The following is a 124,554-nucleotide window of genomic DNA, read 5'->3' on the forward strand; positions in this document are numbered from 1 at the left end:
CAAGAAAAATGGCAAAGAAAAATCTACAAATGACTCAGAAGAAAACGTTTTTAAAAATATATGAAACTAGCTGGTAAACTAAGTGCATTCAGCACTGCCAATACATTGGTATGCATAACAGAGGACCATTTTGAGCTTATAGCAGTCAGGTTTTTAGGTAAAGAAACTGCAAAAAAAAAGTTTTAAAACTAATTTTCTTTAAAAAATTATGTAATAAATAAAATCAGACATACCATAGTTGCATAATCCCTAACATTGGTTGTGTTGTCTTATGCACTTAATTATTACTATGGAGGTGTTAAGTTGCTTTGTAATAAGATTAATTGCAAAGTGAAGACAATGCCATGACCGTAAAATTCTTAGTCTTATTACCTTTGGTTCAGAACTGGATTTTGTTCAAAAAACCCCTGAAAAACATTGTCTTTGTTATCTATTTGTACTTGAACCTTATTTTATTCTGTGAGATATCATTTATGGGTATATTGTGTAAGGTTTTCGAATTGTTCCGGTTTACCACTCAACTTGGCACACTGATCTCCGCATGCACGACTATTCAAGATTTTGTCTGCAACATAATTCTCAAGAATAAATATTGACCACAAAGTTTACCTGATTCCAGTTTTTCACTTTGTAAAAGATAAACTTAATAAACATATCTGTATACTGAATAAGGGAGGTAAAATGTACAATGTAGTTGCATATGTCATAAACAAACAAATTACAAGCTATTTATTACAATTGTAATCTAAGTGAATTTGAAATCGTTGATTTTGTCTTTAATTCAGCTTATCAAAATAATAGAAAAATTGAACATGTCTCAGAACCTTGTAACAGCCCTCAGATAATTTAGTAATGCAATGCTAACTTGAGGCAATAAGTTACTGCTCAAAATTCCTATCTTTGGTCTTAGTGCTGGTTATCAGCCATCCCACTCCCATGATAAAAGTCCCATCTGGAAGACTGATAGCAAAGGTAAGAGTCCACAGGAGCCAAGGAAATTTGGCAAATTGGATCCAGAAGTGGCTGAGTGGCAGGAAACAGGTTGATGGTTGAATAGTTTTTCTGACAGCAAGTCTGTGTCCAGGGGGGCCAGTTTTAGGCCCTTATTATTTGGGGGTTTACATAGATGGTTTAGATTTAAATGTAGGAAGGTTGATCATTAAGTTTTCACAGATGATATAAAAACTGGTAGGTGACAATTAGTGAGGGGGATAGCCTTAAATTGTCAGAGGATATATAGATGGGCTGATCAATGGCAAACTGAGTTCAGATAAACATGAGCTGATGCACTTGGGCAGGACAAACAAGGCAATCGAATACATGATGAAGGTGGGAGCCTTGGAAAAAAATCAAGGGTCAAAAGAAACTTTGGTGTAAATGTAGTGGTTCTTTAAAATAGCAGAGCATATGTATCAGAACCCTCACTGCTTTAATTTTTTTAAATCAATTTAGTTTGGGGCTGTGAACTAGGAATTGAGAGCTGAGGATAACTTGTGAACTTTGTGAAAGAACGTGTGGTAAGAGAGAAAAAAAACAAACATGTTCATGAGGCTGGGCCTGGAGGTTAATTGCAGACTGAGGCTTGACCAAAAGGATTCCTATAGACATAGCAACTCCAGGAACAGCATTATTTTTGAATGGACAGACGGAGGCTACTTACAAGATCAATATCTGGGCATTGGTTCCACCAAGTCTGAAAGAGACCCTATGTTCAAGCAATGGGAATTGAGGCTTTGGGAAAATATCTTCAGTCTATATCAGGGCAGACCAGAGATGGGAGTTAGGTTTGAACTGCATTTTCTGAAGAGACATGCTTGGCTACAAACACAGCATGAATATTTGAAAACTCCCTGCTTAATGGATGTAGGTTTGCTCGCTGAGCTGGAAGGTTCATTTCCAGACGTTTCGTCACCCTACTAGATAACATCTTCAGTGAGTCTCCGGGCAAACCACTGCTAATAATTCTTGCTTTCTATTAATAGGTTTGGATTGGTGATGTCATTTCCTGTGGTTGTGTCATTTCCGGTTCTTTTTTCCACCCAGAGGGTGGTAGATGGGGTCCAGCTCAATGTGTTTGTTAATAGAGTTCTGGTTGGAATGCCATGCTCCCAGGAATTCTCATGTGTATCTGTTTGGCTTGTCCTAGGATTGATGGGTTATCCCACCTAGTAGGGTGATGAAATGTCCGAAAATGAACCTTCCAGCTCAGAGAGCAAACCTACATCCAGAATCTCAAACTGAGCTACAAATCTTCTCAAAACTTGCTCCCTGCTTAATCTTTTACACAAATGTTTAGAAGCCAAGAAAATAGAAAGCTGAGTTTGAGGTATTAGTATCTAGACCTGAGCGAACTGGGAAGTGACCCTGATCGACAGGGTCCAGAGAAACAAACAAAGTGTACACAGCTATGCCTGTTATACAACACTTTGAAAGAGCCATTAATGTAAGCTGGCCAATTTTGTTAGTTTATTTATCCCTTTACCGTGCTTTTGTGGGATTGGCAGCTGATGACAAAAGGAAGAAGAAAGGGAATTTCATAAAAGAGTTATGGTTTAGTTATAGTCATAGGCATAGATTTAAGGTAATGGACAAAACATTTAGATTAGGAAGGAAAACCTTTTTCTCCCAGACGGTGGTGGGAGTCTGGAACTCGTGGCTCATATGGGTAGTACAGGCAGAAATCCTCAATTTTTAAGTATACTTGTGATGCTAAAATATACGTAGCTATGGCCAAGTGCTGAAAAATATGATTAGATTAGTTAGGTGGTTATTTTTGACTGGCACAGACACAGTGGGCTTTATCTGTACTGTTGATTTCCATGACTTGGATGGCACATCTGTTTCCCATTCAGACTTTTATTAATTTATAGCTTATCCTGACACTGTTCCATCAAAACTATTTCCATCAAGAGACTACCCACAGATGAGATAATGGGGACAACTAGAGATAAAAATGTTTGCTCACTGATGTCACATCTTTCCATATCTCTATTAGGTCCTCACTCTTTTAATCATTGAGCCTGGGTTATTGGAATTTAAATACTAGAAGGTGTAGGTCACACTTTCTAGTTGCAGAGTTACATAGTGAGCTGGTAACTATTTTGTAAGAGTTAATAAAATTAGAAGAAATAAAGTAACTAAAAGGGCAAAGTAAAGAAAATAGCATATAAGAAATTAGATTATTTGATCCAATTTGGTAACATTTAGTGGAACTAGACTAAGTTGTTCAAAGGCCATTCATTCCAATAGAATTCACTTTTTAATACCCAAAATATTTCATAAATCTGTGTCATTTTGAGCTCCCATTATATTTTGCTTTCACTAACTCACTCAGATTTTTAGGACATCTACTAGGAAACTTTCCTGAACTATTAACCTGGTCCTACATTCTGACCTTGCAGTGTTAGGATGTTCAAGAACCATATCAGACTCAAAACATCTTTTGCCTCAAATGTTGACGTTTTTGTAATTTTATCAAGAGTCTCTGGTTATTGGACTAGGTTTGGAATTTGACTCAAATCGACTAAGTGTTCATCTGACACCAGACGTAACTCTGCAATTCTTTTTAAAATCAGGCAGCCAAATTGTTTTTACTGTAGTGCTGGAGCAACACTGGTCTAGCAGTATCTGTGGAGAGTTAACACTTAAGTCCAGCATCATATCTTGACAAAGGGTTTAACTGAGCTTGAATTGATAAACGTTCCTCTCTTCACAGCTTCTGCCAGACTGGCTATGTTGGTTTTCATTTCAGATCTCCAGCATTGGTTGTATTTTGCTTTCACTTTGTCTATACTGAACCTGACATGCTCATGCAGTACTGGCACTATTGTATTATAATTACATAATTTGGGCTAAAAACCAAAGCTCCACAGATCATGGCAGGTAAAAGGCAGGTTCAGGAATCCGTACAACGTGCTTCAGAGAAGGCCAGTGCTACCTGGATCGGTGTTTTGGGTGGAGTAATAAAGATCAATGACCATAATCATTCACAGGAGGGGGTTCAAAATCCAACAAAATGGATCACATTCTTAGCTGCACACACTTGGAGAAACTGTACAAGTGCAATGTATTTAACCTATCACATTTCAGTATTACGGTCATCGATAAATGCTTAGACACTATTATGCGGAGTTTGTTATTAGTCCAAAAAGGATAGAATAGATAAGTAAAACTACAATAGTCATCCTGTCAGACATTAATATGGAGGACTACTTCAAAGACCAGAAATCCCTGTTGCATTGATTTATACAAGGTTGAAGGGTTTCTTGACCAACCCTCAAAATGAAGAGGATGCTTGCCACAGCATTCGAGAGGGAGACAAAGAGAGAGAGAGAGATTTTAGGATGTAAACAAATATAAAGTAGAAAAGGAAGGGAGAAATCAGCAATGACTGGAAAAAGAAAACAATCAGATCAATTGATCCATGGTTGATAAGGCGCTGCATGCCTTCTTATCCATTCATTTGCCTAGATATCTGCAGCTTTCATCACTCACCTTCCTTCAAAGCCAGCTATAAGAAGACTAACCACATTTCCTCACTGCTGAAATGAAGTTATGGTAAATCTATGACTCTGGTTGTAATGGACTGTGTTTAATGTAACAATCAGATGGGTATTCTGCAAAATGTCTACGGAAATGCACAATACTGACTTTGAAGAACATTCACTAAATGGAATTTCTCAGAAGAACATCAACACCTGAAATAGCCTCTTCCACAGGAAGACAGTAACAAAATGATAATTACATACACAAGCATTACACTTCGATTTCCTCATCCGAAAGACACCAGGAGTAAAAGACTTTGCTGTCAGCAATGATCCTGAAATTCGGAACAGATAATATTTACTGGGAAGTGTGTGCTATCACACAGCCATGTTTTGAACTCTGCATATAATTAGCATGTCACAGAATCCATTTTTTTGATGAAAATTGATACTCATGTATTCATAGGAACAAGGTATGTTTGTCCACAATTTCAAAAGCCATACAGAAAACAGCTAGCTGAGCAATGCAAACAAATTGATACTCACATTGAACTTAATAATAAGCACATTTCCGATACATAAACAAATGTATAAACACAAAATGAATTTCAATTACATTTCATTTTGCATAAAGTATGAACAAAAGTATTTTCCACTAGAGATCAACAAAATTTGAGATTAAAAACATAAAAATTGTACAAGGCAAACAACATCTAAGACACACCCCATTTTAAGGTTGTTCTCTGCACTTGATTATTATATTCAGTTCAATCCAAGTCCCTGTTCAGGTTCTTAGAGGAATTTAACTTGAAAAGCTAAATTTGTATTATCCTTTATTGAAACCTAGAATTTCTACATTTTGTTACCTGAACACTATTGTCTAATCATTAAACTGTTGCCATAGATTTGTGCCAGGATATTTAATAATGGTGCAACCAGCTTTCATTCAAAATGCTTGTAACAAGATTAACAACATCTCAAAAGGTCAGATATCTTTTAGATCTGTATCTTCAGGTTCATTTGTAAGAGAAGCAAAATTCTTAATCTAAATGGAAACAAAGTAACATTTCAGAAAACAATTGTCTACTCAGATGAAGAACTCGCCACAAACTTGCGGTGAGCATTGCTTCAGCACATACCGCACCTAGTCCTGGCTCAAACCAGGTTCACGGAAATGTAGCCTTCCAGAATAATCCTCAAGCTCTAAGCTTTAAATAAACTGTACACTATCTTCAGGTTCATTTTTAACTGTCAGGAAATTTCAGAATCTCAGGTCATTTGCTTTTAAATTTAAAATTGAACTGTGGGGATATTGTTTTACCAATGACAGATTAAATTACAAAGCACCATAAACCTTCACAATGAATTCTACAAACAGCAAACCCAAGTTGGTGTAGGCAGTCAGTAATAAGCTCACTTTTGCTGGTACTACGACATCAGAAATTTTGCCAAGGATGCATTAGCTTTTTGGAAACATAGTAGAGTATTTAAAAAGTTGATCATTAACGTGCAACTCAGCCTTGAGGTGGTTTGTTGCAAAGCCTAAAAAACCTAATAGAAAATAAAGCAATACAGTCTAGAGCAATGAATTGAAAAAGTAAAAAATTTGAAACAAATGAGATAACTCCAAGGTAACCTACTCAAACCTTGAACAGACTAACAGTATGGTAAAAATTCTGGGACCATTTCATCACCATGAATTTTAAGTTGCACCTGGCCCAAACAAGGTTGGATCAAATCCTTACAATTTGTAATACTCAAGTATGTGCAAGTATGGGTAATGGTGTCTTGCAAATAAAAAAATAAAAAGGTCAAAATACATATGGTTGGAAATATAGACAAGCTAATAAGGTCACACTTATTGCTGCAGATGGTCTGCGTTCTGTGCCATTCATAAAGCCTATAGCAGAAAGACAATGGTGGCAAGGAAAACCTGAAGTTCAAAATTTGGCAATTATTTAAAACAGCTGGATGAGAAAAATGACAATTTGGGTTTTACAACACAAGTTTAAAAGCTATATTCTGATGTAAGCTAAAAGTGATAACCTTAGCATTACACATTTAGTATGGAGAAACAGGTGTCAAGCCAAGAGCTCTGTAGTACCTATAAAAAAAAATTAATGCAAAAAAGTAAAAAAAGCTTTTGTGTAGTACGGCACATTACCCACAAGGATGCCCCAAAAGGTATTCACATGTAATTTATCTTTGAAGCATAGTTACTAATTACATAACTAGCAATGATTATAAAATGTGATAAACAAATACTACTACATACATGTCTTGTTACATGAACTTTGGATAAAGCAGTGCTGAAGCCAACTAAAGAAAGTTGGAACAGTGAGCCTAAGAATGACAGACATACACAAGAAGACGACATGGAATGTAGAACACCACAGCAACGGGCACTTCAGCCCATCATGCCAACCATAATGTCATTCTAAACCAATCCCATCCGCTGCACATGGTCCACATCCCTCTATTCCCTGTCTGCTCAAATCCCTCAACTGTTGCTGTTGTATATGCTTCAACCACCTCCCTGACAGCACATTCCAGGCACCTATCACCCTCTATGTCAAAAACACTTTCCTCACACAACTCCTTCAAACTTTTCCCCTCTTAGCTTAAGCCTACACCTCCCAACTTCTGACAGCTCCTCCCTGGGAAAGACTCCAACTATGCATGCCTTGTATTGCTTCCTTTATTGGTCAGAGCATTGAGTATAGGAGTTGGGAGGTAATGTTGCGGATGTACAGGACGTCGGTTCGGCCACTTTTGGAATATTGCGTGCAAATCTGGTCTCCTGAAACTTGAAAGGGTTCAGAAAAGATTTACAAGGATGTTGCCAGGGTTGGAGAGTTTGAGCTACAGGGAGAGACCAAATTGGCTGGGGCTGTTTTCCCTCGGAGGCTGAGGTGTGACCTTATAGAGACTTATAAGGTTATGAGGGGCATGGATAGGATAAATAGACAAGGTCTTTTCCCTAGGCCGGGGGAGGGGGAGTGGGGGGTGGAGTCCAGAACTTTAGTGTGAGAGGGGAAAGATATAAAATGGACCCGGGGGGCAACTTTTTCCACACAGAGGGTTGCACATATGGAATGAACTGCTAGAGAAGTGGCGGAGGCTAGTACAATTATATTTAAAAGGCATCTGGATGGGTATATGAATAGGAAGGGTTTGGAGGGATATGGGCCAAATACTGGTAAATGTGACTACATTAGGTTAGGATATCTGGTCAGCATGGATGAGTTGAACTGAAGGGTCTGTTTCCGTGCTGTACATCTCTAGGACTCATGATTCTTCTCACATTGCCCAAGCCACCGACGCTTTTGTGAAAAATCAACATCCTGTTAAACTTCTTTTGCACTTTATTCAAAACCTCCATGTGCTTCCTACAATTTGGTGACCAGAGCTCCATGCAATACTCCAAGTGTGGCCAAACTAATTTTTATTCAGCTGCAACGACTTGCCAACCTTTATACTCAATGCCCGACCGATGAAGGTAAGCATTCCGTATGCCTTCTTTTCCACTTAACCACTTGTGTTGCCACCTTGCGTACTATTGACTTACACCCCAAGATCTCTGTATATCAATGCGGAGAGTCCTGCCATTTACTGTATACGTCCTCTCACATTTGACCTCCAAAATGCATCACCTCACACTTGTTGAGATTAAACTCAAACTGCCATTTCTTTGCCCAACTTTCCAATTGATCAATATCATGCCTTAGACAACCTTGGTTACTATCCAAAGCTACACCAATTTCCCCAACATCTGCCAATTTACTAATCAGACCATCTATGCTTTCATCCAAATCATCTATGTATATTATCAACAAGAGGTCCCAGCACTGATCCTTGCAGAAAGCCACTGGCTTTCAGTGAGAAAAACATCCCTCCAATTACCCTATGATCAAGCCAATTTTGTATCCAACTTATCACCTCACCATGGATCCCGGTGACTTAATCTTCCAAAACCTCTACCATGAGGAATGTGTCAAATGCTTTAAATCTGTGGCCTCAATCATCTTTATCACTTCCTCAAAAAACTTTAATGAGACAGGACAATACCACAAAGTCATGCTGACTATCCACAAGTTCATTCTTTTCAAAATGTGAGTAAATCCAGTCCTCAAGTATTTTCTCCAATAATTTCCCCACTACTGATGTAAGGCTTACCAGCCTAGTTTCCCTGTTGCTCTTCTTAAAACGAATGAATATTGGCTATGCACCAGTCTCCTGAGACCTGTACACAAAGGGGATGAAAAGATTTCTGTGAAGACCCCAGCAATCTCCTCCCTTCCCTCCACAATACCCTGGGATAGAATAATAATTAACCAGCCAATTAATTAAAAACTCAAAACAATTGTGCTTTTACACAAGCCCCTCCAAAGTGAAAAAGTATCTAGAGTGTCGAAATTCAGATGTTGATATTTTTTGTTCACCCAGTGCCACCTCTTACTAAGTTTTATTAAGACCTTAAAAGAAGCGAAAGGTGGAGAAAATTGGGACAGCTTTTAGAACTTTGGGGCTTGGTAGCAGAAAGCAAGTCAATGAATGAGGAACGAAAGGTCAAAGATTCAATATCAAGAACAATTTCAATTAGTGAAGATTTAGGGATGGAGTTCGATGAATAATTTTAAATAAACCATAGGAGATAGGAAATTAATGATCAGTAAGGACAAGGTTGATGCATAACAGACTTTGTGCAGTTTAGATACACAACTTTTGATGATCTGACACTGACAGGAGGAGGAGATTGGGAGGCTATGCTGTGGAATCTTGATATAGTCGGGTCTGGAAGAAACAAACAATATCAAGGCTACCAATTCTGTGGTAGAGAGTTCAAAGTCAAAGATTTTGGTCTGACACTTCACTGAATAAAATTGCAAATCGTTAAAGGTTAAACATTGGAAAGAAAACCGGAAAACATTGGACAAGAGCTGAATCCAAAGAAATTCAGTTGGGCCTCAAAACATAAAATGGATATGGTTGTGACACTCATTTGACAGGCCGAACCTGAACCCAAGCCTCCTGGCCCAGTTAGGGACATTATCAGTGCACTACAAGCTTCCTTACCCTGTTGTCTGTAAATCATGTTGAAGGAAGTCACCATGCAATTGAAGCAGAACAAACCAAAGACAGAATCAAGGGGGCTTCTGGAAGTGATTGATTGTGCAGGGACTGAAAAAGAAACCTTTGGGCAAATATTCTGACAAAGATTAGATAATTAAAAAGTGGAACCATCACCACAGCAATAGGATGCTGTGACTGACAGCAAAGTTTATAGAAGGCAGGGTAGATCAGGTAGAATAATGAACCACTATCAGTCAAAGGAAGTAATTTGAGGTTTTGATTAGAAGCATTAAATATCAGAGGAATGAAAATCTAATGAGAACTTAGTTTTTACAACAACATGCAGGAAAACATGTTCAAGAACTCTGGAGGTAGAAACCAGGTTCAAGATAAAGTCAGAGTGAAAGATGGCTGATGGGCAAGAAGAAAATCAACAGAAACAATTGAATGGATGACATCAATCTTTGAGTAGGTAACATTTTCGGCAGAGCACACAGATGCTAAATCAATAGGAGGCTAAACAATCCATTGTGTGTGTTCTTCACTGGTTCATAAATGCACCCTTTAGATTCTCAACTGAAGTAGTGATGGGCTATGTCAGGAAGATCAACCATTAGAATAAGTAGTAAATGTTGTACTTGGGTCAAAGTGTCCCTGAAGATGGATATCAGAATGGTTAAGCAAAGGATAGCTGAAAAAAGATGTGAATTTAAAAGTGAAGTCATAATTTGGGGTTATAGGTTTTCGTACTAGGAGAGGCACAGAAGGAATTGAGTTAAGATGTTAGGAGGAAATGGGTGGTGAAGCTTAAAACAATGCAAATTGTTTCCTTCATTACTGTCTATAGACTTAAAATCAGTGAGAAGAATGACACCAACTTAATTGTACAAGAGTGACTGCAGTTATTCAATTGATTTTGTAACTGAAGCTAAAGGACCCAATGCCTTTCTTTTAGTTTTAATCAGAGCAGAATATACTTTTTCGAATGGTTTATTTTCAATTAAATGCTGAGATCAGCGTTAATCAACTCACTGTCAGATTTAAATACAAAAAAGGAAAATCAGACTTGTTCAACGTTACAATCCTGGAAGATCAAGACTTATCACTTGAACCAACAGCACAGGGAGAGTTTCTGAAACCAATATATGAACTGGATGGTCTTGCAGACTTAATTATCAGTTCCATCTCAACATTTGTTAAAAGATATGTCAAAGTTTCGTCTGTTGCTTGCCTTGTACTCTACCAACAGATCTTGAAGGAAAATATCTTGCCACATTAGAAGTAAACACTACAAACTTTTACATTGCAATATGTTCTTTATTTTCCAGTTTTGGACGTGAAAAGAGGCATTAATTTTAATTAAATACTTAATAAAGCAAAAAGTATTTACACATTCATTTTAAACTGTAATCAATGAAGGATTCATTCTTGTTGATAATTACAAGCACCTTATGAACTCAGGAATTCTATAAATACAGGAGACACTGCTGCACTTTATCAAAGACAGCAGAAATAACATGGCATTACATTAGCAATATTGCGGAACATTTATTTACAGAACTGTCCTAAAACTGTTCTACATTAAGTAGAATCACCTAGGAACTGTACTGTTTTTATGTTGTCTAATTAAACTGTTAAACTCTTACTGATTTTTAAAATCCACTACAGGCTTGTTCAAGGCTTTTTATACAACTCACAGGCATAAGAACAGAGGGGTTAGGGGTTGAGTGCCCCTCCCCTCAAAATAAATCTAGTTTAGGGAAGCCAAGTTGATATATCCTGGAATCCCTAAATTTGTTTGCATCGTTGGTAATTTAACACCAACAAGGTAGCCACCATTCTTTATTAAAAATCAAAAAATCCCCACCACTTTCCTATGCCCATGACAACCACCTAATTTTAAGGACCATCTCAATAGCCCTAATTTCTTTTTCTAAATAGTTATATTTGTTAGACATGAACTGATGTTAAAAAATAGATAAAACCTTGAAGTACCAAGGGTTTATTGAATAGACGTTCTCAGAACCAAGCACTTGATTGTGCAAAAACTCAAAGGACAGTTCTCATCTGCCTGATGCATTCACTATGTGATTGACTTCTGTCAATCATGATTTCTAATTTCCTTCTGATTCTTCTTCAGCTTCTCTTAACCAAGTGAAGAAAGCTGTCACAGATTTCAAAGCTACTCCTTTGCCTTGTTGCTCAGCTGGGTCTTTACTTGACTCCCACTTGTAAAAGGCTTCTTCGGATATAACATCCTCATCATACAAAACATCGAAAAATGTCCTTAATAAGTCTGCAAAGAACATAGAAAATAAATAAGAGTTTTAACAAAGCAGAGTTTCTAAATGGGATGCTCTTCAGAGGGTCAGTGTGGACGAGATGGGCCGAATGGCCTGCTTCCACACTGTAGGGATTTTATGATTCTAAATATGCAAGGAGAACAGTCAATTATATGTGAGGAACATTTGATGCACATGGTTTTTGAAAGGTTTGAATAGGGCGATATGCAGCATTGAGGAATAAATCTGAGTTTATCAGTATGCATCAGCCACTCAATCGGAACTTGCAACATTAATCATTCCTTTTCCTGTTGGAAATGGAGTTATTCCAAATAACTAAAGTCATCGGTGCAACTTGAAATCACATGCACAGAATTAGAATTCAATGTCTACATAATATTGATGGCATATTGAGCTGAAAATCTCAAATGCCTTTCTATGAGCTTTAAAAAGTGATCAGATATTTACCCACAAAGATGGAAGGACACTTCGAAGGGCTCAACACCTTGTTCTCTACCTTCTGAGCAAGACGTTGAGAAACTTCACTAATGGAAATCTGCAAAGTGGTTTTAGTTCCATCATATGATGCAGTTTGAAGGCCATATTGTATACAATACTTACTTGGTGGCTGCTCTAATTTGGCCATTAAGCCCTGAAGGGCATAGAGTGCTTGCAGTTCACGCTGGGGATCAGAATCCAAGTATTTCGTTAGGACCTTGACTCTATTTTGGACAACCTCTGTATCCACACGAATTGGGTTTTCAACTAAAATAGGCAGGGAAAGGAGTGGAACATACAGAAGAAAAAGTTAAAATACTGTCTTATGTATCAGTAGATATTCTCCAAAAATATTATTTAAAAAAAATCAAAAATGTACTTACATACAACAGCAGAATGACAAACCGATTTCATTAATGCTCTAATGAACACTGATGAAACAATTTGCTTTTCATCAATGTTGGCCTGCAACAGAAACAATTCAATGTAGCAACTGTAACTCCCACATTTGCAACCGTTTGGCATGTGTACACATACTGCATTACAAATCTCCAAATCATAAATCTGTGTATACACAACACATATTTCCCCAATCAATTTAAAACAAAATTAAGTCTCATCACAATATCAGTCATAGCTAACTTGGTAGCATTAATCGGAGTCAAAGTTTGATGCTTCAAAGCAGTACTGTTGTTCTGCATGTCCCATCAGGAGGACAAAATATACAAACAAACTATTTTGAAGAACAGGACCCTAACTTATATTTATCATCTCATTCACCATCACCAATATGGGTAATCTTTCATTTTCTTTTCAAAAGACATCATTCACAGGATATGGACATCACTGGCTTGGTCAGTATTTATTGCCCATCCCTAACTACCCAGAAGGGGGGTTAAGAGGCAATCGTATTGCTGTATCGGCAGTCATATATAGATTGAGCCAGATAGGGATGGCATATTTCACTCATTTAAAAGGATACAAGTTTAACAAATCAGCATTTTAAAAAACTCCAGACTTTTATGAATTCAAATTTCATCATCTGTCATGGTGGGCTTCGAACCCATATTAGATGGAAGTTATGGAATGCTAAACTGACTTTACCACTCAGCCACTGCCTTCCCTATCTGGTTAGGTGGTTAAACACACTGCACAAAATCATAAGCTGCTGGATTTCTTGCATTACAAAGACTTCACCTCATATGTACTTACTTACTTACTAACTAATGTATTTTGGGACATTGTGTGGTCTTGCTAAGATCTTAAAAAAATTCCAAGTTTTTCTTTCCGCAGACTTCGCTTGCCCAAACGATAACATTTTTTTGAAAAAACTAACTATAATTTAGTAAACTTACTTCAATCCAGTCAAATATTCTTTGGTTGTCAGCTTTCTCCTTGATCAACTTATCAAACTGTTCACACAGGTCATTAAAAGATATTTCAGTTTTGCTTGATGATTCCTCATGATTAGATTCATTTCCCAGAGTAAACTCCACTTTCTATTAAATTAACAGTGAAATACAAAAGTTTCACTCTGGTTTTTCTTGCATGTACCAAAGAAAACAATTAAAACTAAGTCAGAAAGGTCAAAGACTGCTTTGGACCACTGAACAGGTTGCAAAGAATGCAATGGAGATTTCAGAGGTTTTAACGAGTACACTGAATCAGTCTTTACTCCTGAAGATAATTTAATAATTGTTTTAATGTTAAATATTTTCTTTTTACAAAGAAAATCTTAACGTTTTAATATACAGCAACTGAACCAAATTATATCCACCTGAGGATCCTCAGGGCAACTGGACATATTCTGTACATGTTCAGCTTCTATTTTTAATGGCTCAATGCATTCTGAGTCAATGGAGTCTCCATCTTTTAAAAATATTATTAAGCTGAATCTAGATGAATTATAGGTATTGATACCAATAACAAAGATGATTGAAAATCAAAAGCAATACAAAAGCTTGACTTAACAAGAAAATTAGATCACAATAAACTAGCAAGAAATATAAAAATAGATGCTAAGAGCTTCTACCAAATTATAAAATGACTAACTTAAAATGTTGGTTGCTCAAATAGTGAAAATGATGAATGAAGAATTGGAACAAGTATCTGTATTAGGTGAAAACAACTCATACCACAAGAAGTCACAGAGCAAAATGGAAATAAACTAAAACAGTAAAACTGGACAAAAATAAAAGGGACAATAAAAACACAAAGTACAGAATAAGTTCACCTCTAGCAGCGTCAATGCAGAACTCCCTGAGAATTATATCAGCCTCAACTGTTTTTCTCTCTCCACGGATGCTGTCAGACCTGAATTTCTCCAGCACTGTTTCTATGCTAGATGTTTGAAGTATTTTCCTTTTCTGTAAATGGGACTAAAGACAAAAGTCCTTGGACCAGATGGTCTACTACTTCTAGTCTTTAAAAAGTGGCTGCAGGGATAGTAGTTTTGAACTGTACGGGAGTGGAGAGTTTATGGGGACAGACAGGGAAGTGGAATTGAGGCCACAATCTTACGGAATGGCAAAACACCCCTACAGGAGCTACTCCTACTAAGATCTTCGAACATGATTGCTTGGAAGAAGTGCGACATAATAGGGACACAAAATTACTTCACAAAAGGTCAGATCTTGAAAATAAAATTGGTCGATGAGGGTATTCCACCAGACACTGTCTTTAACTTCTAAAAAGGGTATCAGACTGGAGATTTCTTTATAAGCTTGGAAATTAGTAAAAATATACAGTGCTGAATGAAAGCAGACAGAATGTGGGCAAAAAGTAAATTATGGATGAACTGAATCACCAATGGTGGACAGCAAGGACCAATGACTAGTACTTTTATTAACTGTTTGGATGAAAGACTTGAGGCACAATCTGCAGATTTGGAGATGACATCCTCGGTGACTATAACGTAAGCAAACTTTCACACCATGTCCTTTTCCACCTGCCTTCACATGGAGAGACAGCTGACCAAACCATTCTTCTCTAATGTCTCATCATTACTGTCCAGCTGGGTGACTGCTCTTTTCCAATTCCGTTCGTCACTACCTAATCGTAGCTAGAGTGTCATTTGCAATGGCTTATTTGCTCAGGCAAAGTTACCTCTGGCACCTCAATGGATCCGTCCTTGGCTCCGTCTAATTCACAGTACACACTGCCCTTAGTGCCATCATTTAAAAGCATGGCATTAGTTCTATGCAAGCTCTACCTCACTGCTACTTTGCTCAAGTCCTCCACAATAGCTAACATAGAAAGCAAAAAGTTCCTCAAAAATGTTGTTTCAGCTCCTACTCCAAACTCAGTCAGCCAATTACAGACTTCATCCCTCCCCATTTCAACAGTCTGAAATTAAGCCAATTTGTTCACATTTGACCTCAAGATGCATTTCTGACCTCATTTATGGAATTACTAAGACACCCACACCAACTTTCATAACATTGGTCTAATTGCGCCTATCACTGAATCGCTCACAATCAACATCTATTTACTAGCAACTAGTCTAGCTATACAAGTACTGTGGCTACAGAGCAGGCTGGAGGCTAAGAATATTGTGGCAATTAACTTACCTCTTGATTTACCAAAGCTTGCTCACCATCTATAATGCAGAAGAACCTTTGGTCCAACTTGTCCATACCAACCCGGTATCGGAGTCAGAGATATACAGTACAAAAATAGATTCTTCGAACCAACTCATCTATGCTAACTGGATTTCCTCCAACAACTTGCCCACTACCGATGTCAGGCTCACAGGTCTATAGTTCCCTAGCTTTTCCTTACCACCTTACTTAAATAGTGGCACCATGTTAGCCAACCTCCACTTTTCCGGCACCTTGCCTGTGGCTATGATACAAATATCTCAGACAACAATCTCATCCTTAGCTTCCCACAGAGTTCTAGGATATACTCAAATCAGGTCCTGGGCATTTATCCACCTTTATGCATTTTAAGACATTCAGCACTACCACCTCTGTAAAATGGACATTTTTCAAGATGTCGCTATTTATTTCCCCACATTCTACATCTTCCATATCCTTCTCCATAGCAAACTGATGCAAAATACTAATTTAGCCTCTCCCCCATTTCCTGCATTTCCACACATAGGCGCACAACATCAAAATTGGCCTTACTCCAATTTAGAACTTGAACTTTTACATCTGGTCTATCGTTTTCCATTACTATATTAAAACCAATAATTACGATCACTGGCCCTAAAGTGCTCCCCCACTGACACCTCAGTCACCTGTCCTGCCTTATTTCCCAAGAATGCTAGATGGTGGGTCTTACCCTGGCTGAGTGGAAGGGGACTTTTTTCCTATGCTGTCAGCCATTCCTCCAGATAACTGAGGGCAACATGATCCAAGTGGCAAGCTCAACAGGATCTATCATTGTGCAAGGCAATTCTGGACTGACCAGGTTGCACATCAGCGTTTTCATGAAGGCACAGCACTTAGGATGACAGGCACTTCCAGGATATTCTGGCAGCAGTGAATTCCTCCAAGTGCAAGTGGTAGAATTGGGTCAGCACAATAGCATCACCATAGAGCCAGGCTAGATAGTTAATGAGGAGAATTTGAGAATGATATCGTGAGGAATCTCACTGGGCCTCACAGAAACACTCCATGAAACTCAACAAGATTTACACTTGGTCAAAATATGACAAGATCCGACACCTGGTTACTCAGGAAATTAGAGAAATAGGATAATGCAGAAAGGTGGAATTATTTAAAGGCTGTGATTGTTGACACCAACACATGCGCATCACACGCTGCTTTGAATCAAATGTGCACAGACTTTGGGTTTTTCTGGGGGGGGGGAAGGATAAAGAGATTGGGAGGAGGCACGGAGGGCAGGGAGATTGGGATCAAGAAGAGAACAGCTCCTGTGATCTCCTCCTCTTCTCATCTGGGAATACCCCACCAGCCCCCATGACATCCCTCTTCCTGCCACTGAAACCCACTCCAAAATCATGTGAACAGTTCCCAACGCAAGCACAGTAATGCATTTGTGCAAAGTCTACATGACGCACTGAGTGATGGAAACAGTGAGTTCCTTAATAAGCATGCCTGCATATTTGGCCCCTAGTTGACAGTGTCAGCAAACATTCCCTTGTTGAAAAGCAGAGTAGAACGATACCAGTCTTTATATTCTTTGGAATATACTAACTCCAACTTTGGCAAAAAGCAATAAATGCCACAGCAATAATAATTGCAGAAGTTTTATTCAACTATTAAACACAAATGTAAACTGTCAATCTATACATGCTATATTACAGTTTTAACATATGTCATGAAACTAAACAAACGGAGGTCTCTGCAAAAGGGACTCAAAATTCGTTAAAGGATCCCAATACCAATCGCAAAGTAGGATGTCTTGGCAAGTTCAGCAACAATAGCATTATGTACATGTGCTAGAAGATAACATTTTGTGTCAATGGACCTATTGTCAAATATTATGCCTCTTGCATCAAAGCAATACACAAAACTCAGTTAGAAAATTTACTCGGCACCAAATAAAAAAGTGTACTGCTGCCCCTTGGGCTCAAGAATACAAAACTTAATAGAAATACCTTCTCTGTGACAAATTGGTTGATGTCTTTTTCCTCAGGAAGGAATTCCTTCCAGCTGAGACCACCTTCTCTCCACAAAGAGCCTACCTTTTTACGGCTCTGCAAGATTGAGGAATTCAATGTGAGAATTATCAACTTTAAACGGCATGGACACAAATATAAACTTGCATCAAGTAATCACAACTTACCATTCCTTTGCAAAGTAAACACAGTAGATCAGCAAGCAGAAGGCCAGCCTTTCCAATAGGGATCAGTGGTTTGGCCACTTCTCTGCCAGGAGAACAAATTTATTTCAGGAAAAGTCTTAAGAAATTAATTTCACAGAAAATTCATGCAAAATCCTAAGTGACCCAATAAAGAATGTATTATACCATTTTGTGAAAGATATATGCTACACATGCAGTTCCAGAACCGAAAGCACATACAAATTCAAACATTTGGCCAAATTAAAGTTTTTTAAAAATCCTCAACAACTAGGTTGAAAAGCTTTTCATACTCCGGAAAATCATCATTTAAATTTTCAACGAATGGAGGCCCATAGTCTAGCATACAGAGGAATCTGTGCCACTTAGTCATGTACTCAAAATCACATTTGCACCTACAGAAATATGCTTGTGCTCACATTAAACCATGTATTACTCGATACTTGGTTTTGAATGGATCCAACAGATAGAGTCATAGAGATATACAGAAACCCTTCGGTCCAACCCGTCCAGATATCCCAACCCAATCTAATCCCACCTGCCAGCACCTGGCCTATATCCCTCCAAACCCTTCCTATTCATATACCCATCCAAATGCCTTTTAAATGTTGCAATTGTACCAGCTTCCACCACTTCCTCTGGCAGTTCATTCCATGCACATATTGCCCTCTGCGTGAAAAAACTGCCCCACAGGTCCCTTTTATATATTTCCCTTCTCACCCTAAACCTATGCCCTCTAGTTCTGGACTCCCCAACCCTAAAGAAAAGACTTTGTCCATTTATCCTATCCATGCCCCTCAATTTTGTAAACCTCTCAGGTCACCCCTCAGCTTCTGACGCTCCAGGGAAAACAGCCCCAGCCTCTTCAGCCTCTCCCCATAGCTCAAACCCTCCAAACCTGGCAACACCCTCGTAAATCTTTTCTGAGCCCTTTCAAGTTTCACAACAATGGCAAGCATTTTAGCCTTCCATTCATGTAGCAAATGATTACAGCTTTCAACCACCTCCAAAAATGTACTGCTTTGCACAGACAAGATCCAACAAACAGCTGTGGAAATAAATAACCAGCCGTGGTATTGTTTTGGTAATCATGATTAAAATAGAAATGTTGGTTTATAAAAAATTCTGTTCTTTAGGTAGTACAACTGCATTTTAACACGGACCTTTGTTTGAAATCTCATTTGAAGGATGACAATGCTAACAAATTCAGCTTTGTAATGAGCATCAGTTCAGATTGAGGAACTGATCTGAACTCACACACCGCTGTTTGATCCAGAGGGAAAATCTTTATAATTTAAAATTCCCAGTTCATACAAATGATGGCCTAGCATTCGTGAGGTCATCATATTCATCTACCTTTAGTCATTCCTGTCCTAAACATGAAATTGGAAATTCAACAGCCAATCTGAACAGCTATTCTAAAAGCCAGGAGCTACTCAACTAAAACTCCTCAATCAGAAATCAATAATCTTAATTCAATAGTAGCACTCTCTCCAGAGTCAGGTTATGGGTTACCGCCCTATGCCAAGGCTCTATCTAGCACAGAATGGCTTTCTTCTTGCTGCGCTGCTTTTCAGATGTGACTCGTAACGAACTTGAAAGTTCTAGGACAGTATTCATCATGCAACTAGGTGTCAGCAATGTCGCAAGTAATATTTTATCTCTTACCAGAATCAACAAAATTGATTCATTCATCATTTTATTCATTGCCGCTTAGTGCACATTCACAGTGATGTTTGCCTGAACTTTAAAATTCACTGGATTTAAAGTGATATCTGTTATGATCAAGGATTTTAAAGAATATTTAAGAACAGAAATTAATTTACATTTACAATATTTCCATTTTTGCCATATTAATGCAATTTTCATTTTTTGACTTAATTCCTAACATCAGCAAAGGTTGTCACCATTACCTGAAAAGATCTCCCATTGGTAAGCCTCCATCATATAGCATGTGAACAATTAGTTCAGCAAGATATTGCCATATATGTGGGATATCAATTTCCATATCTTCAGCTACTTCAAGGATTTCATGTAGTCTGTGGTATGCAAATAAAAACACAAGTTTATAGTATAGAACAGTATTGAACTAATTACGTAAAACTGCTTCACAAATTAAATATACTGGCATGCTCAGTCCAACAAGAAAGGATGCATTATTGAGGTGGCCCAAGTGGATCAAGTAACAATGGAGGAACATTTAAGAGACAGTAATCATTGTATTATAAGGTTCAGGATGTTGGTGGAGAATGACATGCAACAACCAAAATAAAAAAAAATAAACTGGTGGAGAGCTGACTTCAGTAGGACAAGAACACAGCTGGGCAGGATTTATCCACTAATCTCGATGCAATCAAACAGTAACTGAACAATGGGCTACGTTCAAAGACCAGATATTTCAGGGATAGTCAAGATATATTCCCTCAAATGGGAAACTTGGGACAAAGAGTCTCCTGGATGGCAAAGGAGGGAGAAATTAACATGAGGGGAAAAAAGTTCACTTAAGATAGGCATATGGCAAAAAATACCAAGAGAACCAATGTTGAAGGTTTAGAGGGAAGGTCAAAATGTAAATAAGAGAAGCAAACAGGAATTATGAGAAGTGGTCAGCACAGAGGGGAATCTCAAAGCATTCTATAGGCATATACAGAGTAAAGTAACAGTTAAGAGAGGAGTAGGTCCAATTGAGGACCAAAAAGGGGATTCGCACTTGCATGACTGAGCTGATAAATGAAGACTTTGCATCTGTCCAGGCAACGATGACATGAGATGAAGTTCTGCCACTAGAAAAGTTCCAAAATTAATACACATGTAGTGTTGGAAGTATTACAATACTTAAACTTGACAAGGAAACAGATGAGACCCACTTGAGGATTTTGAAAGTAGTGAGGGCAGACGTTGTGGGCCAGCAGACTGGAGAATTGCAAACATCACAGTCTTGAAGGAAGATTTTAAGGATAACTCCAGCAATTTCAAGACTAGTCAATTTAACTTTGGTGACGGGATGGGGAAGCATCTAGAAAAATACTCAATAGAATTAGTTGTCACATAGAAAGAGGCAAGGTGATTAGGAAGAGCCAACATGAATTTCAAAAGGGGCAATTGTATTTAGCTGAGTAGCCCTTTTCTAAAAGGTAACAGCTTGATGAGGGTACACTGTTCACGCATGATTTACATGGATTACCAAGTTTTGATACTGTGCTACAGAGCAGCCATGAGAAAGGTTTAGTTATGGGCATCATAAATCACGGAAAGGAACATGAATCCAAAACTGACAGTGATAGGAAACAGAGCAATGGTCAATGGACACTTTTTTTAAAGCCAAAGTAAGGATTGTAATGGAGCTTCCCTAGGGAAGAGATCTGCTTTGAGATCTTTGCTTTTCCTGATATTCATTCAGATGTAGATCTTCACGTGCAGGTGAATTTCAAAAGTGGCAGATGACAAAAACTTGAAAGAGTTGTAATTTGAGAGACAGCAGTATGGAACTCCAAAAGGACAAGTTGGAATGAACAGATAGGTGCCTCTTGAAGTGCAATGTAGAGAAAAAGTGTGAGGTGATGGCAGCATGGATCAGAACTTGGCTTAAAAATACACAACAGAGGGAAGGTATAGATGGACATTTCTCAGATTGGAAGGGAGTTGAAACCAGTGATCCCCAAGAACCAGTACTGGGATCCATGCTTTTTCTGATTACATAATAATTTGGAGATGGGTGTTGAGGGCAAAAATCTCCAAATTTGCAGCTTATGTGAAGCTAGGGAGAATAGTAAATTGTGATGATGCTGATCACCTTCAGAGACATTGACAGGTTGGCAAAATGGGCAGGCACCTAGCAGATGAAATTCAATGCAGAGAAATAGACTCAGATGTACAGCACGGAAACAGACCCTTTGGTTCAACTCGCCCATGCCAACCAGATATCCCAACCTAGTCCTACCTGTGAGCACTCGGCCCATATCCGTCCAAACCCTTCCCGTTCATGTACCCATCCAGATGCCTTTTAAATGCTGCAATCGTACTAGCCTCCACCACTGCCTCTGGCAGCTCATTCCATAATCACACCACCCTCTACGTGAAAAGGTTTATAATGGAGCTTCCCTGGGGTCTCTTTTATATCTTTCCCCTCTCACCTTAAACCCCAGGGAGAGAAATGTGAAGTTAATGCATTTTGGTAGAAAGAAGAGACAATCCAGGCTTGGCAGTACAATTTTGGGGGAGAATAGGGACTTCAGGATTCACATCCATAATTCTGAGGTGGTCAGGCAAACTGAAACAGCTAAGACAGCTTATATGTTCCTTGGGTTTAGAAATAAAGGCATAGAGTATATGAGCAAAGGAACGATGCTAAACCTCTACAAATCATTGGTCAGACCACATTTGGAGTAGTGTTCAGCTCTGGGCACATTGCTTAAAGGATGGTTAATGCCCTGGACAAGAGTCCAAAAAGATATTTACTAGAATGATACCAAGAATTATGGATCTTTCATACAAGAAAGGATGAGAAATTCGGCTTATTGCCTTGGAGCAGAAAAGATGCCTTTACTGAGGTGTTCACAAGGATATTCCTTTTCCAGTAGTTGGTACCGTAGAACCCCTATAGTGTGGAAGCAGGACATTCAGCCCATTGAGTCCACATAACACCGCGCTCCCCCCCACAATCAAACAGCATCCCACCCTAACTCCCCCACCTACCTTATCCCTGTAACCTCATTTCCCATCGCTATACCACGTTGCCTGCACATTCCTAGACACTATTGGCAATTTTGCATGGCCAATCCAGCTAATCTGCACATTTTTGGATTGTGGGAGGAAACCCATGAAATCACAGGGAGAACATACAAACTCCACACAAACAAGTCATCCAAGGCTGGAATTTAACCTGGGTCCTTGGCCATGAGAGGCAGCAGTGCTAACCACTGAGCCACTGTGGCACCCATGTGTCAGTAACTAGGGACTGCAATTTCAAGATTGCCAAAGAGTCTTGAGGGAGATGAGGAGAGAATTTTTTAGTGAGTGAGTTGTTAGGATTCGGAACACACTGCCTGGGAGTGTGGTGAAGGCAGATTCCATAGGAGGTTTAAAAAGAGAGGTGGATGTATATTTGAAAATGAACTTACAGGGTTAGGAATAGGGCTAGGGCTAGAGAATTGAATCAGCTGGGTAGACAGAGAGCCACTACAGGCACAATGGGTCAAATGGCATCTTTCTGTACTGTAAATTCAATGATTCTATGCATTTCGGTTGGACGAACACAAAGACAATATAAAAATGACGGTACAATAGGACCCGGTGTACACGCAGAAATCAAAAGGTGGTAGGACAAATGGAGAGAGCAGTTAATAAAGTATACAGTGTCCTCAACATTATTATTATGGGCATAGAGTAAAAGAGCACGGAGGATATGTTGGGCTTTAACAAAACATTATTTGACCTGAGCTGAAATACAGAATATGGCTGTTGGCGCCACATTATAGGAAAGATGTGAATGCACTGAAAAGAATGCAGAAACAATTCACAAGAATGTCTTTAGGAATGAGACTGAATGTTGAGTAATAAGGATAGATTAAATAACTTAGAACTGTTCTCATTGGAAAGGCAGTATCTGAAAGGAGATTTGATAAGAGGTTTTGAAAATCATGAGCGGGCTGGATGGAACACTAGGGACAAAATGTTTAGCACATAAAAGGAAGAACAAGTGAGCATGAATTTAGAAAGTGATGAGAGAACAAAGGGTGATGGGGAAAAACAAATTTCAACACAGCAAGTAGTTAAGACGTTGGACGCTTATTTGCATATAAATAGCACACAGGTATATAGGAAAAATACAGGAGATAGGTACTAGGTGATGATGGTCACTGCAGAGATGCTGCAAACACAACAAGCTGAAAGGCCTTCTCTCGCACCATAACAATTTTATCAGACATTGTGTTGAGTTTTGGAGTATGGCTGATTGGGTTTGGCCAACAGCTTGCCTGTAGCAGACAACCAAGGAATGTACGTTTTTCATATGATCCACCATTCTTTGGGAAGTATAAATCATCATATGCATCACACTAGCACTGAAATTCATATGCTATATTACTCATTGGTGAGATCTGTAGATCATCACCGTGGCTTAACAGCAGCTGTTAGTCAAGAACACCACTCATGTTACTACTGCATAATGAGCAACTGAATCAGCTAGCTTCACTTGTTGCTTGAACCTTACTCTTCCAGGCCAATTGAACACGATCTCTTCAGGTGTTTGCAATAGGTATTACCTGTATCCAGCCAGCCCCTCAAAACAGCGTCAACATTAGATAAGATTTCACAATTGAACATTTGCCAAATCATTCAGAATATACTCAAATATGCAGACATTTAAAGATTAACAGCTAGGGTTGCAATGTAGAAAATTTATGCAAACTGGAGAATATACTTATTAACATAGTAAAAAGAAAATTTGGCCCTAACATTGTCACATATTTCACTGATTTGAAATAGTTGCAATCAAATAATTATCTGGTTCATTTCTCAAAACAATGCCTTGACCAGAGTCAATCTGTCCAATTTAGAGTTCAGCAAAGCCTGGCAGTTAGCAGTCAGTTATTTAACTAGTGCACAGCAACATCTCTACCAAACAGAATAAGACTTGCTAACCAATCAGAATATACTTGCCAATCATTTCTGTTCTTAGTAAAAAATCTTGTCTTCTCTTTACATTATTGCTTACAAAACATCCTGATGCACGCAAAACAAAAAGCTTCAAAATGCCTCTTTTCAGCAATGCTCGAGTTCTATATTACCAAACAACTGAGTTCAATATTAATTAAATTTAAAAAATGGTTTACTGGTTCCAGTATTTACCCTTTGCAGTACTGTTCCTTTGATAGAGTACCAGCTTTTACAAGGTGATATAACAGAATTCCCATGTGTTCTCTTGCAAGTGCACTTCTCTCCAAAGTTGATTCAATGCCACTTCGAACAAAGATGTGCAAAGTCTTCGGTGATTCAAGCTCCTGCACGCACTGCGATGCTTCCTACAAAAAAATTAAGCCTGCAATTTATTTTCAGAAATTCCACACAAACCAGTGTTTTATAAATTTGCTCAAATGTTACATTTGCGTACATACAATTGCATGTTATCAGTAACTACATTATTCTGTTCCTGAAATATGGCCATACGGTTAAAGGTTAATTGTTATAAAAACTGTAATAATTGCACAAGTTTCTTGATTAATTAGCAGGCTGTAGGCATTGTGGTTTGGGTAATTGCTATAGTCAGGGAGGTGGTCTACAAATTCTGAATGTCTTCCTTAGTTTAGCTGTACTTTGCCAAATCCGCTCCAACCATGACAGACATAGCTATGCTATAGCTAAGTTACCGGTTGTTAAGGGACCTTCTTTGCAAAAGAAGCACAGCACAACACTAAAGACTATAGCACTGAAAACCTCAGCTAGTTTTAAAGAAGCCCATTGTGTAATCTAGAACAGCATAATCACCTAACCAAACTCTATTGTCTAATCAAAAGTAGTATGCTTATTTTGCACTTACCTTTATATCATTGATATGCAAATACTCTTCAATGATTGCCTTGGATTTCTTTTCAAACTCTTCCTCGGACAGGGCAGGTTTATCAGGTGTCACAGAGACAGGCTCAAGCTTAACTATAAATTAAAAGGACATTAAGATTTTCTTTAAAAACATGGAGTTGAATTACTGCAGCTTTTCCGCAGCTCAGATGACTATAAAATTTACATTCTACCATACAGTGCGTCCACAGCTCTCAGGTGCCCGACAACACCATACCAACCAGCTTCCCCTTTGGTCCAATGGTCACCAAATGCAATTTTAATCAAAGAGTTTTACAGGACTTGGGCTCAATAGTTCTGCACCAGCCATCAAGTAGCTAACTATTCTAACCCCACTGTCCAGCAAAGCCCACAACCGTTTATGCTCCAGTGTTTTAAGTGTTCAGCTTAATATGCAACTGTTGTGATGGTTCATGTTGAGTTTTCTTGCAAATCCTGTAATTTGAAGACTGAAATACTTTTGTAATGGTTTTTGTTCAAAGTTTATGAATGAAGCATATTTAGATCTTCAGCTTAACACTCCGCTAACTGAGATACTTTCCAACAAAATAGAACAGTCCAGCTAGGCAAGTTGCTTTCATTAAATCACGAATACTCCCAAGTAAGTTGCAGAAAACTTTGCCTTTAAATTTTAATCCATCATTCAATAGCCATCTGACACTGATCTCAAGCACAGAGGCTTTCCCTTTCAGGAGCTCTTTTAGGGCGGCATGGTGGCTCAGTAGTTAGCACTGCTGCCTCACAGCAACATGGACCTGGCTTTGTTTCTTGCCTCGGGTGACCGTGCAAACTCCACACAGACATTCTCCCAGTGTCTGCATGGGTTTCCTCCAGGTGCTTCGTTTTCCTCCCACAATCCAAAGATGCGCAGGTCAGGTGAATTGGCCATGCTAAATTGCCCAGTGTTAGGTGCATTAGTCAGGAGTAAATATAGGGTAGGGGAATGGGTCTGGGTGGGCTACTCTTCAGAGAGTCGGTGTAGACTTGTTGGGCCAAAGGGCCTGTTTCCATACTGTAGGGAATCTATAGTATTAGTGCCTGCACCAATGGAACCACTGAATCTTAAAGCTGACTACAGCACACCTATTCTCATACCCTCGATAAGATTACACGGAACTCATTTTGTGAAAACTCAGTTGTCACTGGGAGCACTTCACAATACATAAAGACCTAAGATCACTAACTGCTCTTTTTTCGTTTAAAAGATTATTTTCAAGCTTGCAAGTCAGAAAACAGCAATTCAATAAAAGAACGTCAAAACAGAGACTAATGTGGTGATTTGAGTGGAGGTGTTCTACAACTCAGTCAAAAACATTCAACACAGCTCTAACCAGTTCTATTTAGCAAATATGGAAATAGTAAAATTGCACTTTGCTAATTTCTGGAACATCTCTTGAACAAATAGCATAATGAAAACTAGACTCCCACAGCCACCACAGTGCAAAGGATTTTATCCAACGTATTGAAGAGGTTATTTACACTTGAAATCCCATGAATATAACTGAGCATTCCAGGAAGATCTATGGTAGACCCAAAAATCCTCTTCCAATAAAAAAAACTGTGGATAAAAGATACAAGGTATAATCTCCTAAGCAAAGTACAAAGATGTGAGAGTATATCCCTAGTGCTAACACCATACAGTTACACCAAACCTACAAGTAAAGTCAGCAACAGCTGAAGCTACTGCGACAAAAGACTTTTGAGCAGTATGGTTGAAGGGCTATTGTAGTATAGTGACATTGTTCCTAACTCTGAGCCAGGAGGCCCAAGTTCAAGTCCTATCTGCTTCAGGTGTTTATTAACAAATGAACAGGTTGATTCAAAATTAATCTTGAACAGTGTAGTTCAAAGCTCTTATGAGGCAGTTGTAGAGCGAGGAAGACGAGGTTCAAGTCCTATCTACTCCAGGTGTATAGCAACATCTCAATAGGTTGATTAGAAAAATATTTTGACAGTATGGCTTCTGAGCTCAAATATCTCAGTTAGCGGAGTGTTAAACTGAAGATCTAAAGCTTCTTTGTTTTGACAGTGAATTCCCTCCATTTTAGGGGCTCTTGGGGTTCAAGGGAGGTGTCCCTAACTTGAGACGAGGATACCTGAGCTGAAGTCCCACTCGCTCCAAAAGTATGCAACATCTCTGTATAGGTTGATTAGAAAATATCTTGAACACAGCGTGGTCAGGCTCTTGCAGCAGTGTAGTATCCCTACCTTTGAGGCAGGAGGCATGGGTTCAACTTGCACCCGTTCCAGAATTCTCTGAATCAGTTTTGTTAAAAAATATCTTGAACAGTGTGGCTAAAACTTAAGAATACATTGTTCGAGTAGTAACCTAATCTTCTTGAATACAACTGACATTAGAACCTATTAAATCAGGTATGAATTAATAAGAGCTGCAACAGATTGTGGGATTTAAAATAATCAAAAGGCGAGTGAACCCATTAATCTAATCATAAACCACAAAACAATGGATATGCACAGACTGCCCAAGCCTATGCAAAATTGACAAGAATATCGCAGTAGGCATTGTGATAATGGTATTCAAGAACCATCAATTTCTTTTACTTCAATTATCTGACATTCATTGCCTGGGATTGAGATGGTTTGAGAAAAAGGAAATAAACTGATTTGAGGTGGCTACAATGGGCACATGACAAGTTTGAATTGTGCTATCAAGAAACCAAAAATAACCTGCACTGAAATTAAGTTGCCATTAAAAAAGACTGAAGGTAGTCACTTATGTATGTATCCCTGTTTGATTTATACCTTCACATAGTTGGGTACAAAAGTCACTTATAAATTAAATAGCTGAGACATGAGAACGAGGAATACACAAAGGAACTGTACTTTCGGCAACAGCTTTTCTGGCAGAGGGGAAGAGAAGAAAATTGATTTGTGACAAAAAAACTGAAGGCTTCCTCTCTCAGCCTCTTGAGAAAGTGCATCTGGTGAAAAGACAAAACTGAGAAACATCCATTCACCAAGAACTCAAGGATACGTGCAAATTTAGCCATTGCTGAAGATGCAAGACATCAATTCAGCAAACACAGGCTCAGGTTAAAAATTTTTAAGGATATTAGCGACTTTTTAAAATGCCTATTTTTAAAAACTTCTTTTTTGCACTAGGCACTCGCCCCTTTTCTTCACTTGATACTCATGTTTGATATTTCATTATTTTCCTTGGGATTAATCAGGCAATAAAATTCCACCTTCTTTTGCTCAGGAAAATCATGCAATTGTCTCTAATTTTGAACCAGCAGACAACATTTAACTTGAAATATGAGAATAACTTCACGCTAAGAATGTGCATGTGTTTTGCCAAGAACACCTCCCTACCTGGACATTAACATAGTCAAAAAGATTTTGTGGAAGGCAAAAAGAAAAAAGTGTGATCTCAACAGTGCATACAAAGACATTCAATTAAGAATCTGGTCATTTGTACTACAGTAGCGGTTCCAGTAAATCTTGCTGGAAAAGACTTAAAACAAAATCAGTAAGAATGCAGCTTAGGACCACAGCCTCAGGGCATGGTTCTGCATATATGTATTTTTCTTTTAAATCCCATTTTACAGAACAGGTTTTCAATGAGAGAAGAGTTATTTTGCATTTAATAAAATATTAATTAGAGCAGATATATTTTTCAGAATTGTTTTAACATTTCATATTCTGTCTGGTTTTGAACTCCAACAATGCTAAACAACTTACCAGATTCTCTGCTCTGATCTCGCACATGTCCTCGATCTCTTTCTTCTGTCATGCTGGCTACACGTCTGACTGGTTCTTGAGAACTTCGTCGCTCTCGCTCCCTGCTTCGGTCATCTACTTCTTTGCTGTAGCTTCTCTTAGTAAGTTGAGGTCTGTTACGATCACTTCTCTCCAGTTTCTCAGCACGATCACTTTTATCACTCTTTTCACCATGATCACTTTTCTCATTTCTGTCGTGACGTTCGCTCCTTTCAAATCTGTCTCCTCTCTCACGCTCGCCTTTTTCACTTCTATCACGACTTGAACTGCTCCTGTTGCCATCCCCCACAAAATAAAATCTGTATTACACAATTAACTAACTCAAATTTCACATTATTGTATGCAATTTTTAGCTTTGCTGGATTTATTTTAAAAACAAATTTAGTTTGAGAGAAAAAAACTATTTTGCATTTATCCTTATATAGCATGGGCTCATCTTGGGGATGAAACACTTTCTGATAAAGCACTGTATTTCACAGCTATCAATTTCTAATTTTACAGCAATAAAAATACCCAGATGTAATAACTGCACCCTTTGCATCTGCCCAGAGCCTAAAGTAATGCAGAATATTTACTTTTATTCCCAAAGTTTTGCTTTATATCTGACATCATACCATTTGAAAAGTGATACAACTGCTTTAGCTTTGCTTTTTAAATGTACATTTTATGCACAGCTCCAAAATGAGTTAAGTCAAGTCATATGCTGCTGCTATTTCCAAATTAAACAAAAGCATTGAGTATAGGAGGTGGAAGATCAGACGACAGCTGCACAGGACATTGGTTCAACCACTTTTAGAATATTATGTGCAATTCTGGTCTTCCTTCTATTGAACGCACGTTGTAAAACTTTAAAGGGTTCAGAAAAGGTTATACAAGGACGTTGCCAGGTTGGAGGGTTTAAGCTATATAGGGAGAGGCCGAATAGGCTGGGACTATTTTCCCTGGGCCATTGGAGGCTAGGGGGTGGCCGTAGAGATTTTTTTAAGTCATGAGGGACATGAATAGGGTAAATAGACAAGGTATTTTCCCGGGGCTGGGAGAGTCCAGAACTAGAGGCACAGGTTTAGGAGGAGAGGGAAAAGATTTTTAAGTGAGGTAAGGGACAACTTTTTCCACGCAGAGGGTGGTGCACGCATGGAATGAGCTGCCAGCGTAAGTGATGGAGGCTGGTACAACTACAGCATTTAAATGGCATCTGGATGGGTATGTGAATAGGAAAGGTTTAAGAAATGGTCAAGTGCTGGCAAATGGGACTAGATTAGGATATCTGGTCAGCATGGATGAGATGGACCCAATGGCCTGTTACCATGCTGTGCACCTCTAGGACTCCTAAATAATGGAGTACATGTATCTCAGAATTAAATTTGCATTTGTAATCCATGTAGCATAGTTGAGTTTTAACAATTGAAACTTCTTTTATGCACCAAATTTAAAAGCTCAGTCACCAATAATAAGCAACAATTTCACCAACTTGCCTGGGGACAACTCTCCGTGCATCAAAACTGTCTGTAGATGACGACTGTTGGAGCGCTGAAAATCTGTTCAATGTCGCTGTGGCTGGCCTTCCTGAATCCACACCTAAGTAAACAAACAGAAATTATTAGTCACACCTGTAGACAATTCAAGAAACAATAGAGTGATATTTGCTTTGACTGCACTTTGACAACTGGATGCACATAAAAGAAACATTACTTTTCAGAGTCAAATATGGTTGCATCAAAATACCAGGGATTAAATAGTCAAAATTATAATCAAAGGCTCACATTCTCCTGGGAGCCTAGGTAATTGTGGTATCTGAGTGTCTGAAGTGATAAGATTTGAATCAATGGATACAGAGAAGATGTTTTCACTAATCGGGGGCAGCAATAAAAAGGAATACAATTTTAAAGTTACTATTCCATCCACACACAGCATAGGATCAATTTGAAACAAAACATGCAGACAATTTAAATTTAAGAGAGAAAATCAATACATATTAATTCATATTCTAGGATATGCAAAGGCAGACAAACTGAGTTTAGTTATAAATGCAGGAACAGACAAATACAAAGCACTTTGAAAATCTATTCCTTCTAATTAAGTCATCACGGTCTTTACTGTGCAACTTCAATCGAATGACATGCAAATCAATCTCAAAACTTATAAGCAGTAATGTCAACAAATTCAAAAATGAGGCAAATCGAAGTTTATGTTTAAAAAGGATAATCTCCAAGTAATGTGACAAATTCCTCAATTTGTTCAGTTTCTTCCAAAATTGTGACAAATATCAGGACATTTCAGCCAGACCCTTCCATCCTTTTTCAATACCCAGTACACCCACATTCCAACAGAGATACCCTGGTTAGCACAGACCATATAGCAGCTCACGGTCATTCATGGACTGTATTCAGTGTTAAACCTAGCATGAAGCAGACAGGTATCAGCAAAAGAAAATCCCTGTTCAAAATTTCACCTTATCAAAGTGGGGAGATAGTAGTTTAAAGGTAAGTTGAACAAATTAAAGTGCATTACAACAAGACAAAATTAAACCAGGAATGGAAAAAAGGGTGTCTAGGAAGAATGTTTTACACCTGCACAGTTTCATTTTAGGAGAGATGCTTTTTTGCAGGTTAAGATTAAAATGAATAAAGTTACTCTCAACAGTCAACAAATTTAAATTACTAGGACATGACTGCGGTTGCAATAATATTGGTGAAATGGTCAATAGAAACTGTTGGTGTTGGCCAAGAAAGACATGCCATAATATTGTATCCAGAGTGAAAATACCTGTATCACTAGACTTGCTTCCAGATCCACCACTGCTTCCTTTAACCCAGCCGCCAAGTCGACCTGCTGGTGCCAACACTTGATTATTGTAATCCATGGCCCCTGGCTGTTTACAGAAATTGGGAAGAAATTCCAGTTAAGAAGAAATTGCTTATATTTAATATACCAAATGTGCAGTTGAATTTGAAAAGGACAACAGTCCTGCACCTTAGTAATCTTGCTTAGCCGATTAGTATCAATTGGTCTACTATTTTTGGCAATTGGCACAGTATTCCATCCAGCTTCATCAATGCCTTGACTTCCTCGGACACCTAGGGACATCAGATAATTAACTTATTAAAATCTCATAAGGGGAGTGTCACGTAAAAAAAACCATAACTGAAGCCCAGTTAAGACTAGCAGCTCCACCATCAAATGAGGGTTAAAGAACATCAGCAATGTAAACAAATTTGCCCTTGGGTTGCAAATGCGTACAAATTAATGAAATATCATCTAGTTTAAAGATATGTACAACTTGTTACTTTCAGTGAACAGCTGAGTGAGACTATTAATTGAACTGCCCAACCAGTGTAAATCTATTTAAAATACAGAGGAACCTCGATTATCCGAATATCGGATTATCCAATGGGGATCACAAAGTCCCGATAGAAACATTACGTCAAAGAGTTGTTTCAACCCTGATCGCTTCTTTTGTTTACAGGTCCAAAATGATTAAAAACAAATTCGGCTCATTGAAATCTTGCCAAGAACAGTCCTGGCCAATTCAGGCACCGTCTCTAAATAAGTGACCTCCCGGATCCCCTCCCCCGCTCTCTCTCACCCCCTCCCACCATACTTCCCCTGGAGTTCTACATGGGGTGAATTCTAAGCCCCCCTTCCCCCAGATAATGTCTCTAACACTGGCCTACACAGGGCAACGGTGGAACCTGTCAAAACGTTGTGCGCATGCGAGTGTGTTATTTGGAGACTTACCTAACAAAGGTAGCAGCAGTCTTACTGCTGGTGTACAGTCTGGCTGCCCTGGGGTTGGGGGCAGATGGAGGGGGTGTGGACAGTGGTTGGATGGTGTGTGGGGATAGACGTTGGGGGGGGGGGTGTGTAGGGGAGCAGACGGGGTTGGGGGCGGGCGTGGTCTCTCGCGCGCTGCTGCCTAGTCTCCTGAACGGGGAGCAACCGTCACAGAAAACTCCTAGCCCCAGAGGAAATCAGTTAGCCAAATAATCAATATTCTGAACAAAAAAAAAGTGCCCACCCAACACGTTCCGATAATCTAGATTCCTCTGTAGTGTGTGCTAGAAAGAAATCCTCACATTAGCAGGAATTCCACTCAGAATAAACTTGAGGAAGTTGGAGAATCGTACTGTTAAAGTTGTACCAAACTTCAAAACAAACCGAACCAATGACAGTGGCAGTGCATAATTACCCATAGTAAAAATGCCAATCAAATAAAAATTAAAACAAACAGGTTTTAGGATTAGAAGGTAAATGTTTCAAATTTTGTTCTATTTTCAAAACAATACACAAAATGTCAACAGAATTGCATATGACCAATCATTACAGTAAAAAAGTTTCCTAAATGTGATGCTTGTAGAAATGCTTGCAATCTCCCTTCATATTTAAATCAGCAGACACTGGTTCATTTGAAAAGGTTGAAGAGATAATTTAAATATTTTGGTCATTGAAAGGAAATTGGGAGATGTTATTAAATATACTTGTTAGTCATATGGCATAAGGTGACTGTTTGGATATATTACTGTATGGATAAATTACTGTAAATGACATGTCTGGTTTATGGCAGAGACGTTATATTTTGTTGGGATATTATTTGTAGTTCAGCTAATGTTCAGCTTGAAACAGAAGTTACCCTATTCATCGTCTTGATTTTGAGAAAATCTTCTTTGAGAAAGTTTTGAATAATATCTGAAAAGTCTGATGCAGTTATCCTTCTGAAAAGCCTTTAAATTCTTGACATACCCTGAATAAATTGTGTTTAAAAGTCCATGTAGGAATTGTCTGCACACCAGGACATGGACTGAAAACCATCTTGAATACTTTCTTTTTACTTTCAAGAATGAACAAATTTGCCAACCTCAATTTTAATTTTTAAAAATTATTAAATATTATTAAACTCACCAGCACAACTGGTGCCTGGAGCAACCCTCCTTTTATCCTGTTTGGATAGGAGCTGCTGTTGTACTCTTAACTGCTGTTGATGTTCTTCTATCTGAGCATCTCGGTGAATCTGTTCTAATGTCTTGGGTCCCTGATCTCCTCTTCGCGGCACCCAGTTATTCTAGAAATTAAAACATTGGAATAGAAGATTATGATTATTTAGAAATGTGAAATAAACAAAAAATTTACTGTTCTCATCAACTTGGCAGCATGACGGTTCAGTGTTTAGCACTGCTGCCTCACAGCTTCAGAGACAAGGGTTCGATTCTAGCCATAGGTGACTGTCTGTGGGGAGTCTGCACGCTCTCCCAGTTTCTAAGTGGGTTTCCGCTGGTGCTCCAGTTTCCTCCCAGTCCAAAGATGTGGTGGTTAGGTGAATTGGCCACATTAAATAGCCCATAGAGTGCAGGCTAGGTGGATTAGCCACAGGGAATGCAAAATTATTGGGTTAGGAGGGTTAGTGTGGACTCAATGACCTGCATCCATACTGCAGGGATTCTAAGAAATATCCCTTGACAACAATTTAATCCAAAACCACATCAAACAACGAATAGAAAAATACAATTTATCTTAAGTATGAACATCACTATACTGAATTATTTTGTAGCTTGTTCATGATCTTTTTAATATATTGGACAGAAGCTCAGAATTAATAACTGGAAAAGGCTGACCTATTAGTGGTACTGAATTATTAACATGGTTATGCTCTGGCTTTGATAGGTGCTTGATACAGCACAAGCTGGATACATACACAGCTAGCAATTTCTAGTTACTCGTATTCTATTAACGAATAATGAAAGCATTGAGCATTCCTAAATACTTCACTATTTCTGACGAAGTACTTTATCTTTTAAAAAACAATGCTTTCAGAAAAGCAGAAAGTGTACTTTTCCAAAAATATCAGTAAGAGACTAAACAAATACACAGCACAAAAATATTCAGAACTTGTTTGTGGCATTTTAACAAATCAACATTTAACACAGATACAAGTCAATTACCATCTTAGTCAAGTGAACTCACTTGTCGAAGATCGATCACATCCTGTACCATAAAGCGAATCCGAGATGAAGTTTTCCTTTCTTTAATAATTTTTTCCATCTGATTAAAATATTGATCCATTCTAGGCTACAGGTAAAATAAGGACAGAAGATTATTTATTCCAGAGAAATCAAGTACATTAACTAGTTATTATTGTACTGAGTACTTTCGGCAAGTTTTTAAATAACTTACTTTGGCTTTTTCAAAATCCAAGTCTTTGCCTATTGTTGTTAATAACCTACATAGGCATTCAAGTGATTCTTCATCATGATTCTTTAGCAGCTTCACTATACAGTCATGCATAATTGGTTCTGTTAACATTTTCAGTTTGAAAAGTTCACCAATGAATTTGATATTGCCTAGTGATCGACGTCTAGCTTTATCTCTTGCATCCTTTAGCTCTTCTTGGAGGCGGGCTTTCTCCTCTGACTGGAATGAGCAGAATTGCACAATATAAGTTTACATCAAAACCACATCCCTGCAACATTTAAATTCAGGAGTTAAAATAAGAGATACTTCACTAACATGACAAATTATTACTAGGCAAGATTGATTGTTGCTAGGTACAATTTCATATGTATGAACAGTCAGTGCTTTCAGTGAGTTGAAGAAATGAGAAGTGAAACCAGACAGATTTATTTGATTGAAAATACATAGATAGCACAAACACTTCTACAGGGAATTTATTTCTGAATTCAAGATTTACTGCTATTGATATTTTGTATTATGTTGGAGGAAAATACGAAATCAGTAAGTTCGGCTTCAGCCTTGTTTTACGTAAATGTTGAACGAAACATTAGCTTCATATCTGGCTGTGGACAATAGTTAAACTTTAAAATGAAAGACTGGACAACAAATGAATAAGGGGTATATTAATATGACAATAAATTGCTCAACAAAGTAAATTAATGCTTTTGTGTACTCTAGTGAACAATACAACTTATTCAGCTTTAGTGGTATAAGTTATATAACACACGGTAATAGGTGCTTGTGCATGGCAATAAGATGGATTAGTACATACTGAATAAAGTGAATTTAAATTCTCAGCGAGAATGGAAAAAAAGTTTACATTGTATGCCACACAAGTTTCTTTTTTCACTTCCCAAATAGGATTAAGAATGCCACAAAACACTGATGAACTTTCTGAAGCATAACAGCATTGGCATCAAGTTCCACATGATCATTCAAAATAGCCACGTAACCTATCCACTAAGCTGTAGTAAACTTTGAATGCAAATGCCTTAATGAGGAGGCAGAGGAAGAAAAGGGATGCAATGTGTACATTTTTCATCACAAAGATTTGTAGAAAAAGATTATTATTTCTGACTTCATGCAAATTCAAAAAAATCAATTAACCTGGGAGAAATACCCAGTGATAAAAACTATAGGAAGTTAACTTGAGCAGCTTCAATGAATATGTAATTTGATTACACAGAAATGGCAATCTCAGTGCGTAATGTGACAATCTGTGCAATGGCTGATTAAAAATCAACCATTTTGTACTCAATTGTATTTCCTTTATTTGTCAAATGTTCCTGAAGACAGTATGATTAGATTAGATTACTTACAGTGTGGAAACAGGCCCTTCGGCCCAACAAGTCCACACCGACCCGCCGAAGCGCAACCCACCCATACCCCTACATTTACCCCTTACCTAACACTACGGGCAATTTAGCATGGCCAATTCACCTGACCTGCACATCTTTGGACTGTGGGAGGAAACCGGAGCACCCGGAGGAAACCCACGCAGACACGGGGAGAACGTGCAAACTCCACACAGTCAGTCGCCTGAGGTAGGAATTGAACCCGGGTCTCCGGCGCTGTGAGGCAGCAGTGCTAACCACTGTGCCACCATGCCGCCCATAAACCCCAAACAGCCATAGGGAGAGGCTCAATAGGTTGGGGCTAGTTTTGCTGGAGCACCAGATGCTGAGGTTTATTACATCATGAGGGGCATGGATAGGGTGAACAAAATAAGGTATTTTCCCTGGGGTGGAGAAGTCCATAACTAGAGGGCACAAGCTGAGGGTGAGGGGGGAAAAATTTAAGGGGCATCTTCTTTTCACGCAAAGAGTGAACAGTGTATGGAATGAGCTGCCAGAGGAAGTGGTGGAGGCTGGTACAATTGCAACATTTAAAAAGGCATCTGGATGGGTATATGAGTAAGAAGGGTTTGGAGGGATATGGGCCAGGTGCTGGCAAATTGTACATTAGGATAGGATATCAGGTTGGCATGGATGAGTTGGACCGAAGGGTCTGTTTCATTGCTGTACATCTCTATGACTCTACTGTTTGCATAGCAACATTTCCATATTGCAGTAATTTTGAAAGCAGCACAAAATCAATTCATGCACCACCAATCTAAACAACATTTGCATTTTGTTGTACTAAGGAGCCTTCTGCATTTTACTCGACTGGACACTTAAGTGAATTGTTCTCATGCCAATTACTTTTAAAAATAGCCTTGATCATAAAAGTTATTTGTAGATCAAAGATGTTGGTAACAGTGCCAGAACTTTTTGCCCATTATCTGTTACTCTCAACTAGTTAGCAGGAACAACTAAGTGACTTGCTAGCTCATTTCAGCAGGCAGTTAAGGATGAACTATATTGTTGAATCTGAAATCATACAGGTTACTCAGATTAAAGTATGCTTACTTCCCAAAATAACAGATGAACCAATCAAGCTTTTAGAACAATCTGGAAGTTTCAGAGCCACAAGTTTTTCTTAAAAAACACATCTGAATTACATCAGGCTGAACTGAAGCAGGTTTAATAGGTTATTTATAACATAATATAACCATTGCATTCGTGTATCTGATGTGTACAGAAAGGACTGAGTAATTTCACTCAATATTAGAAGAGATTTCCAACCCCAGTTCCGAGAGAAATGATGAGCTAACTTCTTCAAGCATTGCAGCTCATGTGGCACAGCTACACTCAGTGCAGAGAACGACCTCCAGCATTCTAATCTAGCAAAAAAGTGAAGGAGCAGAGATACAGAAGAACCTCGATGAGTGGCTGAACTATGTTGTCCGCAGAAGAACCTCGATGAGTGGCTGAACTATGTTGTCCGTCATTCAATTATCCAAACGAAATACTCCCTGCTCGTGTCCTTCGGATAATCAAGGTTCCTCTATAGGCTCCAAGTCAGGATAGTGCATAGCTTGGAAGGGAACCTATGGACGATTCTTAAGCATTTGCTGCTCTTTTCCTCCTAGATAGGAGAGGCTGTGGTTGAGAAATGCTGCGCCAGAAACGTCTTGGTGAATGATGCAGTGAATCTTGTAGATGGTAGACATTGAGGCCAGTGTACCAGTGGTGGAGGGAGTGAATGTTTAATGTGGTGGATGAGGCGCCAATCACATACACTGCTTTGTCCTGGACAGTGTACGATCCAGCGAATTTAACAGTAATCCATCACAATCCATGTACCTTGCAAAACACAGCTATTTTGCGGAGTCAGGAGGCAAATTACTCACTGGAGAAATCCAAACCTCAGACCAGTTTTTATAACCGCTGTGATTTATATGGCTGGTCCAGTTTAGTTTCTGATCAATGGTAACTTACAGGTTTTGGTCCTGGGGAACTTAATGAATGACGGAGAGATGAACAGACTCTATCCTGTTGCACATCATTGCCTGGCATTCAACTAGTTATAATCTAAATTGACTCAGATAAAAAGTGCAATATATATTTGCCAAAGTTGCTGACAAAAAGATATGCAAGAAAATAAGGTCTCAAGATGATAGAGGCAGGTAAGGGACAGCAGATAGTAGACTCAGGTTGAATTTGTCCTATGTTTTGTGGACAAAGCACACTTAGGCACCTTTCCTCATTGATAGGTAGATGAAGTATTGTAGCTGCATTGGAACAACTGGGAAGAGGCGTGCCCAACTCTGGAGCACAAGTCTTCAGAACATTTTAAAAAGAAAAGATTGTTCATGGAATGTGGGCTTTACTGTCTGGACCAGCACTTATTCCAGTTTCCCTAATGGCTTGCCTCTACAATAACTGTTAAGTGATCACTTTTATTTGCACTATCATGTGCAGATACAGATGAGGATGAGGTCAAGTATTTTACACCTCATTGGTTCCTTCAAAACCGGCCAGGTCCAGTCTAATAGCTACAGCCTTTAGGATTCAAGCAGCTGAGTCATAGTAACTAAGCCACTTGGTGACAGACACTGAAGTCCTCAACCCAGAGTACATTTTGTGGCCTTGCCACCCTTAGCACTTCTTTATTTTGCTATTCAACGAGGAGAATGGATCCGGAGAACTCCCTGCCCAACTGGTTTCCAAATGAATACAACTGTGCCACCATCTCTGGTAGCTCCATTCTACCAGTTCCATTTATTTTTGAATTTTCTGTAGCGTAGTGATACAATTGAGTGACTCGCTAAACTATTTCAAAGGGCATTTACTACATTACTGTGCACATGAAGACACATGCAGCACTGACCAGATTAGAACAGTGGATTTCCTTCCCTAAAAGGCAAAGAACCAAATGGGTTTTTATGACAATTAGGGGTTTCATGGTGACCATCACTTGCCCTAGTATTTACGTCCTATACAGGTAACGGAAAATGTTGCAAAAATGGAAAAAAGCAAAGAACGTCACACCAGAAGCTATACATGAAAGCATCTCAATCTCATTCAATTCTACCCAAAATGTGCAATTTAGTTTAGATGATTTTAAAGATTACTAAATTACATACCATAACAGCAGCATCAATTTCTTTCTGTTTTTTATCTATTACTGCATCATCATCTTTGTCTTTTTCAAACTCCTTTTGACATCTGTTCAACAGCAACTTCCGAAAATTCACTGTTGCTCCAGGTTTATCTGGTATTGGAACTTTAAGCTGTGGAAAATACAAAAGCAATAATTTAATCCTAAAGTAGACAGTGCATACAATCACATATGCATGACTTTTAATTCCAAGTACAACTTAGATTGCTTCATATAATGTAAATACACACATCCTATGCAACATAGAGATTGTGATGCAATTATGTATAAAAACATAAACCTCTGGTTTAACTGTATAATTGGACAGACATATATATCTATTAGCAAACTGAATTCAGTTTGAAAGCAACCTTCTATAATTCAGCATTCTTACCAGGTAGTTTTATAACTTTCTAGCCAAATGATGTTTATTAAAAATTAATCAAACAAACATGTTGGAATACCTCAGCCGGGAGGCATACCATACACCTAAAAACTCAAATGAGCAACATAGTAGTTCTCATTTATTGCACATATCTCAGTTAGATGTTAGTTTTTAAAATTCCCAATTACTGTTGGAATACTTCCAAAGTAGAAACAGGAGTTCAAAGCACTTACTGTTGTAAGACAGCGGCACATGTTGGCATAGGCAACGGAGAAGTTTGGTTCAGAAATAGCTTTTTCAAAGACCAGATCAATTACTCCCTTTAACCGCTCTTCATTGTCAATTGTCAAATCTGCCACCTGTTTCATCAACTGCTGGAACATCTGAGGGGTCAATTTGTTCAAAATACTGCGAACCTTTCGGAACAGCTCCTAAGCAAGAAATATAGAAGAGCAGTGAGTACACGTACTGCATTTACATGTTTATCAATATGCATGCAATCACAGAAATAGGACTTGCAGTGTTTCAACCAATCATTTGTAAAAACATTGATAAGCACTAATACAGAAATTATTACAAACAACATTGTGGAACATAGCACCAGTTTTTCACACTGTATGATCCGAAAAGGTTGGCACTGATTGGAGGGTGAAGACAAAGAGTATACCACTGTAACCATCTCGGGTTGTACATTTTATTTATTCCTGCAGCTATTTGTGGTTTAAAACAGACTTCAGAATAGCAGGACTCCAGATCATAATTTTGATTTTGCAATTTCCTGATGAGCAAAAGCCACATTTTTCTTTGGAATGCGAGTGAGTTAGAAGAAAAGGCAATTACTGGGAATCTTTGTACATAATCAGAACATAATTTGCAATCTCCTTAGCACAAATCGTGCAAGAATTTCAATTTTGTTCAAATTACAAAAGCATACTCAAAAGAGAGAGCGCCTCAAATGATGGTCAATCGCAAAATGATTAATTCTAAATATATGCAATACAGTGTTAAAACAAACATTCAAAATTGGCATGAAATAAAGCTAAATAAAGTTCACTTTGCTTTGAAAAATCAACAGTTTAGAAGCCAAAAGAATTGCTGGTGAGAATCAATTTATTATCTGAAGCATAACGGACTCAAACTGACTCAAGGCATGCGTCTAATCCAACAATTTACAATAATCTTGAACTGTCAACAATGAAAAAAGGGGGCTCTCCTTAATCTTTTAAGGGATACTTAGTTATCCATTATATAGTACAGTTCATATCCAGTCACTCAAAGCCAACTACCATTAAAAACGTCTGCAAGGGACATTTCAATGCAGCTCAATTAGCTTCAATTGTGGCTAAACAAAAAAATCACACTATGGATCAGGGATAACTAATCTTAACCAAGCCATTAAAGTAGTTTCTCTAACCAGACATATCCAAATCAATCACAAGCAGATAAACAAAAACAATGAAACAGACAGCCTAGAAATGGTTAAAAAAAATCTAGCACATGACCAAAAACAATACAGTTCTGGTTTTAAAAAAATACTTTGCAGAAACTGTTGGTCAAATAGTTTCCCCTTTCAATCTATATTCCAGGACACAGGCAAGATTTGCTTCAGGTTTAGTATTGAGGTATGGTTTTGATTTACATACCATATCACACTTTCAATAAGGTTCCTGATGCAAAACATACAAAACCAAACTGCATTTGTACACAATTTCCTTCAGCGTTTGGAAGTCACAATACAATTGATAAGACTATATAATTACTATATAAGACTCGCGAAGAGATGACAACAATGCATCAAATTAAGGAATGGCAGCAGTCAGTTCAGCCGAGCTATGGCTAGATCCAAGATAATTGACCAGTGAACAGCACTAGCAGCCAAACACTAAGTATAGTGCTTTGGATTGTATGTTTGCACCTCCTCCACAAAACCAACTTATAACGAGTGGATAATTGGTCTAAAAAAGATAAGGCTTACTTAACTTCTACAATATACATTTTAAAAACAAGCAGTAAAGCATCACTACTAAACGTTATGTAAGCATAAAGCAAAGCAACCGTCAGCAAGCTAAAAGGTATATTGAGATATTTTTTAACATTGCACCCATTAATATAATACATTCATGTGGAGGCAATAAAATTATTATTAATAAATCTTCAACTAAATCACTGAATATTTCAAAAGAAGAAAGCGTAATTCATATGTATTATCAAATGAGCAAAATTCAATTGGTTTGAACAGTCATCTCTATTTGATATCATCTCATAAGAAGTTAAGAAATAGGAGCCAGCCCTACCATTCAACAAGATCATGGTCGATGGCCCCAGGTCTCAGCTCCTCTTCTGTGCCTACACAGCATAGCATAGCTTTTCAACTGATATTTCCAAAACCCATTTCCTCTTTAAATACTTGCACTAATCTGGTCTCCAAAACCCTCTGCAGTAAGGAATTCCGGACATTCCTGACCCCTCTTGCAGAAGTAATTCCTTTGCCTCTCACTATTAAATTGAGTGTCTTCTTATTCTGTAACCCTGCCCAGTTCAATACTCCTCCACCAATGTAAACATCTACTTGTCAGTCCCTTCAGACTCTTGCAGGTTACACAGAAACATATGAAACAGGAGAAGTAGACTATTCTATTCGAGGCTGGTCAGTCAACTCAGTACCCTGCTCCTACTTTCACCCCACCCATAAGAACAATATCCATCTCCTCCTCAGAAACATTCAATATTTTGGCCTCAACCACTTCCTTGGTAACAGAATTCCACATATTCATCACTTGCTGGGTGAAGAAATGTCTGTTCAGTCATAAATGGCTTACCGCATATCCTCCGCCTGTGACCCCTCGTTCTGGACTTCCCGGTCATCGAATATCCTTCCTGTGTTTAATGTTAGGATTTTATAGGTTTCTACGAGACCCCCTTTCATTCTTCTAAACTCCAATGAATATAACCTAAACTGATCCAGTCTCTCTTAACATATCAGTCCTGCCATCCCAGGAATCAGTCAGGGAAATCTTCATTGAACCCCTTCTATTGCTGGTTAGCTGAAAGGTAAGTTTGCGATCCAACTTGATGCCAACAGTGTGGGTTTAAATCCTGCACTGTCTGAGGTTACCATGAAAGAGTCTCCTTTTCAACCTCTCCTTTTGCCGGAGGCATGGCGACCCACCAGTTAAACTACCACCAGTCATTTCTATCTCTCTAATGAGACTGCAGGACTAGTAAGACTGTCGCAACTTTATTTTCAAATGTCAAGTCACTTGTAATAAAAGACAGAATTCCATTTGTCGTCTTAATGGCTTGCTACACCTGCAGATATTTTATGTTAGATACACAAAACTACCAAGATGTCCCTACACTGTACTTTTGCTTCTTTCTACAAAATTGTATAACTTTTCACTTTTCTATACTAAACCCCATTTGCCCATTCAGTCTAATTAAATCCTTTTGCAATGTCAGATGCAGTCATCATAACATGCTATTTTTGTACCAACAGACTTTTTAGATACATGACACTCTGTTCCCTCCAAGTCATTAATTTAGATACTAAATAATTCAGGTATGAGGACAGATCCTTCAGGCACTCCACAAGCTACATACTTCCAACCTGAAAATGACCCATGTACAATATTAGAGAGTTAACTTGCTCTGCCGAACTGCAGGAAATTGGATGTCATGAGGCTCAGGTGGGATATCTCAACTTACAGATAGATTGTAGGAAATTTACATTCTCATCTCCTATTATTCAAAGCCGTTTACATTATCTCCTATTTACAGTTTCATCCCCTATTCAGAAATCAATAAAAACGCTGTAGTTAGAATTGGACTGTTCCCCTGTAGTTACGAAAAAAAGTACAATTCACATCTGACCATTAAGGGATGATTTGCATTATATTGTTGCTGGAGATGTGGTCATTGCATGGTGTCTTGAGTAGCATGCGACTGCGAGTGAGTGACTGAAGGTTGTCTTGTGAGGACTACCGACTATCATGTAAAGATTTTCTATAAAGGAAGGACCGTTTCCTTTGTTCAGGGAGAGCTTCCCTGGACAAGCTTCGCAACCGTGGCAGAGTGTGTTCGGGGTTTCTCTCAAGTTGTCCTGTACTGTGCTTAATAAAATGTTGCTTGTTCACAGATGTTGGTGTGTTACAGTTGCATAAAGAACCTCAGGAAAAAATTAACATTAATCCCAAATCTTCTTCCCGAGTGTTCCCCAACCCTCAGCCCATGCTAATACACCATCCAAAATACCATGAGCACTGTGTAATAATCTTTTCTATGGTATTTTATTGAATGCCTTGTGGAATTCATTGCCACAGAAGGCTGTGGAGGCCAGGTCATCGAGTATGTTTAAGACAGAGATAAATAGGTTATTGATTATCAAGGAGAGCAAGTGTTACGGGAAGAAAGTGGAAGAATGGGGTTGAGAAATTTATCAGCCATGACTGAATGGTGGAGCAGACTCAATGGGCTGAATGGCCTAATTTTTGCTCCTACATCTTATGGTCTCCTTTTATTAACTCTAACTGTTGCTTTCTTAAAGAATTCTTACAAATTTGTCAAGCATGATTTCCTTTCATAAAACCATGTTGATTCGGTTTGATTGCATAAAGTTTTGATAAATGCCTTATTTCTTCCTTCGTAATGGACTCTAGAATTTTCCCAATGAGAGAGGTTAAACCAACCATCTTTCGTTTCCTACTTCCCATCTGCCTCCTGTCTTGAATGGGAACATCACACTAATGGCTTATCAAATCCACTGGAACACACCTCAAACCCAGTTAAGTCTGGAATGTTTCAACAAATGCCTCCACCACCTCTATAGCCAATCCCTTTAAAACCCTTGGATGTAGGACTTCATATCCTGGCAACCTGTCCACCTTTAGTCTGTCAAATACCCTTTCCCTCATGATAGAGACTGTTACAAGATCTTTCCTGTTGAGTTCAGTTATTTAGAATTTTATAGTGTCCCCCACCAAGTACAACACAAAAAAAAACTGGTTTAAATGACTGGCCATTTCCCTATTTCTGTTTATTAATTCCCCAATTGCATTGTCCAAAGATCCCAAACTTGGCTGAGATACACTCTTTATATATGCCTAGAAGCTCTTGCTGTTTGTTTTAGTATTTCTCACTAATTTAATTTTCCTCCCTTTTTATTAGCTTTTCAGTTATCCTCTGCTGGTTCCTAAATAAAATCCAATCCTCTCGCTTGCTACAAGTTTTCACTGCTTTGCATGCCTTTGATTGAATGTTCTCCTCAACTGTAATTCTTAACTACAGATGGCTTTTCCTCCTCAAACACTCTCTATTGACCAGAGTTTTTTTTTTGGTTGAATGTAATGAAATTGCTTCTATTTTTGCCACTACTCATCCACTGACTGTCCCCTTAGTCTATTTTTCCAGCTAGCTTGAGATAACTCTTCCTTCATACTTTCGTAATTTCAGTTTTTTTTCAGTTGAGGGCATTGGTTGGAGACCATAGAATTTCAAATTCTGTTTATTCTGTTCAAATTCTATGTTGTGATCACTACCTTCTAGAGAATCCTTAACTATAGGATGTCTTATGAACACACTCATTATATATCAAATCTAAAATAGTCTGCTCCTGTGTAACTGGTGCAATGTACTGCTCTAACAAACAATCCTCGATGCATTCTACAAATTCATCTTCCCAATTACCCTTGCCCATCTGATCTGTCCAGTTAATAGGCAGATTAAGGTGACCTACTACAATTTTAGTGCCCTTCTTACACACCTCCATGGTTTCCTGGTTTACACTTTGCCCTGCAGCAATGCAACTCTTTGGGGGCATATAGTCAATCCACATCATGATCAACTGCAACTATAGTTTTCTCAACAATGCACCAATATCTTCCTTTGTTAACAAAGCTATCTCACTTCCTTTTTTTTTTGCTGATTCTTCCAAAAGGTCTCAAACCCTTGAGTATAGAGTTCCCAATCTTGGGCATCTTGTATCAGCTATCAAGTCAGGCATTTATTCTGAACTGTCCGTCAACTCACCTACCCTTTATTTGAATCCGTGCCGCACTTGAAAAACAGCCATATGCTTAAATTAATTTCACTACTGTTATTTAGTTCTTGCTATTAATTTCTGCTGCACTCTTCTGCATGTTTCCACCCCTTTCCATTATACTTTGATTATTGCTCACCTTCCCACTACTCTGCATCTTTGTTCTCTTGCTTAATTTTGATTTTTAAAAATATATTTCCCTTCAACTGAACCTCCCTCTCTAATTAATTAAAAGCTCCATCCACAACCTTTGATACATGATTCACCATGACACTGGCCCCAGCATTGTTAAAATGAGGGCTTCCTCAGTCGGACCTCTCTCATCCCCAATAGTACAAGTGCCCCATCAGTCAGAACCCATTTCTCCCATAATCTTTGGCTAAGGCAGTTACTTCACTGCTCTTACTTACCTTACGCTAATTTGCATGTGGCTCAGGTAATAATCCAGAGATTACTATGGTTTTGCTGTTTAATTTAGACTGAGCTGCTCATAATGCCTCAGCAGAACCTCTTTCCTAGTGCTATCTATATTGTTGATACCTACATGAACCACAAATAGATTCTTCCCTTCCCACTCCAATTTGCTCTCCAACCCAGAAGAGATGACTGAACCTTAGCACCAGGTAGGCAACAGCCTTCAGGACTCCGACTTGATACACAAAACAGCATCTATTACCCCGTTGTCCCCACTATTCCTATATTTCTTGTTTCTCTGGCCAACTAATGGTGCTCTTGAACATGGCCCTATGATCAGTTTGCTCTCCTCCCTATAGTCTGTGCTCTCATCTCAATTTAAATCACTTGCCAAACTAAAAAAAAAAGACCCAGAAGAAATACCCATCAATCACTTGTTTTCCTGTGATATCACACTTTGGCTTTCCAACAGTAGTAATAGACTGAATTGGCTCTTAGATGCTGTATATATATCCCCTGCTAGGACTACCCATTTCAGCAGAGGCTCTACTTTTTTTAAATGAAGCTGCTGTTGCTTCTCTCTCCCATGCCTTGAAAAGCTGCCACTCTGTTCCAGATACACAAGGTCTTCCTCTCTTCCATATCTTTAGATGCCGGTTACGCTCCTCCTCTTTCCTACTCCAAATCGCCCTGTTTATTATTAGATGCTGCTCCAAACATTTGGCCAGCCTTTTATTCCCATTTTGTTCAAACATTTAGGTCATTTCACCTCCATGGTTCATTAAGATGGGATGTTCTGAATTTTCCCTTCAAAAGGAATGTGCCCACTTTGTACTTGTGCTGTATCACGCCCCTGAAAGCCCTCCTTTATTCATTACTTTTTTCCCTGCAATCACAGATTCAATCAACTTGTGCTAGGTATTTTCTTCAAAAAAAAAAATCACTGAACTCAGCTACAAGATCATTTGTAAATTTACGTTTTCTGATTTAGTTCCAAAATTTCTTTACACTGGATTATGGGAGTGTCACTAACTTATATCACTTATGATAATCCATCATAACTTGCCTACTTAATTTCTCAGATCCAACACTGTCATGTTCCTTGTTCAATTGGAGACGTACTGAACACTAACATATGCACATATCAAAACTTGTTCCATATACTTACTGCTATTCTGTGTTACTGCACCATATACGTTCTATCTTTTTTGAAAAGCATGGAAATTTGATGACATGACCAGACTCACTCAAATACAAAATAACCAATAAGTTATGCTTTCCAGTAAGCCATTTTGTGAAACAAAACAAATCAAAAACAAAATAACATCTTACATTTTCAAGTTTGATCAAGACTTGCATTTGAAGTTTTTTTTGAAAAATGAAACTTTACTACTCCTGCCTTTAAAACTGTAAAAATACGCACTAAAATGATCTATAAAAAGATATTTATCTATTGCACAAATTAATAAATTGAGGACTTGGGCCTATGGACAAACACCAATATTTACATCATTAATGTTTTCACCATCTCCTCAGTGGCACTTGAGAATGCAATTTACATTAAAACAGGAACACAAATGTAACTTCCCAAACTTCTATAGCAACATCATCCAATGGCCAAAAATTGCGTCAAATGTTTACCTGAGTTTTTATCATTTCAGGGTCATCCTCCTCAGTTGGTTTTTTTACAGAAGGTTTCCAGGCATGTTCTGCCTTCTTAAGTTGTATGTCATCATTTAGAGAGACAGTTGCAATAATTTTGCGTGGCTCTTTTCTTGGGCCTTGCTGAGATCTTCTTGGACCCACACCTGAAGGCTTTAAAACATTTGAACATGCATACAGTTAGTCTTTCAGGAAAGCATCCTCTTATTTACTATATCCAAAATTCAACATACAAAATTCAAACTACTTCAGAAAAATAAATAGACAATGCTAAATTTGAAGTAAAATTCCAGAACAAAATGATATCAGACTCTGCAGTTATACATTGACTTAAAAAGAGACAACCATTTAAAACCAGGAAAAATGCTCACCAAGTGAGTTGACTGTACTTAAGACTTTCATAAAGTCTTGGCTAATGAAAAGAATCTCACCTTGCCTCCAAGCACTGATTCAGTATTCAGCCCAACAAAGGAAGACAGCCCACAAACAAGCAATTTATAACACAGTAAGTTTGTTTCTAATTTTTGAAATAGAACTCCAAACCAGGTAGCCTTCCAATTTGTAATAAATGGAGTTGACAAGTGAAGACAAATTAAAATAAAAGGGTCAATAGGAACAGCAGAGTTCAACCAGAAATCAAGAAGGGATGACCCTCCAGTATGCATGGTTGGTAAATGTGTCACACTGTCAAATGTTGAAAGATCAAAGAATGGTTGAGGTCTAAAGATGGTTGCATAAATGTTATGGCTATGAAGAAGAGAGTGCAGAAGAGAAAACTGAAGCAGGGAGAGGAAAACAGATTTGTACTCAATGTCAGATAATGGAGGGTAGTGAAAATGCATGTGTATGATTGCATTAGATGTGGAAATACAAAATGTAACGATATGTTTCAGCTTTAAGCCGGGAGATGCATTTAGAGCATCAAACCCCAAGTTTGAAGAAGCTGGGGTAGTTTTTTTTGTGTAAAAGACAAACTTGAATGAAGAATGAGAAGAGGTACTCAAAATCTCAAGGGTAAATAGCAAATAGCAAAGAAAAAAACCAGTCATACTGGTGAAAGAGGGTTGAGAGCAAAGGACAATGATATGAGGTGAACAGCAAAAGAACCAAAGTTAATCTGAGGAAAAACCTTTTAAACTGGCAAATACAATACCAGAATATGAAGGAGAAGCAGAATCAACTCTGGTTTTCAATATGAAAAACCTAGTTTTAAAGAAGTGAAAAAGGACACAGGGATTACAGAAAAAAGATAAAAGAATGGGATTAAAGTTAGCTGCTCTTGCAGAAAGTGTGCTGGATTACCATTTGACTAACCTCCTATGATATAGCCACTGGTTAAATTCTCATTTCAAATTGTCAATTCAAATAGTAGAATTCAGTATTTTGGCAATCTTCACTAAGGTTCTACTTTGAACATCATGTAGTATATACTGTTTTTAGATGTATTACTTGTGACTCTAGCAGGTACAGGCCTTTTCATTTAGAATCAAAAAGAACAATCATGTGAACATGTCCCACTGAACTTCTATTGATTGCATGAATTTGTTTTACGAGAAAGCACAAAACCCAGCAAAAAACAGACATTGTGCTTTTGGTTAAACTATTAGAATACCAATAACCTCATGAATTGTGTTTCACCATTAATACATATATACGCGCCTAGTCAAATGTTTTTGTCACAAGCACTTGATAAATTGTTAGTTGATATTTCAAGGTGATGACTGCTTCAATAACGCACCTTAGAAGAGTCCATCTTTATTACTTGACTGTAATCGCCAAAATTTAACTTACTAGGCCTCTCCCAATTGGCTGTCTTCCTAGATTTGCAAAAGGTGGTGTGAAGTCTGGGCCACAGTTCATTCCAGTCAGTCTGCTTGGGTCAAGGGGACGAAGTGGAGTCTTGTTTGCCTGCAAAATACAGATAAAATTTAAAATCAAAGCACTATATAATGTAAGACTGACTAGTCCCAAATAGAAGATTGAATACACAGTTTAGACCTATCCATAAAAGCTTCAGTTGTGACATTTACATTGTGAATCTTGCTCAGTCTGTAATGCCGACACCATTCTCCTTGCTATGTGCCCGTCAATGCATCAGAGTCTTGTTTTTACTTGTTCTAGGGTTGGAAAGGCCAGCATTTATTGCCCAACTCTAATAACTAAAGTGATGAGCAAACTGCTGTCTGTGCAGCAGCTCAAAAACATCATAATGCTTCACTAAGCCATTTCACAAGTCAGTAAAGATTCAAGCATAATTCTGTTATTCTGGAGTCATATACATGCAAAATAAAAGCAAAATATTGCAAATGCTGAAAACTTGAAAAAATGCTTTAGAAATGTATCAGATCTGGCAGCGAATATGAAGACTGATACAAAGTTAATGTTGCAAGTATTCTGGGGAAAAAAAAAAATCAGACTGAACTCAAATGTTCAGTATCTCCAGCACTATTTTTAGAGCATATTCATCACAAGATTGCAAAGTAATAACGGCAAATCATCTTTGCTGGAATACCAATAAATCAATGCAGTATTTTCATGGTCATCTTTGCTAATATCAACTTTTGGATTTAATAACTGACTTGAATAAAAAATTCAAATTCCTACGGTTTACTAGTGCAGCATCATAACCAGCAAAACCCATCAGATAAAGTCACAGACTATAAAAGGTGGATAGGGCTGAAGGGCGGGATGCAAAATGGATTGGGAGGTGGGACCAGGAGTCACAGAGGGAGGAGTGTGGGAGAGGGAGCGGACAGATGAGTTGGCAGGGAAGGGGAGGGGAGGAGAGATGAGGAAGGGAGGAAAGACTGGACTGAATGGCCATACTCAAATCGGACAGCAGTTTGAAACATCACATATGCATGACAGACCAAATAGCATATTCTATTCGGTGAGGAATTATGGAACGTTCACAGCACCAAAGCAAGTCATTTAGCCTGACAGTTAGGGTCACCCTAATGTTTCAGCTTTACACAAGTCTCTTACACTGTTCTTCATTTAATGCCATCAACACATCTTCCTTTAAATCTCATGTTTTAACTAAAGTTCCTTCAAGTACAGCTGCTCCTACCATCATTCACTTTGGTAGGAGTTTCACATTCTAAATAGTCTCTAAATAACGATATTTCTTCCAAATATCCTGTAGGAATTACAAGTGACGTTCCTAATTCTATGGCTGTCTCAACACCACTATTGCATCTATTCAATCAAATCTTATAACCTCCATCAGAGGCCCCTTCAGTCACTTATTTTAAGACTGGCTCCAGAAACGGGAGGGTATACCTTCCTATGATGTGGCTGGCTGGAATTAGATAACATCTTCATAACAACAAACCCATCAAGAACACGGTCAGTTTTAATTTCGTTTAATTTATGAAAACCTTTTATATTCTTTTGTCTGGTTTCTGATGTCAGAGTGAAATCCCAGAACTTAAAAATGCTTCCAAACTCCAAGAGCAAAATATTTTGGATTCTGAAAACTTGAAATTACGAACAGCAAATGCAAGACAAAAGAGTCAGATCAGATAGCATCAGACTAGTATTAAAATTTCCAGGTTGATGACCTGTTGTCAGAACTCAGTCCTAAAATAAAAATAAATCAACTTTATGTTCCCACAGAGGCCGCACGTGATCTGCTTGGTACTTCTTTCATTTTCTGTTTTTAAAATTTCAGATTGTCATTTTAAAATATTTAATAGAAAACAGTCATGTAATCAAGAAATGCACTGCATACCTTATCCAACACAACATCACTAATAGCAGGCAGGCCTTCAGGTTTCTGCATGCTGGCAAAGATGAATTGGAACCCCAAGAGAAATTCGCGGTCGTATTTCTTCTTGTCTTCAGGATTAAGTGGTTTCCAATTCTCTAATGGGACAAATAACAATTAATGTAATAAATAAAATTAGTTAAAAATAAATTTTACATACACATTATATAACTATCAGGTATTTAATTAATAGCATGCTGTCCAATCCTGTATCTTTTCGAGTAGAAACAGAATTTAAAAAGGGAAACCATGAAAAGAACATCCTAAAATCACCTTTCACTCTCCCAATCAACTTTCAGAGGCTGATCGTGTTCACAACTTTGGTAATGAAACTTAAGCAGTAATGAGTACCCAGCCATTACACCAGATGTGTCTACATTTACCCACAAAACATTGCTCTCCATAGCCCCTGTTTCTGTTCACATGCTGTTAAAACATTCTTCCATGTCTGTGTTACCATTACACCTGATTACATCCAGCATTATCCTGGTCAAGCTCTATCTCCTATTCTTATATAAGCTTGAGCTCATCCAACGTTGTTGCTTAAATTCTAAACCTGACTAAATCAATTTGATTCTTGAGCTAAGTGAACAAAATAACTCCATTAAAACTCTTGGAGTATATAAATATTCCTGTGGCTTTTTCCCTCTTTAATATCTGCAGACATTCAAACATATTCCACCAGTTCTAGTTCCTTGCAGCTTTCCTATTTCAATCATTCCACCATTGACAACCATGTTGAAACATGACTAATGCCCCAAGCTCAAATACCCATCTTCGCTCCTTCCAAAAAAATCTACAAGTCAAATGGTGACCAAGAAATAACTGATGTAAAATCCCATCTGGTTCACTAATATCCTTAGGTAAGGAGATCTGCCATTCTTACCTGGTCTGTCAACATCGGACTCCAGAGTCACAGCAACTCTGAACTGCTCTCCGAAATAGGGGCTGACAAGCTACTCAAATGTACAGATGGCTCAAGGTCTCAAAACGAATAACGCCTGACTTTGATCGGGGCATTGCAACATTAGCAAATTCAGCCTTATTGATGTTGCCTTCCCACATACCAATTCGTTGTGATCCAGGTAGGCCTTGTCCAGATAGTGATTAATTGCCATTTAATATCATACTCTTTCCAGCTGCCTGTCTGTGGGAACTTAACTTGCACTTGGCTATTCAGCTAGTTATAAACACCAACTTCTTCAGCAAGGATAACATAATCAAGCTTGTGGACCTATTCCATACCACCCACTTCACTTTCAATAACAAAACCTACAGACAAACCAACGTAATACCCATGGGATCTCCGATATCAGGGTTCTTAGCACAGGCAGTAATGCAGAAACTCAAACAAACAGCTGTGCCAACCATCCAACCCAAACTTTGGGTCCACTACGTGGATAACACCTTTGTCATCACTAAATGGAACAAATTAGAGGAAACCTTCAAGACCATCAATAATACCCTTACTGGCATAAAATTCACTAAAGAGGAGGAATACAACAACAAACTGCCATTCCAAGATGTCACAGTAGAGCAAACAGTCAATGGAGAACTTCAAACCAGCGTCTACAGGGAAAACAAAACACACATGGACCGAATACCGTAGAAGCAATCATCCCAACATCCACACAAACAAAGCTGCTTTAGAACATTATTTCAATGAGCCACCACACACTGCAGGGGAACTACAAAGAGCAGAGGAAAATCACCTATACAGCGTATTCAAAAAGAACGGGTATCCAATGAACAAAGTCCACCAATCTCTCAACAACAAACCCAAAACAGCAGACAAAACTCACCCAGAAACCCTAGCCACTATCCCCTACAAAGACATCTCAGAAATGACTGCCAGACTACTCTCTTGGCATCATGGTAGCCTACAAACCCACCAATAGGAAACAGCAGCTAATGAACTTGAAAGGACCTGACACAGACACGAAGCAAAATGAATGTCATTTACAAAATACCTTGCAAGAACTGTAACAAACACCACATTGGACAGACAGGCAGAAAACTAGCTACCAGGATACATGATCAACTAACCACCAAAAGACATGACCCACTCTCACTAGTATCCGTACATACAGAGAAGGAAGGACGCCACTTTGAATGGAACAACACATGCATCCTAGGAGAAGCCAAACAGAGACACGCACGAGAATTCCTAGAAGCATGCATTCCAACTGGAACTCTTATCAACAGACACACTGACTTGGATCCCATCTACAACCCTTTGAGAAGAACAGGAAATGACAACATAGGAAGTGACATCATCAACCCAAGGAAACCTAAACAAATAGAAAGTGGGCCATAACACCAGCACTTTGTCAGAGGCTCATTTATAAGGTAACCTAGTGTGGCGCTGAAATGTCTGAAAATAAACCTTCCAGCTCAGCGAGCAAACTTGCATCCAGTATGATATCAGATCCATGCACAACCTGTCGATACTGAAGCAGTCTACATCAAATGCAGCAAGGCCGAGACAATATTCAGGTCTGGCTGACAATTGGTAACACATTCACACCACACAACTTCCAGACAATGACCATCTCTAAGAGAGTATCTAACTGTCACCACATGCCATCCAGTGGGGCATTCAGCAAGGTAATACGTTATCAATATCCTGGAGTTGTCATTGGCCAAAAATTAATACTCTGACCAATAACCAATTTGAGTACAGGAGTTGGGAGGTCATGTTGCGCCTGTACAGGACATTGGTTGGGCTACTTTTGGAATACTGTGTGCAATTCTGGTCTCCCTCCTTTAGGGAGGATGTTGTGAAACTTGGAAGGGTTCAGAAAAGATTTGCAAGGATGTTGCCAGAGTTGGAGGGTTTGAGCTGTAGGGAGAGGCTGAAGAGGCTGCTGGGGCTGTTTTCCCCAGAGCATCAGAGGCTGAGGGGTGACTTTACAGATGTTGATAAAATCATTACGGACGTAGATAGGGCAAATTGACAAGGTCTTTTCCCTGGGGTGGGGGAGTGCAGAACGAGATGGCATAAGTTTAGGGTGAGAGGGGAAATATTTAAAAGGGACCCAAGGGGCAACATTTTCACACAAAGGGTGGTGCGTGTATGGAATGAGCTGCCAGTAGTAGTGTTGGAGGCTGGGACACTTACTACATTTAAAAGGCATCAGGATGGGTATATGAATAGGAAGGGTTTAGAGGGATATTGGGCCAAGTGCTGGCAAATGGGACTAGATTAATTTAGGATATCTGGTCGGCATGGACAAGTTGGACCAAAGGGTCTGTTTCCATGCTATACATCTCTATGAATCTATGGAATAACCATACTATAGCTAAATGAGATAGTCAGAGGTTAGGCATCCTGCAGTGACTCATCCCGATTCCCCAAAGTCTGTCCACCCAAGGCCCGAGTCAGGAGTACTCAGGAATACTCTCACTTGCCTTGATAAGTACATTCCAATAACACTCAAGCAGCTTGAAACCATCCAGAACCAAGCAAATTGATTGGCAGCACATTCACTCCCTTTACCTCATATGTTCAGTAGCAGCTGTGACTACCATCTACTCAATGATGCAGTACATAAATTCACCATTACTCCTGACAGAACCTTTCAAACCAAAGAACCATTCCAACCAGAAGTACAACAACATCATGAAGGAAAAGCCAACACCTACAAATTCCTCTCCAAGCGACATACTATCCTGACTTGGAAATATGTTGCCATTCTATACAGTCTCAGGATCAAAATCTTGGAACGCCCTCCCTACCAGCCTTGTGGCTGTACATATGCAAAATGAACTGCAGTGGTTTAAGGTGACAGCTCATCACTACCATCAAACACAATTAGGTATACGCAATAATCAGTCCAGCCAGCAAAGGCCAGATCACGTGAATGAATTCAAAAAGACTTGTGGCTTGCTACCAAATTTGATTTGACAATGTTTCTGTGGCATACCCTGAAAACCAGAAATGGCAGCAAATAAACCTACATTGATGAAAGGTTTGTTGAAGTGTTGCTGGTTCTGAAACTAATAAAATAGGCAACTCCAAACTTATATTAATACGTCCAACCAGTGCTGAGTGATGACACTCAAAGCTGTTGTACATTTAAATGAAATCGTTGAATAGCAAATATTCAACCACTATACCAAAGATGAAAGGTTTAGTTTAGTGAACAAACAAATCTCAGGAACAAAGTAAACATTAAACAATTTGAAATCAGCTAGGGTATCAATTCACTAGACATTAAGTTTGAAAGTCAGTTTAGAGTCAAAAACGATTGGATTTAACTTAAGCCATTAGCTGAGATGAGTGATTTGAAAGAACAAAGCAAAAAGCTGCTGATGAAATGGAGCAGAATTATTTCAGATTCTCATTAAACTATAAAAAAAAATTCCAGTTCAAAAAGACCTCAGACTTCAGCAGGACAATAAGACAAGAAAGCAGAGATTGTAGGTCACTTCAAAGCTACACCTTAAACAAAGCAGTCTTCAAAGGCTTTCAGTGATCATTGTCTATACCGCCACAGAAGGCTAACATGCACCTCAAGATCATTTGGTCATGTCGGATTTATATAGAGTGCCTAGAACTCTGGCCCTTTTGAGAAGTCACACAATGTTAGAATACAGCAAAGGCAGATTCAGTACATATTACATTACATTACAGTGTGGAAACAGGCCCTTCGGCCCAACAAGTCCACACCGACCCGCCGAAGCGCAACCCACCCATACCCCTACATTTACCCCTTACCTAACACTATGGGCAATTTAGCATGGCCAATTCACCTGACCTGCACATCTTTGGACTGTGGGAGGAAACCGGAGCACCCGGAGGAAACCCATGCAGACACGGGGAGAACGTGCAAACTCCACACAGTCAGTCGCCTGAGGCAGGAATTGAACCCGGGTCTCTGGCGCTGTGAGGCAACAGTGCTAACCACTGTGCCACCGTGCCACCCCACTTAAGATTCATGGAAATATTACAATTAATCTGTGTGCAACCAACTTAAGTGCAAGTGGAAAATTTAAAGTTCCTAAACAACAAGATCAAAACTTTTACAACAGTGAATAACTATCCCAGAAACAAATATAAACCTGGGCAGTAAACAGCATACCAAGGCACACAAAACTTTAACAGAAAAAAATTGAACATTAACAGTGGAGAGAAAAAAAATCATAGGTTCCACAGTATATGTTAAGGACACAATTTCGAAGTCATAATCCCAAGAGTTTCTCTTCTCTAAACAGATGCTCCACTATCCACTCTAAAATTAAATCAGATATTTTCTACCTGTTCATCGAAATGAATAAATGAGAACTTGAAATTTTTCTTGAAAACTTTAGTACTAAAAAAATTAGAAACGAAAAGACACGCGATAGCACTTTCAGACATACTTGTAACATTTTCAGCAAATGTTTGGCTACCTACAACTACTTCAATTTATCACCAACTTATAGCCTGTGACAAATAAGAAGACAGATAAGTTACTGTTTCAGAACTACAACAATATAGACTGCAGTATTAGAAAAACAGATTTTAATTGAACTATGATGCGTATACAATGATGAAAACATTGGAAGAGATCTGGGTTTATTATACTGTTCAAACAATCCCAATATCTCTCTGCACCAGAATCTTTAATACAATTAAAATTATTTCCCTTCAGATAGTTTCATACAACTGGAAGTTCTATATGTTTTGTAATATTAACATCAGTCTTCTGGATTTACAATTGTTTCAGGTTTAGAATCTTCAAATTATGCTGCCAACATACCTTCCTTATATTGATATTTTTGATCTAACAATTTGATTCCATCTGGCTTGATGTTCTCTACATCTTGCTTGTCTTCCTTTTCTTCCCATGTTTCCTCTGGCTCGTCACGGGTGGAAGCAATTGTTTCAGTCACTTCAACAGATACAGCAGCAGGCTGGGCATCAGACTCTGCTACAGGTTCTTTTACTTGAGACTACAGAAAAATAACTTATTTTGAATATGCAAATCCTAATTTATAGCTTCAAATCATTTTGAATTACTACTGGCATTATTTAAAAGAGATGTCTAAATCTCTGAAAGCATGCTTTTGGGACATGTCATTAATAGTTCATCATTTGGCCAACACCAAATTTGATTGGTGCATGGGGTCTTCTGTGAACATATCCTGGCTATTATTGAAACCAAGGGTTACTTACAGATTTGTGTCACATTTGTGATAGTATTGTATCAGAGCAGTAATGGGAAGGTAGGCAACAAAAGGCTGCTTTCCAACTGTGCGAATATTAGAAATACAAAACACCTTGCCATGCTACAAACAAGAAGTCAATTGGAAAGTTATTCGAAATTATTTTGCCAAAATTAGAAACTTAAAGTAACAAGTAAATGTTTTGCCTCCTACTGCAAAAGACAAAATTACCTCCTAGAACTAGGAGAAACTGAGATATGGTAGAGAAAGAGGATTCTTACAGCAATGCATCATCACCATTGATGACTTAATTTTTAATAGCGCTTTTGTTTGAAATCTATAAATATTATTCAAAAAAGCACCGAATAGAACAATAGTTTTATAGAGTTTTGGGAACAATAGTTTTATTAAATGGCTTTTTTTAAAAGGCAATTTTCATCAATGTGAAAATAAGTTGCTTTCCAACTGAAATTTCTTGCTGATCAGGAAGAATAGAACCAAGGGTCAATATGGGCAGTGTTCCACAGCTGGAACTGGCAATACCACTTTGAAGCAAGGAAAGCATCAAGGGTCAGATTATGTTAAAAGGGGAAGCATGGTACAAACAGACCTTAACTCATGATGCCAAAAACTCATGTTAATTTATTCAGCTTTTAAAGTAATTTTTCTTGTATTCACTATTTCTTAGTACATTGTGCAGCCTATCAAACTTATCCCACATAAAAAAGTCAGAATAATTACAGCACAATAGGCAGACAGCATTGATTCATTTGCTCTATTTCAATAACCATAAATACATGTTTCATTCAACAGCATATCCCATTTTCTTTTATAATCACAGACTGTCTCAGCTTCCAACACCACACTAGGATACTTTCCCAGGCAAGTACCACTATGTAAAAAGGTTGTTCCTTATGACCACACATAGGTCTTTGCAAATCTTCAATCTGTTTTCCCTTAATTTTTGTATGATTAATCAATCGGAACAACTGTCCTTTGTCTATTTATATTTATAAGGCACCTCAAATAGTTTAGATAAATGTGACAAAAATCCAATATTCACAATATGTGCAAAATACAAATGCTACCAACTTCCCTCGTGGGAGCAGCGGCCTTCATTTCTGCATCAGGAGCGGCAAGAGCGAAAACAGAGGGCTGTCAGGAAGGTAAATTCTCCATTTTACGAGTGCAGAGGTTTCTGGGACTTTTTTTTTCTCTACAGGCATCTAAGTTGACTATTTGCTACACCCAAGACCATACACACCTGTAGGGCTTCCCACCCACCAATCTACTCTAATATCACATCACTAGAGGGAAACGAAGTAACCTTTTCTTTTCTCTTTTGTTTCTTAGTAAGATAAGTTAGCAGGAATGGCAGTGCAATGTTCCTCCTGTGGGATGTTTGAGGGGAGGGACACCATTAGCGGCCCAGCTGAGTACACCTGCAGGAACTGCACCCAATTCCAACTCCTTGAAGACCATATTAGGAACTGGACCTCGAACTGGATGAACACAGGATCATTCAGGAGGCAGAGACAGTTATAGATGAAAGCTACAGGGAGCTAGTTACTCTTAGAAATGAAGATACTTGGGTGACTGTTAGAAAGTGTAAGCCATAGTCTGTACAGGGAGCCCCTATGGCTTTTCCCCTGTATTACAAGTATAGCATGTTGGGCATTGTTTGGTGGTGGCGGCGAGATGGGAATGTAAGGCAGAAACTCGAGGAGTAGGGTGGAAGCTTACAGGTAGAACAAACAATACTTGTTATCTCTGGTTTGTCACCCGTGCTACATGCTAGCAAGGAATAGGGAGAGAGAGCGCGCAGTTGATCACAGCTTACAGGGATGGTGCAGGAGGAGGGATTCAGATACCTGGATCACTGGGGCTTATTCTTGGGCAGGTGGGACCTCTACAAACAGGATTGTCTACACCTGAACCAGAGGGATACAAATATCCTCTCTTTTGTGGTGGTGGGGGAGTAAAATTTGCTAATGTTCTTCAGGAGGGGTTAAACTTATTAAGCAGGGGGATGGGAACCTGAATTGTAGCTCCAATATACAGGAGGTTAAGGGTAGTGAGGTCATGAATAACATTTCAAGGTCGCAGGAGTATACTGGCAGGCAGGAAGGTGGCTTGAAGTGTGTCTGTTTCAACACCAGGTGCATCCGGAATAAGGTGGGTGAACTTGCAGCATGGGTTGGTACGTGGTTCTGCGATGTTGTGGCCATTTCGGAGACATGAATAGAGCAGGGACTAGAATTTTATTGCAGGTTCTGTGTTTAGATGTTCCGGCAATATCAGGAAAGGTGGTGTAAAGAGGGGGGTGTGGCATTGTTAGTCAAGGACTGTATTACGGTGGCAGAAAGATCATTTGATGAGGACTCGTCTACTGGAGGTAGTATGGGTTGAGGATAGAAACAGGCAAGAAGAGGTTTCCCTGTTGGGAGTTTTCTATAGGCCTCCAAAAAGTTCCAGAGATGTAGAGGAAAGGATTGCAAAGATAATTCTGGATAGAAGCAAAAAGTAACAGGGCAGTTGTTACGGGGGACTTTAACTTTCCTAATATCGACTGGAAACACTACAGTTCAAGTACTTTAGATGGGTCAGTTTTTATCCGAAGTGTGGAGGGTTTCCTGACACAGTATGTGTACAGGCCAACAAGAGGTGAGGCTGTATTGGATTTGGTACTGGATAATGAACCAGGTCAGGTGTTAGATTTGGAGGTAGGTGAGCACTTTCATGATAGTGAACACAATTGAGTTACATTTACTGTAGCGATGGAAAAGGATAGGTATATAGTGCAGGGCAAGAGTTATAGCTGGGGGAAACGTAATTATGATGTGATTAGGCGAGATTTAGGATGCATAGGACGAGGAAGGAAACTGCAGGGGATGGGCAAAATTGAAATGTGGAGTGTGTTCAAGGTACAGCTACTGCGTAGCTGTACCTGCCAGGCAGGCAGGAAGTGGTTGAGTGAGGGAACCGTGGTTTACTTAGAGGTTTAATCTCTTGTCAAGAGGAAAAAGGAGGCTCATGTCAAGATGAGACATGAAGGCTCAGCTACGGCGCTTGGGATACACAAGTTAGCCAGCAAGCACCTGAAGAAAGAGCTAAGAACAGCCAGAAGAGGACATGAGAAGTCTGTGTCAGGTAGGATCAAAGAAAACCCTAACGCTTTCTATAATTATGTCAGGAATAAAAGAATGATTAGGGGAAGATTAGGGCCAGTCAAAGATTGTAGTGGGAAGTTCTGCGTGAAGTCCGAGGAGATAGAAGAGGTGCTAAGTGAATTTTTTTTTGTCAGTATTCACACAGGAAAAAGTTAATGCTGTCGAGGAGAATATGGAGATACAGGCTATTAGACAGATGGGACTGAGATTCACAACGAGGAGGGGTTAGCCATTCTGGAAAGTGTAAAATAGATAAATCTCCTGGACTGGATGGGATTTATCCTACGATTCTCTGAGAAGCTAGGGAGAAGATTGCCAAGCCTTTGGCTTTGATCTTTATGTAGTCATTGTCTACAGGAATAGTGCCACGAGACTGGAGCAAATGCTGTCGCCTCAAGAAGGGGAGTAGAGACAACCCTGTAATTATAGACCAGTGAGCCTTACTTTGGAAAGAATTAAACAAGATAGGATTTAAGCATCATGAGATGAATAATTTGATTAGGGATAGTCAACACGGTTTTGTTAAGGGTAGGTCATGCCTCACAAACTTTAGAGTTCTTTGAAAAGCTCACCAAACAAGTGGATGAGGGTAAAGCAGTTTGTGGTGTATATGGATTTCAATAATGTGTTCAATAAGATTCCCCATGGTAGGCTATTGCAGAAAATATGGTGGCATGGGATTGAGGGTGATTTAGCAATTTGGATCAGAAATTGGCTAGCTGAAAGACAACAGAGTGGTGGTTGATGGGAAATCTTCATCCTGGAGTTCAGTTACTAGTAGGGACATAGATAAGCTGCAAAACTGGCTGAGAGGTGGCAAATGAAGTTTAATGCAGAGAACTGAGAGGTGATTCACTTTGGAAGGAGCAACAGGAATACGGAGTACTGGGCAAATAGTAAGATTTATGGAAGTATGGATGAGCAGAGAGATCTCGGTATCACGTGCATAGATCCCGGACATTTGCCACCCAGGTTGATAGGGTTGTTAAGGCGGCATACGGTGTGTTGGCATTTATTGGTAGAGGGGTTGAGTTTCAGAGCCATGAAGTCATGTTGTAGCTGTACAAAACTCTGGTGCAGCAATACTTGGGAATATTGCGTACAGTTCTGTTCGCTGCATTATAGAAAGCATGTGGAAGCATTGGAAAAGGTGCAGAAGCAATTTACCAGGATGTTGCCTGGTACGGAGGGAAGGTCTTACAATGAAAGGCTGAGGACTTGAGTCTGTTTTCGTTAGAGAAAAGGTGGTTAAGAGATAACTTAATACAGGCATACAAGATGATCAGAGGATTAGATAGGGTGGACAGTGAGAGCCTTTTTCCTCAGATGGCGATGGTTAGCATGAGAGGACATAGCTTTAAATTGAGTGGTGATAGATATAGGACAGATTAGATTAGATTAGATTCCCTCCAGTTCGGCCCAACAAGTCCACACCGATCTTCAGAAGAGATTAACCCACCCAGAGCCATTCCCCCTATCCTATATTTACCCCTGACTATGGACAATTTAACATGGCTATTCACCTAACCTGCACATCTTTGGATTGTGGGGAGAAACCCACACAGACATGGGGAAAATGTGCAAACTCCACATAGTCACCTGAGGCTGGAATCAAACCTGGGTCCCGAGCGCTGAGGCAGTGGTGCTAACCACTGAGCCACCGTGCTGCCCCAATGAGGACTATGCACAGTTGACAGGGCTGTTTTTGTGGTTGTCATTTCCATTGCCTAGTTTGATGCCAAGTGGTCTGTCCGATTACATTTCTTTGTTGAGACTTCATTGCAATTGATACAACTGAGTGGCTTGTTAGGCCCTTTTAAAGGGCAATTGAGAGTCAACCACATTTCTATTAGATTAGATTACTTACAGTGTGGAAACAGGCCCTTCGGCCCAACAAGTCCACACCGACCCGCCGAAGCACAACCCACCAAGACCCATTCCCCTACATTTTTCCCTGCACCTAACACTACGGGCAATTTACAACACAACACAACCAGACCTGATGAGGACGGTAGATTTCCTTCTCTGAAGGATATTAGTGAACCAGATGGGTTTTCCTCGGTAATCGACAATGGTCATCATATCTTTACTGAGTTCAAAGTCCATCACCTGCTTTGGTGGGAGTTGAACCCAGATTCCCAGAACATTGTCTCTGTTTCTAGATTTATAGTCGAGCGATAACACCACTTGGCCATGACCTCCCTTAGTGTCAGAGGTGGGTTCTTTACTCAGAGTAGTAAGGGCATGGAACGCCCTGCCTGCAACAGTAGTGAACTTGCCAATATTACGAGCATTTAAAAGGGTCATTGGATAAACATATGGACAATACTGGAAGAGTGTAGGTTAGATGGGTTTTAGATTGTTGCGCAGACCTGTGGAACCATAGAGGGCCTGTACTTCACTGTAATGTTTTACTTTCTAAGTATAGTAAATCAGTAATTCAACCTTGTGCTCAACTGCTTTATAAATCAAATAAAGTACCTCTTTAAAAGCATCTAGAAGATCACCAACTGCTTCTTTCTTATTTAAGTCCTTCAACTTCCTTTTCTTCTTTGGCACAGATACAGCTGCAGCTAAAGGGAAAAATGTTCAGAAATTATCCCATGTGCCATATGATTAATCCTATCGAAAGGCTAACATGGCCAATATCTTTCTTAAGGCAGCAAGTTAACACAATTAAGCTTCCGATCATGAAGCTTCCAAAACTGCAAAAGTGGCTTAAACTTAGAACTGAGCCACTGATGGGGTAAAGGAAAATAAAAATGATACAAGCAAAGGTATTTTTTAAAATAAAATAATATTTTAAAACACTATATATAGCCAGTATTGGCACTTTAAAAGATTTCAGCTAAAATGCAGCACAATCATTTTGTTTGCACTGTTGTAATTTGTGCTGTAAAGCCTGTTCTAGGTTTGGATACCATTTATCCAATCCGCTTTACAATTTCTAGCACTTAAAATCAAGCTCTCCAGCTCATGTCAGAAGACCTGAAAATGTAAATGTGGAAAACAGCTTACTGGTTTAAACATACATGCATAGGTTTGCCTAACAGAAGTCAATTCATAATAATGGCATTCTGAAAACGCCCAGCCATTTACATTTCTCTATAAGCAATAGTGCACAAGTACGTAACAACCATTACACAATTGAAGACATAATTTGCATGAACTGAGATTTTTTTTTTAAAAAAGTAAACAGAGAAAGCCAAAACACTGACTCAAAAGGATAAAGCAGGGTTCTGTAGCGATCTCTCAGTGATCAAAGGGGAGGAAAACTTAGTGAGCTAAGGAGTCACTAATTTAACAAATCACATGCTCATTTAACCGCAAATATGACTGAACCATGGCACATACATGCTCATGAACACAGGAATATACTAAACTATTCAGCTCCTCATGCCCTGCTATTCAATGAGATCAAGGTGGCATGCAACTCAAACTGGATTTACCCATTTTTGACCTATATACGACCTTCACTTGGAAAAATCCATCTCAGTCCCTGTCTTGAAAATTTCAAGTGAGCCAAGAATCCATAGAATTTTGCTGGCGTCCCAGGTTTTCAAAACTGCTTCCACATTTTACTTATAAATGGCCAAATTTAAATTATAAGATTATTGTGAGAAAATAGATAATCTCCACTGATCCCTTCAAATCCTTAAATTTTGAACATCTCAATTAGCTCATCCTCAAATAACTTCACTAAATTCAAGGGATAGTAAGTGCAATGGCCCAATATCATTCTTGCAAATTTGCACTGCACTCTCTCCAAAACTAATGTAGCCTCTGCAATTGGGCATCTGCAACTTCCCAAACCATTTGAAGTTCCTATACCTCTATTTGAGGTTAGAACAAAACTTAATATAACTGAAACTGAACTTTCCACTAATTACATTCCAGTTTCTTTGATATTAAGATCAACGATTATTAAGATCAACGATTATTCATAGCTTTGATTACTTTTTATAGATCGGAAATAGATTTTAGCCATGTGCATATGACATTCAAAGCACTGGACTGTTCAAATAGCTAAGAAAATACCTTTAGCAAATTTAAAACGGATGATCTCCAATATCCCTACCTTAAACCCCATATGTTATAGTTCTATCCACACTTCCAAGTTTCTGCTGCTGCCTGTGCAATTTGGTGTCAAATACTATCTAAATTGGATATGAACAGTTTTATTCAATCGAATTATTGATAAGTATGGGTAAAGGCTGAGACCACAATATTTATCCCTAGAAAAGTGGAAATTGAGAACATTCTCTTTATCTTTGGAAACCTGCCTCCCAAAATCAATCATCGACTCACAGCATAACGTTACCACTTATTCAAACTGCCTTAATAATCTCGTGTGCAAAGCCTGTGCAAATCTTTCTAGGATGACATTTAAACACTTATCTATCCACACTGCCCAAGATCTCGCAAATAAAAACTTAAGTATACAGTTGTATCTTACCACACATGAATCCACAACACACCGATATCTGATATTGTCCCTAACAACAGTTAACAACAACTCCCAGAAAAAGATTATTAAACTTGGCAGGTCTGCCATTACCTAGTTACTCCATTCCAGTCAAAATTGGGACTTGCAATCTTGTAATTTGCAATTCTTCCATTCGAAAGAACTTTGGCAAGCGGGCATCTGCAATTTTCCCAACCATTTGAACAAATCCAACATTAGAACTACGCAAGAAAGGTACAAACTTATCCTCTCTCATGATGGTGAGGTCATTAGGTCCAGAATACTTAACTTTGTTCCTATTATTTTCTTCATTGCCTTTAATCATTTACTACAGACACAAAAATCAGGATTTATCTTTAGGTTCTCAGAACAGTTTTTTCCTCTTTGTATTCCTTCGCAAGCTCTATTATTCCTGAAATCCTCCTGATTCTTATTTCAATTTGCAGGATTTCCACTTTCCTTCACATTTGTGCAAGGGTTCAAACTGGATACTGTCGTTCTCTTTGTGCAGTTGAAAAACAAATTGGGGCTTTTGCTCATTAGATTTATTTCAGAAATTCCAAATATCAATTTTTGCAAATTACCCATAAACAGCTCAATCCCATTAGCTACAATTTAATAAAGCCCTCAGTTTAGCTTTCATTAGAAACGAAGTAACAATTACCATTTTCATTTGAACAAAAATAGAAAACTATTCCCCCACAGCAATGTTCTGACTTCAAACGTAACATCAATTGTTTATCAACTGGAAGTAATGCTACTACTTTAACATCCAAATGGCTTTTGCCAGATCAGTCCATAGTTAAAAAGAAATGTTACTTAAATTCTACACAATCCAGCATGCCAAAAGTAGTTATTTTACATAAAAAGTATACTATCATACCAGTGATATTAGCTAAAACTAACATGTATTATTAATACCTTGCATAGGATTGTCATTCATCTGGGATAAAGCTGCTGCTGTTGGTGAAGCATCTTGACATTCAATTTCTACAATGTCCTCTTCTTCCTTCTCCTCAGATGTCAAGCCTACAGCACTCTCTTCAGTTTTTGTTGCTTCAGGTTCAGAAATTGGGCTGATGTCAGATTCCTGCTGAGCTTCTAAAACTTCTGAATCCTGCTCTGTTGAAAGCTCCGGACCATTGGATACCTTCAGTTCTTCAGGTTGTGCAATGGGTGAATCCATTACAATTTCCGGTGGTTTATCAAGTGAAGGTCCAAGTGGAGGTCCAAGTGGAGGTCCAAGTGGAGGTCCAAGTGAAGGTCCAAGTGAAGGTCCAAGTGAAGGTCCAAGTGAAGGTCCAAGTGAAGGTCCAAGTGGAAGTCCAAGTGGAAGTCCAAGTGGAAGTCCAAGTGGAGGTTCAAGTGGAGGTTCAAGTGGAGGTCCAAGTGGAGGTTCAAGTGGAGGTCCAAGTGGAGGTCCAAGTGGAGGTCCAAGTGGAGGTCCAAGTGGAGGTCCAAGTGTCCAAGTGGAGGTCCAAGTGGAGGTCCAAGTGGAGGTCCAAGTGAAGGTTCAAGTGAAGGTTCAAGTGGAGGTTCAAGTGGAGGTTCAAGTGAAGGTTCAAGTGGAGTTTCAGAATTTTGACAAGGTTCATCTACTTGTCCTGCTATAACACCATTACTCTCCATGTTCTCCAAATCCTTTGAGCTCGATTCATCTACAATCACTTCCTCCTCTTTTTGTAGTTCTCGTACATTCTCTGCTTCACTTTCCTGCATTTCATTTGCTACGGGAGGCAAAGACACAGGTTCAGGCAAAGGATTAATTTCATTATCATGATCAGATTGTACAGGATCTGTCACAGCCACATCATAACAGACTACAGTGGGTTTAGTGTCATCTGGCTCAGTGACCGGTACTTTTGATAATTCCTCAGAGTCTGTTAAGTTAGTGTTGAGTTCAGGCTTGCTTTCCACACTTTCAGGTGTAATAGATTTTTCAGGTTTGTTCAACTCTTCTACTGGTTTAGTTGCCACTGCAGGAGACTTTGGCTTATCTAATAATGCAAACAAATAAAAGGAATATTTAGTGTCAGCAGCATCAAGTGGTTTAAAGATAATGCTGCTCAGCCTGTGAAAACATTAATACAGTGGATTATGAAATTGATAATAGGTCAGTAAACCACAAGTTATAGTCTAGTGGTGAAAACAGTTGCGTTAGCTTGTTTTATTTAGTCATCCACAGTAACTTAGGCACTTCCATAATTCCCATTTGAGCCACTTTTCCAGCTTCTGCAGTCAACTTGCTTGTACTGAAAAACAAAGTTTAGCAATGTTGTAGCCATGACTACCTTCTTGCAAATCAATTAAGTGTTCATGACGAGTTTTGCCCTTCAGGAGGTCATATCCACAGAAAACAGACAAAAGGATATTGTGCCAAGTCAGTGGCGAATAAAATCTGTGACCCTTAAAATTATAAAACAATATGACCAATTTCCTGGCCAAAGTAGGGTCAACCCAACTGCAGATGCATGCAGTGAGCTTGCATTTCAAATAACAGTGATGATAAAACTTGAAAAGTGAAAAAAGACACCATGATAAACTCTTCTTTGCACATTAAGACTTCTGTAGAAAAGTACCTAATTAGTGATAAAAGTAGCTCACAAGACAAGCATAATCCAAGGTTAGTGATGTAATAAGTTTAATGGGAGATCATGACTGACCACAGTTATCATTTCTTGAAAAATGTGATATTACCAGGTGAACCCTAACATGCAAATGACAGCATGTAAGAAATTGGACTCAAATTTAGGATATACAATTCTTAATTCTTTTGTCAAAGCTGTACATCTTACACTCAAGAAAATTTGCAAGAAACATCAACGTAAAGGAGTAACGTTTGTACTATAAGAACAGAGAACAATGCATGGTTATCAAGTGAACTGATTGGTCGAAACAGGGCAGGTTGACTGCGATTGATCAAAACTATGCCCTGGGGAATGAACAAGACAATGATAGCTATCTGTTAATGGTGAACATCGTTCATGTTGCTACTACAGAGCAAGTGTAAAATACCTGAATTTCAGCACAGTCAAGCCAAAGGAAAATCTATTCATTACAGAACTGAGTAACAGTAGATGAATTTCAGTAGCAGTGTGATGTCAAAAGTATGGACTGTTCACCCCAAAGACTGGCAGATAATGTGAAACGAGAAAACACAAAATAATCACTCGAATTGCAGAGGTCTAATGATTCAGTTGAAATTCATAAGTCAACTGGCATCTTGTACTCTCTCATCTGTAAATATCCAGTCGGGGTTAGCAAATGACCTGTAGCATGCAGCAAACTAAAAAGTGACCTTTAGCTAGTAGGATTGGGGGAGGTAACCATTGGTTACCACAGTTCACATGCGACATGGTGTAAACTTCCAGCTGCAAGAAATAAAGCATCTTAGCAAATGCTCTTTGACAGGAGTTAGTCCTCATTGCTCGCATAAGAGATGAGTCAAGTTGTATAGAGAAAAATTAGAGAAACAGAACACTAACCCCTCAGCTAGAGAGCAGAATGCTGTCAAAGCTGCTCTCAACTTAAAAGGGCATACTATTCCTATTTCTTCAGCTAATATTTAATATCTAAACTGTTGATTAATAAAGTTAATAAATTGCCTTTATAAAGAAGTCTAAATCAGCTATGGTTCCTTTTTACTTTAAAATCACTGCTTGAATATGTCAACGACACCTCCCACTTGGTCATCACATCCCAAAAGGTGGAATATATACTCCGAAATCCAGTGGTCGCGACAGAATTACTGTGCCAAAAACCCTTATGGTTTCTTATTTAGCTTTTAGTAGTAATACAACTGATTAGTTGTAAAAAAATTGCAAAAACAAATCACGAAATTACATTCAAATCAAAGACAGCAAGTGCTGGAAAATATCAGCAGGTCTGGCAGCAGTTGTGGAGAAAAATCAGAGTTAACGATTTGGGTCCAGCGACCATTCTCCAGCTACAATGTAAATATACCACTTCTTCTAGTTAAACCTTTGGCAGGATCTAATGGCATACTGATCAGCAGGTTGAATTACCTGGTCGGATAATGACTGGCACTGGATGAGGATTTTCCCCGTTAGTCTGTACGTTTCCACCTCCCTCCATATTTCCTACTGCAGACTGTTGAATGGAATGGAAAACTGATTAATACAGGGTCTCCATAATTTTTACTTTCAATACACAATTTACAGTAGCACCATAAATTATTGATGTTCGTTCCAACCTGAAGGGCTGCCTCATTTCATACAATAAACTAAGCTGTGATTTATAGTCATAATTATTCACATGAGAAAGACCGGTCTAAAGTAATGTCGTCCAAAATAAATTGTTAAATCACTACTGCTGAATCTATTATGCTAATAATTGTGCTCTAAACAGTTACCACATGAAGTGCATGCAATGAAACGCAAATCAGAACAACGTATCATTGTATTTCTAAACAGTTTAACAGCAGAATATTTCAATAATTTTGAAAATCACAGCATCAGCCTGAATTTAGAAAACCCAGGATTGATCTTAACCTATCAATATAACAGTTCAAAATACAGTAGCCTAACATTATCAAGTGACAAGTTGATTAGTCCAATCTCCGCTCACAAAATGTCAGTACGACCTCCAGTTTTGTATGTGTTCCACGCGGAATTTGATTTTTCTTTTGGTAATGGTGAGTGCCAAACAGAAGGAGATTGGAGGTGGCCAGATTTGGTTGTGTAACAGATGCATGATTAACCAGTATCATAATACTTCCTTTTGAATAAAAAGCATTCTAAAATAGTTTTCTTTATGCCTCCACGGGATGCAGCCTTTACTGGCTAGGGCAGTACTTACTACTGATCGCTATTTGTTCAGAGAAAAATGGTGAGTCAACCACATTTGTGTGAATTTGGAGTAACCAGGCCAGACCAGGTAAGGGGAAATGACAGATTTCTTTGCTTAAAAGAACATTAGTACACCACATGGGTTTTTACAACAATTGATAGTGTATATGTGGTCAACTTTAGGCTTTTATTGCAGATTTTACTAAGTTCAATTGTCACCATCTGCCATGTTGGAATTTGTCCTCATTACATTAACCAGGGGTTCTGGATTACTGGCCCAGTGACACTACCACAACGCCACTGTCTTTCCTAAAGATATATGGGATACAATTAAGTTAAAATATCAAGATGCATAAATATGACAAGCTTCAAGGAATGCAAAGAAAATCAAAACATTATTCACTAAAATTAGCTGGTTGGTTTTACTGTTAAGTCTGTACATTCCTGTTCAAACTTGGCCTGTTCTCTGTTGCTAGATCCCTTGCAAAAATGCTGCTTGTTCGTGGATGGTAGCATTTGGCATTTTCTTAAAAGGACTAGACAATAGATAATGACACCCTCTCTCCACTCCAAACAATTAAACAGCGAACTCTAACAAAGTTCATAGCTAACAGAAATAGATGTGCAGTAAATTAATAATTCTTTGTTTTATGAATACACATGGTGCCTTGTACGACACATTCTTCATCATTAGGGCAGCACGGTGGCACAGCGGTTAGCACTGCTGTCTCACAGCACCAGAGACCCAGGTTCAATTCCCGCCTCGGGCAACTGTGTGTGGAGTATGCATGTTCTCCCAGTGTCTGCATGGGTTTCCTCCGGGTGTTTCGGTTTCCTCCCACAGTCCAAAGATGTGCAGGTTAGGTGAACTGGCCATGCTAAATTGCCCGTAGTGTTAGGTGAAGGGGTAAATGTAGGGGAATGGGTCTGGGTGGGTTGCTCTTCGGAGGGTCAGTGTGGACTTGTTGGGCCAAAGGGCATGTTTCCACACTGAGTGATCTAATCTAATCATATTTCTTGTAATCAATAATGCAAATGAGGGGATGAAAAATTACCTCGAAGAATTTCACTTAAATGAGCTGCCAGTGTTTTCAACGATGTTCATGGACAATTCCTACAATTTTTCCAAACTCTGCAAAAAGGTCCACTTCTGGTGAGAAGTGCATTCTCCTGCTAGGAAGTGTCATACACCAACAAATAGGCATTATGCAATAACTTTGAATATAGGTCAAAAGGTGTTAGGAGCAGTTCGTGCAATGCAGAATGTGAAAGTGGTTTTCCACTCATTTAGCAATTACGAATTAACAAGTTAGCATTCTTAACAACCTCTGAAAACTGCTACAATTTTAAAGTGCAGACTTTCTCATAATTAACCTTTAACTATTTTGTAAAATGGTTACAAATTATTCAAGATCTTTGACCATAGTGATGTGCAAACCTAAACAGCTTAATACAAGAAATTACATCAAAATGGCGTATGCAGTGTATGATTCAAAGTCATCTTAGATGATGGTAGAAAATACTTAACCATCAACTGTGGCCCATTTTCATTCTTCTTTTGCTTCTTTTACAAAAGGCCTTGAGATTTAATGCCAATGTGAAGAGAATGTTTAACTTTAAAAGTGATGGGGTCTGGTGAAAGTGAGGTTTACCTAGTTTACCTGCATATGAAACATTCATGGGAAGATGAAAGCCAAACAATGCTACACTACACTTATTCAAACTTCATCAATGTGCTGCAAACATTGCCTGCAAGTTCTTCAGGTCTCTGGTGCTGTGTGCCGCCCCTTAGATTCCCTACAGTGTGGAAACAGGCCCTTTGACTCAACAAGTCCACACCGACCCTCCAAAGAGTAACTCACCCAGACCCATTTACCCCTGACTAATGCACCTAACACTACGGGCAATTTAGCATGGCCAATTCACCTGACCTGCACATCTTTGGACTATGGGAGGAAACCGGAGCACCCGGAAGAAACCCACGAAGACACGTGGGTTTGCACAGTCACCCGATGCTGGAATCGAACCTGGGACCTGGTGCTGTGAGGCAGCAGTGCTAACCACTGAGCCACCGTGCCACCCAATTATATGCTGCGTAGTGAAATCCTTCTATTCAGCCTTTAATTCCTCCATTATTTAACAGTCAAGATCTCTAAGTCTTCTGCCATAAAATTACTGTAAGCTAGCATTCAAGAACTGAAAACAGTTGAGGAAAAGGCAAGATCAAAAATAGCATCTTGACCTCTGTGCTTTTTGGGGGCTGTTAGAAAGGGGGGGGGGGCAAAAAATAAGTACACATTCCTATTGTCATCTTATCTACTCAAAGACAGAATAACTAAAAATTGAAACTTGCAAATTCTAAGCAACCAACTGTTATGTTGAAAGTGTCATACAAGCAAAACTCAATTTATAAGCAATTTCAAAACCCCTAACGATGCAAGCCCAAGATCCTGGCTCTACCTCACAATCGATGCAAAGTGCAAACTTATATACAAATTGCAAAGATGACATTCGGCCCAAGTCTGCCCTGTCTTTGCAACAACATTATCGCAGAACTAATTATGACCTCAAACTTCCCAGTTACTCCTAATGATATTAATCTCCTTTTCAGTCAAGTATTAAGCCTTGCATTAAAGGGTATAGACTTACACTTTTCTAAAACCACTCTCTGAAGAAAATAATAAGTCCACAGACGTATGGCTCGAAAAAATCCTCCCCACCTCAAAAGTCTTAAATGGAAGTGAAGAGATTTTTAAACCACATTCATAATTGTAGTCACTCCAACAAGGGAGAACATCCTTTCAGCATCCACCCATCAAGTTCACACTGGATGGCACAGGTCAAAGAGATCACATTTTTAGAAACTCATTAAGGACTAGCATGTCTTATCTTACCTCAAAACATAAACATCTCCAATCTCAAGGGGGATTAACTACTAACAAAGTTGAAAATGTAACTTTCATCGTCTTTTTTTTGAGCACTGAACTTCAAGAGCAAAGTGCGTAAAAGTTGGAAGTCTAAAGCAATGTTACAGCTATCAAGGTTACTCACTAGCTTAAGGGAAGCTTCCACTCTGCGTTCATCAAGAACCAATCCTGGAGTAGGTAATAAAACTAACTTCAAGATAGATGGAAACCCAATGCAATAAGAACTGTACCTTGGAAATACAGTAGTTAACATGAACGCAGGTAGTGTGCACACACTCTCTCAACAGAGCTGTTAAACTCAAATCAGGCAGCAATAGAACTGCATTTGTTAAGTACCTTAGGAGCAGACATGGAATCTTCCTATATTCTGGCTGAGTCATTAAGTGCCAATCGGTTGATGTAATATCTAAACATGAAGGGGTCAAAACCTTTGAGTATCAGAATCAGGTCACCCAAGGTAGAAGAGGCTTGACCAGGAAGTCTGCAATTAAAATACTTTATGCTTTTTTGGATCTTACTTGATCATGACAGTTAAGACTGTTTTGTTGTTAATTGGCCTACGACACCAAAATACAAGCATGTCTACACCATTCAAGTACACTAGCAGCTAAGTGTTTTGCCACTATTATTACAAGCCTATATCATTTAAAAAAGACACATAAGTGAATGGCCTATGTTAACAGTATTCAAGCAGACATGAACAGTTAAAAATCTAGGGATTTTATACCAATGAGAACACCAGGATGTTAAAATCTCTCAGCCAGTTGAAGGATGAAATAAGAACTAATCTCTACTCAGTTTAGACTGAAGTCAGAGTGAAACATTGCAAGTATTTCCTAATTTACCCTTAACCCAGTATCAGAAGGTGTCTCTGAATATTTGTTCAAATAATGCAATAAGTGCCCTCAACTTTCTTTCAGTTAAGTTCCGGGCGGCATGGTGGCTCAGTGGTTAACATTGCTGCCTCACAGCACCAGGGTCCCAGGTTCGATTCTAGCGTCAGGGGAGTTTGCACATTCTCCCAGCGTCTGCGTGGGTTTTCTCCAGGTGCTCTGGTTTCCTCCCACAATCCAAAGATGTGCAGGTTAGGTGAATTAACCATGCTAAAATGCCCATAGTGTTAGGTGCATTAGGCAGAGGGAAGTGGGTCTGGGTGAGTTACTCTTCGGAGGGTCAGTGTGGACTTGGAGGGCCAAAGAATCTAATCAGAATCTTATCTTAACCACAATTGGTATAAAATTATCATACGGCACGTGACATTGTCAGAATACCAAGAATGGAAGCTAGCAAAGTATTGTCTGAGAATAGCATCCACTTCAATACTTGTGCAACAGAAGCATGACAATGCACGTGACCAATAGTTCCTATTTTAGCCAGAGGAACTGGAAGCAAAGGCAGAGAAACTCAATTTTCATCAAATGATTTCTAGTTTAGAAAATTGCATTTCAAAAAGCAAACATTAGATGATATCACTGATGTTGTAAATGGCAGCAAATAATTACGGTTAGTTGGAAATGGTAAAAGAAAAGAACTCATAGGGAGGGCTCTCCTTTTGAACAATGTGGGAGATTTAAGTACACTTTTCAAACTTCAAAGAACATAACCATAAATTCTTATGGTTGTTGCTAATGGTCTATCCTTGCAGTTCATGGCATTATAAAAATCCAAAGGAACAGACCTACCAAATACGCATTTTCAACAACGCAAACGAAGCAAAGTCAAGAACAACTCCAAAAAGCAAAGTATTTGGTGAAGATGCAGCCAGCTATTAAGTTTTGTGCATGGAATTAATGTCACATAATCCACAGAGAAGAGCGCATATATCAGAAAAATTTCCCAAGTGTAAAGATATTTCTTTGATTTACAGTCTGAGGGTTTCCTATATTAAAGACAGTAAAAGTATGTAGAATACTGAATGGTACACAGCCAAACACCAGTTATATTTTCAGAAGGCTTTTACAGCTTCTATTATCTAGACTAAGGAATAAAAGGAAGATCAGAACAGTAGAAACAAAATCAGTTCCAGTTTCTGCAATTAGGGCAGCAAGAGTAATGACCTAGTATACTACTTGCCTGTGGTGGTGTTGGTGTAGAGCCTGATCTTCCTCCAGACATAATCTCTTCTGTGATGTCTTTTCCACCCTGGTTTGGATCCCTTATCCGGATCTAACAAGTAAAATATCCACAAAATAGATAGGTCAAACAAGCAACGCCCTTCCCTTAATATAGTGCTCTTCATTGATTGAGCATGGCTCATGTGCAATATGGACACCATCAAATGAGAGAATTGAGAATCTATCAGTTTGAAAGAATTACTTCACATTGCTTGATCTTCCCAAAACATAAGTGGGTCTACTTTTGGTCCTCCTTCAATGCTGACACAGAAAAGACCAATGGAGAGAACCTAAAGAAAAGAGATTGTTTAACCATCTCCAAGATGGAAGTGAAACAGATGAAATTATAAATAAGAACTAATTTCTTCCTTTACTTCTATCCAATCAATATTAAAAAAAATAGATAACACAGCATAAAATAGATACAAGAAACAGGTAAGAAAAAGTCAGAAAACAAGACATCAAGCTTGTGCCAAGCAGATGTTCACATACACAACACAATGAATATTCAGTTATAATTCATTATTACCCCTCCTACAACAATTTAACTAAATGGACCTTTGAGACAGACATTGCAAATATTCCTTTATCAAGTGAACTTTAAATCAAGCTAGAACAATGTGTTCAAATTCACTAATGTTATGCAAAAATCTACTGAAGGCACATTTGTTTTCGTTCCTCAAAATGTTAACGCACAAACCATTAAGGTTTTTGGTGTCTGCTGAAAATAATGTCATTTATTACAGCCATTTACAAAGTGGCTCAAAACATGCCTCAGCTAGCAAACCCGATACATTTCTGCCTAAGAAATTAGGTTGTTCTACCACATTGCAGTTTTGCTGAAGATGATTTTCACTTTTCTTTAAAAAATTATTTTTTAATAAACATCCACCATCTGGATTGTGACATGATAAAACAATTGTTGCTCCCGCCTACTCGTAACAATCTACATTAATCTGCTCGCAACAGATCCAAATATAAGGTGAGGAAAAGACTCATGGTGGAAAACTTTAGAAACCAAATAACTAAAGTCACCTGTCCCTCTCAATCAATCCTAAAATTGCTGTGCGCCAATACTCCGATCCAAAACATCCAATTTGCATACTTTCCCTAACCATTCCTGGCAGCATGCAACTTCTACACACCAACATGCCCTACTCAAATATATAATTTCTTGGGCAAGGCAAAATTTTAAGGGTCAAGTTATGAACAAAAACTTAGAATTTAGTATTATCTAAAGGCTACAAGATTCTAATAACAATCAACTGCTCAAGAGAGAGAGAACCAGATTCAACAAGCAACACTGTTTAGAAAGAGATGGCAGCAATTTATTCACTCATTTAATATTACTGTGAAAACAACTTATAGATCTAAATATTTATAAACTTGATGATGAAATTGTTTTAAAATTTAAGTAAATACACCTCCACTACAACTAAAGTGTTCCAGCTCTTTTAGGAATTTAAGATTAAAAAATACAAAGCTGAGGCAGTTTTACTTTCAGCTAACAGCAAGTGCGCATGTAAACCTAAAAATAAATTCATGATTGGTGCAGGAAGATGCAGCAGGGCAACTATCAAATGTTGTAGCAGCTGTTAGCTGACACTCAAGTTTTAGGAATCCTGAAGTGAAGTGTACAAGAACATATATAAAATACATGAGTTTAAAAGCAGTGTTTACGCATGAGAACTAAGTTCATGCAAGCTCTTCACTTCGACAAATTTAAGAAAATCTGTCATCACTAGCCAAGTTCAGAGGTTAGGTCATAATGTTAATTTTTTAAATTAAGTAATGCCATCAAATGTTTCCACCCACCACAAATTACCATGCAATTTCCTGGAAGACAAAAACAATAGAAATCCTTTGGTCTATTCAGGGAGAACAGAAGCTCTTGTGCTACAGTCCGCTACCTCTGAGCCACAAGACCCCAAGGTACAAGCTGAATCTGCTCAAATATATGAAATAACATATACGAATAAGCCAATTAGAAAAACTCTATACCAGAGAACAAATTATGGGAAGTATCAGGATGATAGTTTTGTGCCACAAAGAAGGGTGAGCGAAGACTTAACTCAAAACTATTTAACATGATGCATGATCCCACCTAAATGAAGGGGCTAGGTTCATGATCTGAACATAAATGCAAGTATTATCCATAGCCCATCATGAAGATTTAACATTTCATGTTAGCAAAGACAAAAATTTGAAAAATCTATGCATTCAGAATGAACACCAGTATTCATGAGATGCATTCTGAATACCAGTTCATAGCACCATCTCTCTGGCATATTATATCAATGGCACTAAAATTCGCTATTGCCAAGATTGGACTACAGTGGATATATTTTGGAGCATTGAATTAGAGCATAACCATGGCCTCAAACAATTCACATTTAAATGAAGCTATTTTATGTATTCTCCTTCAGGCAAGTTTTCTTGCTCATTTTTCCTTGTCTCAGTAATTACTATTCATATTGCAAGTTTATTCTATGCAAGACCGTTTAAATACAGATTTTAATATTTGTTGTGCTACAAAATCAAGAAAATTAAGAGATGCTTGAGAAATTTGGTACAAATTGTTGATAATGCTTTTAACATAGTACATACTTGTAAAAGAGCACTCTTTTACACAACTAAAAATGCTGAGCACTAGTATTTCACCTTGTGGAATTCAATGATTGTTTAAAAAATTATGAACTAAAAACTTAAGAATGTTCCTCCATTCATCCTGGTCTTCTCTTCATGCAAAAAGAACCAATTACAACAGTTTCATACTGGAAGATATTGAAAATTCTATAATGACTCATTGGTGAGAAAATGGAAGCAAATGACCAGAGTTAAGCGTGTGTGGGGCAGGAGATCCCAAGTCAGATATGAAAGATTTGATTCAAGCTTACAGTATGTATAAAGGATTGGTTAGCAGCACTTACAAATAACCACAGAGAAACGATGTTTCAGTGATAACAAAGTCTTGCACAATGATAGGTAGAATTAGGTACCAAATATCCTTGTAAACAAATTGCTCAGGAGAAGTAAAGGATCGGTGGGAGTATTATTTAAAGAGAATATTACAATGCTGGAGGAATGGATACTCTGGAATAAGAACAGAATCTATTTGGATAGATTAAAGAAACAATCGAGGTGTCTTGACACAAACAATGGAGTTGAATACACCAAACTTTCAGGAAATTAGAAATCTGCAACAATGCAGTCGTGGAAATGGGAGACTTGATTACTCCTTGAAAAACTTGAATACTAATTACATAAAGGGCAGACAGGAGGAGGACTTTCTCATTATTATACTTTGAGCTCAAAAAAAGTGTTCGTGACAGATCGGATTCTGGGGTAGAAGGTGGTCAAATGAATTAAATTTAGACAGGGAACGTTCATGATACATAGAGTCATAGAGATGTACAGCACGAAAACACCCTTCGGTCCAACTCGTTCATGCCGACCAGATAGCCCAACCCAATCTCATCCCACCTGCCAACACCTGGCCCATATCTCTCCAAACTCTTCCTATTCATATACCCATCCACATGCCTTTTAAATATTGCAATTGTACCAGCCTCCACCACTTCCTCTGGCACCACATTCCATACATGTACCACCCTCAGTGAAAAGGTTGACTCTTGGGTCTCTTTTATATCTTTCCCCTCTCACCCTAAACCCATGCCCTCTAGTTATGGACTCCACCAGCCCAAGGAAAAAGACTTTGTCTATTTATCCTATTCATGCTGTCATAATTTTATAAACCTCTATGAGATCACCCCTCAGCCTCAGGCGCTCCAGGGAAAACAGCCCCAGCCTGTTCAACCTTTCCCTATAGCTCACATCCTCCAACTCGGGTAACATCCTTGTAAATCTTTTCTGAACCCTTTCAAGTTTCACAACATCTTTCTGATAGGAAGGAGACCACAATTACACACAATATTCCAACATGGTCTAACCAATGTCCCGTACAGCCGCAAATTACCTCCCAACTCCTGTACGCCATCCTCTGACAAATAAAGGAAAGCATACCAAATGCCTTCTTCACTATCCTATTTACCTGCGACTCCACTTGCAAGGAGCTATGAACCTGCACTCCAAGGTCTCTTTGTTCAGTAACACTCCCTCGGACCTTACCATTAGTACATAAGTCCTGCTAAGATTTGCTTAGCCAAAATGCAGCACTTCGCATTTATCTGGATTACACTCCATCTGCCACTCCTCAGCCCATTGGCTCATCTGGTCAAGATCCCGTTGTAATCCGAAGTGACCTTCTTCGCTGTCCACTGCACGTCCAATTTTGGTGTCATCGGCAAACTTACTAACAATACCTCTTAGGTTCGTATCCAAATCATTCACGTAAATGACAAAAAGTAGAAGCCCAGCACCGATCCTTGTGGCACTCCATGGTGTTTTAAAAAATTCTCAAGGTCAGGTTCGTAGGAGAGTAGTCTGACACAGAACAAACGACCAAGAGGCGAGTCTGCTAGAATATGAGCATTTTATTCCCCGCAGCGTCGCCACAACCAGGTCTCATACAACGGGTCTACTCTACATGTTACCGGAACTGGGAGCCGTCAGTTCTCGTAGAGCGGTTGCCAACAACCCACGCTCGGCGGTTAAAACGTAACCCCGGAGCAGACTCACCGAACTAGACACTTTTCCAGCTGATATACTCTTTTCCAGATATAAACATTCATGTGAACAGCAGAGCAAGGCTAAAAAACACATTCCATTCTGGTTACATACAGATAAGAAGATTCACACGGGGAGGTGTGTAATAAGATTCACACAGGACTAAGCAACACCTCCATTCCGGTTAGATTCACACATGTATTGGGACATAATGCTAGTTCTCCCTGTGTTCCATGAGATCTAACCTTGCTAACCAGTCTCCCATGGGGAACCTTGTCGAATGCCTTACTGAAGTCCATATAGATCACATCTATTGCTCTGCCCTCATCAATCCTCTTTGTTACTTCTTCAAAAAACTCAATCAAGTTTGTGAGACATGATTTCCCACGCACAAAGCCATGTTGACTCTCCCTAATCAGTCTTTGCCTTTCCAAATACATGTACATCCTGTCCCTCAGGATTTCCTCCAACAACTTGCCCACCAGCCACATCAGGCTCACCGGTCTATAGTTCCCTGGCTTGACCTTACCACCCTTCTTAAACAGTGACACTACGTTAGCCAACCTCCAGTCTTCCGGCACCTCACCGGTGACTATCGATGATCCAAATATCTCAGTAAGAGGCCTAGCTTCCCATAGAATTCTAGGGTACACCTGATCTGGTCCTGGGGATTTATCGACTTTTATGGATTTCAAGACATCTAGCACTTCCTCCTTTGTAATAAGGACAGTTTCAAGATGTCAGCATCTATTTCCCTACATTCTATATTTTCCATGTCCTTTTCCACAGTAAATACTGATGCAAAATACTAGTTTAGTATCTGCCCCATCTCCTGTGGTTCCACAGGAAGGCCGCCTTGCTGGTCTTTGAGAGGTCCTATTCTCTCCCTACAAATCATAGTACAAGGTTTATACAGCTATGAAAAAGAAAAAGGAGCCATGAAGATTTCAAAAGAGCTTAACTGAAGGGCTGATTTCAGTGGGTTGAAAATTAGTCTGTCACAACTAAGTTGTTAAAAAACGATTTTGAGATGCCGGTGTTGGACTGGGGTGCACAAAGTTAAAAATCACACAACACCAGGTTATAAGCCCAACAAGTTTAACTGGAAGCACACTAGCTTTCGGAGCGCCACTCCATCAGGTGACTGTGGAGGGCACAAATCTAAGGCACAGAATTTATAGCAAAAATTTACAGTGTGATGTAATTGAAATTACACATTGAAAAATACCTTGATTGCCTGTTGAGTCTTTCATCTGTTCGAATACCACGATAGTTTCACTTCTTTTATGTGTAAATCACAAAACCTCTTTTTTTAAATTGATTTGGAAGGAGCGACGCTCCGAAAGCTAGTGTGCTTCCAATTAAACCTGTTCGACTATAACCTGGTGTTGTGAGATTTAGCAAAACCACAACAGAACAATTGGCTGCCTTAAATAACAGATAACTGGGTGCAGTTAAGGTACATTGCCACAAGCAAAAGTCAAGAAACCAAAGCCAGAACTCCTTTAAATGACGAGAGAGAGAATACTGAAGTTCCAGTATAGCAAACTTTATTTTAACAGACACCTTAGCAATTGACATTCTTGTTAAACTGGCAAAAATTATATTCCTCAAATACCACAATCTACTGAGATGTCCAAGTATTTATCAAGTATAGCAGTGATGTGCATACCCCCTGCAATACATTTCTATTACTTGTGTTTTTACATCGCTATTAGGGTGTGAGTGATGTTTTTAATAGTTTTTTTTTAAAAAAAGAGATGTTGAAGTCTCAACGCATGGCTTGGACAGGGCTTATTGCGGCTATGCATATCTTTCGATTATCTGGAATAATGGATGAGCCATCACACTCCTGGTCCCACGAGTGCCAGTTAATAAAACATCTGCTATATTGTTTCTTTACGGCACTTGCAATATTCCACTTACTGGTGCATATGGTAGATGCCAGATTGCGAATAAAAGTGAGAATATAGAAGCTCAAAACAGAAGCTAGAGATTCAATAACAAAGTAAATTGAAAGGCAAAGTGACAGCATGAAAAAGCACTGGCATTTAACATGACAGGGATATGCATAGTAAAAGGGCAATGAGAGATGTGGCTGATTAAGGACCCAAAATGCAATTTATGCATGGAGGTAGAGGGTATAGTTGAGGTACTGTGTGTTCTTTGATTGTGCTTTTACCATGGGAAAAGATAGTTCTAAAATTACGAGGATAAAGTTCGTTAAGACACTTGAGTTAAAGACTCAACTGAGGGTACTGGAAAGGATGGATATATTAAATTTGTTCTGACACCAGGATCAGACAGGACTTTTGACATTAGAGGGAAGTAAGGGTGGATATCCTCTTTAGATATAAAAAGACTGAGAATTGCAATATTACAACGTGGAGTTGCCAGTATTGGACTGGGACGGACAAAGTTAAAAATCACAACACCAGGTTATAGTCCAACATGTTGGACTATAACCTAGTGTTGTATAATATTGCAAAATTAAATATCACACAAGTGTTGCAAGAACAAACACAGCAAATAGGTTAGTCAATATTATTCAGCTAACAGATGTTTAGCTGTCCAATTCATCACATACTTAAGTTCTCTCACTCATTGGCCTCAAGAAATAGATACCATCATTGCATACACAGGCAGCCATGGGCCCTAACAAAATCCAGGCTGAGGTATGAAATCTTGAGCTCCTGCTCGCTGTGCCTCTAAGCTATGGTACAACTACAACACTGGCATCTACTCAACAATTTGGAAAATTGTCCAGCTAGGATCTGCCTCAATCGACCAATTAACATCAGTTACACCATCTGTCACTTTGCTGCTATCAAGTAGCATTACATAGCTCACTGATGGTCAATTCAGGTTCCAATAAACCTACTCTACACCAGAATTAATTTACAGCCTTGGTCAAAACATAGCCAAAGTCTGAATTTCAGAAGCACATTGAGAATGACTGCCTGAAATTCAAGGTAGCATTTGACATGGTGTAGTATCAGGCAATACCAAAATCAACTGGGATCAGGAAAAATTCTGGACTGGCTGGCTAGCCAAGATGGTGGCTGCAGTTGTTGGAGGCCATGCTTCTCAATCCAGGGAGATGATTGCAAAAGCTCCTTATAGCTGTGTCTGGGCCCAACCAGCTTTAGTTATTTCATCAATTCCTTTCCCTTCGGTTTAAGATCAGAAATGGGGGATATTCACTGATTGCAAAGTGATACAGAAGCAGTCCATGTAGCGCAGCACTTAAAATATTTTATCCTCTCGCCATTACATTTAACAGATTTGACATTTCTGAATTACCTGTCGTCCACATCCTGGAAGTCAGCATTGATCATGAACTCAATTGGACTAGCCATATAAATATTGAGCTCACACCAGGTCAAAGGCTGGGAATTATGTCATGAATAACTCATGTCTCAATTTGAAGAGCATGGAACACGGGCACATCGGTCCAATTTGCCCATGCCAAGCAAGTATCCTGAATTAATCTTGACCCATTTGCCAGCACTTAGCATATAATCCCTTAAGCACTTCCTATTCATCTATCAATCCAGCTCATTCCATATATGCACCACCCTCTGCTTGTAAAGGTTGCGCCTTGCGTCCCTTGGAAATCTTTCCCCTCACACCTAAAACCTATGCCCTCTAGTTCTGGGCTCCCATCCCATGGGGAAAAAGCCTTGGCTATTCACCCTATCCATGCCCATAATGATTTTGTAAACCTCTAATGTCATCCCTCAGCCTTCGGTGCTCCAGGGAAAGTATCTCCAGTCTTTTCAATCTTTCCTTATAATTCAAATCCTCCAACCCTGACAATATCTTTGTAAACCTTTTTTGAAGTCTTTCAAGTTTAACATTATCTTTTCTATAGCAGGGAGAACAGAATTGCACACTGTATTTTAAAAGTGGCCTAACCAATGTTGTGGCTGTACAGGACATGACCACCCAACTCAATGCAGTGACCAATAAAGGCAAGCATACCAAACGCCTTCTTCACTATCCTCTCTACTTGCGATTCCAGTTTCAAGTAAGCAAGCATCGTCCCTCCAATGTGTCTTTGTTCAACAACACTCCTTAGGACTTACCATTAAGTGCACAAGTCCTGACCTGATTTGCCTTTCTAAAATGCAACACCTTTATCTAAATTAAACTCCATCGGCCATGTTTCCACCCATCAGATCAAGGTGCCATTGTATTCTAAGGCAACCTTCTTTGCTGTCCATCTGCAAACTTACTAACCATACCTCCTATGTTTACATCAAAATCATTTGTACAAATGACAAAAAGCAGTGGCCACAGCACCAATCCTTATGGCACACTGCTAGTCACACACTTCCAGTCTGAAAAGCAAGCCTCCCACCATTCTGTCTCCTACCTTCGAGCTAGTTTGGTATCCAAATAGCTAGTTCTCCAACATGCCACGTGATCTAACCATGCTGAGCACCCTACTGAAGCCCATACAGATCATGTCCACTGCTCTACCATCAATCCTCTAAAGCCTACCCACAATCTAAGTCAGTTTGATTGATTACTCTCCTCTTCCCTGAATTATTGCAGCTCCAACACTTAAGCAGCTCAATAATCATCACAGACAATCCCAAGACACAGTGGCCCATTTGAAGAGACCATCCAATGAAAATCAACATTCACTCCTTCTACCACAATTTACGACAATAATTTGTATCATCTATAAGATACATGCCATGATTCATCATGATGTGGAGGTGCCAATGTTGGATCAATTTAAAGATCACACTAGGTTATAGCCCAATAGATTTATTTGGAAGTTCAAGCTTTCAGAGCACTGCTCCTTTGTCAGGCAGCTACCTGATCAGTGAGCAGCGCTCCAAAAGCTTGTATTTCCAAATAAACCTGTTGGATTATAACCTTGCGTTGTGTGATTTTTAACATGATTAATCACGATTCCTTTGCCAGTAGTTTCTAAATGCATGCCTTTTTCCATCATGAAGGACAATGGCAGATATATAGGGACATCATCCCCTACAAGACCCTGTGAAACAAAATTGCACCGCACACCCCCACCATAATCAGTAATGTGCCTCTGAGAAGGTACCTTAAGTTGTTGCACTTCATACACAAGGAGCCAAAAGATGGATTGCCAATAACCATAAGTGATGAGAAAAACTTATCAAGTCACAATTCCATTGAGAATCCACAAAAGCAAAACAGAAGACACTGATACGGCAGTATATTTGTGTTATTAGTCAACAGCTTTGACTTGTTGCGAAAAAACATGAGCACAAAATTCAAGAGTGCAAAAGCCTTCTGAATAAAACAAACTCAAATGATTTTTAAGCTCTAGGATGATACTGTCTAAAAATGAATATAGGACAGTATATTGCTATTGTTACATTGCTATATGTGCAGGATCCATTGGACTTTGTAACTAAAGTTATCATTGCTTCCATGGAAACAAATATTCCAGCACCATAATTGTAAGTCAAGGAGAAATGGATCAGAACCATCTTATTTAAAGTTCACTTTAAACACTTATACATTTAAAATCTTCATTGAACAAATAACTGCAATTCAAGGATCAATGGAGAACTGCACTGTGATCAGAACAGATTTCGCTTTAAGGAAACTAGCATTCAGGTATCAACAGTATTCTGGCATTCATATTCTCCACTTAACTGCAAATGTAATTGTGTACCAGAGTGCAAGTAAACATGACGACAAGTGTTGGAGCTGCAATAAATTCAAGTAAACAAGGGAATCAAATTCACATATGTATTTAAAAAGGTAAAAAGTTTACCGACATTTTTGCCTACTGGTGGCAACACTGAGTGCAAACTTCAATTAAGCAACGAAAGAACATAGACCTGAAAACGTTTCTTCATAAAGGGTATTCAAGGGATCGACCACCACTGGAAGTCAAATATGACATTCACAGATAAATACAGCAAACTTTGTTTTAACCAGCATCCTCGATATACAGAAAATTTATATCCCTCAAATTCCAGAAGTTTATTGTGATCTATCACAATGTCTGAGGAGTCAGTTAAGGATTCAAGTGAGAAGGCTCTCTGCCAATAATTTTCATTTAAGGCAAAGTTGCATTATTATTTCAGTGATTTATGTTTGATTGATCAAGAGGTCCACATAATCAATCAGAATACTTGATCAACTGGAAAATCTTGGTCTCATAGGTCCCAGTTAATAAAAAGCTTGCTGTACTTAATAATCATGGTTAATATCAATGGACAGTGGAATGGGACAAGATTGGAGTTCATTACTAGCACATATATAGCCTGCAGAAAGTCTCAGATGCATAAATAGTTCCCGCTTCATGAAGCACAATGTAACTTTCCTTATGAGTATTGAAGGTTTGGCTAAGTGGGAAATTGAATCAAAATAATGGTTTCAAATCTCAGTACAGGAATTGTGCACATAATCTATGCTTATACTTCAGTGCAGTACTGTGGAGTAGCAGGGGAATAAGCATTTCACTAGCAGGAGTATCATTATTGGAACAAGATGTTAAGCTGCAAAGCTGCTCTTGTTTGGATAGTATTATGAGATTTCATTTCACTAGCTGACGAGGTCAACAACAGTCCCTCAACCAGACTTAGAAAGCACATCAGCCCAGAATGTACCAGAAAATTATGAACTGTGTCGTTGCCATTATTAATGCATTTAAAAATTCAAATTATAATAGGGTAGGGAAATGCTCAAAGTTGCAAGTAACGAATTTGCTTCAGCTCCACATTTAACAGTGAAAAAGATCAAATCAACCATGACTCAAGAAATTGCTGCGTTTTCACTACCAAACTGAATGTGTCGCAGCAAGTTAAGACTGGATTTTTGTTTTAAAAAATAATGCAAAGAAGCTGTACAAATCAATAGCTTTATAATCTGGAAATGATCCACAACCTCTTCAGGTGTGAAAAGGGAATAAATAAACAGCTTGCACATTCTCCCTGTGGATTTCCTCTGGTGCTTCAGTTTCCTCCCACAGTACAAAGATGCACAGGCTACATGCATTGGCCCAAAGAAACGGTTAATCCAAAGGTTACAGTGATTGAGTTGTCTGGGTGGAATGCTCAGGGTGGCGGCGGGGGGTACAAATGACTTGTTTCCACACTGCAGCGATTCTAATTCAATCTAAAGAATTAAAGGGTGAAGCACAAGCCAACGTCCATTAGAATGCACTTCTCATTTGTATTCTGGATCATTAACTGGCTAGTTGAGGTAGTTTTTGAGAAAACACAACTGACCACCATCTTTGCCTGCCTAACAGTGATAATATTTCAGTTCTTTGCAGATTCTAATCAGAGGAAACAGAGCTGTTAGAAGGCCAATTATTTGATCTCAAAACGGTGAATTTTAATAAAAAGATAAACAAAGCAAAAAGCACTACTGTTGATACAAATCTGAGATGCCTAAATGATTGATCAAAGGTCTTTTGAAAGCTTACATTCCTCTAATTCAAAGAGACATTAACAATACTGACATCAAAACAAAAACTATTGTACATTTTTAAGACAACTAATATTAAAGTGTATTTAAACAATGCCAGTGTTTGACATGTTAGCATAAAAAAGGCAAATTAGAAGAAATGTACTAACAATTAATTTCCACTGGAAACACCTTACTAACAATGATCTAAGGTTGCACAACTTATTTTTAACAAAACAATTCAACACCAATACATCTGGACTTTATTTATGGCTAGGACCTTTAATAGCAGAGAAATAAAAAAAAGTGACAATTTTAACTGCAGTCCTACCTGTTTACGTTCTCTTTTAGGAGGCATTTGTGGCTGTGCAGGATTTATCATAACAGTGGGAGGTGCCACTGGTGTAGAATATTGTTGCACACCCTGTGTTGCTGGGTAATAGGTTCCTGAAAAGACAAAATTTCACCAAATCTTTAGGGCACACTGTCCATCAGTTTGCAAGATTAACCTCCGATGGTTACTAAAAACTATCTTTTATCATAGAAGCAATACAAATCTTCTCTTTGCTCCTCGGTTTAAAAAAAAAGTTTATCACCTCCTTCTAAACCAAAAATTCCTATCTCCATCCAGAAGGAGAATAGCTTTCTTTCTTTGAACACATTCTCACAACAAGAGAACACACAAGGTTTTTACTGCTATGATTATTCTGTTATTACTGGGCACCCTCCAGCATTTTGTCTAAAATAGCGATTGATCACATGTTAGCTTGAGCGTGGCTATCAATGGCAAATGATTCTGCAAAATACTTAACACAGGAATGCTACCAATAATAGGGAGAAAGCTAAATCATGATGAGAGAGAAAACACAGCCATTTTCATATCCTAAGTCAGGACACCAAGTCCGTAGTACTTATCAGGTAACTCAGCACAAACTAGGGATGAAACTTAAGCCTTTGTGATTTGTTCAGCTCATACTTGGTGAATAGGATAATTGAATCACCCAAAGTGTGCCCTCTTTAAACTTTTGTTTTGCATTTCTACACACACAACCTAATTTTGACCTATTAAAACATCACATGTTGTATGGATTGAGTTCATAAACCTCCAAGTGATTAGCATTTTCAAAACACAGTTTTTTTTTAAATCCAAGATTATACAGTACAGTTTGACATGCTTAGGAACTAGCCAACCTTAATTCTCAGTATATTGTCCACGTGAGGTACAATTTTCCACATCAAGATATTATTCTAGATCCTTATGTGAAAGTGTGAGAGTTTTAGAAATTAATGCTTTTTTTAACAAGTTCAAAAGCCCAGTGCTGCGATGTATACACACGCAAAAGTTATAAATCTTAAGACAAGGTTACCATAAGAAATCAGAGTCCAATTCAAATAGATGAATACCTCTTCCATCAAAATACTTCAGAAAACATCAGCAATCTTGACTTCTATATGAAAGTTAAAGAAATTTACAAAGCTAATCCTGAAGTAGATTTGGCAAATGCTGAAGCCAAATAGAATTTTATTTCCATGTTTTAAGTTTAGAAACAAACCTGAAACACAATCTTCAAATTAGCGAGTTTTGAGAAGATCTCTAGCTCAGTCTGAGGTTCTGGGTACCTAGTTAGCTAGATGTTATTTAATAGGGTGACGAAACATCTGAAACCGAATGTTCCAGCTGAGCAAGCAAACCTACATCCACCATCTTCAAATGTCTGTACGTATTTGTCCATTATAAAGTACAAATTATGACACAGTTATGATTAAATTTAAAATGCAGTCATAGACATCAGGTTTGCTAAATTAAATTGATTATGTACAGCCAGTAAACATTTCCAACAGGAAATTAGTGAAGCACAAGTTAAAAGCGAACAACTTTATGCCTCAAAACCATTGAATCTTCATTACAAATTAGCCATCGTCAAGTAGAAAATATTGCTAACACCTCAAACTAATATTAAGTAAATATTTCAGATGAAAACTAGCTCCTCTTAATTACAAACATATATTCAATACGGACACAAATACAAAGTTTGTGTTTGAACAAAAAGTTCAAACAGTATTGCAAGACATTTAACAGTAACAAATTCAACAATTCATTAAACCTACCTTGCATAAAATGTTCAATTACTTTCCCTTCCACTTAACTTTTGTTTTTAAAACTGACTAGCAACTGTGGAAACATTGAGACCTTGTACTCAGATGACTGCAATGTTGACTCCAAAGAGCACAGACTATATATAGACACATCAACAGCATGAACAGTCAAGTAGTTCAACAGAAGACCCATTTCAGATCAATTAATTTAACATTAATATTTGCTGAGAGAAGTACTCATCCTTCAAATTGAGTGCAACTCAATTCAGTAATTTTCTTCAAATTGATGTAGAAGATATGCGTATAAAGTTTAAAATCACCTCAACAAAGGTTCCATTAAAATTTAACTACAATCACCAGCAGTGCACTAATCAAGCAAAGAAAACATACACGATAAGTAAACAGTCAACATGTACACAATATCCTGCACATAAAACTCAAAGCACTCCTGTTCAATAGAATTTTACCAAAAGTCATTGTTCACAGATCCAATACACTGACAAACACACTCCAAACTAACAGTTTTCTTCTGTTTTCTTCACATTATAAACGTGATGAAATTTCAAGAATTCATAAAATGCTCAAGGAAGTGTTTCCAAGTTTAAGGCAATTCAGAAAACAAAGGATTTTGGTAAAAATTAACTTTATAATCTTTATCCGCAAGGCCTCAAATTTTAGCCAATTTTACATTATAATGGAATATGGGTAACTTTTTTTTAAAATTCAGAGGATAACAGTTGAAATTTTAGAAGTGTTTGAAAATAAATTTATCTTCACAAGTGTGTATAATTTACATTTACAAAACATATTTCAATAATTTTTACTACCAATTCTTGCAGAGGCCATCAGAAACACCCTTTGAGATTGCCAAATTATGTTTTAAGTGATTTGCTGTGATAATTTATTTTATTCAAAAAGCCATCAATAACATGGGTGCGAATGCACTGTCCCTGCTTTTACCATTCTTAATTGGAGAAAGAACATCTAAATTCATCCTTCCTCAGAGGGATATAGCTCCAAAACAAAAAAAATTGCACACTTTCAAACAAAGCATGCATCACCGTACACAAAGATTACAGCCCAACAGCAATTAATAGATATTCTTGTCTGGCATAGCTATTTCTATCGAGCACAGGTAAAATTTGATTAGATCATGGTTAATCTAATTGTTGCTTCAACTCCACTTTTCTTCGTGGTTCCCTTGATAGTCAATAATCTGTTAATCTCCGTCTTTTAAACATTCAAGGACTCTGCCTCAAATGCTCTCTGGGAATTCCAGAGAATCATGATAGTCAAAGAAATTTTCCTTATTCAAATTTTAAATGAGAGGCATTTTTTCCAACTGTGTCCTCTAATTTTAGTCTCTCCTAGAATGGAAAACATGCTTTCAGCATCCAGGATTTTGTGGTTCAATATAATTACCTCTCATTCTTAAACATAAATGGATACAGGCCTAGTATGTCCAACCTTTTCTCAAAAAGCCTGCAATTGGGGAGATACTAGGGTTAGGAGAGTCAATCGTCGCTGATTTGCTTCAGAACAGTATCCTTCCTTAAATAAGGAATGTAACACTGGACAACACTACTCCAGATGTGGACTCAACAACACTCCATACAGTGCAGTAAAATTTTACTACTCATGCATTCCATTCCCCTTTCCAAAAATGGCACACTTCGTTCACCTTCTAATCACTACATGCTAACCATGACTTCACGTACCAGAACAAGTACAGGGGAACCCTCGCTTATCTGACATCCAATTAACCGAATATCGGATTATCCAGCAAGATCACAAGATCCCGATACTTGGATAAACTATGTCACCGACATTTGATTATCCGGAATTCAATTAACCAAACGAAATATTCCCTGCCCATGTCCTTTGGTAATCAAGGTTCCTCGGTAGATATATCTTTGCTACCAAATCCTGCAATCTCTCCCCATTTAAATAGTTACATTGTTTTTCTATATTTCCTGCCAAAATGGACACGATCCACATTCTACTCCATCTGCCAATTTTTTTTCCCCATTTACATTATCTGCCCATTTCTTTTTGCAGACCCTCTACCTCCTCTTGACATCTTACTTTCCTACCAACCTTGGGGGCCCCTCATCCAAATCAAAGATATAAACAGAATTTGGAAGCAATCTGGCACTCCACTAATTATCAAGTAAAAAAAAAAGACTCTTAACCCTACACTTTCTTTTAGCTAATCAATCCTTTATCAATGCTAATATATTAGCTTCTGCATCATGTGGTACCTTATCAAATACCTTTTGGAGGTTAAAGTATATCACTTGACCAGGTTCAATCTTTCCACATCAATGTCAAATAACTCCAATAGATTAAACACAAATTTTCCTTTCACAGATGCAGGTGGCTGCCTGATTACACTCTTCTAGGTGTCTCCTTCGGATCTCTTTAATAATGTTTTTTATCTACAAGTTCTGAAGGAGGACACTGAACTTTAAACATTACATCTACTTTCTGTTCACAGATGCTACCAGACCTGAGTTTTCCCAGCATCTTCTGTTTTGGTTTGATTTCCAGCAGATGCAGTTTTTTTGTTTAATGTTATATTTTCTAGTTTTCAGTCTGCTGGACACTTCCAAAATGTGAAGCATTTTGGACGACAACTCATGCACATATTATCTGTGTTGGCACTAAGTTTCAAGACCTTAAGACGCCGGCTATCAGGTTGACCAGTTTTCCAAGCACCTTTACCTTGTTGATGCCAATTTCTTTCAAGTTCATTCCTCCCATCACTCAATCACTTTTGATCATAATGCTTTCGTTACATAATCAATTTGTGTGTGGGTGTGGGTGGTGGGGGGGGGGGGGGGGGGGGGGGGGGGTGCAGCAAGGGAAAAGAGACACCAATAGCAGCTTGTGTTACTCTTTTCCTATTCAAAAGCCTGCAGAAGCACTTGGTACTTTTGTATTTCCAGATGGTGGTCTGACTCAAAATTTTACTCATTCTTTGCTGAACCTGTCTAATCCTCTGACCTCCCATTAAAACTCTTTTCAATGTAATACTCTTAACTTTCTCATTTAGCCACAGATGCTGCATCCTTTTTGAAAAGCCACACTTACTTGTAATGCAAAAATTAAACCCAAAGTCTTCTGTCCGCCCTCTTAATCCAGCTTTCCACCGGTCACATTTACCAGCTGTCTTCATACCTCACCAGAAACCTTTATTTAGGTGTAAAATAACAATCACTGACCTGTACTACTTCTCATTTTCAAACTGATAATTAAGTTCTATAAGATCACGACAGCCTTTACCATGAAACTGTTGATTAATCCAGTCTCATTGCAAATACGACAAGATCTGGAGTAGCCTGATCTAGAGTAGGTTCTAGAATGTACTGATCTGGACATCTTTCCGTTTTGACAGAAAACATGACCATATTCTATTTAATTCACTTCTTTCATCCTTTCACTTCTCTCTCAAAACCACAAAAACTTCTCGTCACCTTCTACCCTACTGATATTCATGTTCAACAAGTCACCTTCTGCCACTTTGTGTCGAAGCCACCATAAAACATCTAATCTCATTCCTAGGGAACTATTCACTCCATAAAACTACGGCCCATTCCTCAGTCATCCCAATCAATTAATTTCCAATGGCACATTTCCTAGAAAACACAGGAAATGCAATACCCAAGACTTAATCTCTTACCAAGGCTTAAAAACTCGTTCCTCGTGAAAGAGATTTCTTTGTATTTTCAATTCTGTATTCTATAATCACTGCTGACAATATAGTCTCCTCTATATTGGAGGAAGTCCATGAACATGATCCTGAGCTTTCAGTTAACTTCAAATTGTTTCTTCACTTTTCTTCCACTCAGTACTAGCTTGAGTTTTTTTTCTTTTTCATTTTACACACAATATTCAAATCTTATATTAGAATCTCTATCCCATTTTATTTAGTTTCTTTGCTGGTTTGGTTTACACTTGGCAGCTCTCCTGCCATTCAGACCTTCTCTAAACATTCTGTACCTTTGTTTTGCTTAACCCATTAGCATATCTTTTAGCCTTTGATCATTCAATTTGGTCTGCCCACACTTCACTTGTGCAAAACGCATAACTTTCTATTTTTCCGTTCTAATAAAAACTCTCAACCGAAACATGAATTGCTTTCTGCTCTTCATAAAGACTATTTCAGATTATGCCTTTTCACCCTTCTTCCTAATACAAAGGCAGCTATGTGGCGGTCACTCAAGTGCACATTTGTGCTGTTTGAATCACCAGAGGTTTCTCAAGGGCCCTGAATTTTGCTAATGCTCAACCCCAACTTGATTTTGTCCAATTTCACAAGGATTTTTCTGCCACATTTGCTAGATAGAAATCAGAACCAAGAGTCATGCCCTCCCGTCACCCTGGGACTGCTGCCAAATGATCATGAGACTCAAGACAGATGCCAGACTCATTTTTTTGTCCAAAACGTTCAGAATACACAGTCCCATTAACCAAGGATCTCATTTGATCCACTTTTTCCAAAGATTCCATTAAACTACAAGTACCAACATCCAAAATACTTTTTTCCTCAGCCTATGCATCATGATAAGTTTCTACTTGACTAGAAAGTATAAGATAGCAAATCTGAACTACTATACTTCATACAAATCAAGATGCAGATGAGTAGCCCCTCCCCACCTCCCTCATTGTTGTCTATGAAGAAAATCATTTAGGAATCACCTGATTCTAGACTGTGCCTAGCAAAAACACAGGAGTTTTTGAATATTAAAAGCTTAAAACCTTCGGATATTCAGTCTACCAACTGCTCTTCTGAAGCAAACAAAAAACTAATTTTTTATCTTTAAACCAATTATTTCCAATTCATATGAACAATGATCAATTATTTTCAGAACTTCCACAAACAAAAATAAATGTTTTATTTTATATGCAATAGTTTGGGTAGCTACGTTTGCAGTTTACTACCACTAGAATTATTTTTCAATTAACTTGCATGTTTGCTTCTTCAACCCATTCAATACAGTTACTCTTGAAACGCATAACACAAATGCTTATTTTTCCTATTTGGCACATGCACTCTGCCCCATTCCTTTCAAAACAGCTGACAATGCAGATGAAAGGTTTATCCCTCAAATCAAGCTGATTTTAAAGTTCAATGGCTGTTCACTGTTCACTACAAAAGAAATGAGCGACAAAGTCATGCTTAAGGTGCATGGGATCAGAACATCTGCATGTTCTTGAAAATAAGCTGTTGTTTGTTGTAATGTGATCAAGGTTCAAAAAAAAAGACCAAGACCAGATAGACAATCTGATGGAAACACAAAATAAGGAAAAAAGTGAGCCACAGGTGGGTAGTTGTGACCATGGTTTAAAAGTGAACATGCATTATACTGCACTACGTTATAATGAGTTCATTGTATATGATATCCTCATTAAGTAACATCAGCAATCTGAAGGGATTTAACATATTGACAAGTTTCTCGACCACTTTTTTTTTTCTTTATTGCTCACAATTATTTACACATCTAAAAAAAAATTCCACAATGTCAGTTAAACCTGTATAAAGTAACACGTCCTCATCTAAAGGTTTTCCTGATATTTTTTCCAATTGCACATTTCCGTTCATTATTGATATTCTTAGCTGTTTCAAAAACTGCAAAACGTTTGGACATATAAAATTCTTTGCAAAATTTGAATCTGACCGCTTTGATAACAAATATTCTGCTTATTAATCAATGGGTCTTATTAACTGAAAATCAATATCAATAAAATTAATATGTTAAATTATCAATTTTAACTACAAAATGAACTAAATTCAAACAATTCATAGCTTACAATAGCTAATTAATTACTATACAAGGGTTAATGATCATAGCTTGCCAATTTAAACTTGAATACCCAGTCTAACAGAGTGTTGTCCAGAGCACAGTAGGCACACAGCCTTGGTGGCCACATCAAATCATGAATAAGTAACTTACTCTAAACAGCCGATTCTTTCCAAAACTGTTTACTTAGATCATCACAGCCCATAAGAGGATGCTTTTAATATTTGCGACAGAAGGTTGTTAGCAGGTTTACAAGTAATTTAAGTAAATTTTGAATTGTGCAAGAGCAAAGTAGCTGGATATCTGATATAAAAGCGAATAACATTATGTCAAGCAGCATGTTTTTAAAACAAAAAGGAACAGATCTAACATTTCAAGACCTGGAATATTACCTGTTCCTCTCTCCACAGATGCGGATTGGTTGAGTATTTCTAGCGTTCTACTTATTACATCTCTCACCTCAGTTTTACTTCCACAGAATCCCTACAATCTGGAACAGGCCATTCGGCCCAACAAGTTCACATCGACCCTCCGGACAGCATTTTACCCAGACGCAACCCCCTACCCTATCCCTATAACCCTGCCTTTTCCATGACCATCACACTTAACCTACACATCCTTGGACATTATGGGTAATTTAGCATGACCAATCCACCTAACTTGCACATCTTAAATCTAGAAAATGAGGAACACAAGGCTGATCATACCAATAATGCTGGAAATGTTTCATTAAAATGCTCTGCGGTTTTATTCAAAAGAGTAATGTCACTGTTAACACATGTAGTCCCTCACACTCAAATGGCACATAAGACTTAAAGGGGCTACCTGTATTACTGGAGACAAGAAAATATACTCAGACGGGTTCAATGGATACATGAGCCTTGCAATTTTAATTTTATTCACTAAGACAAGTATATACTGCCGCTCAGCATATCATCCTGACAACAAGAAACAACTCACCATATTATGATATTGAACACAAATCTATGCTCTGACATTCCATGGCGCGGTACACCGGTACACCACCTTGCTCTAACCCACCTAAAGATTTTTTTGTAAAATACAAATTTTCTATTTTATACAATTGAAGGCATAAGTCCAAATAGCAATCCTAATTTTCATGCCCTGTCTAATACACCTTCACATATGCAAAACAGTTACACCATTATGACAACCCACATGACACTAAATGTTATCTGGCTGTGAACTACATATCAGGTTCAATACTTGAAGGCAATATTTCTAGTAAAGGCAAAAATTAAGAAAAAAATCCAATATCTAAATTTTAGTATGAGGATTGAGATTGCTTTTCAAATAAATCCTCAAGGAGGTATTTACTGCAAAAATACAAGTTGTTAAACTCCAGCAGAATACATTGTGCCCATCACATGGTTGGAACAAAGGACTTTAGCAAAGTATCCTCACTGTGATACATTTAGATGGAAGAGTCCCAGTGATTCTAATAGAGAAACTTCAACTCAAAATTGTTAAATAGTCCAGAAGAATATTGTGGATTGGAAAGAATAGAGGAATATTTGTTGGCTCATTTATAGACTCATTTTTGCGATAGTGATATCTTATGCAAAAAGCACCAATACCCAACTGGAAATACTGAAAAAATAATTAAGTGCATAGTTACATAAGTTGAATTGTGATAACCTGATGAAACACAGACACTGAATTCATGCTACCTATCAGCGAAACAAATGAAAACTACACCACTTCTTAGCTTTGGAACACATAAAACAGATTTACAAGAATGGTTCCAGGAAGAAAAACAATTGCATGGACTGTCTGGATAAACTGGTATAATTTGAGGCAGAGAAGAAACTGATTGATGGTTTAAGGGTTTTGATAAACAGTGAAAACTTTTCCAATAGTTGAAGGGTTGATGATGAGATGCTAATTGACAAAAAGTATCAGAACTATCATGAGAGCTTTACAATGCAATAAGTAGTTAGAATGTGCAATGCACTGTACAATAGGATAGCGGATACCACTTCAATGTAAGCCCTCGAAAGGGGAATTAGAAAAATGTTTCAGGGGAAAAAACAGCAGCTGCAATGGAAAAGAACAGGGCAGTGAGACCAACTGGTTGCTCTTTGAATGAGTCAATGGACTGAACTATCTCCAGCTGTCCTGCAAAAGTAAACAATTTTATGATCATCAAGACATGACTCTACCCAAATTTCTTAGCACGGGACCACAAATGTATAATGTGTTATTCGATCTGTTTTATGCTATGAATGTAAATCCATTAGGAGTTGGCTGGGTAAACATAGATTTCAGAATGTTTTCTGTTTAGTAAATGTATTTGTATCAACCGGGAATGCACAGCATATATTTACATTGCATCATCTGGTCCCCAAATATCAATTTGTAACTGATACATTTCAATGAAGTTAGTGTGAAATTATACATGATTATGTGGAGGTAGCATACTTTGTCCCAATCTCTCTCTCATTCATACAGTAGCTACCACAGCCAATGAGCTGTGTGACTGGATAGTTACTATAAATCCTTATTGAATATCACAATCTTACCAAAAGGGTAATCCCCAGGATTTGGGTTTGAATAAAATCCAGTTCCAGGTGGAACAGGATACTGTTGTGCTGGTTGTACAAATGAAGAACGAAACTGCGAAAGAAAAACAACAAATTTCATTTCCTTCACATTAATTTTCAGTTATAAAAGCAAGTTTACTGTGGAAGATCAGCTTCTATATCAAATGCAAATGACTACAGAAATACTTCCATTTAGAGTTCTGCATTCACAGTCAATCATTATTAATCTATACCATGCAACTGAATGCTTGACAACGTGGAATCACGTTGACTAGGAAGCTAAGCAAATCTAAAAATGAAGAGATGGAGAACTATAAAAAAAGTTTGAAAAGTCTGTGAATAAAGAACCTTACCAGCCAGCATACGAGTGCTTCATGATTTTAGAAAAATAATAATTAATGTTGCTAAATGAAGCAATTGATTTCTGTGATTCTCTTTAGCGAGATAAGCCTCAAATAAAATAACCAACTTAGATAAAGCGATAACATTAGCATGGTTCTAATATTTGCTTCCCATCATTTCAAAAAAACAGGCACTTCTGATCAATATTTAGACCTCATTCTATGTTTACTTAAATTATCTGTCAATTAAGAGGCAGAACCAAAACTATATAAAAAACAATAGGTTACAGAAAGGTTAAGAAACAATGATTATAAACATCAGCATTCTTAAAATAGTGCACAGCTCATGGTTTAGTTACACAGGGTTGAAAGGATCGCAGGTGGAAAGGGATTAAGTTATTATTAATTTTAAGTATGGAGGGAGATAGTTAAGCACCTGTTTTATATTGTCCCATTTTAATTCATTCCGTTTAAACTGTCAGTCAGTTAAGGGAATCCATATTTGCATCAGGAGTTTCATTTTAAAGCAGTTTTGGGCCAGATGGAATATAGGGCTATGAGACCCAAGACTGAGAGATCTAAATAGTGCATTTTGAAGTCTCTGCCACTCACTGCTAACCTCCGAACTTGCTGCATCTGCTGCTCCATCTTGCTACCAACCCTTCAGTTAACAACTTCTACAATTTCTTGATCCTCCCTCTCCCACCAAAGATTTTCTTGCACCAAATCTCACCCACTCATCCATTCCTTCTCCCCAGCCCACACGCTGAGCAACAGTTCTGGAAACGAAAAATCAAGTGCAATAGGAGGCTCCAACTAGCAAGAAGTGAGTCTCCAGCCGTGAGTTCAGCAAAAAGAGGGAAGCTCCCGGAACAGCCACAAACTGGAAAGAGGGAAGGTCAACTATGATACACAGGAGGGGTAACAAGTGGGAGACTATAGAGAAAGGTAGCACATTTCTCTATTTTTGGATATACTATTTAATTTACCAATAAAGGAATATAACAATGTAAATCATTACAACTTCTAAGGCATAATGGTTAACGTTTCTCCTGATGATAAAGGTACTACAGGACTTAACTACAGCTTTTACTTTGGCTTGTTATCGAAAGATTGGATTTGCTACGAGTTTTTACTTTTTTTAAAGAACAATTAGAACTCTTCTATTTAATGCAAAAGGAAGGTACTAGTGTTGAACTGGAACACCACATTGATTTGGCCATAACTGGAATACCAACTATAAATTTTATGCACACGATAGGTAAAATACTGAGATAAGGGGAAAAAAAAGTCTAATCTACATCTGCAGATCTTGATAGACCTACTGATAGATCCAGTTAACAGAAAATAGTACCCACACGGTGGATACATTTTATCTAAAAAAAAATTGACTCCCCAAGATATTAAATGCAGTTCTAATTCCGACACAATAAATGGATGGTTGTAGAATTAATGGCATATGGATTCAAATCTTCACTGTTGCAAGCATGGATTTCCAATACTATATTAAAAACTTGGCAGTTTAAAAGGCTTTGGAAAATCAGCATCTGAAAGTAAACTAGAAAATTAACAACACCTATGTATAAAATGTTCTTGCCTGATTGGGAACATAATAAGGTCCTGATGATGGATAGGTGGGTATCTGTTGCGCCATCATCATAATGGTCTGTGAACCAGGTGGGTAGACATGAGTAGCAGAGGCCACAGGTCGAGTCGTTGCACTACTCTGAACCCTGGAAGCACTACTCTGTTGCTGGGCTCTGTTTGGGTAGTATTGCTACAGAGAAGAGAAGGAAAACCACAATATAATCACAGGGTAAAATATACTATGGAGTATTCACATTAGATTCACTCAAATATTTGTCATTTTTCCCCTACAAATCTGACAAAAATTATTTGAATACAACTTGTGCAAAAAGCTTGACTGTATTTTACAAGAATTTTAACAGTCTGAATAAGTTAAAATGAAGTTCTGGAAAGACTAAGATGTCAAAGAATACTCCTTCTAGCAGCAATGTAAACCATACACGAAAATGGAAAAATAATTTGTGCCAAGTTTTCCATGGGACCAACTGCACTTTGAGAAATGATTAGTGTTAAGGCTCATGAGTTTCCACTTTATCAATTGCAGGCAATCAGGATGAATACTGTACTAGTTTTATAATGCTCTCTTTGCTCAAGTTCTGCTGAAAGTGAATCACCAAATGTAAACTTTATCACAAATCAATACAATCAGGTATTTAGAATATTAACTTCAAAATTTATGTTGAAACTATTCCAGTATTTTCAAGTGATAACCGGATGCATTTTTAATACAGTTTAGAATGCATTGATTAGCCCCAAAACTAAGCACTGTCTCTAATCCATCAGTAACATTATAGCACGGCTTTTAAAAAAAGCATTTACTAGTTACTTTAGCATATAGTAGTTAAGCTGCTCTGATACAGAGCAATCCAATGAAGGTTCCTGTTCAATAAATTTAAATGAAACCACAGAATCAGACATTATACTTAAAAAAGACCACTAGAGTAGAAATTATGAACTGCGAAATACAGAATTCAGAGAAGGAAAAGCAAGCCTTTGAATTATTTACCACTGCAGTGTTCCTCTTCATTCATAGATACTACTATACTGTAGATTGCAGTGTACAAGTCAAACCTTCAAAGAAACCTCAGACCCTATCAAGAATAGGGTTTACTTAAAATATGAACCACTTGGGCTGGTGTCAGCGGTCACCATTTTGGAATGTAAATAAATTATCATTTGTAATTAAAATAAACTCAATAGTTCATTAAATGATTTAGTTCTACAAATATGCTCTTAACCAAAACCAAAAATTTTAAGAGCCACCAGATGCAGAACAGGAGTTCATGGAATCATTATGGCCCTGACCAGCATAATGCTCCCACTCCAAATCTTTTGAGCTTAACTATTAAACTGGCTGTTCCACTTTTTCTGAATGATCTAATAACGGTTTCTACGGGATTAGGATCTCTCCATTTGATTACAAAGAACACAAAGCAAATATTCGCACTCCCATTTCACTAATTTTGAAGATTTCTTCTGTCAACTATCCATGTATTTTATTCAGCACAAAAGCGATCCTTGAATGACTTGAGGCACATTTCCAAAAGGTTGAACGACAAATGTCAAACCCTGGGTATAACTGCAATCTGTTTGTTACTTCTTTGCAAGCACCTTTATCTCCTGAGATCTGAATATGTTCCACAGCAATGAGATGCAACTTAAACGATTATGATGACTGATACTGGTATTAGGCTGCAATGAATGGACTTTCTTAAAAATATACTGGCTTTGACATAGCGGAAACTTTTACATAAACTTTTAAAAAACGTCAAGTTTGTACAATTGTTAATGTAGATCTATATGCTTCCATACAGTGGATAGTGTGTGGGGGTGCATGTGCGTCTGTGTGTGGAGGCGCACATGTATAGTTTAATAAGGAGCAGAACTACCTTTGAACTTCGACTTTGCAGACTGCCTCACTGCCACTACAGTTCATAACATCTACAAGGGTTGATACTTAGCCATGCCATTTTCTGCAATGAAGCCAACAAGTCCAGATTGGAATCAGCCCACACTCTTAAAAGGCTCTGCATATAATCAAAGCTTCCAGGAATGAGACCAAGAATCCTAGAATCATAGCACAAGCAGTATTTTTTAAAAGATTTGTTAAAACACAGAAGCCTAAAAGAAAATTCCCACCCTTCTACTCACCACCCCTAAGTTACCTCGGCTGAATTCGTAACAGGACTTTTTTTTGCATGTATTACTTCAAAATACTGAACAACCTATTACTGCAGAACAAATACCTGCTCTACTATGCTTACATATGCTCTACTACACCTACAACGTAGAGATAGTCTTTCAAAAGACAGCAAAAAACTCTTCAAATTAACCCCAGGTGTAACAGAACCTCAACATTTCTCAAGTGTGCAAAGCAGGACAGTTTGTTTAACATTTCCAAATGAAACCAAACCCCAAAGAATGAACATCGAAAGGAGTGAAAAATATCTAGGCTTATTTTAAAATGATGAGGTGGGGGAAATACTTATAGGAACATTTTATTGTTTCTGTAATAAGAGATATGCATTAAAAGCTTAGTTCAATATAAAGTACTGCATTGTTCCAAGCAATGCTTTAAACAAGGTTTTTTTTATTCCAACACTCAACTTTTTATAATCATGGTAAATTATCTTCTCATAATACACAAAATAAATATATTAATAACTTCCAAAAATTCAGGGATTAAGTTTAAAAAAGTAAAACTACTCAAAAAGAAAACCTGCTTTCTGCTTCCAGAGATACCAAACAGCACCTCAACAATGTGGAAGGAGTACCACACACTTGACAGTGTGTGTCGATAAACTTTCATAAAGCGAATGTGACGCATTCTATTAATCTTGGAACAGAGTCCAATCAACATGGTACATTATAAGAACATTTTCAGTACAACTTTGCTTCAAGTTGCCATACTTACATGCAAGGTTTGCATGCATTTGTTAATAATTTTTCACAGCTGCTGGGTATCAAAATATACCTAAGACACTTTCCCTACCGTGAGACCTGCACTCCAAAGACAGTGGTGCTACAAATAGAACTTGAAACATGCAAGGATTCTCAGGCAACAGATGTATGCCTTAGTTTATTTCAAATAAAATTTGTGACTTTGTGGTTTGAGACCAGGAAACAAGCTGTTTGTGCCAACAGAAGTACACATTCCAGAAAGATCTTATCAATTTACAAAAATAGGTAGGATCAATAAGAAATCCCATTAATATCACTAAAAAAGTACATTCTTTCGTTTAAAAAAGGGACCTAAATTGCCAGTGCATATTATCCTTAAAATAATGCAAAATATTTTGCTTTTTTATTGGTCTTTTCAATTTTATCAAATGCAACTAACCATTAATCCTATATACAAAATACTGCCCCACTATACTTTAGAGTGGTTTCTTAATCAATCATTCTTTCAAACTGGCTTTACAATGCACACACTGACACATTCAAAAAGAAAAATCAATTGAAAGTTAAGAAATTGTTTCAATGTACAATTCTAGGCTTCAGTTTTGTCAATAAGTTCAAAATTCCCAAGATATATTCTTGAAATAATCAATCATTCATCAGAACCAATACATTTTGCCAAAAATGCAAAAGGTGCACATAACGAAGGTGTACAGTCTGGGATGAACCTTTTAACTTTACTCACTACAAATATTCAAAAGCATGTTGATCTTTTCAGGTTCTTTGAAAAATAATAAAATAATAATAATAATAATAATAATAGACTAATGTATATACTTGCGTATAAAGGTGAGCCATGGACTAGACAACTTTTATAGATTACCTCTTCACCCCACCAAACTCCAACCTGAAACTGAGCGCCTTCCTCCAACCCCACACGTTTACTGTTTCTCGAAATCTTTATGACAGTTGACATCCAAAAACATGTTTACATGAACAATTTTCACTTCAAAATGTTGATGGTCATTTACAGTTACTTGCCTCTCCAACATCAATATTTATACAGCATCTCTTTATGCCAATTTGAGCCCTGGCTCCCAAGGCTGATACAAAATTTTATTTTGACTATTCTGGATTGTCTCAAATTTCAATTTAAAACTCTTAGGCTTCAGTCATCATCATGGGGCAATGTTTTTTCAAAGAAATGCCCTACACATGTTAATAGGAATCCAATATTTTTAACTGCACAAGCAAAAAATACTTCAAGGCCCTGCAAACAGATTGAAAAACTAAGCAAGTAACTAATGTCAATTGTTGGTGTGGGATGTGCATGTTATTTACTTTCTATTCTATAAAGGCCCATTTGTCTTAGTGATACATTTGCCTACAAATGTTAAGGTAGCAGATTCTCTCAAACTTCAGCATATTCTTTACATCAGTACACGAGCAGATGAAAAGTTAGTGATACACAACAGATTTTATTTTGCAAGTAACTTTTCAGTACTAGTAATAGAAAAAAAGGCTCAAGTATTACTTGAAAAATAGTTTTGATTAGATTTGCCTACTTTCCTCCTTCAGGCAGCAGATTAACTAGTTGTCCAACTTGCTGCCAGCAACTTACACTTTGTGGAAAGTAGCTGCTCCATTTTGCCTAACAATCACTGAAGTAAAATATTTTTGTCCTGAAACACCTGAGGATGCGAATGATGCACTGAGAAGCTTCATAATCTAATTTCATATTAGCAAAGTGCCAGAGAGTTAACAAAAGTGCAGTTGCACTTAGTCATTTTTGAAAAGAAATCACCAAATGTTAACCTAGACTCTGTTGACTCAAATTCTGAACTGCTCAGAAAGATAGCTTCAGAAAAAGCAGATTTTTAATCAGCAAGAACCAGAGCAGAACTTGGGAGGAAGAGATGCCAATTACACTTTACATTGCTGGAGGATCAGAGTGTATTTCTACACTCAGCTATTCCAGTGCTGTTACATTTAAATCACTTTTCCTCCTGACTCCCTACTTCAGTCTAAGCACCAACTGCTGATTTTACATTTGTAGACTGACTGCCCAACAAGATCAATGAAAAGAAATCAGCAGCAGGAGCCAGGACTCACATTGAGAGGGTGAGTTGCCATTTAAGTATCATCTCACTGGAGGGCTGAACAACAGCTGGCAGCAATGCGCTCATATGGTGGTGCAGCTGCTGGATCCATCTTTCTAGAAATGCTCTGCGAGGAAGAAATCTGAATGAGGGCATCACCCAAGTAAGACTTATTCCTAAAGCCCTGCCAACAATCACATCCCTTCCACTTTTTAGCGGAATATAAATGTCACATCTTAAGTCTAAGTATATACGGCAAAGGAGAGACAACTGAAATCCAAACATGCACCAAAGCTACATTTTAAATCTTAGCGTACGTAAATTTACATGGAATTGCATGGAGTATGCAATTTCATGCTGTCTGTTAACTGGTTAGTACCTGATGTAAAGCTCGAGGACCTGCAGCAAACTAGGGAAGTAAGAAATAAAAGTCAAATTTAAGATTAGTCAAGTAGGTTCAACGTAAACAAACACATTCACAAGCTTCTCGCGACGCATGCTAATGCTGAAAGTTTCATATCTAATCATTGTTTTGGTTTGCCTGCCATTATAAATAATAAATTTCAAAAATCAGACTTCCAGCTTTCTCAACTGCAGTTGATGATGCTCACACAGAAATGCCAACATCTTTGTAAATGCTTCTACTAATCATTTTAAGAATGAGTTTATTTAGTTATCTGGGTAGAATTATGACTCTTTGAAACCAAACAAACAATCTAATCACAAGGATCAGCAGAAAACAAAGTCATGAACTTTATGAAGCTTACAATTCATTAATCTTAGCCAAAATATTCCCACTGTTCACGACTTTACCATATTCAGAAAGAATAAGATTTTTATTGTATGCTATCTTTCCTCTCAGGCAACGAACAAATAATGCCCTATTTGCAACATCAGCTATCCTTACCTGTATTGTGATAAAGGGTAGTTTTCCTGAAGAATTTAATATTCATTTAGATAGCTGTAACAAAGTAACTATTATCAACTTCTATTTTAAATAGGAAACTAAGAGTATTTCATTGCTAACCCCGTATCACTACGTACATTAGACCGGTTTTCGATTTTCTGTAGTCAGGATTCTTGGTAATCCAAGAGGGAGGACAGGAAAATTTTCTGGCTGTAACAGGCTGATACTTTGAGGTATTAAGTGTTGGAGGCGATTTCCTTGAATTCCAGGAGCAGCAATTACTGATTTATAATGCTGTTGCATTTTTTCTTCCCAAAAGTTCCAAAACAGTCAAAACAGTAGTACGTTTAAAAGGGAGAGGCACAGACAAAAGGAAGTGCATGGTGAGGTCAGGGAAGGGAGCTAGGGGCAGAGGGGGGAGGAGTCAAAACCACACTGCTAACTGACACAGTAGTGAATCTGCACAGTTACTACCTTTGCTGTCTGAAATCATGTATCGCTGGACACCGGAGTGAGTCTGGGAAAATTAACAAAGCGTGAAATTCACAACTAATCTTGGAGGAACTGGTTTCATAGGTCACAGCACAGAAACAGATAAGTGAATACATTAAGCATGGCCTTACAGAAAGTCTGCAGTTGTAAGTATAGTGGATTCTTTCTTGATTGTTATATTGAGATATGTCCCTTGATTAAACTTTGAAATATAAGCCGTAAGTATTAATTTAACCTGGAGCAATGTTTTGTAAAGAAATAAGACAGTGCTATTTTCTGGGTCTGTACACTGAAAGAAGCAAAAATGGCTTTTAGTGGAGTGATATGCTCTTCTTCTTGGATGTGGGAGTTTAGGGAGAGTTTACGTATTACTGAGGATGATATCTGCAATAAATGTCGTTGGTTACAAATCCAGCAGTGTACTTGTTTGAAATGGGGATAGCTACAGAAGACTCCTGCACTACCTGCCTACATCTCTTACCTTTCCCAGAGCTAACCTATCTGTGTCTGTATCTGCAACTGCAACTTTTCCCCCCCTTCTATAAACTGCCATCCATCACATCCCCTTACTCTTGTAAGTTCCTCACTGCCTCTAACTGTGTCTCCAACCGATCCATTCAATATGATAGGGTTTGCAACCAACGACATTTATTGCAGACCCAGGGAGATAGTTAGAAAAGATTTCAATTTGAGACTGGTACAGAACAGAACAGAGTTGAGAACAGAAGCAAGTCAAACAGTCACAGCAGGCAAGGACAAAGCAAAGAACAACGTAGAACTGATAAATTAAACTGCATTTATTTTAATGCAAGGGGCCTAACACAGAAGGCAGATGAACTCAGGGCATGGTTAGGAACATGGGACTGGGATATCATAGCAATTACAGAAACATGGCGCAGGGATGGACAGGACTGGCAGCTTAATGTTCCAGGAAACAAATGTTACAGAAAGGATAGAAAGGAAGGCAAGAGGAGAGGGGGAAGTGGCGTTTTTGAGAAGGGAGAGCATTACAGCCGTACTGAGGGGAAGATATCTCCAGAAATACATCCAGGGAAGTTATTTGGTTGGAACTGAGAAAATATGAAAGGGATGATCACCTTATTATAGACCCCTAAATATAGTCAGAGGGAAATTGAGAAACAAATCTGTAAGGAGATCTCAATTATCTGGAAGAATAATAGGGTGCTTATGGTAGGGGATTTTATCTTTCCAAACAGAGAATGGATTTAAATGGAGAGGAATTTATTGTGTACAAGAAAATTTTCTGATTCAGTATGTGGATGTACCTACTAGACAAGTTGTAAAACTTAACCTACTCTTGGGAAATAAGGCAGAGCAGGTGACTGAGGTGTCAGTAGGGGGGCACTTTGGAGCCAGCAACCATAATTCTATTAATTTTAAAATAGTGATGGAAAAGCATAGACCAGGTCTAAAAGTTGGAAGATCTAAATTGTAGAAAGGCCAATTTTAACGGTATTAAGCAAGAAATTTTCAAAAGCCGATTGGGGGCAGACGTTCACAGGTAAAAAGGGACAGCTGGAAAATGGGAAGCCTTCAGAAATGAGATAACGAGAGAACAGAGACAGTATACTCCTGTTAGGGTGAAAGGAATAGCTGGTAGATCTAGGGAATGCTGGATGACTAAAGAAATTGAGGGTTTGGTTAAGAAAAAGGAAGCATATGTCAGGTATAGAAGGTGAATCCTTAGAAGAGTATAAAGGCAGTAGGAGTATACTTAAGAGGGAAATCAGAAGGGCAAAAAAGGGACATGAGATAGCTTTGGTAAATAGAATGAAGGAGAATCCAAAAGAGTTTTAACAAATACATTAAGGACAAAAGGGTAACTAGGGAGAGAATAGGGTCCCTCAGCAAGGCGGCCTTTGTGTGGAGAGGCAGGAGATTTTGGGGGGGGGAAGAGATACTAAATGAGTATTTTACTACTATATTCACTGGGGCAAAGGATATGGAAGATTTAGAATGTAGGGAAATAGATGGTGACATCTTGAAAAATGTCCATATTACAGGAGGAAGTGCTGGATGTCTTGAAACACATAAAAGTGGATAAATCCCCAGGACCTGATCAGGTGTACCCTAGAACTCAGTGGGAAGTGAAGGAAGTGATTGCTGGACCTCGTGTTGAGATATTTGTAGCAGCTATATGCATTAGTGAGGTGCCAGAAGACTGGAGGTTGATTAACGTGGTGCCACTGTTTAAGAAACATGATAAGGACAAGCCAGGGAACTATATATACCAGTGAGCCTGACACCAGTGTTGGGCAAGTTGCTGGAGGGGATCCTGGGGGACAGGATTTACATGTATTTAAAAGGGCAAGGACTGATTAGGGATAGTCAACATGGTTTTGTCTGTGGCAAATCATGTCTCACAAACTTGGTTGAGTTTTCTGAAGTAGTAACAAAGAGGATTGATGAGGGCAGAGCAGGAGACATGATCTATATGAACTGCAGTAAGGCATTCGACAAGGTTCCCCATGGGAGACTGGTTAGCAAGGTTAGACCTCACGGGATACAGGAAGAACTAACCATTTGGATACAGAACTGACTCAAAAGGTGGAAGACAGAGGGTGGTGGTGGAGGGTTATTTTTCAGACTGGAGGCCTATGACCAGTGGATGCCACAAGGATCGGTGCTGGGTCCACTACTTTTCTTCATTTATATAAATGATTTGGATGCAAGCAAAAGGGGTATAAGTTAATAAGTTTGCAAATGACACCAAAATTGGAGGTGTAGTGGACATTGAATGAGGTTACCTCAGATTACAACGGGATCTTGATCAGATGGGCCAATGGGCTGAGAAGTAGCAGATGGGGTTTAATTTAAATAAATGCAAGATGCTGCATTTTGGGAGAGCAAATCTTAGCAGGACTTATAGACTTAATGGTAAAGTCCTAGGGAGTGTTGCTGAACAAAGACCTTGGAGTGCAGGTTCATAGTTCCTTGGACCGAAGGGTCTGTTTCCATGCTGTACATCTCTATGACTCTGAGGTGCTCTTGGAATGTTAAAAAATTAAATTGGACTGTCTCGACATTATTGTAATATTAAAAAGGGTTAAAATATACTGTCTTCTTCCTGAAGCTGGACATTCTCGAAGTGGGTGGGGACGACATTCATGTAGGAATGCAGATGACTCCCACTTCATTTCGGCAGTCAGTCATTTACTACTGCTCTGCTACTATTATCAAATTAAACTCTCACTCAGCCCCTTCCATTCAGAAATTATTTCACAGCCATGCCCCAATACTGAAGCATATCACATCTACATTGTCTGGGTAAGTAGCGGAGCCGGAACTCATTTGCAGGGCCATCCTGACGTTAGAATATGTCACACATACATTGTCTTGGGGAATCACTCAGTCAGGAAATTGTTTATGTAATGATTCCCCAGGATTAGGGCATTTACATTATCTCACAGGTTGACCTCATCCTGGGGTAACATGTGGTTATGGGAGGGGGGTGTGGCCTGAGTACCTGTAAGCATCTGAGTACCTGAAGAAGGGCCTGTGCCCGAAACGTCGAATCTCCTGTTCCCTGGATGCTGCCTGACCTGCTGTGCTGTTCCAGCAATAAAGTTTCAACTTTGATCTCCAGCATCTGCAGACCTCACTTTCTCCTACCTGTAAGCATCATCAACTGACCTGTATAAAGGGGATGTGTTTTCTTTGTTTGGGACCTCTTTGATTTGACTTCGCATGCTTGCGAAGAGGGTCAAAGGGGTCACCTAGCTTGTACAAGCTTGAACAAACCAAGTGTTTGCACAATTTGGTGTATGCAAATTGCATCTTTTGTGGGAAACCTCAGGAAAAGAACCTAACACTCGGCTGTCATAATTTACTCAACGATAACAGCTCCGCTGCCCCTCCATAATAAGAAGGAAAGACCATTCTCTTATTCACCTCTCTTCCACATGCCTTTCATTTTTAATGAAACTCACCAAATCTGACAGTTATGAACAAATGCACCTGGTACACTATTTACTCACTGGAGTCCACACACTAACCTCAGCATTAACCAGAGAATAGTCTGAAATCAAAGTCAGGAAAGAATTAACCATACTTGGTAGTCTAAATTATTTTCTAGTAGACAAAAAGCAAGGCTTGAGCAATCAGAAGTGACAAGGACATCACCTTGCATCAGAAGGCTGGGTCAGTGTCATGCATTTGTAACTTAAGGATCCTGCCAACACAAACAACAGACTCAAAGAATGACCACATGGGTGAAATGTTGAAGGACTACTGGAACCCATGATTTTAAATCTCAACATTGGGTAAGACTTTCAGAAACGATGGAGAGAAGCTGAAAATTAAAAGCAGTCAAGAGGCTATGGTAATATTTCCATCAGTCACTTAGTATATCTAAATATAGTGCTAACAGGTTGCCTAAATGGAATGAAATATACAAAATCAAGAAATAAAGCAATTCATATTTAATTTCAGTAAGGACTTCAACAGTGGTTTTGCTTCACTTCAGTTATAAAGTTTTCCACAGGAAATCAAGATTGGGCAGAAACAACCAAGCCATAGTACACAATAATCTTAAATAACTACAAAGTGACAATTTAATAGACTCTTAAGATTGCTGCTTTGAGTACTAGAGATACAGGGAAACCCTAACCAGCATTCAATTATCCAAATATCGGATTATCCGGCAAGATCGCAAGGTCCCGATGCTTGGCTAAACTGCATTATAAGGCAGTCTATTATCCGGAATTCGATTAAACAAATGAAATACTCCCTGCCTGTGTTCTTCAGATAATCGAGGTTCCTCTGTATATGTTCACAAACAAATGAATTATGAGCAGGACAGGCGACTCAGCCCTCATGTCTGTTCTACGATTTAGTAAAAGGGGTGCTCTACTGACTTATTCTGACCTACTTCAGGTAACCTTTCACCCCCTTGTTCATCAGCAATCTACACACCCTGGCGCAGAATTATTCAGGAATCTGCTTCCATTGCCTTTTAAAAAGGAGAATCCTAGTCTTAGATTGTCCCATAAGAAACATCCACTCCCCACACATCTTTGAGACATCTCTCAATCAAATCTTCTTGTGCTTTTATACTGCAGCAGATAAATGGCGAATTTGCCCAATATCCTTCATAAACCAATTTACCTGTTTCAGGTATCAAGTCTATCGTTCCTATTCTGAACAGCTTTCAACACACGCAAATCCTTCCTTAGGTAAGACTAATAATGTTTACAGTACACCAAATATTTCTCATCAGCATCCTGTATAAATAAAGCTTAACACATGGGAGTCAGAGATATACAGCATGGAAACAGACCCTTCAGTCCAATTCATCCATGCCAACCAGATATCCAAATTAATCTTTTCTCATTTGCCAGCACTTGGACCATATCCATCTAAACTCGTCCAATGCATTGACCATTCCAGATGCCTTTTAAATGTCGTAATTGTATCAGCCTCCACCAGTTCCTCTGGCATTCCATACACGCACCACCTTGTGTGTGAAAAGGTTGCCCCTTAGGCCATTATTAAATCTTTTCCCTCCCACCCTAAATCTATGCCCTCTAGTTCTGGACTCCTGTCACCCCTCAGCCTGCAACGCTCCAGGGAAAAACAACTCCAGCTTATTTTGCATCTCCCTCTAACTCAAAACCTCCAACCCTGGCAACATCCTTGTCAATCTTTTCTGAACCGTTTCAAATTTCACAACATCCATGCTCCCATTTTTCTATTCAATTCCTTTCCTAAAAATGATTACATTCTGTTTTTCTAATTTCTTGCTACACCTGAATACGAACCCCGTGCAATGTGGTAGGACAGCCAGGTCCCTCTGCACTGAGCCTCACATTCTCATTAGTCACATTTTCCACATCTTTGCCCACTCACTTAACATACCTAAACCTCTTTATAGCCTCTATATCCTATTCACAACTACCCATATCACTAGCAAATTTAACAACTTAAGTCATTCATATAAGTAGTGAACAGTTAAGATGCAGCACTGTTCCTTGTTGCAACCATACATTCCATGCTGCTAATTAGGAAGACAACCCATTTATGGCTACCATTACCGGTCTGCTCACCAACCACCCATCCATCCATGTCAATATTTTGCTCCTACACCATAAGCTATTATATTTCATAATAGCCTTTGATATGACACCTAACCAAATGTACATCCACTGGTCTCATTTTATGTGCATGACATAGAACTCTAATAGATTGGTGAAACATTTTCTTTTCACAAAACCATGTTGACTCTGCCCGATTACTTTGAATTTACTTTGAAACAACTTTTCTAATAGTGTCGAAGATCTTCCCTACGAAAGACATTAAGCTAACTTGCCTGTAGCCCCCAGCTCTCCAACCACCTTTTGAATGAGTGAGTTACACATGCTACTTTCCAACTTAATCCAATCTTCCTCAAGCCTAAAGAATTTGAAAACCAAAGCACAATTACCTCACTAATCAGTTCTTTCAAGACCAATTTAGTAAGATTTGTAGTGAAGATTGAAGCAGAGAAGACTTGGTCCAAAAATAGTATTTCAAACTTAAAATGGAACAATTTAAGGGCATGAAAACAGAACTAGAAAAAAGTAAACTGCCAAGTAAGGTTAAGGGACAGGTCAATAGAGATGCAGTGGCAGACATTTAGAAGAATGTATCAGACTTGAAGGCATATAATATGAAAGATACATGGTACGTTAAATTGGGCACATCAAAAATTGTCACAGAAAAACAAAAAAGGAGAAATTTAGTGCGAATAAAAGTTAAAAGTATGAAGCCCATGAACAGCCACACAGATTTGCCATGCCACAATCCCAATAATTTGCTCAGTACCATTTCACAGATGACCAGATTTGCTCAAATTCCTACATTCCTTATTTCCTCGTTTACAGCTACTTCTAGGACATTAGGATACAAACCATTACCTCTGTAGTGAAAACCAAATCAAGATTAGATTCCCTACAGTGTAGAAACAGGCCCTTCAGCCCAACAAGTCCACACTGACCTTCCAAAGAGTAACCCACCCAGACTCATTTCCCTCTGACTAATGCACCCAACACTATGGGCAATTTAGCATGGCCAATTCACCTGACCTGCACACATTTGGACTGTGGGAGGAAACCGGAGCACCTGGAGGAAACCCACACAGACACGGGGAGAATGCGCAAACTCCACACAGACAGTTGCCAGAGGCTGGAATCGAACTTGGATTAACCATGCTATATTGCCTTGTAATGTCCAGGGATGTGCAGGTTAAGATGGATTGGCCATGCTAAATTGCCTTGTGTCTAGGGATGCAGGTTAGGGAGATCTGGCATGGACATGGGATGCCTCCCTGCACAGCACTGGGGCAGTATTACCCCATAGGTGGCCAAATGGGGAGGAATGCCCAACAGCGTATGCATCCAGTACTTTGGCAAAACAGAGCGCAAATATGCCGAGAGAGCGAGAGCAAAGCTTTGGGTGTCATATCTGAAGTTAGGAAGTTCCACCAATACCTTTTGCAGATATATATTTGTAATAATAACAGACCACAAACCCCTACTGGGTCAAATTACAGAAGTCAAGGCAATGCCACCCATAGCTTCAGGCCAAACTCAGCTGCCAGCTCTAATACTAAATGCATAGAACTGCAAGTTGGAACACTGTCCATGAGGCCAAGTAGCAAATGCGGATGCACTGAACTGCTTCCCACTAGCAGTTACACTACCGATGATACTGCCACTGGAAGAGTTTGTATTGGTTTAAAATTTTCTGGACACACTTCCAGTCACAGGTGACAATTCAGACTTTGAATGCAGAAAGATCTGGGCCTAGCAAAACAAACAGCTGGTGGCGATGGGGGAAAACCACAACCAGAAATGAAATCCATTTTGACCCAGAGACCACACCGCAGTAGAGGAGAGCAAGAGCAATTTCTAGGGCAAAAAGGTGAAACTGGCTGAACTCCACCAGGATCATCCAGGTTTCCAAAATAAAAGGTGCTGGTGAGAAATTATGACTGGTGGCCAGGATCGGATGTCAACATAGCCACGTTGGTGGCACAGCGCCAACAAGAACAAACATTTCTGCCAGTAGATCCACACATTCGTGGGAAAGGCCAGGTAAACCCTGCACTCACTTATACATTGACTATGCAGGTCCTTTCATGGGTTCACTGTTCTTAGTCATTGTGGATGCTAACTCAAAACGTGGTTGGACTTCATTTGTCAAACATTGAAATGGGATAAAAAAAACCACGTACATCTTTTCAAGTACACGGACTCTCAAGTGTTGGTTACAGATAATGGGCCATCGTTTACCAGCAGGGAATTTGAGTATTCCCTAAAGTCAAATGGTATTTGTCATTTAAGGACAGCTCCATATCATCCTTCATCCAATGGTCTGGCAGAAACAGCAGCCCAAACTTTGAAGGCAGGAATAAAGAAACAAACTACAGTTTCAGTGGATACCAAACTGTCCTGGCTCCCATTTGACTATAGGACCACCACAGGGCTATCTCCAGCAGGGATAAACTGCACCAGGTTAAATCTGATTTTCCCATATCAGAGGGTGGGAGTGAAACTGCATCAGGAATGCCAATATCAGACACCAGACTCCACTAATCCAAAGAGACAGTTTACTTTGGGGACAAGGTTTGATGTAGGAACCATGGGAATGGCCCTGTATGGGCAGCAGCCATGGTCAATGAGAGGTTAGGTCCAGTGACATTTAAAGCTCAGGTAGTTGCAACAGTGTTTGCGACCTTTAAGAAATGTGTAGCTCATGTTGGAAGTTCAGATTGTAGTTTGCTCGCTGAGCTAGAAGGTTTGTTTTCAGACATTTCATTACCATACTAAATAACATCATTAATGAGCCTTCAGTGAAGCACTGGTATTACGTCCCGCTTTCTATTTGTGTGTTTTGGTTTCTTAAGGTGGGCAATATCATTTCCGAGGATATTTTCTCAGAGGATGGTAGATGGGATTCCAAATCGATGTGCTTATTGATGGAGTTCCATTTAGAATGCCAGGTGCGACAGTCCTGACCAAGTATGAAAGCTGCAAACCTACCAACTGTGAGAGAGCAAAAGTGTGCCCAGCTCCTCAACAGCCTTCCTGACTGCTCTGGAACCAGTGGAACGTCATTCTCCTCTTCAGATGGCAAAGGAGTTTCTTCAGAGACTCTCCAGGTGCAAGAGGAGAGTTACAGTGCATTACACGCTGCCCATATCAGAGGCAGAGTTAGAGAAACCTGATCTAGTGCTAAAGTGACAAAAATGGAGGAGCTACAAGAAAAAAAAAGAACCAGCCTATACCCTTTGACTCAGAGGGGAGAGGATGTAGTGATTTTGACGAGGTCAGCCATGTGGACCTCCTAGAATGAGTTCCTTGATTGGACAACATTAACGGTCCCAGTCAGGAAGCCCTGGCTGACAGATATAAACAGGAGGAGTGTCAGACATCCTATACATGGAGATCTGGCACTGACAGAGTTAGATCAGTATCAAGGACTCTCCTCATGTAAATAAAGGGTGGTAGGATACCAACCTTTGTGGAGTTATTTCACTTCATGAATTAAGTTAAGCCTTAGAATTCAATAAACATTATCACTCAAGGTAAATAATGCTTCAAAGTACATTGCATTAACAACAGCAAAAATAATCTTTTAAAAGGTAATATTTTGATTACTGACACATAAAAGTGGCTTGGAATGCCAAAATGTTTGACAACCATTTCTCTTTTAATGAGAGAGAAGCCTCAAAATCTAAACTGGTCAAAAGAGATTAGGCAATCTGATAGCGATTAAAATACTTCAAAACTCATCAATAATGTCTTCCACCAAAACATCCCAAACAAGTTGGCATGCAAGGCTATTCATTACTTCTCTCCTGGACAAATCAGTGAGAGGTTATGAAAGACAGAATGCAGATGGTCTTGTCCAGCAGTGGCAGTTGGCTAATGCTGCAGTCTAGATTGGCAAAGGCCACACAAAACCAGGTAGATTGCCTTTAACCCAGTCAGAAGAATAGCTGTAATTTAAAAGGAATAAACTTTGCAGCTAGTAGGAATTTTTCTTCCAAAACAATTAAGTAAAACTTAATCCAATTTTTGAGGTGCTTCCATGATCCAGGAAGAATAATTCAGTGCTAACCCTGTATTGCAATTTGTCCTAAACTCTTCAATTGCAAAAATACTGCAATGATTCAGGGGTACAGATACTTGTTATTACAGAAGTTGGACACCATCATCGACAATTCTGCCAAACAGAAAGCTATCCTTACCTGCCGTGGTTGTGGTTGAGTGTTCATTTGTGGAGTTTGCTGTGGTGCAAAAACTACTGGAGCAGTTGTCTGGCTAGAGGGATAGGCAGTCTAAAAACAAATGACAAAGAAAAGTTCATTTGTGGAGCAGCGACAGTCACATATCACAGTGTTTAAAACGAAAAAAAAATATTTTATTCACCTGAGAAATCCCAGAAGGGGAGGGATGTGGGGCAGCTGGAGGTCCTCCAATAGGCTGGGGCCCTTTATTCATTTCATGTGGCACAGCATATGGAGCCCCTATTCGTCGAGAAATCTATGGTCAAAAACAAATCTACTCTGTGATACTGATTAACAAACATCTGGATTTACAAATTTATAATACATCAGAATATGAGCCTAGAAACTTTAAATTTATAAAGTAATTTACCTTACTTTAAAACAAATGCAAGTTCAAAATCCTGCCTGTTCAACTGACAATAACCAACAATGGTTAAAAGTAAAAACCAAATTTGATATCCAAATTATTTTGCTACTTTATGTAACTTCCAGTTCAAATTACATCATCCTACTCAAAGGTTCAGACATTTTGAAACTTCTCCATTAAGCCAGTGAGAAAGTGAATGTACATTAATGGCTTCACTCTCAAGATTTCCATACAACAATGATCCATTTAGATCTATGGTGATAAATGAAGCTAAAGACTAAAAAAAAAATTTAAATAGAACTTTTAGGATAGAATATTTTACTTCAACAGCAAAACATTCTAGGTTTACATAACATACAGAAGATTTGCACAAAAAGGGAAATGTCCAACATGATTAATTCCCTTCATTATTTTTCAACAAGATCTTTGTACAATTAAGGCTGTAAATATTAAAGAAGTCAACTAGTACATTGTATCATGTATTAATATTAATACATGATAAGAGAATGTGTAGAAAATTTTCTATTCCATTCAAGAAACATATATGCTTAAGACTACGAGGGTCAACTTAAAAAGTACAATTTTGTTCCCGAATCAGGGCAAAGACGGAGATGAAAAAAAAAATAGAGTACTTGTTCATGCACTCTAGTTTAGCATCCAAAAACCTTCCAAATTATTTACCAAATGCAAAAAAAAAGTGATTTGGAAGATAAATTGCAATTTTCTAACATTCTCATCAGAAAAATTCAAAGTGGAGCACCATTGTAATTGAAAGCACATAACATAACCCAGAACCTTAACCTTATTCCATTTAAAATGGAAGTGAATGCACTGTTCAGTGTGGAACTTACCCACACAGACCAAAAGTTCCCATCCCTGATCTGTACTCAGTTAGCTGACGTCAACTGAGGTGGCAGCTGAAGTGCTACAATTGGCCTCAGCACTCCTGGACTAGGGAAGTCGAGAGAAAAAAGAAATCAGCTAAGTACTCCTGTTCTTGACTGCTATCCAGTGACCACTGCTAGAAAACACTATTTTGGAGGACAAACTACACAAATATCAAGTTGTCTCTTTACTCATTGTCCCATTCTAGTCATTAGAAAATGCAAAGTGAACCCCAGGTTAAGAAAGATACAGACTCTGTCATGGTGCCCCCTGAAATAGTCTGCAGTATTCATTAGCTGGGCTCATGAATGAAGAATACAAGGGTGAGGCATGAGAAAGCAACCCACACCTATGGAAACAAACAGTTCACTTGTCTCACAGTGCTATCATTGGTGTTCTAAAAACAAATGCCCATTGGATTCAGTGAAATGTGGCAAGCAGGTTACAAAATTGTCTCAGTGACAGGAAACACAGGATATGTTCATGAGTGTTTTTGCAATTTGGAGGGGAGTTCCAGTCAGGTTCTGCAGAGCTCAGGACTAAAGGTCCTTGTGTTTTGTGTTATTTATTAACGATCAGAAAGTAAACAAATCTTGACTGCAAGGTCGACAGTAAGAAAAATAGCTCTACTTCGCAGGAAGAGATCAATGGACTAGCCAATTGGGTAGAGAAGCGACAAATGGAATTCAACCCAAAGAAATGAAAGGTGATTTTTTTTTTAAAAAGAGGTCAGACAGGCAAAGGAATATATAATTAATGGATAGATATAGAGTGCTGTTGAGGAAGTGAGGGATTTTGGAGTGAATGCCCAGAACACGAAAGATAGCAGGACTATGGAAAAGAATATACGAATGGGAAGATGATGTTAGAATTGTATAGACCATTAATTAGAAAACAACTTAAAACTGTGTGCAGTTGTTGTCACCTCAATACAGAAAGGATGTAATTGCACTGGAAAAAAAGTGTACATGGGAGATTTACAAGGATGTTGCCAGGATTGGGAAAGTGGAACACAAACATAAAATTGGATAGACTAATGTTGATGTCCTTGCAGAGAAGGGAGAGGGGAGACTTAATTGAGATGCACAAAGTTGTGATGGGCTCAGATTGAGAGGGTAGAAAGGATGTAATTGTTTCAGCAGTGGGGCCAGTAACTAGTGGACATTCAGATTTAAAGTGGACATAAATTGGGACATTTTTCTTAACTCAGCACATGACGGGAGCCAGAATAGTTTTCAAATGTGGTTTCATAATTTTCAGAAGTCAGTTTCTTTGTTTAGTACTGGTGGATTCCTGAAGAATTACAACAGGTTTGTACAAGTTTTATAGTAACCCAAGTTTATTTTGAAAGGGTTCTGTACACCTACACAAATCTACACCATCACTTTTTTAGTCAAATAAGGTTCATCAGGAACCTCAAGTTTAGAATTGCTACGTTGCTATGATCTTTCCCTTGCTTCTCACACCACCCCCTCCAATGCTGCATTTTCTACTTCCTTTCCCTCTTCAAGGGCACTGGCTTAATTCTAGATCATAAATGGCTCCAGTCATAAATAATTGTATTACAGCAATAGGATATGTTAAGACAACACCAGGTCTCTGTTGTAGTCCATACTTCTGGTACTCTTCTCTCACAAGCACCACATTCTACTAAATATATTTGACAAAAAAAATTAGCTTTTCATGAGAATTAAATAAACTTGTAATGCTTACACAGAGCAAATATCATTACATAACCTATGTGCAAAAATTCTTAAAAGCATATAAGAATCAAACAAAATTTCTATATTAAAAAACTGAGGAGGGATTTAGCAGTGAGCAAACACTTTTGTCAAGAACAAAAGCACTCAGGGCGAAGAAACTAGAGTTAATTAGATTAATAGATTTAGCCTGAATAGTTAAAGTGGTTACTACAAAGGTTGATGCCGAAATGACCAAGTGCATAATTAGAACCCCTGTACGGAACTTGATTTAAGTGCAAGTAACAAATGGCATTGAAGAAAGTGCAATGTGGGGAAAAGTTTGTTCTCAGGGGCTAAAAAGAAAAGCAGTTGTATATAGCTCAAAACCATAAATATTCGAACAGTAACCTTTCCAAGTTTAACTCCAACATTGGAATAAATCTTCTCAGGGAAGTAATGAATGTATTAATTGCAACACGAGAAGTTATGGGGATAAACAATTGCTAGGGAGCTTTTGAAAAGCCTAATGCAGTTGCGAGGATTCAAAAACAGCACATAACGGTCGAAGGTCATTTTAAATGACATTTTGCATTTTTACTTTTTCCCAGTGCACTATTATTTCGTTATTTTTCGAAGTACCAACTAAAAATAATGTTGTTTGCAAGGCAACCTTCCCCCTCTGTCAGACTTCCAATGAAACAAACAGATCTGTGTGTCTAGTGCAGTTTCAGTTTTATCTTCCAAGGGAAAAGAACCCTCCACTTCCCGATGATATCAAAACAGGCAGATCAACCATGATATTATTGAATCACAGGGCAAGCTTGTTGAGAAGTATTGCAATAGCATACTCCTGGCTCCTATTTCTTATTCTCTTGAGAGGTCTCAGGACAAGTATCAGATGTAAAATGGCACTCAATTAGACAGTGCAATAGTTACAATATTTAAAATCAGAAACCAAATATCTTCCTTTGCAGGAATCCACAGCTTTGGCAACATGGTAGATCAGTGGTCAGCACTGCTGCCTCACAGCACCAGGGACTCTGGTTCAATTCCAGTCATGGGTGACTGCCTGTGTGGAGTTTGCACATTCTCCGTATCTGGGGGTTTTCCTCCGGGTGCTCCAGTATTCTCCAAGTCCAAAGATGCGCAGGTTAGGTGAATCGGCCATGCTAAATTGCCCATAGTGTTCAGGGATGTGTTGCTTAGCTGCATTAGTTAGGGGAAATATAAAATAGTAGGGGAATGGGTCTGGGTGGGTACTTTTCAGAGGGTTGGTATGGACTTGTTGGGCCAAATGGCCTGTTTCCACACTGTAGGGATTTTATGAATTTCTATGAATAAACATTAAAACTACCAACTTTAAAAAGTGTAGTAGTACTGGAAGTACTATTGTCATTAACATTTATAGAATTAGATTTTTTAAAAAAATAAGTTCATCAAAAAGCCACAATAAGCATACGTACGGTGTTACAACAGGAGGGCACGTAAATAGCCGTTCGTGTTTGTCAATGTTGATCCTCTTGTAATTCTGTCAAGACAACAATAAAAAGAAAATTTCATATCTCATTTCATTAGTGAACAAAAAATTCCTTTTGCATACTATGGATTACTAATGTTCAATGGGTAATAATCAAGCATATTAATTCATTTTATTAACAGTAAACTAAATAAAAATATCAAATATAGATACTTTCAATGCAAAATAAAATGATCTCCATTTGTAATTTGGCAATTAGTTATTCTTCACATTTAATGAACCTGTTTTCACCTAATCATACTGTTTGAGGGGTACTGATAGGATTACTACAAAAGTATCTTCCTAGACTACCAAGTACATTGTAAAAACAATGACTGCAGATGCTGGAAACCAGATTCTGGATTAGTGGTGCTGGAAGAGCACAGCAGTTCAGGCAGCATCCGAGGAGCAGCAAAATCAACGCTTCGGGCAAAAACCCTTCATCAGGAATCGGGCTTTTGCCCGAAGCGTTGATTTTGCTGCTCCTCGGATGCTGCCTGAACTGCTGTGCTCTTCCAGCACCACTAATCCAGTACCAAGTACTTTGTGACATTCTGAAATTATCTAGGGCACAATATAAATGCAAGACCTTAATTATTACAAAAAGATAAAGAAATTTTGGTCATGGTTTGCAGGAAGTGCACTCTATGCAATTTTCCATTAAATTCTCCACCAGGTCTTAATAATACTCTAAACACAACATATTCAATACGTAACATTTGCTGAGCTTAATTGTGTTGCTCTTCCATTTTCTCAAGGATAATGCCAGATTCCAAAAAACTGAAAAGGCTTTCACACTTCAGTCTGACTATTGATCATTATTGGATTCAACTTTCTCCCCCTCTTCCTGTGGGCCAATGGACACTCTCCATTTGGCAACTGCCCAGTTACATGATCTCAATCAGAAGCTCTCAGAAAAATTAGAAGTATTACACAGATTCATCTTTGCACATGGCTGCTGTTTCCAAAGAGTATTTTCATTAGTATCTCTGGAACTATACCACGTTATCCTAAATATCCAAAAAGCTCACATTTTCACTTAACAAAAGGGGCCTTAACACACATGAAACTACCTCATATCTTAAAATCCTTGGCTTGTTAATAAGGAACTGCAATGTCACTGATGTTTTGTCTGTCAGTGATTGTTAAAGCAGAATATATCAGAGCACAATTACATTAATAAGAGAATCCCCACAATTAGATTTTTTTTTAAAAAGTTTGTTTCCTGAAAGAGTACCGCCATTTCCCTTTCTACACAAGTTCCAAGCCTGCAGCACTTTCAGCATGTTTATTTCAGGATTTCTAACATCTGCAGTATTTTGCTAGTTACATTTTACATTTACATGTGCACAATTTCATGATACACCGTTACATCTATAGAACCATCAGAATGAAAGACAAAGAAAACATGAATATACTTGGTGAAAACTACAGTTACTATTTTAGCCACATCACTGGATACTACTGGGAGAGGATGAAGTTCATCTGCCAGTCTATTCTCAAGCATTGTGCAAACTTTGATTATAATACAATACCTGGTTAATGTACATCTACGTCTGTGTTTCCAATATTCACCTTTCTACTTTCAATGCTCAGCTTCATGAGGATTATTAACCCTCCCTGCTAAAAGTTCAGTCTTCCTAACTGGGACAAGCTCTCCCAGACGGCATCACTTTAAATCTTAATTTTGTTCAACTGCCTCAAGATTCAGTGTACAGCCTCAAGTGCATGTATCTGGAGATCCCAAATCTCTCAGATGAAATTTGATTATTCAAATACAAATTAAGAATCCAACCCAGGATTATAATGTGTCCTCTAAATATTCATTACCATGGCCTTGCCCAGTCATAGTTTAGCAAATATGATGTAGGAGCAAAATTACTGCATATGCTAGAATCTGCACTGAAAACAAAAATGCTGGAGATCACAGCAGGTCAGGCAGCATCTGTGGAGACACAGCAAGCTAACATTTCAAGACTAGATGACTCTTCATCAGAACTGACTCTAACCTGAGTCTGGTTCTGAAATGACAAGTCATCGAGACTCAAAACATTAGCTTACCCCATTACTGACTCTTTGCCCTCCAAAGACACAGTAAATAACCTGATCTGTTAAAAAGCTATAGTAGGCGCTTTGAGATGATGTCACCAGTTTAAAAAAAAAGGGTGTCTTGTTGATTCACGGATGACAAGCATTTTACATCAATACTTTGGCAAATGCAGAGCTAGCATTTCTCAGACAGAGTAGCAAGAGGTTCATAAATTTGAAACTAGACGTGTAAAGACTGGTAGAACACAATATTATTCAAGGCCAAACTGTTAACTTATTCAACAATGCTTAATGGAACATATTGGCTTTTACCTCAAGTATTAACGAGATCTTGAATTCCAAAAACTTTATGCCAACATACTGTTAGCTTGAGATAATGTTCAGAAACAAATGACTACCAGTAATGCTTTTCTGTGACTCAGGATGAGGTGAACAAGAAATGTCAGCCAACGAGATGAGATCATGAGAAATACAAACATGCCACTCAGCCATCAAGTCTGCTCAGCTATTTAAGATTATGATCATTGTTTATCTGGTAATGGTCTTCACTCCAGTTTCTTCTGATCAGTTCCCTTGTAGATCAAAATCTGTATATAACAGCCTTGAATATACTCGGTTATAGTCCAATAGGTTTAATTAGAAGCACTAGCTTTCTGAGAGCTGCTCCTTCATCAGGTGGTTGAAGGAGGAGCACTCCGAAAGCTAGTGCTTCCGATTAAACCTGTTGGACTATAACCTGGAGTTGTGATTTTTTTTTAAAACTTTGTACACCCAGTCCAACACCGGCATCTCCAAATCTTAAATATACTCAATGGACAAATGCGCCACTTCTCTCAGTGCAAGAAAATTCCAAAGATTAATGATTCTCTGAAAAGATAAAATTGCTCATCACCTTAA

The 124,554-nt window shown here is 38.4% G+C and overlaps 1 protein-coding gene across 1 annotated transcript; it reads right to left on the reverse strand.

The window, feature by feature from the left end:
• Positions 1-10,853: 10,853 nt before the first annotated feature.
• On the reverse strand, positions 10,854-121,647 carry LOC122555982 (eukaryotic translation initiation factor 4 gamma 1-like). The gene is given in 34 exon segments (XM_043702322.1): positions 10,854-11,853; positions 12,461-12,604; positions 12,721-12,802; positions 13,693-13,836; positions 17,907-18,005; positions 18,095-18,176; positions 20,023-20,148; positions 24,959-25,131; positions 25,647-25,759; positions 29,387-29,697; positions 30,901-31,003; positions 32,192-32,297; positions 32,399-32,502; positions 34,325-34,484; positions 35,384-35,488; positions 35,594-35,830; positions 40,119-40,265; positions 40,751-40,948; positions 48,607-48,780; positions 50,419-50,535; positions 52,361-52,494; positions 58,141-58,333; positions 64,198-64,289; positions 67,103-67,375; positions 67,378-68,178; positions 70,207-70,291; positions 75,990-76,082; positions 88,410-88,525; positions 98,523-98,616; positions 100,482-100,661; positions 105,848-105,877; positions 117,120-117,209; positions 117,301-117,414; positions 121,556-121,647. Coding segments are annotated over 33 exon segments (5,160 nt in total). The 5' UTR covers positions 117,373-117,414; positions 121,556-121,647; the 3' UTR covers positions 10,854-11,671.
• Positions 121,648-124,554: the final 2,907 nt, after the last annotated feature.

The sequence above is a fragment of the Chiloscyllium plagiosum genome, chromosome 13 (genome assembly GCF_004010195.1).
Source record: "Chiloscyllium plagiosum isolate BGI_BamShark_2017 chromosome 13, ASM401019v2, whole genome shotgun sequence".
In the NCBI taxonomy this organism is placed as follows: Eukaryota; Metazoa; Chordata; class Chondrichthyes; order Orectolobiformes; family Hemiscylliidae; genus Chiloscyllium; species Chiloscyllium plagiosum.